Here is a 136464-nt window from a genome sequence, read left to right as displayed (position 1 = left end):
GGATGGTAAATCTGAAATTCGTTTTATTGCTTGTGCTCGACCACAAGCTGCTCGCTTTTTTCTTTAGATATTTACCATAGTCTACATGTGCTACGATAGGATTTATGTTTCAAATCTGAAAACAGCTGTTTCTTGAAGAAATAAACAAACAACAAGCAACTGATTCCCATCAGAGAATTTGGTTTTCTTCATTTTTTTAAAAACCCCTGAAGAGTTATCTATTGCTATCTTAATAATAAATAATAAATATGGTAAGGTAAAAGATAATTCAAACTAAAACCAGAGGTGCACACAACATCTTGTTAGGCAAGTTTAGGGAACTTGGGCATGCAAAAGCGTAACAAGGAAAGTGAAGATACCAACTGAAATTCTAAATACAGGGCTGCCCATGAGACCTTTTTGCAGTAACTGAGCACAACCCTTCACATTACCCTCTCCCTGAAAGCGAGTGCAGACAGAGGTATGGCTCCATGCTGGAAGCAAGGTAACGAGCACAGACAGGCATTAGACAACCACTCGTGCACCTTGCAGCATGAAACCCCTCCTGTGACATTCGCTGCTCTCTTTCTGACAGTTTGATATTCCTCCTGAGCATCCCTGGGAAGGCGCGGAAGCAGAAGAGCAGCAGGGAGGAAGGGAACCACAGCCACTCCTGCACAGGAGGTGGCAGAGCCGGTCTGCCGTGTCCAAGCTGGCACCTTCTCCTCATTCACACCCACGTGCTGCAGCAATGCTGTTGAAAGGATAAAGGACAATAAAATCAGATGATGGATAATACAATACGGAAGGGGAGATAACGCTGTCTGCATGGGAGGTTGGGCAATGGAGAGAGCTCTCGGCAGATCTTCCCTTTTTTAGGAAAAGAGATGAAGAGTGACAAGAGCTGTGGTAGCAAGCAAATATTCATGGGCCTCAGCAAAAAGGTTCAGTTTTGTGATTTCTCAATATCCACACCCATATTTAAATACCATACCTTCCGAAGGGTTGTTTCAACATCAGGTGCTAGTTCTAAGTGCAGTGCTGTTAAAGCCAATGGAGCTGTGACTATTTATACTTAATTTACCCTGACTGTACAAAACACTGGTGAAAAATGGACATGTGGTATGCACTAATAAATTTTGCTTTTGGAACAAATATTTCAAGGGGGTACTTGCTTTTCATGTTCATTTCTTCCTTCACTGGAGCCTGACATTAAACTGAACTTATTTCCTCTCATTTGGAGAGCAATATATCTGAACACAGTGAAATGCACATCAGCTTTATTATTATCTAACAGAGAAAACAGTGGTTAACAGACAGCAGAATGAAGAGGGGTAAAACAATGACATTGTTAGTGTCTGCCTCACAGACAGGGTGGTACTGTGTAACCGCGAGTCCATTACAGGGGATTTCTCAGATGCTAAGAAGGTTAAATGGCTGAAGGACTTATCCAAAAGTGATTGCTTTTCTGATCCCAGGTCCCTCGTGCTATGGCAACATTATCTTATTGCTTTCAAAATCACTAATGTGGCTTTTTTTAATTATGATTTGACTCTTCCGTAAGGTACCGTGCTGACCATCTGGAGCCTGTCAGCCCTACCCAAGGTATATAAACCCACTGACAGCTCCATGCACCAACACGGGCAGGACAGCAAGGTGCAAACAACCCCAAGGCTGTGCCCGTTGAAGGTTTCTTGCTTCACTCATGTCACCCAGAAGCAGGATCTTCTGTAGCTTGAGCCTTGCTCTGCTGCCCACAGGTCAGGATAGGACTTGGATATTCACTCCAGCTGATGGGAAATGCTTCTCTTGATGAAGCATGTGCCACCCATACATAAATGAAGGCATCTTATTGCTCCCTGCATGAAATGGCTGGGGCTCTGCTTGCTCTGGCTGGTAGGAAATATTCCTCTTCCACGGTGGGGAGGTGGGCGAGCGGGTGGCTCATAGCAGGAAGAAATCCTGTACGTGCTGAAAACAAGTGAGGGGATGAGACCTGGAGGAATATGAAGGCTGGTCTTGTTCTTGTCCTCCTTCTCCTTCCCTCCCTTTGAGACTGAAGTTTTCTATCACCCTGGATGGTTTCTTTCTCTTTGTTCAAGCTTTCCATGAGCTTTAGGGGAAAATAATCAGATCAACACTAGCCACTAACTCAGGCAGAGGGGAGCTGGTTGCAGCATTTATTAGTGGTGGGCCAGGAGAGGAGGCTTAGAGCCCAGCAGAAAGGGATGCCTTTTAGGTATTTAAAGAAGAAATCATGTATGGGGTGGTCTGGCTATTATGTGCAGTCACCCTGTGACATGTGGCAGCAGAGGAGATCCTCTAGGCTTTCTCTACAATCTCTAGAAAGTTTCAAACACTGGAGAAACTGATCAGGAAGAAAGAGAGGACATCAGTAAATTAAAAAAAAAAAACTTTCAGAAGCTAGAGACAAAAGAGCTGAGGTGTCTGTTCCTCCTGAGATGCTCCAGAAAATGAAAACTGCAGTTTAATCCATTTCTGGTTTCTTTCAGACAAACTCTGATCCTCAGTCTAAGCAATTCCTGTCTGTTTGCCTTCCTACCAGCTCCATCTAAAGACCTGGATACTTGAAACGGAAAAGAATCACGTAAAGGAACTCTGAGTTTGTCTTTCAGTTCTGGTAATAAAAAATCTTCCTTTGATCCTGTAAGTATTCTGCAAGATGTCACACTCGTTGCCTGAGCATGTCATGTTTTACAACCAAATTATGGACCTGCCATGTTTCTGCTGCATCTCAATTCATGTGATTCAGGAACTGTAATAGATTCTGCTTCTTTAGGCTCAGATAAGTATCAGCAATTTAGTTGCTTTACTTAAGCTTGGGTTTGGAAAGTTGATGGGAGCATTAGGAAAACAGGGTCACAAGTATTTTTTCTGTCAGCTAAGAAAAAATAAGTAATGATGCCTAGAGGTATAAAAATGAATTTAAACAATTCTACACACACACAAACACACACTCATTTTAATACCTCAAAAAGGCCATACCTAATTGGAATACGGAGTTGGAATACAGCCTGGGTTTATTTCAGACCACTTCATATGATCTTCAGTAGTAAAAGTCCCATTCGGAGAGGCTAGGAACACACAGTGGAGTTGGGTTTTTTTTAATATCACAAATTATTTTAAATGTACAATATTTTGAAAAAAAAAAAAAAATCCTGCAAAGCTGCTGCAAGCAATTCCTGCTTCAAAGCAGGTGTGCACGATGCCTGCAGCCAGACCACAGAAACTCTGCATGGGAACACAGTGGGATGTGTTCTTAGTATGAGACAAATCAGTGTGAATTCCAGCAAGGCAGGCTGACACCTCGTGGGGACTGACACCCCCCCAGCTTCTGCCCACGGAAGCCCTCTTGAGTCAGGTTTGGCTATCACGGCCGGGAGCAGCGACTCTCCGGTGTTGGTCTTTGCTGCCGGCAGCATGTTAGGAGTGGGACATTATTCCTCTCTTTTTTCAGATTCACCGAGTCCCTTGTGCCTCTGTCCCATCTTTTTCCTCAATGTGAATGGAAGCTCCAGCTGTTCATTTTCCTTTTTAGTTTTGTCATTTAAGTCCTCTCAAGCTGTGTCATCTTTAACAGGAAAGACTTCTGCTGGTTTCGTTTCCCAGATGGCAATGCCAGAATCACCCTGGGCACACAACCATCAATTAAACACACACATGGAAGCGAGCAATTAGCAATATCTTCCCTTTCTGACGCTGGTGTATCCTTTAATTAAGGACAAAAAAATGCAAATGAAACCTCTTCAACTTTGTTGTTGTCTAATAATAAATCCTTAATATTGGAGAGGATAACCCAGCTTCACAGCCAACGCAGCGGGGCTGGGAGCAGAGGGTCCTGGGTTCCCAGCTCCCATCCTCAGCACCGTTCCCCACTTGCCTGTAGATTTTCTGTACCTTTCACCAAGAGGTCCCTTGTCCAGCCGGACAGCCTTCTCTGGGCAGGGAACCTTCTCAGCCCTGTTCTTCCACCTTTTCTAATAACAACTGAAAAACGCCTCAGCTCCTTTCTGTTAAACTACTCGTGCAATAGGGGGATTCTGCTGCAAGAACAGCAGTTTTCATCTCTCTCATGTTTAAACTGAAATGTGCTGGGTAGGCAGATGCAGATCTCCCTGAGAACATCTAAATGGGTTTTCTCCTCTCACCTGTGGCACCATCCCAGTCAAAGCAGGGAAAATCCTCCTCTGTCTCTGCATATCTTGTCTTAGGCCATGCTCAAAAGCTCAGTGGAGGTGACCTCAGTTCCAGAAGGAGAACGCTCGGTGGGAATGCATTCATCAGGGGAGCTCAACACACTCCCAAGCACACACAAAATGAGGTGATTGCAGAAACACCTAAATTGCTGAAATTTGGGTGCATTTTTCCTTGCTGGAATAGCAAAATCCAACAGAAGGCACCATCAGCACCAGCCACCTGCAGAACGGCATGTCCTCACTCCAAAGCACAGCAGCCTTTGAGCTTCTCCTCACAACAGCCATAAATTTTCACGTGGGAAATGCAACTTTCTTTTTCTCCTGTTCTCTTACGCTGCATTGACTTCTCTGTTGTGACTGACACTTTAAAAGTTTGTAGATTTGCCTGAGGCACATATCCAGCACAGAAAAATCTCTATCCAAATGGTTGAGGTTCAGCAAAGAGATATGCGACTGAAAAAAGGGTCTTCTGAGGAAACATCAGATAGTCTTAAGGTGTTCTGGAATTTCATCCGAATTGCATTGTGCTAATCAACGGGGGAAGCGTGCATGCAGAACTTTGCAATCTCATATATGCCAGGATAAGTCTAATGCAAATCCCAGAGAATAAATTATATTACTGTGGATTTATTCAGCTGTAATAGATGAACATTTGTCCCTGAGTGACTCCAGCATCTCTTTCCTGTGTGTACAGTCTCTTCCCTTCTAATGCATCCCCACGAGAGGGAACGTTTCTTCTGCTAAGCAGGAAATAAGGGCAAAAAACAATTGCATTTTGCTTGATGGCAGATTTTCAAGTGTACGATTGCTCCAAGACAGAGCCTCCTGTCTCAAATGAATGCAGATATGTAACCATGCCCCCACATGGAAAAAAGCGATAAACTCAGATTGTGAAGACCTGAAACAGAAACTCCTCAAAGCTCATGAGGATTCATACCTCTGCATTTCCCTCCTGAAAACATCTTTTTCACATTAATCCAGAAAAAGATCAGTTGTCCAGCTTCTTGTAAGCGTGCACCCCATTTTCTGCATGCTTTAGGATGCATCAGAAATTAAGTAGCTGCTCATCTGGCACTGTCTCTTTCCCTAAACTTGCTGATTAGAAAGCGCTCCCAGGCGGAGCAGGGATTGCCTGAGCATTGTTTCTAATCTTGTTCCAAATGACACAGACAGTCAAGTTAACCAGATGCTCTCCACACAGATCCCACACAGCAGAGCTGCTCCCAACACGTGTCATGAGACAAGAGCGAGGGAACAGCTTCAATGTTCTGTATCTTGACGGTGGCACGGCCGGATCCGGCTGCCTCCTGCTGCATATGGCTGGGGAGGACAGCAGGCACACAGAAAACACTTTATCACTTGTATTTTGTTTAACTCCTTGTTTTCCAATAAACATCATAATTTTATGTGACTATATTTCAGGTGTCTCATTAATTCCTTGCACTGACTCTTCTTCCCAGGTGTTGACCAGGTCACTTTTGCAATCAGAAAATCTCTGGGATGGGAAAACCTTCTGACAATGGTGACTCGGTGAGAAACTGCGACACAGATGGAGTGAGAAGCAGGAGGTTGCGTCGAGAGCTGTGAACCAGGACCTGAAACCACCTCCAAGTTTTTGCTCTCCTTTCTCGTGCAAGCACCCAACATCTTTGATCCCAGTTCCCAGTTCATGCGGAGAAAGCAAATATCAGTGCAAGGCTCCACGCACTTCCCAACGACTCTGCATAAGAGTTGGCAACTGTCTGTGCCCCAGAAAGGTTTATTTTTGGGGGGAACCCAAGGCAAGAATTTCTCTCCCATCTAGACCATAGTGGATGTTCATGCAGGAAAATTATCTTTAATTCTCTTTCCCAATTATTATCTTCATTTTCATAAGGATGACTGAAAGGAATCACAGATGTCCAAGAATCAAATATGGTTGTTTCCACCTGAAAGCAAGTTCTGCGTTGGTGGGGAAGATGTTTGGGATTTTTTTGAGGGGTGGCTTTCAGCATTAAATCTGTTCTGCCCAGCTCAGAATTCGGATTCATCAAGCCTATACATTTTATCCCAAATCTTTTCCTCAATTAGGGAGCAGTCCACAGCATGACCAGGATGAAAGAAAAAAACAATCACACTAAATGTTTCTCAACTTTAATGGAAGGTTGGTGCCCATGTCTAGACACACAACTTTTCCTGCAGTGGTAAACGTTGGTTTTGACTAGAAAATTGTTTTTTCTCCAGTTCTAGCCTCACAAGGCAGAATTACCACTTGAGAGCTGAGATCTGAGAAAGGTCAGAGACCGGTCAATTAAAAGTAACATTTTTCCATTTTAATGAAAAAAATATTATTTGTTATATTTTTCTCTATCTTCCTTGGAAGAAAACGTTTTACTGCAAGGCTCTGACTGCAATTATGCATCGCATGGCAGTCCAGTGGTAGAGAACAGCACTTAGAGCATTAAAAATGCATTCTCTGTGTATCAGACCAAAAAAATGTGCCTCTTGGCAGCATTGGTGGCCTCATTTTTGCTGCAGAATGAAGAAAATCAAGGTTCCCACTGAAATTCCAGCATCGGCTCCTGCTGTAGCTCCTGAGCTGCAGGCAGGGAGGTAACACAGGGGCAATGTGGGCAGCCTTTGGGGAGCTGGGACTGTGGGTGCCCCCACCACCAGCCAAGCAGAGGACACAGCGCTTGGGCAGCACTGGCTGAGCATCCCAAGGGCTCCGCGTGCAGGGAGTGCGTGGGGCTGGATCAGGAACACTCGTCTCCTGAAATCACTGAGTTTTTCTAAAGCAAATCCACCCCTGGCCAGCCCAGGCTGTCTCTGTCCACCAGAGAAGCACTCACTGGACTGGGCAGTCCCATTAAAGTCAGCAGCAGCGGTCGCAGGGATGGTTTCTCGCTGAGGATGGAAAGCTGCTCTTGAGCTCCGCTGATGGGAAGCACCGCGGGACCACTGTTTCTCGAGCACCTGGGGCAGAATTTAGTGAGCGAGCTGGTGCCTTCGTTATCTACAGGTGTTAATAGTTTTAAAAGGCTACATGAAGCACACGGGAAAGTAGCGCTCAGGAATGATTATCTATCAGCCGTGAGCAAGGGGAAGCTGTGAAATAAAATAATAAAATAAAATAAAATAAAATAAAATAAAATAAAATAAAATAAAATAAAATAAAATAAAATAAATAACACAGAAGCCCTTCCATTTTAATGAAAAGTGCATTTTCTCCTCAGCCATCCCACCTCACACATCCCTCTCTCCAGCAGTTTGGCTGCACTTTAAACCCCAGAGCCTTTTCCTGGTGACTCTTTCCTACATTTAATTTTGAGCACAGCCAGCAAAGGGAGGTGGAGAGAAATCACCAGTCGTTTTGAAAAAGAAAGTGACTGAAATATTGAACGCTCCATTGATTGCAGCCCATGGCATGCGGAGTGTTTCTTTTATTGCGCTGTTTTCGGGGAGGAAACGCATGTGTGCTGCAGACCCGACCGCAGCACCGTCGCTGGGTGAGACCTCGGTGTGACTCTGTGTTCACACCGCGCCAGGGCAGCACGGTGTCGGCGAGGTTGCCCTGGTTTACATCCGTGTCAAGGGGGTGGGAATCCAGCCCTTCGCTGATGGGGTGTTTTTCCCTCGGTGTCAGGGTTGGTGACTATACTTTATGTTGTATTTGCTTTCGTTGTGCAGCCAGGGCTTTATTTAAATTACACGCAGGAGGTATGTGTGCTTGTGCGTTAGAGCTGAGTAAATACTGCAAAATAAAATCAACTGCTGAAAGTATTTTTTGATCTGGGAAGGGCAGATGCTCAGCAGTACTTGAGAAGCGTTATTTCAGGGGTTAAGTATACTGTCACTGCGAAAAGGGTATGCTCATCGACTTTTTTAGCCTTTTCTTGAAAAACGTCTCAGTCAATACCCTGTCTGGGACTCTGCCCATCCCACTTCAAAATGTGCATCGCTCCCCTGAGGGCTGTGAGCAGGGAGGCACCAACAAACAAGCTCCCGGGACGTTACATCCGTGTACGCGTGTGCGTGCAGGGGATGCGAAAAGGATGGGTGTGAAGCTTAGCCCAGGGCTGTCTTCACACTGGGACAGGCTGAGTTAGAAACAAGATCTTGTGCTGTTATAGTAAAAAAGTGTTGGCTGTATCAGTTCAAATCACATTCCTACAATTTACTTTATCCTCACAAGTAAGGGAAAAAGGGGCAGAAGGGAAGAGAACATGCATGAAAGACAGGGAAGGAGGAAGAAGGAATTTGCTCCTGCTGAAAGGCAGCAAGATGGACACAGAGGGCAGGAATTAATGTGCTGTAGCCTGGGTACAAAAATGCCATTTGGAGACATAAAAGCCCTTCTAAGTCCTGGGCAGGACTCCATCCTCAGGGGGTCTGTTGAGACTTCCAGCAAAAGGGCAATTAATGAAACTTAGTACAATAGAAGTTACCTTCCCATACATAATTAACTATTTTTTTAATATAATCAATATTGTACAACAAGGGAGACTAAACAGCACAAATGGAATTACTAAATGTCTACATGTGACTGCTTACGCTGCTGGGACATGCTTCTACTAGTGCTACATGCATAGTAGAAAAGCTACCTATCGGTACATTTTATCCTCTCAAGCAAGAAGAAATATGACTGGAAGTTTCTGCATTAAATCGTTCTCATCAGAAATTGTCCCTTTATTTTGAAGAACGTTACACACACACAAAAAAAAAGCATTGAAAATGTTCTATTTCATAAGGATTGTAATGATATTTAATTCAAATGTTTCTGAATGTTAACTATTGTAATGTTAAAATCTTTCTCACTTAGAAAATACTGGGGGTTTTTTGTCTTGTTTTTGAGAAAACTAATTCAAACCGTTTGCAAATAAATCAGGAAAAATATGAAAATTGATTCATTTTAAGACCTACAAAATAGATACTAACTTGAAAAGCGATTTTTTTTTTCTCAAAAATAATTTCCTATTGTTCAAAAGCAGCCGTTTCCCAGGGCTCCTTTCACTGTTGTCCCACATCCCAACGGACCTGGTGGGATCCAGGTTCTCAGCAGGCATCAGGAGGCTGGAGGAGCTCCTGGAGCAGAGCCTGTTCGGCTGAGAACACAAACCACTATCAAAGTCTAACACAACCACAGAAGAGCGAAGAGAACGAAATTGGATGGTACAATTTACAACTTTGAAATCGTCACGGAAAGAGTTACAAAAGCGTTAGAAAGTCAGAAAGTTGAAAAGCGCACAACGGCATCCTTAAGACTTTTTCTTTAATTATTTAAAACACCTTCTACAAAGCAATTTCAAGGTGCATGTTTTTACAATTTTCTGCACATTTGGTGTCTCAGGCACCCATGTGCTCCCGCACAGGCAGCGCGCAGCCGGCTGTAACTAACCGCGCTTCCCCGGCCACCGGCTGCCTCAGCCCCTTTCCAGCACATTGCTGGTGAAACACGCTCCTGAGCCCGGGGTCGGTCCTGACAGGTTTATCCTCTTAAATCAGGCAATACAGGCCTGGTTCATCTTCTGTGGTCTGCTTCTGTAGCAAAGAAATATTTTCATTTAAGCCAGTTCACCTCTCGTTACTTCCACACGCTCCGTGAACCCACTAATTGAGAACAACGTATGTTGCATACGTGTACGTACGTGCATACGAAAGCAAAATCATTGGTAATGACATAGAATGGCATCGAAATGATTAGGAAAAGCAGTGCCATCAGAAACTCCTTTACTGACAGAGAAATGAAATAAAATAAAAACAAACTGAGGAAAATGTCTGAGTGTCTGAATCCATAATTCTCTCACTCTGAATTAAGAGAAACTTTGCAACAGCAGTTTAGTTCAGTGAAATGTTTGACTTCTCTGCTCAAATCAGTGGAAGGAGAATCTGGGAAGTAAATATCACAGTGTCTTCTTTCAAGATTCCTAAATGTTTCCTTGTGTTAAGAAAATGTGAAACTAATAGGAATTTAATGAGCTGAAAATCAAGGGATGGGAGCAGGAAAAAGTTTTGAACAATCTAATTAGTACAAATCATATTAAACTACTTCATTTTGTTTTTAATATTTAACTTATTTGCCAATATTTTCAAATCAGAGATCTGAGTTTTAAAAAACTAACACTGCAAACTGAAAACTTAATTAAATTAAAAATTAAAGAAATTAATTTTGAAAACGTCGAAACATCCTCTAACGATATTTTCAAACAACTCTAGTTCTATATTTTTTGTTATTCAAAATATCCTACAAACAGTTTCGGTTTTGTTGCATGGAAACTACTCAAACAGGAAAAAATCCAATTGATTTAAAGGGGAGCTACTGACATGGCAAATATAGGAGAGCCAAGAAAAACAAATGTATGAGTTATCTGGAGCAAAGCAAAGTTTGAGCGAGCTGTACCAATCCCCAACTACAGACTTGATTGAAAATTTCACTTCTTTTTGAGTCAAATCATCGCCCGAAGCCAGACCTCTCCTCTGCTAAGCATCTCCTGGCAGTACCGAGTGCTCTTGGCTGGACCAAAATGAGCTTGGTCCTCAGGTGTGGCCAGGGCAGGGCTGGACCTGAGCTCTTCCTTCATCCGTCTCCTCCGGCTGCCCGGGATCGCAGCAAGGAGCCTGGGCACAGGGTTTCCCTGATGCCACCATCCCCAGCGCTGCTCCCCTGCAGCCGACCCTGGAGCCCCTTTGCCACTTGCTCTTTTTGTTGCTTTTACACCAAATCATCCATCTCACCAGGTCCACGGGGCGATGACGAATGAGGCCCAGGGTATCTCTTTGATCCCCACGTTGCCTTCCTGGGCGAAATGAACCCCATTCAGAGGGACAGAACTGAGCAGTGCTGTTGACGTCACTGACGTTACTCGGTGTGTAACCTGGAGCCCAGGTCTGTTGTTGCAGCTCCACGTGACCAGTAGCAGCAGCCTTTGCATCAGCACCATCCACCACCGCTGCCCACATGGACTCTGGGAAAACTTCCCAAAGAACTGATGGAAATGTCCCTCCTGGAAAGGAAGAGGAACAGCTTGGCAGGACCAAAAGGGAAATGCAATCGAAATAAAAAAGCAATGCCCATCAGCACAGCTGGGCCAGCAGCCTTCTCCTGCATCATTGCTCAGTTTTTTTCCTAGAAATAGAATAAAAACAGGTGTGGCAGAAAATCACCATTTCATTCCAACCATGACTGTAAAGACAACCAACACGAAAATAGACATTGTATACTCGATTTAGACGTCCAGCCTCAAAACTACATTCATAGAAACAAGCTTCCAGCGTTGCTTTGGAAAGAGCTGTGCCTGGCCAGGGAGGCAGCAGGGCCGGCAGCACAGAGCTCTGCAGATCCGTCTGGGAAGGCTGGCGCTCACAAACACATCCCCAGCTTTGAGATCCTGGGTGGGGAAGGAGCATCACTGTGCAAACCCAGCACCACCCGTGGGGCTCCAGGAGCCGGACAGCACAGACCTGTCTGCAAGGAGGGGATCAACACTGACCTGAGCCAAGGCTCATGGCTGGAGCCCAACGCTCCCTTCAGCCCAACTCTACTGCGACAGAACAGTGCCAGAACATTTTACGTTACGTGTTCCGATCTTTTAAAAGTTAAGAAACAGATACTTCTGTTATCCTTATTCTTTAAGGTACATTCATTGCACGGTCACATGAGTGGTATCGCTAGGAGCATACTCTACTATTGTTACATAAAAAACCCAAAACGTTTACTGGAATAATCTGTCTCTCAAGACACTAATCAAAGCAGTTTTTTCAGATTTCTATTGATTTGAAAAAATCCAGGACTGGCTCCCAATAACTGTGTAATTGAAACAGTACATCAGCGACGGCATTTCCTCTTTCATCCTCTATCTTTCGTACGCTTTGCTAAGTTAGAGACCCAAATCAGCATAAAATGATTACCGAGGGAAGGGGGAAATGTATTCAGATTTCATTGAGTGATTATGGCTTATTCATTGCAAACAGCTCCTTCATCAAGGCCATCAGGTGAATTATTAACCTCTTCCATCCACAAACAGAAAAATACCTTCAGTCACGAGGAAGCAACGCCGGAAAAAGGTTACACAGGTTATTTGCAGGCACTGTGGAAAGGCACACTGCAAGGCTCGCTCTGCGGTGGAAAACACTGTTGTGGGGAGCAAAGGGGAAGAAAAGGGCCTGATGATACACACAGGGTAGATGAGGTGGCCATCTTGGTGGGAGCAGTGATGTTCCAGTGTCCTGGTGTCCGGCTGCTTCTCAGTGGCTCTGCCTCTGTCCTGCCATGTACAGCAACACACAGCAAGAACAACATTCCTGGGGAAGTGTTTCACCAAAGTGGCTGTTATCTGAAACGTGACCTTACTGCGAATGGACTTCTGCTGCTCTCATCCTCCGAAACAACAAGGAGGCTGCTGCTGCCCGCTGACACGGAGCATTAAGCACTCCTCGCAGGTTACTCGCAGGGTTACTCCAGTCAAACCTCACTAGTTAACTCCCTGCTATCAGCGTGGGTCTGGCAGGTGTCCAGCCCTTAGGGTGCACCCTGACATTGGTGTAACCAGTAGTTTCAGCAGACCACCAGTTTCAAGCAGCTGGGGAGCAGGCGCAGAACAGGTAATACAGCTTCTAGGCAATTAATTCAGCACGAAAACAGAGTTGCAGTTAGCAGATACGTGCTGCTGTCCCTTCTAGTCACCCCTGACACTGGTCTCCGGGCTCTGCAACAGGTAAGAGAGAAATTTCTGGGTGCAGGCTGTGGGAAGGGGACTCTCAGCTGTGCTGAGGGGGCAGGAGTTTCATATGGACTTTCTCCCAAACAAAGGATTACTGGGGCAAGTGAATCCAAATGGGGTGACAGAACGGCTCTGGCAGCGATGGGAGGAAAGGCAGAGAGGACAGATAAAGAAACATGCGTTGGGAAGGCTGGAAAAGGAAAGGGTAAATGGGGTACGTCAGTAAATGAGGATCAAGGTGAATTTGTGGTATTCTAAAATGTATGTAAGGGAAAGGAGGCAGAAGCAAAAATTAGTTTAAATACAATGAGAGAGAAAACAGGAAAATAAACTCATCAAAGTGTCTCCTCTGCCCTGCCTTTGGCAGGGTGACTGTCACACCGAAGGGAAGCATCCAGCAGCAGTAGCCCGTAGCACTTCACCGACCCACAGAGCCCCTCTGAAACTCAGGTCTTTCTGCAAGGAGGGAGGTCCTGGGACGGCTCCCGGTCACTCTAGAGCAACCATTCGTTTTGGAATACAAATCGTCATCATACAGACTAGTATAAAACTGGCTTTACATTACCTCTTTAGATCGTATTTTGTATTTTGCTATCATACCAGACTGCTGAGAGGTTTGAGAATAAAAGCCCTTGAAGGCAGATGTATTTGAGTAAGCAATCACAGACCTTCGTCTTTGGCCCGCTTACTTTTTAAGAAGTAAAATCGTTCCTCAAAGGTACAGAAAATAAAAATAAAAATCAGGCATTAGCACTATGCAAGGAAATTTTACCCAAGGAGCTAAGAAAGCCAGGAAGCAGCCACGACTCCCTGCCTGCCCGCAGACCCGCTGCGTTCCCCAGCCAAGGGCAGTCAGCACTAACAGAGGGGGAACCGGACATCACCACAGCTCCAGCACCAGCTTCGATCCCAACTGCTGAACAGGTCACGCTGGTAACAGTTGAGACAGAAGCCACCACGTTTGTTCATTTCTTTCTTCATTTCAAAATGAATCTGCTGACAGAGGCAAAAACAGAGCAGAGGGCTGCCACGAGCAGAGGGACGTGGCTGTACCTCAGCTGCACCCACCGTCGCCTCACTGCTGAAACAATTCATTTTGTTCCAAAAAACAGATACCACAGCAGTGAGGCTGTATCAAGCTTTGGAAAGCACTGCACAGCTTGGGAAAAAAAAATAAAGAAGAAAAAAAATGCAACAATAAAAGCCTGCCATAAACAGGTTCACTACCCTGTTACACCAAGGCAAAAAAAAATCACTGAAATAATAACAATCATCAGTAGGTCAAGTTTTACACATTTTAACTAGTCACATTAAAGCAGAACAGGGTTGCTTCCAAACTGCATTTTCGAATCCTAGTTTGGAGCAAGGGCTCAGAGGTCTCTCAGTAGAGAGGACTTTCTCCTGCTTCTAATAAAAATTCCCATCTGCCTCAGGGGTTCGATCCCAAATAAGGGCAAATGGAAAAAGAGGAACTGTCCTTGCCTTTAACACGATCGATACCACTGCCAAAAAACAGCATGTATTTAATAAATGCAATGTAGATTGTTTTATTTGACCTTCTGTTCACAAAATAATTTTATTATAAGTATGAAAGCAGCATACAGGCAATAAAATTATGAAAACATTCACAATACATAAATACACAGACCTGATGCAGGATGTATATAGTTCATTAGGCTTTAAATTTTTTTTTCTTCTCAGTACTCTTTTCCTGACAACACATTTTTTTGATATATGTTATGAAAAAGTTGCTCCAAAGGGTATTTTCTCCTATTCAGAAAACAAATAGCTTTCTCTGAATGCTGCTGAATATTAACACCCAGTGTTCCCGTTGCTAACGTTCACTGATTGCTTTTGGCATTGCAAAGGGAAAGCAGCAGGGAAGGACAACGGAAAAGTAGCAGTTTTTTGAAACAAACATTGGCAACTTTTTTGGAGCTCACAGGAAGTTTTTGAGGTGGAGGCTGCAGATCCATCCATATTTAGAAATGTCTTAATCCAAAGTGGTAATGAGGCACTATTCCTTATTGAATGGACTATCGACATGGAAATTACTGAAATGTAATGTCCTCCTAGTTCCCAAAGTAAAGCACTATTTACCTTACTTTTTAATTCTGACCGTGATACAGTAGCAGACAGACAGCATGATCCTGGTGGTACTGCAATAATAGAGACGATAACGAGGTTTGGTATGTTTACTACCATTATAACCAATTGTGTTTGTTCAGAAAAGATATCCAAGACTTGAAATAAGAAAAGTCTGAGAAAGCTGTTTATCTTACATAAATACAAAACATTCTATACTAAGTATTGTTATCTAAGAAGCTTTTCTTCTCAAATTGGATTCTTCTTAAGGTTGTGGTCATATTTAAGGTATTTACAGATCCACAAACTTGACATTCTAGCAAAGTCTTTGTAACATGAAACTTTTTAAAAATAAATAGCAGCAATTTCTTTTATTTCTAGAAGGGAAGAGAATTCACAACTCAGTCAACGCTGGTCCTATCTTTTGAAAGAAATCCCAGTTTAAAAAAAAAAAAAGCCCACAAGAAAACAAACTTCACATAGCATCAGTTTTGTTGATTCCTTCATTTCTTGCTGAGCTTCTTAACATTCCTTCAATCCCCTCACCAGCTCTCCAGACAGAGCTTGTAATAAAGTGCTGGCTGGTTGACTGGTCGAAATGTAGTTATGACACTCCAAAAATATCCCATTATTTAGACATCTTAAATAACTTAAATAATGCTAGATCTGTTATTACATATGAAAAATATCAATTTAAAACAATAAATAAATAAAACCAGTATCAATATATTACCTCCCAAAGCTTTAAAAATAACCATTCTCATTATAAGGCTCAATTATTTGTCAGAAATAATTTTAAGAAGGCATCTACCTACCTTTACAACCCTTCAGTCTTTAATTAGGACCTGTTAACATCCACTATCACAAGACACGGCAATCTTTTAACTTCTAGTAAACATTAATCTTTAAATACTTAACATTTATCTTTTGCCTCATTTTAAGATAGAAATTGGTTTCTCTGTGTAGAGAAGAAGCAATATTTTCATTGTCACTGCACTGTATCTAAATTTGTGTATTTTCCTCAGTATGAACAGTACAGTTTAAGATCATTTTTAACCAATTTTCAGTATCTTTTCCTGTTTATTGTTTTAAACGTTAAATTTGTTTTGAATGCCAGGAAAATTAATTCTGGGCTTGTTTTAAACATTTATTTCTCCCTAGAGCTTAGTTTCTTACCAAAAAAATCTTGTATTTCTTCTTTTTTTAAAAAAAAGATTATTACAATATACACTATCAGGTCTTGCTGGGTAAACCTTACTGTTCAGGTTTTATGCTGCCCATTTGGTGTAATGGGATTGATCTTTTCCAAAGAAACATCAGCTTCATAATCCAAGATACCCGACAGTGCTGGAGACATTTTCTCCAAGGTCTTAGATAGTTCACCCTCTTCTTCCTTTTTGAGAGGTTCTTCTTCCGGACAGATAATTGCATGTGGAATCAGATAAACCAGATTAGACTCTTTGGGGCTGGACCCTTTGGGCTCGTGTTGGCTCGAAAAAACAACTGCTCCGTTATTGTTAATACTAACAGTCTCTATAGCGTTGCTGGACATCGGGCAGAGCCTGTAGCATCCTAGCAGAGTCGAAAACGCCTTGCGGAAATCGGCATTGAAGGCATAAATGATGGGGTTGAGGGAAGAATTAGCCCATCCAAACCACATAAAAACATCAAAGGTGGTAGAATTAATGCAAAAAGCTTCTGCTCCCTTGGACGGTTCAATAGGCTCACAGAAGGGAATCATGCAGTTCAATACAAAAAATGGCAACCAGCAGCACACAAACACCCCCATGATCACCGACAAAGTCTTTAAAACCTTCGTTTCCCTCTTGAAGGACATTTTGAAGTTGCTCTCTGGTTGCTGGCAGTCCATACTGCTTCTGTTGCCACTCGTGTTCTGGCAGTTCTTGGCATGGACTGCTGCTCTCTCCAAAGCTGAGATGCGTCGTATTTGCTTCTGAGCAATCCGGTATATCCTCGTATAAGTTACTATCATGATAGCCACAGGTATATAGAAGCTAATTAGAGAAGAGGAGATGGCATACATCCTGTTTAGGCTGGAATCACAGTTGTCCATGCTTATACCTTGTAAGCTGGCATTTAGGTCCAAAAAGCTTGTGGTTGTAGCCTTGTGCCAGTTCAGCTGCACAGGGATGAAGGAAATCAACACGGACAAAGTCCACGCCACGCTGATCATGATGAAGGCTGCCTTGGGGGTCATTTTCCTCTCGTACCTAAATGGGCTAGAGATGGCCCAGTATCTGTCCACACTAATGACACAGAGGTTTAAGATGGAGGCTGTTGAGCACATAATATCGAAGGCCACCCAGATGTTGCAAAATGAACCAAAAGGCCAGAAACCAGCAATCTCAGCCACAGCTTTCCAAGGCATGACCAAAACTGCCACCAAGAGATCTGACACGGCCAAGGAGATGACAAAGATGTTGGTCACCTTGGACCTGAGGTGGCGAAACCTAATGACAGCTGCACAGACCAGCATGTTTCCCAGAAGCGTGGAGAGGATCAGCAGCGAGAGGAAGCAGCCCGTGAGGATCCGAAAGGAAGAGTCCCTTTCCACCAGCAACCCTTCCCCGTCCATAGTGGTGTCGTTCCAAGTCATAGTTTCTCCTGAGGGAAAATCATATGATGATTTTCATGACGACATCAGCTTCTTTCCTTGCAGACATCAGAGACATCAGACGTCCATTAATTACTCATCACCAAACAGACCAAAGGTCCTTTCTTACCGTCCCTTCGCCCCCGGACAGATTTCACTCACTTTGAATCTCCCCGAACAACACTGAAAGCTCTATGAGCAGGACCCGAAAATGCACAAATACAGTCCACTCCGCAGACTGTTTTTTTAAGCAATCCCTTCAGAAACACACTGCACGATCCCAGCATGAAGTAGCCTAATTCTGACAGCTCACCTGCAGATGTTCTGCTGCTGTCCTCTGCAAATACACCCCACAGACAGGAAAGCAATCACTTTTCCATGCTTGCATATATTCCCACTTAAATAAGCTATTGATCGAGTGTTTCCAGCGTCCATTGCACTAGCCCTTCATATTTACTGAAGCGTACTATACGAGGTGCTTTTTCTCTAGTTTCCTAAATGTCTCACTGATGAAACACTCCATCCTTCCTCCTCCATACGCTCCTGTTACAAAATGCATCAGTTCTGTGTCTGGGCAGCATCAGAAAGAAAATCTTCACTTTGTTACAAACTGTTTTACACTTCCGAGACAAAGAAAATAAACATACAGTAGGTGTGTTTCAAAGGTTTTCAGTAAGAAGCAGCTCAGGTCATTTAGTTTTATTTAAACGAGAAATGCTGGCTCCTACCTTTCACCTCTGATTCTCTGTTTGCTCTGGGGTGCAGGGCCGTCTCTCCTCTTTTAGTTTTGGAATTGCATAGGAAATCTTACATACAAAATCAACACAGAAACACTGCATTGCATCAGGTGCATGTGTGTGGTTTTTTTCCCTGAAAGTGCAAATTGGCAGGGAAGAAGTAAGAACAGGAGCCGGCAGAGTCTGACCATCAGGAGTTAGTTTTCAAGGGAACAGCAGGTCTGTGCTGTCGGACCGTGTATGACGGACCCCGCCGGCGTGTGCCCAGCTACCTCCATCCCATAGTCCCTGCTGATCACTCTGCAAACTTTGTCGGCCGGATCAGTCCCAGTCGCACTTTGTACATCCCGTCGAAGCGGCGCATCAGGGCAAATCATCCCAGGCAAAAGGCACGGTATTCCCAACACTGGCAAGAGCCGAGTACCAGTTCTTTCTTCTGTCTCTCACGGGAAGGAGAAAGAAGGGCGAAAAGAGGAGAAAGACCTGAGTGACCGGCCTCCCCTCCGCCACGCCGGCGGTGCCCGCAGCGGGTTCCTCTTCCAGCGGGGACGAGTCCCTTTAACACTTCGCTGCCAGGTTATAGCTCTCCATAACTACCCTGGAATAATCCCACCTCCTGCTGAGCAGGGCTGCGTTCCAGGGATCGGATCCAGCTTTCACCATGCTTTTTCCCCTCTCAGAAAATCGCAGGCGGAGGAAGCTCCTCACGCTCTCCCGCAGCCTGCCCCGGGCCGCGCATCTCCGGTGCCAGGGGGTCCCGGCAGCAAAGGCTTTCTTCTGCCCGGGGCAGGGCTCGGCATCGCCTCTCCGGGAAAGGTCTGTCTGCCTGGCGTCTCCTTCCTAAAGGATTAAGACAAGGAAAAGACAAGAATGGAGGCAGCGGGCAAAAAGCAACCCCCCTTCGCCTCCGCTAACATAATCGGCCTGGCGCAGCTTCCTCTGGGCAGCCTCTCCCCGCTTTTTCTGCCTTCCTGGGGAATAACGTCCCGGACAGCCAGGCAGCCGGGGCGAGGGACAAAGCCGGGCTCCTGGAGCGGCTGTGCCGGAGTTTAGCGCAAACGGGATTACTTTGCCCCGTCCTGAGCTCCGCCGCGCCCCGGGGCGCTGAGTGATGCCTCGGCGCTGCGAGCCGGCCGAGTTCAATCGACTGATGCGGAAAGTAAGTACCGGCACCTCACTCCGGGCCGGGCGATGCCCAGGAGGCGGGCGGGCTGCCGGCCGAGGCACCCGCGGCTTCCCCGACCCCCGAGGACCAGCGTTATCCGGGGGCACGTTCAGGAATGGGCGGGGGGGTCGGTCGGGACCCCCTCCCGGCACAGCGGGGAAGGGGCAGCAAGCGCGGTGGCGGCGGTACTCACCGGCGCGGGGAGGGCCGGGGCCGGCGGCGGGCGGCAGCCGGGACCGCGCACCGCTCCGCGCCGCCTCTCCGCCGCCTGGCGCAGCCCCGCGCCCCCGCGGCTCCCGGCGCAACCGCGGCCGCCGGGCTCCCTCTCCTGGGCGGCCGCGGCCCCGCGCTCCCGCCGCGCCGCCCCGCCGGGGCGCAAGGCAGCCCCGAGGGGCCGGGCTGCGCCGCGGTGCTCCGCGTCCCCCCCGCCCCAGTCCCAGCCCGAACCCGCCGCCAGACCAGCTTAAACCCCGGGTTCGTAACACGGGCCAAGGGCATCGTCATCCCTGCGCGCAGGCGGGGAGGGAGCGGGGGCAGAACCCAAAGTCCGGGCTTTGGGGTGTGTAGCTGCCTGCGGACCCGCATCCTGACTAACTCTTTCGGGATCAGGCGAGGGGACACAGAGGAACAAGTTGGCTCCGGCTCTTCGGAGCCGGCGGAGCCCCGGAGCAGGCACCCCCTGATGGCAGCCGGCTCTGCACCGCCGTCCTGGCGCGCCGAAATCTGCCCCTCTTCAGATCGTTCAGATTCTTCTTTGCAAAAATCCTCCGAGTAAGCAAGCACCCGAAAGAGAGCGGTTACGTCTCAAACTCCTTCCCTCTACACAAGGGATTTTTCTTTCTTACCTTAGCCCCAACAGGCAACGAAAGAAGATGAACATGCTGAACTGCAAACTGCTACCTTTGTGTAGGAGCCTTACTCAAAAAAAAAAAAAGAAAATTAAGATAAAGACATCGCTGGGAGATTAAAAACCTCCTAGAAGAACAAATAAGCTCACGAAGTTGTCAAGATAAATTTTGTAGGGTTCAGCATTAACAAAGTTGCTTTTGTGCCATCTATAATCTTTCATAATGTCAGTTAAAGCAGATACAGTGCTATACCAACCTTGACTAGCTAAGTAAAACACTTCTTTTCCTTTCCCTCTGTCTTTCTCTTTGTTATCTGCTTCTCAGCAAGTTCTTATTCCCCCTTCTTATTATTCTGTTCTTTAATCATCATTCATCCCTAGAGGAGAGTGAAAATAGACAAGAAAATGAATCCTGTGCTGTTTAGTAATAGAGATCTCTAATGAGACTCATTGTGAGTTTTCTTTCTCCATTTTCAAATTTTTTTTCTTTTTTTTTTTACTGTTCTTCTTAAAGCACATCACAGCTGAGGTTTACTGCATGAGACTTATCTTCTGAAAATCTGCCACACTCCTGCCTTTCAGTAGAAACCTTTGGCTGAGGGGATCATTGCCTGCATAAGGAGTCACTGAGCACATCTGATTTAATTTATAATAACTTCAAGAGGCTACTCCAGAACGGCTTTCTACCACAGCTGTCCTGCATTATCCCAGGAGAAGTCACAACTCCAGAGTACATAAACAGCACAATCTTTGAGGCACTGGAAAGAAACACTGAGGTACACGTTGCAGAGAAGAGAGCAGTCTGCTCTCAGTTATCTGCTTATCAGCTCATTGAGTGAGCTCTTCGTTTCAGTTCATTTTTGCTAGGGAGGAACTGTTCCTGGGGAAGGGGCTGAATTCAGTGTTGGAAGCCCCTAATGCTGCTCATATGGGTGAGGGTTTAAAACTTTCATTTGAATCTGACATTAAAAAAACGCCTTTTAACTTCCTGCTCACAGCAGCCTATAAGAATCTCCTGATCTTCGTTTGGCAATTCAGTGTCTGTTTCAGGAGACAGAGCCTCCCTCCTATCTCATCTCCAAGTCTGTGATCAGCTCAGGGATGACCATGAGGTCTGGCTCAGCTGAGACCGTGCTAGTGGAGCAAAACCCCTTCAAGAGCCATGCAGGCTTCAGCCACCAGCATTTCATGCAGGGCACCCTGCTGTACTCGTTTGTCACTTCAGCTAATTTGTAAGCTTTTAAAATTTTCATGACTTAATAGTCATACCCAGGTGAGGAAGAAAAGTGAAATCCATTAAGCCCCCATTGTTATTTAAGTAAATTTAGTGGTGGGATCAGGCAGCCGATTGACACGACTCTGGCAGCCAGTTATACAAAGTATAGAGCGAATTTTCCTTTTGCTGCTCTCCGGCTAACCTGTCTCCAGCCAGCACAAAAAGGATCAGCTCTCATCCAGCTTGGGACTTGCCTAAAGCTGCCAGCAACAGGACGACGGTGCAGACGTTCTTGGAGATTCAGAAACAAGCACAGAGCTTGTTTAATTCTCCCTGGGTACCCACATAAAACAGCTGCTTAATTTCATTTAATGCTTTTCAGTCGCTACTGACTGATGCTGGAATTAAAGCAATGCCCAGCAAAGGAAATGTTTTGTGTCTCTGTCACCACCTTGTGAGGCACCTGCTCCTCCTGGGAGACTCTGATTGGAGAAAGTCCATATGAAGCTTTAAAAATATAAATACTGAGCAGTACCTTGATCCAAATGATCTCAATCCAAACAGTAATTAGCTACTGGAAGACCAAGTAAGAGTTAAACAAAGTCCAGATCCTGCATTCAGAGATAAACATGCTTTAGTCTACAAAATAGCACACACTAGAGCTGGAGAAAGGCAGCTTAATTTACCAAATAATATTACAGTACATGGATACGAATTGTACTCATGTCACTCTTGGGATTACTTTTTGAGTCTGCATGCATGGGATTTATTAAACACGAAATCAGCCGAGGTATGTTGGCAGAAATAATGTCTAAAAGAGCTGTCAGGTTTCTAATAACTGGTTATACTAATCAGCCAAGACAACTTTAGCCTCAATTTAACCTTCTCAGAAAAATCAAGGGTTCCTGGAAATCGAACAGCTATGAACTCTCTTTAAGACCAGTGAAGCACACTGGTTAAATTGATATTATCATGAGGGAGAAAGGATCAGAGAAATTATTTCTAGTCCCCAAAACACTGATGACAAGAGGCTTAAACATTCAATATTGAGTGTGGGTGCTTTTTTCTTTTTGACTGTAGATTATAGAGGTATGTCCATCTGCAGCTGGACCTTAGAGTCCAGGGGATTCAGTAGCACTGATCTCAAAAAGCACATTTCTATGCACTATTTCCAATGGCAACTGGTGCACAAAGCATCCCTGGGTATCAGGTCACTGGTGAAGTATGTGGAGAAGTCTGGACACTGACAGGGAAAAGGAAAATGAAAAAACCCCAAACAGAAACACGATTTATGAAAGTCTAAATTTAAATTACTCATTTGAGACAGCTAATTCAGGCAGCAACAGAGCAGGACACAAAGGGTGATGCAAGCAGGGTATAAAGAGGAAGGATTTGTTGGGCAATGCTACTGGTCCCAGGGATCTGGTGCTCGTGCACTGGCTGCAGGGTGCTCACCAGGCAAGACCAGGCACTGCTGCTCCACTGGCATCTCCCCTCCCGGTACATTGATGCTCTACTGTGGGAGCGCAGCCCCGTCCCAGCCGGGAGAGCCCACCTTCATCCCTGGGCCATCCCTGAAGGTGGTGGAGGAAGCCTCCAGAAAGGATTTTTGCTCTGTGGCGGATCAGGCAGCAAGCGCTCAAAAAGCAACGCCGTGTCTGCAGGGCTCTGCACACACAAGCTTTAGAAGTAGTGGAAAACCATAACCCAGTTGGTTGTAAAGGGAAGGAGCAGTGTTCTCCTCCTGTCCCCCCTCCTGCTCAGAGCCCATTCAGGCTCTATTCCCCTTTCCTTCCCTCGTCAGGAATCCCTCTCCTCATTTGCAGTGCAAACCCAGAGCAAAGCTGGCTGGTGTCAGCTGTAACCCCTCAGATTTTACAAATAGATTTTTTTGGAGAGGAGTGGAAGGCAGGAAATGAAGACAAACACTGAACCTGTAGCCAGGGATCCAAGCAGAATCTGGCATGCAGGAGCCATGGGTAATTTAAGCTTGGTGCAATGCTGCCCTTATTTAATCAGCAGAGCTTATGCAGTGATTTTTTATGGGGTTTTTCCAGTTCCACCCACTCCCACAGGTCCAGAGAAAGAAAAGCTTTTCACAATAAACACTTGGAGGAACTCTTTCTCTCACAGCTCAACCCATCCTGCCAAACCAAAGGCTATTACTGGATCTTAAATCACCCTCGAAATCGCTCAAGCAGGGAAGCCTAAAATTTTCCCCCTTCTTTTTCTGGGATTTCCATCTGCTGCGGATATGGGGTAGGAAGGGGATTGCTGTCCTGCCAACACTTCCCTCCAGAGTGGGTAGAGAGCCAAACTGCAGAGGATGATGAAATTAAATCACAGCTGAGAGGAGAGGAGAGCTCTAAGGAAAGAGAAACACTTCCTCCAACTGCCTCGGCCCTGTGTCCCTCCTCCTTGTCTTCCTGGCAGAAGAGTGCCAGGAAATCCACAGCAAACCAACAAGACCCCTTCTCTAAAACCTAAGCTAAACCAATAAACACAAAATATCTCAAAGTCTCTGATCATTTCACCAACAAATGTAGACACTCAATATACTGCTGAATTTCGTATTCTAATCCATGCATATAAAAACCCTACTCAGCTGATTGCTGAGGACCTACTATATGAAATAGCACATAAACTAATATATCAACACAAAAATACAGACTGGGCCATTGCCTCCCAATTTATGCTTTATTTGCATAGGCATAATTGTTTTTAATACTGTATAGCTTGCATTTTTTCTTTCACTCCACACTGGACAGACATTTTAGGCCCTCAGAAAAAATGAAGTTGAATATATGAATCAAAAGAAAAGTCACAGAAAAAATGACAGCACTTTTAATGTTAAAGATGGCTTTGACATATTAATTAGTATCTCAGAAATGAAATAAATTAGTGATACAGAATGATTCATTAGAATGAAATTAATCTGAGAAATAATTAATTCTGAGTGGATGGATAAAAAGAATACAGATAGATATGTTAGCAGCAACACTCTTCACAGATGACTGCTACAGTGATTTCTAGCAACAGTGGATGAGACTGCAGATAATACAATTTTCTTAGCAGATGGTGTGGTAGGTGGCACTCTCCCCTCCTAAGCTGGTGGTACAGATTTACTCCTGAGCTGTGTGCCAGCATAAAATGGATCCTTCCCCATATTCCAGCCCAGCCCCTGATTGACGGATGGAGAAAAACTGTTGAACTTCTATCAGCAGATTTTTGTGGTTTTCTGGTGCAGGACATGTGATGATGAAGAGTGTGCGTGGTACCTACTGGAGCCTGTTGCCTCTAAAGCTCAGTGGAGTGAGCAATAGTGCACTCTGCAGTTGATTACTTTGAAGTCCACGTTACTGTACACCCAGTATGGTCAGGCTCCACAGCCCTTCCACCGGCAGGCTGCAAATCCTTGCATTTAAGACTATTAAAGACAATTAAACTAATACTTACCAAAAAAAATAGAAACTGATATTGCACAGAGCATCACATCTTGCTTGCAGTGAAGACCGACAGAAACATTTCTCACCTGCACCAGAGGGAGCCACGGGAGCAGGTAGCTCTGCCGAGGACACCCAGCCAGGGCTCTCTGCAAGGGGAGCAGCCCCATGGTGCCCATGCAGGAGCACAGCAGGTCCAGCTATGGTAGAAAGAGTCAACCAGCAGTCCAGCAATGACCAGGCCACTCCAAACGTCCCAGTCCCAGAGCTTTGCTGTCTCAGGCAGCATTTTCTTCTCTGCAGCTCCCCGGACAACCCTGCTGCCGTTGCGATGTTGCAGCTGTACCAAGCCAGGGTCTCACCTTCAGGTTCTGGGATTAAATTGTTCTTGGAGGCAAGATGCTGGTTGTTCAAGTCGTTACCACATCTCATAGTCTGGAGTCAATGGCGGTGAGAAGTGTTCCACCAAGTTAAAACACCAGAATGATATTCCAAACAAGAATCCACACCAAAGTCTAAACTCTGGGCTGCTTCACTCCTCCTGCCATAACTTTCATTTGAACTTCCGAAAAATCCAGTGATCTGACTGGATTACTCCAAACTATGATATAATCCCAAATCCACTTTCATTCTAGATCATCTGGATCTGTTTTCCCGTTCCAGCCTCTGTGCCCGTCCCTCCACACCAGGCAGAACCATTTCATCCCAGCAGTCTAGGCAATGTCTCCCTCTGTGCAGCCTGCCTCAACGCCCTTGGCTCTTCCCTGCCCTGTGTGGTGAAGAGATGTTGCTGTGAAGGTCTCTAACAGACAGTACTTTCCCAGGCTGGAAATGTTCCCTGAATTTCATCATCCATTTGTCAAAATCTGTCTCAAGGTTAGAGGCCTTCCAAGCCAGCAAGTTCTCTCTGCTTCCTCCCGGCGATGCTCAGCTGCCCAACTGGGTGTAGCGCACGTCAGGGCGCAGCTCCAGCAGCGCAGGCATTCAGAGCGAGCTGGACCTCTCCGTTTAGGAGAAGTTCGAATTAGGGATGTCTTCTAGGTACAAGTTACATTTAGGGAAGGCTATTGGATCTGATCCTATCTACTTGCTGGTTTCACTTTTTCCTCCATTCTTTACAGTGGTTGATTTTCTCTTGTGCTTTTCTCAGCAGTACTTTCCCCAGGTCTTTAGGAACTGCAGGACATACAGTTCAACTAGGACTTTTCCATGGCTTTCTTTTCTACATCGTTTTAGGAATTTCACGTCTTTCTAGGATTTTCCTAGTGATCTCTGGGAATATCCCCTCCAGCTTTCTAGGAATTTCCACCCAGCTTTCAGGAAATTTCATATTGCCTTCTAAGGAACCTTCCCATTGCTCTCCAAGAATTTCTTTCACCTTACTAGGAATTTACATCTGCTTTCTATGAATTTCTAGCTGCTTTCAATAAATTCCTAATGCTCTTCTAGAAATTTCCCTGATGCTTTCCAGTAATTGAGCACTATTTATAGGAACTCCCTTCTGCTTTCCAGGAGTTCCCTCCTGCTCTTTAGAAATTCCTCACCGCTTTCTAGGAACTGTGCATTTCTTTCTAGGATTCTTCCATTGCTTTATAGCAATTCCTCCTTACTTTGTAAGAAATTCCTTTCAGCTTTCTAGGAATTTGTAGCCAACTTTCTCGGAATTCAAATTCTGCTTTCCTGGAGTCCCCCTCACAGCTTTCTAGGAATTCAATTTTGCTTTCTAAGAATTTCCCATAATTTTCCAGGAGTTCCCTGTAGCTTTCTAGGAATTTCCCATGGTTTTCTAGACATTTTCCATACCTTTCTTGGAATTTCCTGTTGCTATGAATTTCTATCGGCTTTCCAGGTGTACCTATCACACTGTAGCATGGTGTCAAGTGTTGTTCCACGCAGTTCGTGCTGTTGTGGCATGTTGTGTGCTATTCGGAGTTGTCCCGTGGTGTCTTGTTTTATCATATGCTGTGCTGTCACATATGGTTCTCACCTGTTTGCTCATGTTACTCATGCCTTCCCGTGTTGCTATGGCATGCTCTTGTGTGCGTCATCTTCTGGTTCCATGTGCCATCAGAGGTGATCAAGTGCCTGGTTTTAATTGTTATTTTCAAAAGCCATTGGAAAGACTCAGGATGTGATGTCTGGTTCCTAGAGGATGATGAAAAAAATTTGTCCAGCCAGGTTGAAGCAGTTGTGAGATCCTGTGGCGGTTCCCTGTGTGCTACAGGATGATGCTACACCTCCTCTTGCCCCATACTACATCTATAGCTGCATATTGCCATCCCAAATCATCTGCCAAGTCGAGTAGCTGGCACAGATGCTTCAGGGCATGAACGATCCCACAAGAGACATTTATAAAATAGCCACATCATAGAGGAAATAGCTTCCTAATCCCCTTGAAAGGCTGGTTTATCCCTTGAAACATAGCTTTATGTCCCTTCTAAATGCAGATTGGCTTTTCATGTTCATTGTCTTCTAGTCTTATCTGATACAACTATGCATGTTTTCATCTAGATAAATAGGAAAATTGAGTATGCATCAATTTAGCTTGGCACAGTATAGCATGAGTAACCTAAAATTGGGTTCAAATACTGCAGATGGAGCCAAAACCTTTAATTGATTTTGTAACTAATCCTCCAACAGCTTATATAAGAGTTTCATTACAATTTATATTGCCAAGAAGTGTAGTGTTACTTGTCTGATTGACCAAATTTCCCCAGATAATAGTTTATTCATTATCAGCTGAGACTGGGAAAAGAGAGTGGTAATTTTCGATATACTGACCAGATATACCCAGACTCACAGAAATCCCTACCTCATTTACAGAAGCAATCTTTGAACTTATTGGCAGTCCTCAGACTGTACTGATGTCCCTTCCAGTCTGGGGTTTGAATTTTCTACATAAAATTAATGTACAGTAAGTCCGTAGATCATAGGAAATATTGTACATACATGGCTCACCTCGCTCAATATTCAGTTCCTGATACTAAAACCCAGCACAAAGCCTTAACAGGCACCTCCCATCGAGTAAGTGCTAAGGAATAGTTGCCAGAACTGTTGCTGGTTTCTTCTGGCAAATCCCTGGTAACAGCCAGCTTGGTGCCAAGGCCAGTTCCTAACACCATCTTCCAGAGCCAGCAGCGGAATACACCCCAGTTCCTTGCACTGCACCTTCCAGGCCGTCACCACACGACATTTCCCACCTGCTCTACAACTACTTTTTTCATGGAGCAGAAAAGTCTTGACATACCCCACACTTGCCTTTACTCTCTTTGACTGCACTGTTTGTGACGCAGGGTTGCGGAAATCCTGGTCCTGCAGTGCCACTTACAGGACATTTATGTTAATAAAAGCAATGTGCAGCAGCTTTTTGTTTTTCTCAGTTGATTCCTAGTGCCAATTTGAAATGGTAAAAAACATAAAGAGCATTAATGTCTAATATAAATATTATGAATACAGGAAAGCTTGAGGAAAGCAAATACAGTAAAGCTCATTTCTTAGATGAGGCAGTAATTGTAAAGGAATAGAAATCCTAATTTCTGGTCAGCGTGGGGAAGAATTTGCCCTGTAATAGTCCAGGAATTCTTCCAGGTGGAAACAGGCAGATGTTAAATTCATCCTTAGTTCAACAAATGTAAAGGGCTGAATGTACATCTGGAGGTTTGCAGGAGTCTTGTTAATGTATTTCTTAGGAAATAAGACAACTGAAAGGAATGCTTCGACAGGAGCTGAGGTAGGGCTTACTCAATTAATCCAGTCATAGTTTCCAGGCACATGCTTTCTGTGTGTATCATTAGTACTCACGCTGTGATTTAACCAGCAAGATACTACACTCTGCATGAACCTGTAAGAAAATACATGCTTGAGCTTACAAACAGGGCACTGACCAAGCTACATGGATTGATCACATAGGACTGTCTGTGTAGGGGTCTTTTTGGAGGACCAAGACTTTTGAAGAACTGTGTTCTGGGCTCTGTCTCTCCTGATCCTCCGAGGCAGAGAGCTGGCTGGAGACCACGGCAGCCCCTCCAGCCCCCTCATCTGACCTTCCTGCTTGTGGAGGGCACCGCGGGACCCATACACCAGGACTCAGCTCAGAACAGAAGGAGGATCAGGCTAAAACACACATCTGGATCTAGCAGTTGGCACATCCTTCTGGATTCTGCATTTCTTAATGCCAACAAAAACATTTTAGTGTGAAAATCAATGCAGACGAAGAAACGCACATAGCCAGAGCTTAGATATTCCCTGTGAATATCCATATTCACCCATTTGCCTTCCAGTTTTGTGGCTCATGAACAATTTTTATTGGCTGGTCAGAGCATCTCACAACTTTTCAGAATTCAGGGCAAAAAATCAGATTTGTTTGCCAGCAATGGGAGAAATGACTAATCTAGTGAAAGAGAAGTTATACAGCTGCTCAAAACCACGTGAACTGAACATAGAACAAATTATTAACTTGAGGAACGAACGTGTCCATAGCTTTCCATTTAGCAACTCAGAGAAATAATTTAGGTATTAATATATTTTACATTACAGAATCTGCGAGCAGAGTTTCTGTTGTGACATGTGGAAAAGAGCATGTGTGGTTTTAAAGCAGACTTTCAGATTAGTATCTTTGGCATATAAGAAAATTATTAGAGGCAGGAGACATCAGTTCTCAGAATGTAAACCATATATAACAGTATCGGTTACAGCCAGCCACGACTAATTTGTTTCTGTACACAACATCAGCTATCTCCATTTTCTGAAGGAGACGTCTTTCCTTCAGGAGATGTCTTGGTCATTGCAACATTTTCAGCAACAAGTGTTAGGGCTGGAAAACAATAAGGATGTGTTCGGTATTGGATCTGTCAGTGGTCATGGAGATTGGGGTCTGCCTGACAACATTAAAAAGAGCTGAAGACACCACCAGTAAAGTACATAAATTGTGAACAAATTCTGTTGTGCAAGGAAAATGCAGTGCAAGGGCATCAGTGCCAGTTTTTACTCTTTCATGATGGAATCTCACCTGGTATATTTGCACCTGTAAATGTCATGTATCTATCTGTAAGATCGAAGTTGTGGAGCCACAGGAGAAACATGCAAGTGGACATCAAGATTTGATGTGTCTCTCTCAGAAAGAAAGTTGAATCTCAACTTCTCATTGAAAATCATAAACTGAGTAGGTTTGCTAAAAGCTGAAAACAAACTCCAGCCTACACAATGGTATTTTTGTAATATAACAGAACATACAGAATAACACAAGATCAGTTTTAACAGCACAGATTTCACCAGTAAGTATATCTCCGCAGACATTTAATACCTGAGGAGAGTTCTGGCTTTTTAATATAAAATTCTCATTTGCATCCTGCAACAAGCAGTGACAGGGAGGTCAGAGCTTGCCAGCCCCGTATTGAAAGTGTTTAAGAGGATTGCTCTGCATGCACAGCTTCTACCCCTTCAGGGATGAGACCTATGGACAGAGTAATGTTGTTACAAAGGGAATTTTAATTGAAGACCTTAGAGGAGCTGGGCTGGGTTATGGACAGTAGTTGCAATTGGCCTCTGTGTGTTGGCACATTATTCTGGTCCACAAAAGAGGTAAATTGTCACTGTTTGCAGGATGTAAATGGGATGCACTGCAGCTGTGTCTGAACACATTTTCTCCCACTCCCAGAAGACTCAGCATCAGTTACAGGACAAGATCAGCTCATGTGTTGCTGACTTATAACACTATCAGACTTAAGCATTAATGTGCTGATTCTTGAAATGTGCTTTAGGAATCTAGTTTATGCATCTATCATGATGTTCATCAGGACAATGCGCTGGAGAAAGAATAGGAACAGCGTAATTGAGTATCCCTCCTATTTTTACTCAATCTCAAATGTCTGCACATCTAATCTCAGAGAAGCCACCAGATGATACAAAGATAAAACGTGGATTGATCATAATTACTAAAAGAAAATAAATGCTCTGAAATCCATTGTCAGCCTTTCAATAAAATCAAGAACCCATGTTTATTTGACATTTTAAAAGCACCATACACAAGAAAGTTATCAGCTGGAATGGATTTCACAGGAATGCATTGTTTTATTCTTTAGGAATAGGATTAGAACCCAAGGATTTGTTAGGATTAGGACTCAAGAGTAAATTATTTTTCTAAGGCTTCTTTCTCTGTGGTTTCCTACGAACATTCCCCCGCTCCTGGCTGTTTTCTGCAATACGTATTGAAGAGGGAGTGATGCTAATGTGAAATCCAAGTAGAAATCCATCTGTGCTTTCCAGGCTGCTTCTGGGCCACCAGTTCTGCTCCCGACGCTCCCTCCCTCAGTTGACTGACGGTCCATCGGTCCCACCTCGAGCATCGCCATCCTGCCACGCTGGCGGCCCGTAACGTGCCCGGTAACTCTTCCGACAGCTTTTCCTTCGTTAGTTACAAAAGTACTGTCGCGGCCTGAGCTCTCTCCGTAACGCTGAGCGGCACCGGCAGCAGAAGGGCGCTGAGCGGCGGCACCGCCGCACCCGGAGGCGCGGGAGGAGCCGCCCTGCCCCGGCAGCCCGGGCTCCGGGGGGCGGCCGGACCATCCCGGGTGCCTTCGGGATTTCAGACGAGCGGACAGAGGACCGCCGGCTCCAGCCGCGCCGCCGGCCCCCGGCCGCCCGCCGGCCCTGCCCCGCCGGGGCGGAGCGAAGCGGCGCGGTGCGGCCGGGCCGCCTCCCGCGGCCCCTCGTGTGCGGCGCCGAGCGAGCCGCTTCCGGGCAGCGGGGCGAGGGGCGGCGCGGAGTCGGCGGCTGCGGTGAGTACCGGGGCGTCCCCGCCGCCCGAGGTCCCCGTGGGGCTGGGCCGCGGGCTGGGGAGCGGGCGGAGGAGCCAGCGCCGGTGTCAGCCCCGGTGCCATGCCGGTGCCTTCCGCAGGGGCCCGGCCCCGCGTGTCACCCCCGTACCCTCTGCAGGGCCCAGACCCACTCGTCACCCCTGTGCCCTCCGTGGGGTCCCAAACCCGCTTGTCGCCCCTGTGTTCTCCATAGGGTCCAGCCCCGTGTGTCACCCCATCCCCTCCGTGGGAGCGGAGCCCGTGTCCCAGCAGGTCCCCCCTCTCCCGGGGAGGTGCTGCCTGGGCACCCGCAGTGCCGGACAGCTGGCTGGGGGCTGCCACAGCCCTCCCCTCCTGCCTCCTCCCTGCACACATCACAGCCCCCTGCTTCCCCACGCGCCCCCAAAATCTCCCCCTGGCCGCGAGTCGTGCCCTGAGCGTGGGCTGTCTGTCGCAGGGTGGTGCGTGGCAGCGGCGCGGAGCCCCGGGCTGTGGGAAGCAAGCCTCCCTGCCGAGGGACCACCCTTTCCAGGGAAGGAACACGCCGGCTAACTTGGAGGTCAGACACCTGGTAGCCAGCGGCAAGAATTTAAATGAATGAGTATTGATTATTTTTTTTTAATTTATTGAATGTAAATAATTTATCGTTATTATAATGGATATTGGGAGAGGCGGGGGTGAAGACTGGCTTTGTACCAATGTGCAATTAAAATATAACCTGTATGGGTCCTGTCAGAAAAAGGTACATGAAGTAGTGAAAAACTGCAGAAGAGGGCCATGAACATGCCTGGGTGGAGCCAGATAGTGCTACTCAAGGGCAAGTAAAAAATAAGCAGCAGAGACAAGCTCACAGCAATCAGGACCGAAATAAAATAAGAGCTTCCACTAACCCTTTTTAGCAAAGAAGCTTTATTTTTCTTAATGAAGAGAGGTGGACGTGCGACCTGTCTCTTCAGTATACCTCATGCGATGGGAGAAGAGGTGGCAAATCGAAAGCCAATGCTGCTGGGCTGGCTGCGGCAGCCTCTGACATCTGGAGGTGGCTTTAATGCAGAATGATGAAATCTCCCGTCAAGTTACATGCCAAAGATGGCCGCTGTTTTGAGGAGACAGCCCCAGCAGCAGGCTCTATCCATTTAGCACAGGCTGCTGCTTTTGTTGCTAGGCTACAAACAGGATGTACATTTATAAGCAAAAAAAAAAAAAAAAAAGTATCTTATAGTGTTGCCATGATTTGCCTTCTTCAGTGTTCAATTTTTTTATGATTGTGGTAGGAAAAATCATAGTGCAAAGTTTTTTTTCCTTGTGGTTTAAATAGATATTTACTGCTAGAAGCTGCTTTGGGGAAGGAAAGCTTGGCGAGTGGCTTCGTTAACATTTGGTGTAAGTACGTTGCATCATACTTCTCACTGCCATCAGCTGTGCTGCTTCTTACAAACTGTGGTAGCAAACATAATGCAAATAGAGGAATGCCGTTGCTTAATGACCCCAGTAAGTCTGATATGTGCTCTTTTGCCATCACAAAAAATGCTTTCTTCCCCTAAAAATCTATTAGTGCTTCTCATTTCAACTCATTATATTGCTATGATTGACATCTCCGGAGGACACATTGTGTTCTTTTCTTTGCCTTAGCAATTAAAATACGGATAGTAGCTGAGTTTGCGTTTCAGCTGTTGCTTTGCCAATGTGTATTGATTTTAAAGTAGAATAGGTCACCTTTTACTAATCAGAAGATAGTTAATTTCCTGACTTTTCTCCTAAGCTAAAATAGCAGCTGATGTGGTGGGCATCGCTCCTGGAAAAGAAAAGCCTGAGTTCGTTCACGCACAGGAGCCCCCAAAAGGGCTAATATGTTATTTGAGAATAAAGAAGCCTCAGGGGGTCCCTAAATATTTCTCTATCAAAGCAGCATCGGAAGTGCTTCAAAAGACCTCAGCTCTGCAAAAAAAACAAGCAGCCATGGGTGCTTTGGTTTATAAACATGTCAGAGGAAGAAGAGAAGCTGCTTCTCTCTCCATTTTATAGAAGTGGGCACTTTTCTCAACCTAAAGATTTTTCTAATCCACATCTCTCGTTTCCTAGAACAGGGCGTTGACAGCTGGACATCACGGTGCTAGGGGACTGCTTTGAAGAATGGAGATCTAGGGACCTAAGTGTGTCAAACCTTTTTTTTCTCTCTCCCAATGAATGCGTTTGAAATGTTTTCAGCAGCACCCGACTCTAACTTTTGAACTATTCCTATTCTGTAGGATTCTGGTAAGAAAAAGGCACTGCTGTTACCTTTTATTTTTACTGGGTTTTCAGGGAAAAGCCTCACTCTCATTTTTCAAAAAAAAAGAACTCTTAGTTGCCTCTAGGAGATTTTGTGAATCATGATCTGCCCTGAGCACCTTTACATCACCTGAAGTTAGGGGTCTAAGTCCTGGAAAAGGACACTGTACAGCTTGCACCTTTGTTTCAGCCTTTGTGTTGGCTAGTTTACTCACTTGCCCTCCTATGTGCCAACTGATTTGAATTGTCTTTTAAGCTAGAGTACCCAGCGTGTCTGATGCTTTGTAACAAAGGGGGTCAGGTTGCAGTTCGGGAGTTGGGCACCAAGAAGTGAGATGTCGCAATGTTCGTTATCACAGTTATGTCTGCACTGCTTTTGGACTTCTCTTTAGACTTCTCCCTCCCCCAGCTCTGTTTTTGCTGACTTTCTGAAATAGCATGCAAGAGAGGTGAAAGGCCGCTCTCATTAATAGAGTCCACTTCTGTAGGGGAAGGTGCAGGAGGCTGTGATCTGGACCCCAGCCCCTATAAAAGCAAAAAGCAACAGAAAATTCTGTATAGAGAGTGAAGCAGTACCCTACCCGTTACCCAGTCTAAGGATGTTTGCGGAAGGAGCCTCATTGAAGAGAATTCAGGCGTTTGTATCTGTTGAGGAAAGCCTCCTTCTGGGGTAGTTCTCAGGCGAGTTTCTCTCCCAAATATTCTCTCTGACAATATCGCACTCCTGGCCACTTAAGCTGTCCGCATCTCTTGAGGAATGGATATTTTGCTGTTAGGGATGCTTCTGGACTCAAAACAGTGACTATAGCTTTAAAAATGTGCATTTAGATCAGACATGGAGAATTGGGTTCACAGTTATATACACCATCAAGCAATTTGTTTCTGTGACGCTCTATTCCCAATTTTAGCTTTGATACTGGAAAAACTAATCACATATCTGAGAAAGTTTCTTAATTGTGGAGTGGATTTTTTTCAAGACTTGGGTTAAAATACAAGGTATCAGTAGCATAAGAAAATGTAAATAGTTCCAAGGAAGGTAGCGAAGCTGGTTTTCATCATTCGTGCACTGCTGCATGACTTCAAGTTGCCCAGAATTTCCCAGATCATGTCCCATCTGGATTATTCAGTCATACAACAGGTTTTAAAATAAATGATCAAATGTCTGGATTGTTCAAAATTGAGTGGTATGTTACTGTCTGAAATAAATTGCTACTCTTTTGGCTACTGCTTTGGTTTGAAAAGTGGTTATATGACCTTCAATGTGATGTTTGAAATGTGAACTTTGAAAAGGAACAGCGGAGAGTTGAACTCATGACAACTCCTGAATCTGCAGTTTGTAGAATTGCTGTAACTGCTGTTGTTAACCTTTAAACAAGGTTTGAAGTCTTCTACTATTGCTGGTTCTGAGGCAAATCTAAATGTAGCCTTTTTTTAACTGAAACCATTGATCAGGCTTTTTGTGGGTTTTTATGTAATTGTTTTTTAAGAGAGGCCACTCTCACTTATTTGTAAGCCTTTTTTTTTCCCTCCATTTAATATTAGTATTAAACATTAGACCATGAACTGGCAGATGATTCCATTTGATCACAGAGGGCAAGAAATTTGGGTATGCTTGGTACTGGAGCTTCTGGCTCAGTTCAGTGTTGCTTTCTGGTTGAAACTACAAGGTGAAAAAGATAGTCAAAGAAGTTTTGCTTTAAAATAAAGATTTTTGTAGAAGGTTATTAAAATATGGAGGTGAGAGTTTCTCTTCAGATAAACAAGGACCTTAGTTTTAGCCGTCAGTGAGTTCTACTGTGGTTTTTAGTTTTATTTTCTTTTCTGATTGCTAGGACTGGGAGAGTGTTGGGGAGAGAGATGAGGAGGCAGCAGCAGGGAGATTTGGAGAGAGGGTGGTAGAGGAGAGGCTGGCAGTGAAATTTGCTTTAAAGCACTTGGGAAGTGCAGTCTCACACAGCGGTGTCCTCTCTGATCTGCCATCTGTATCACCACATCTAATTGCCTCCGGCCTGCAGAACCGCGTTTTCAGCTCCGTGTTTTGTGCCAAGTACACAGCAAGCTGTGGCCATTGCTTTAGCTTGACGGTCATATGTTTATGAAAAACTTAGAGCATATGATCACAGTTATGATTCTGAAAATATACCTTGGTACTTAGGAGGAGCCCCACTGTGAAACACAGATAATTAAACCTCTGTGTCAGTGCTGGGGAGCTAACAGTGCCAAATAATGTTGCTGGTCACGGGAATGCCATCCCCCGTATTGTTAACTCGCTGGACCACAGCGCAGAGCGATTTTGCACAGAGCAGCTGATGCTCACCCAGACAATCCGGCAGCACAAGGGAGGATTTAGCTGCCGTTCTCCATGGGCACTTTGGATACAGCTGCCCGAGTTCGGAAACTGAAAGAGTTCAATAATACGAATGCATGAGAGAGCATAGTCTGTTCTTTATTCCTGGTTTACTTTACTGGTGTGGACTATTACCAGCTTCAGGGTTTGCAGGTACAAGTTGTTCTGTTAAATACCTTTCTAACTGATGTGTTGTTTGAAACAGTGAAAATGTGTATTATTTCCTTCCTTACTGCATATTTTCCATGATAGATGTGAACTGTTTTGACTGCATTATGACGCCTGCTTTTGTCCTTTCCAGTGGTGCTGATCCTCTGGTGTTATGAACATGACCTCAAAGTGACATTTCAGTGTGAATTATTATAGTAACTTACATGTTCTTAAAATTCTTGTTGTTTCCCAAATCCTCTGTTAATGGAGTTGTTTGAGGAAGAGAGGGTTTCAAGATCAGATTGGGTAATTTTGCTGCTTTCCTTTCCACCTTAAAATTTAAAGTGCTGTTGATTCAAAGTTTTGTCCTATTTCATAGGTGGTCTCCTCTCTGTTGGTGCTTACTGAATACCAACAGGTGTGGGAAACAATAAATTCAAATGTTTATGGATAAGCAGTGAAGTGTTATGTAGTTGTTGAAGTTTGTCTTCATTAGTTGACTGTAACAAAGCAAACATTTTTATCTTTGTTGTAGAGGATTTGTGCATTTACTTTCTGGTCCCTTTGCAGACTTTCTACTTATCTCAGGCTTCAGATGGATTTATTTTAATTTGATTTAACCCAAACGTCCTTTATTTTTTCTTCATGCAATTCTATTATTGGTATATGAATAATGAGAACTTAAATCTTGGGCATACACAGCGTATATGGAGAATTATGTCACTGAAGGTAGCAGAGTTACACCCTTGATAAAGCATTGTATTTAAAGTAATAATTACATCTTAAATAGGTTTTATATAATGCTTTTGTCGTTGAGTATTTGAATAGATTATGCAAACAGCAGCACCCCTCTAAAATTGTATCCAAAAATTAAAGAGGCAGGCAGCTAGGTAAAATACTGATGCAGCAACTTAAATTGAGGGTGTTGTACCTATTTGTTGCAGTTTTACAGTCTCACTGTAAAAAGTGATGATGGCTTCATGGCTATTTGATATATATTGATGGAACCATACTTGTGCACTGTCACCATCTTTATAGATGGACATTTGTTTTATAAGAGGATCTTGTCAATGTATACAGGCATTTCATTGACTTATGGTTTGCTTTATGGGATTTATTTCCCTTTTCAACATTTACTAAGAGGAGCTGGTAAGTCATGAGGAGCATCATACAGTCTCTTTAATATAAGTGATGGGTCTTTTATTCTAAAAATATTTTGCTGGAAAGCTTCCAAGTTTTTGTGACAGAAATTGACTGGTTCTCTTAGACAGGCACCATTGTAACACTTCTATGACTCAGAGTCCCGAGACTGGGAAACTCAGCAACCTTTTTACTTCACTGCAAGTTTTATGTGTTTCCAAATTGTATTATTCCAGTGTCTGGACGTTTTACACTCCCTTATAAGGATGACATCTGCCCCTTCTCTGAGGGCATCGGTGGTCTGTCTCTGCCCAGTCTTCCAGATTTTTGTTTTAAACTTGTTTAGAAAAGCATTGTTGCTACTTACATTCTTAAAGTGCAAGTCAATTACGTCAATCAAATCATTTAGAAGAAAACGTTTTTTGTGTGCTTAAATAGCTGTCACCTAAAGTTTTGATCCCTTTTTTCATGAAATCTAATCTTTTGCAGAGTGGACACCTGTCCTGTCTCCCCCTATTCCTCTGCAGGATTGGAGGCTGTATACTATGCTTTACCTTTGTAAAAATTAGTAGTATTAAAGTCAGTGTTTTCTGTTGCTACCTTTCTAAACAGGCACAGTGATTTCAAGTGTGATCTTTTGTTGTAGCACATGCCAAGGGTGCTCCTTAAATACATGTTTTCCATTTTCCTGCTGGGTTGCTTTTTGCTGCTGCAGTACTAACCCTTTTTTGGTAAATTTACAAGGGGAAAGAGAGACCAAAGCATGTGCTGACATGCTTCTGCTAGCTTAGGCTGCCTGGCATGGGTAACAGCAGCGAGAAAGGCATGGAAAGAGTTTTACCTTGTACTGGCAGCCGGGGTGGTTGTGTGTTGTCTTTGGGGTGCTTTTACGCTGCTAGCATGTGTTATGGCCACCCTGGCTACTCTCTTACCCTGCTGCTTAGTTCATGTTAGCACCTTCTACCGTCATACCTTTTTTTTTTTTTGCTATGTAGACACACAAGGACTGGGAGTTTTTCCAGTTTACAGCAAGTTAGGGGTGTCTTGCACCCATTTTCTTCGTCTGTAACGTAGACTTTCAATCTCTTGACTCTAGCAAGCCAAAACATTTAAAAGATATCTATGCTTTATGTTTCTTATTCATTGTCTTCCCTGCAGGTTTGAGGCTAGGCTTCAAGATTTGCGTTATGTCTCGCTCTTCCAACGTCTGCAGATCTTGAACTTGAGCAAAATGGTCACCCAAGGTGGTCACTCGTTAGTCTGTTGAGGAAGCGTGGAAGTGCAGAGCTTTCGTGCTCCCAGACCTTCTGCTGAGCCAGTTCAACATAATAATCCAGGAGATTGAGCTGGCCTTAGCTCTTGCTGCTGCATTAGTTTTCTGCTAGAGTAGTGAGTTGTATCAGCACACATGGTTCAAGGAGCATCAGAGCAGACACAGAGTAGACCAGGGTAAGCTAAATGAAATGGAGTGAGTGGAACAATACTAAATTGAACTATGAACCATCTGCAAAGGCGGCGGATCCTTATTGCTTAGATTTTTTACTACTAAAGGACTTGTTTTGTCAACAGAGGTATCGAAAGCAAATAAAAACGATTCACAGACAACCCAGTAGTATGTCTGAAGCAATTTTCAGCACTTGCTAATCGGAGTGAAAAGAAAGAAAAGAGCTCCTAATTACAGACTGCTTTATTAAGCATTCATTTAACAGCTTTAAACGGATTAACATAAGCTATCCTAAGCAGATTTTAATCTTTCTTAATGAAACTGGTGATTTAATTATAAAAATACTGAAACTTGGACTTTCCCACAAATAATATACCAACAGGGAAACATTCATAGAACAACTTACCAGCCCTAATTTGTTTTTAGTGGAAATTAGTTTTTGAATGAACAAGTTCACCTTGCTTTCATAGGATACTGCTTTGTAAAACCAGCTGTTACCATTTTAGACCAGAAGATGATCTGTTTTTTCACGATATGTCACTGTTCATGGGAGGGTGTCTTTAATGGTATAGTACTAAGAAAGGGAAAAGAAACATAAGGAGCATCTCCTTTTCAGGTGTTCTGCATGAGAACTCAGTTCTCCAAATCTGTCCCGAGACTTTTTCATTTCCCTGATCTGTGTTCATTCTGCGACGTGCCTGGTGAGAAATGTGTCACACAAAAATAATCGTACTAATCCACGGATGTCTCTGCATTGTGGTGTTTTAAACTGTTTCGTAAGTGTGGAAGTACTTATAGCAAACAGAAATGTGGAATAGAAAGACAAGAATATTCAACTGGAAGTGAGGGATGAATTCTCTGCTTCTTAACCAGCGCCTCCATCTCTTGTCGTTACTTCTGTGAAATAATAACTTGTGTTTTGCCATATCAGCAGTACTTAAAGCACAGGTTCACAGTCAGGAGGTCTAGGTTCTGCTGTAATTTCTGACTTGACCTGTGATCTTGAGCCAAGTTATGTTACTCAATTTTGTCTGTTTCTTTTACTGGTGTGGGGGGAACGATGCTCCTTAACAGTGCTGAAAAGCTGGTAACACTTCTGAATGTCTTTGGAATAATTTGCAAAAACCAGTAGTGTTGGATTTTACTGGTCTAATGTCAGTTATGTAAAATTATTATACAAATACCTTCATGCTTCAAGTTTAGCTTAGTAAATTATATATTGCTATGGCACCATATTTCCTTGAAGTTTGTAAGATTTATTGTTTCGTTATGGGGAAATTCTGTCTCAGCATGTAATAAAGATGTTAATAAAAGCTGCCATACAATAAAAAACTTAACAGTGAGGGAAATGGGAGTGGAGGGAGGGGGAAAAGATTAGTTTCTCCTACTGTACCACATTTATTAGTCTTCTAGTCCTGGGAAGCATTAGGACCTTTCCGAACTTGGTGGTGAAACTTTAAGATCTGAGGATAGTTGAATCGTGACTGTATTTACTGTAAGTTGCAGCAGCAGTGCTGATGCTTCTTGTATACTTGCTTTATGCTTACTTATTTGAGTTAATTACTACAAAGTTTAGTACATGAACAGGCCTTTGGAACAATACACTTGTCTTGAGGTCTCTTTTATCAGAGAAAAACTGAACGCCTCTAGGGAAAAATGACGTCATGAGAGAGCAAGAAAGTGTATTCAGTAGGTCTGATCTAATAATATTAAATAAATTTATCAATGTTCATTTTAATAACTGAAACACATATTTGACAGCTATTTCTATGCAGTAGTGGATCACTTCCTCAACAGGTGAAACACTATAGAGCAAATAGCTTTTAAATATTCGTAACATTCACCAAATACAATCGGTGTATTCTTCTGTTGCATCTCACAATACAATTTTAATGTATTAAACTAAAATTATACAATAATTACTGCAAAAAATAGCTCATATTCCATGTAATATACACCTGATGGGATAGAAGACACTGCACTGTGGGAGTCTTCGTTGTACCCTTATATGACCAGTACTGTTCACATGTTTTTAGCGGTACCATTTTCTGGGGATATTTCAGTATATTTTCCTTTATCCACTCAAGCATTCAGAATGATTTATGTTTTTGTCAAATAACCGAGGGGTGTTAATTATTGCACTAAAAGCTATGAGAAGTTATACTGGTTCGGGAGTCTTTGAAACGACCTTGCACATCATGACTTGGAGTAGAAACTGGGAATTTTAAACTTGTCTGGAAAGGATTAATTGAGCATTTAAGCTCTTAATACAGTTTATCAGGAAATAGCAAAAGCAATCCTGCTGGTGTCCTACCTGCAGCCTATGCTGCCAGTACATGATTATCTAGAATTCAGCAATATCTGTAGAAACACAGCTTTGTTTTACAGAATTGCTCTCTACACTGCAAAGGCAAACAGCTCTGCTTTGCCAATACAGCTCTGAGTTTCTCCTGATGTCAGAAAAATTTAGAGAGGAGGACACAGAAATATCTGTGTAGTTATAGTTTTTGTGTGATTTTTAACCAAATTGATTTAGCTTGTGTAAAATTCAATAACTAGATCTGTTCAGTGGAATTGGAGATTGTTTATTCAAGGAAGAGCTTGAGTCTGGTGGAAAACAGATCTTTCTTATTTAATGCTTTTGGTTTTTTACTATTTTATTGCAAATAATAGAAACTAAACACAAAAATAATACATAAACATCCTAAATACTTTGTTTTGTTTTTTCATTTGATGAAAACAAACTCCTTGGTTTTTTTTTAATAGAAACTGATTATTTAATTTAAAGAAACTTTGTATAATTACCAGTAAATGTACGAAAGGAAGGACATTTTTATTGAGTGGCACCAAATTAGGATTTTCTAATAAATTTTTAACAAACTTATTTAGCAATACTAGCTGAGATATGACGTTTTCATCATTCAGCTGTTAATCACGCTGTGATTGTGAAGGGCAACCCTTCCTTATTATTTATTTAATCCATCCTGGGTTCTCAAAGTTTGGTGTACTAGCAGGAGGTTACTTTGCTTTCTTTGTTGCCACGTGCTGAGTAGGATATATTTGCCAAACTCTCTTTAAACATTGCTTATCTTCATTTATAATGCAGTTATTCTGCATTCTTGCTACCTGATCTTTAGAGCTTTACGGTCATGTCTGGTGCTCAGTGCCATCGTGCTTATGCGTACACAGTTTCTATGGACGTGATGAGCACGCAGAACATTGGGAAGGATTTGAGCAATCTGAGTCATTGGCGGGTCTTCCTGGCAGATAATATCAAATATTTCCTGTAACATATGTATGGTACACCATAAAATAATATGTGGTCACTAGGCTTTCATTGTAATTAAACCCCAGTAATAATAACAACCACAAAAGTCCTAAATAAGAGTCATGCTTGTGCTATTGCATAACCATAAAAATGCCAAATCTGAGTAAACACAGGGAAGACAGTCTGTTCCCTGAATACTTCCCACTCTTAGGGCAATTCTGACTGATAAGTGGTTCAAGGCAGAATAATTTTTACACAGTCCTCGCCTGCTTACAAAGTTGATCTCATGGTTCCAGTGAGGGAAGTTACAAAGGTGGATAATCTCCTTCTTGTACGACTATGAGCTGATTTAGCTCACTTTCAAGAACAGATTATTGTTTCTTTTATTTTCTTTTTCTCTTTGGCTAGAAATGTTGTTCTGTAGTGTCTTCTAAATATTTATTAGTTTCCTCCTCCTTTCTTTTTCTTAAAGCTGCTGATTTAGGGCTGCTTATGATAGACAGGGAGACTTAGGCCTTTATTTCTGTAGAAGCTAACTTTTCCAAAGATTTCCAAGTATTTCCATTTGAGGTGGAGAAGAAGAATCATGATTGCATTTGAGAGATGGACAATAGCTTCTTCAGATTTCATAAATGATCTCTTCTTTTTTTCCCGTGAAGTTCATTTTTTTTAATGATGGAGACACTTTACCTGATCAGTTACTTTCTTTTTGTGATTTTTGTGATTTTTTTTTTTTTTTCTGTTCTGCATCATATAAGTTTTCATCAAATTGACCAAAATGTCTCAGAGAACTTCACGGTGTTCTTGAGTTAAGATGAAAATACTCTTCAGTGGCAGCTTACACCATATGTATCAGTTGTGCTTATAATGATTATGGTTTTTCTATTAAAATAGGTAAATGCTTTGTGATATCATCTGTATTTCTATAGACCAAATTTAGCTCAGCCATTTGAATTACAAGCATTATTTGGAGATGGCTTTTGTTTTGTTTAACTGGCTATTAAATATGTTGCAGAAATTTTTCTTAAGAAAGTTAAAGATCATGTAGCTCGTACTATGCAGGGAGTGTCCTTCTCTCATTAGGTGTCAAAGTAAACTTTGTCATCCTGAAGTAATTTTTAATTTTCTGGGCTTTAGGCCCCATAAACGCACAACTATGTTAGTTCAGTGTCCTTCATTGTAGTTCTTTAACCATCTTTGAAGTGTCATTAGGAAATCTGGTCATGTGTTCGTAATGTGGCAAATTGTTGCATTATATAATCTTTGTTTTGTTAAAACGTGGATTTAGAGAAACAACATTTATTAAAATAAATTGTTGGGTTTGTGTTCCTGATTGTTGTTTGTTTTGCCATGCCAGAGAATTTAACTGGATTTTATTAAATATTTCTTCTGTCACTGCACTTTATAATAGCACTTCAAGCATCTCTTGAAATATTTAATTTCTCCTTCCCTTCAAGACAGTATTTTCAGCAAACAGTATTTCATCACTGAAATAAAGCGTACTTCTCGTTATTTAGTACAGCTACTTACTAATACATTTCTACACTTCCTTTGCATCTGCCTCGTCCTCAGATATTTGTACGTGTGTATGATGTACCTCTACCTCATAATCAGATGCTCGTACTCTTACAAAGATGTCATGTAGAAATGTCTTGAGGAAACTGGCACAGAAACATTTCCGTAGACATTTAACTAAGTTGTAGCTTTTTCACTTCTATCAATACCAACCTCATTAAATACCATTACAATATTTGACATCATCTGCTTTCTGGATATATACTTGTCCCTTTAAAGCTCCGTTCTACAAGTTCTTTGGTGTTCTCTGGTTTTTTACTGTAAGCATAACCACTTTTCATCTTGCGGGTTATAGATACATTATGAAAAAAGTGGAATGCTGAATTGAAAATCCTTGTGTTTTCTTCACAGAATTTTTGAAGATGTCAGCAGATATACCACTAAATATTAATATCAAGGAGCCCCGATGGGATCAGAGCACTTTTGTTGGACGAGCCAGTCACTTCTTTACTGTAACAGACCCCCGGAATATTTTGTTGTCTGATGCTCAGCTGGAAAATGCAAGAAAAATTGTGCATGATTACAGGTATGGCATTGATCACTTTTACTGCTGGCCCAAAAAAGCCTATGTCAATGATAAGTACATGGTCATGTATTTGAAAGGAAATATTTAAAACACTCTATTCATTGCACCACTCTTTCTTCTTATTTCAGAGCTTGAAAAACTTTTTTTTTAAAACAAATTTGCTAATGAATGGGGAAATTACGTCATCTGAGAACCCCTATTAAGTATTCTGAAATACAGATGAGTCTAATTCTGAAAATAGTTAATATGACAACAGAGTTTAAAACTTCCTCTTAGGTGTTACATTGTTTGGAGCAAGTCGTTTCTTAAATACTTGCAAAGTAAATTTTCAAAGTTTCCCGCTAATGACTCCAGAGATGTTAGCTCTACATTTTAGCTCTAAAATCTAATACAAGTTTGAGTAAATAGAAATTTGGTGCTGGATATATTGACTCAGCCAACATAACCACTGCTGGGAGTTTTGATTCTTTTTACTTCACAAGTCTGTTTAAAAGCTAAAAATCTACAAGCTAACTGTGAGGCTAGATTAACTTATTGTGAACATCCCAAAATCCTCTGATGGCATTGGAAGTTGCACCATTTTATAACAGTTATGTTTTTTGCTGTTGTCTTGTTTTGTTTTTTAACTTGTCCCAAGACAAGGTATTGTGGCACCTGGCTTGACAGAAGATGACTTATGGAGAGCAAAATATATCTATGATTCAGCCTTTCACCCAGACACTGGTGAAAAGATGGTCTTGATTGGCCGAATGTCAGCTCAGGTACCCATGAACATGACTATCACAGGTTGTATGATGACCTTTTATAGGTAAGTGATTGCAATATAACACATAAAACGTTTGCCTACAAATTACATAAGTGAAAAATCAATGTTATTGTCAAAAGAGCATTTTAGAAGATTTATTATAATATTTTTCTAAAGTAAAATTTTGCTTCCTCTTCTCTTCTCTTCTCTCTCTGCATTCCCTCACACTGATCAATGATTTCCTCTAGAATTACTTGTCAGATAAGCCCTTAGCCCCTCTCCTTCGCCATCCCGCTTTTCCTCAAACGGGGAAAGTTGAATATTCCAAAATCCCATCCTTGTAGGAGAGTTGTGTGGAGGACAAAGAGGAGGAGATACCTGGCAATTTCTAACCTTAGAGGTCTGCCATGTAGGATGTTCTCTCTGCCAAGTGAGTACTCGGTATGCTTCAGTCCATCAGTCATCAGGTTTCTCCATTTCCTGTTTGATCCTTCCATTTTCTCAGTAGTTCTTGAATCACCAATACAGTGAAGCCCACAGCAGAAGTCAGTATCATCTATTGGTAGACTCAATGTTAGAAATATTTTTGTGACACAACACTTTGTTAGGAAGAGCTGGTGGGAGGTTCAAAGGAAATTTACAATGCTGAGATTTTACAAATTCTTGACTCACACTTCAGAAAGGCACAGCTGTTTTGAATGGTTCCTCATATGACAGGCTTCCCAGTCCTTTGATCGTCTTTGTGGCCCTTCTCTGGACCTTCTCCAGCCCATCCACATCTTTTTTTGTAAAGCAGAGACCAAAACTGGACATGGTATTTCAGGTGTGGACTGACAAGTGCTGAGTAGAGTGGAATAATGACTTCTTTATTATCTCTGCTGGTGATACCCTTGTTGATGCAACACAGCATCCTGTTGGCTCTCTTTACCGCAGCAGCACACTGTTCACTCGTACTAAGTTTGTTGTCCACCAGGAGCCCCAAGTCTCTTTCCACAGAGCTGCTTGCTAGCCAGGTAGCTCCCAGCCTGTGCTGCACTCCTGGATTATGTTTTCCCAGGTGCAAGACCTTACATTTGTCTTTGTTGAACTTCATGAGGTTCTTGTTAGCCCACTCTTCCAGCCTATCTAGTTCTTCCTGCTGTGTGGCTTTTGCTTCCAAAGTGTCCCCTTCCCCACTTAGTTTGGTTTCATAGAATAATAGAATGGTTTGGGTTGGAAGGGACCTTAAAGGTCATCTAGTTCCAACTCTTCTGTCATGGGCAGACATGACCTTCTACTAGATCAGGTTGCTCAAAGCCTCATCCAACCTGGCCTTGAACACTTCCAGGGATGAGGCATCCACAACTTCTCTGAGCAACTCGTTCCAATCCTTCACCACCCTCATCAGCAAACTTCGTCACAGTACACTTGATCCCATCATCCAGATCACTTAGGAAGACATTAAACAGCATCGGGCCCAATATCGATTCTTAGGGGACCCCACTTGTCACAGGTTGCCACTTTGAAAAGGAGCTATTTACCACCATCCTCAGGGTGCAGTGTCTCTTTGTTTAGTGGTACTACTAGTTTGAAAGCAAAAGCATTCATCCCTCCACAAGACAGCACTGTACATCGTGAAACAAATTGACTGTCCCTTTTGTTACTTATCAGCATAACCATTTGTAAAATTATGATATCTGCAGTTTAACAGGGACCAAATTAGCTTGTTAAATGAGGACTTTGCAACTTGTACAGAATATATTTTTTTTCACTGCGCCCCACCCATGCTCATGAGTTAGCACCTTTTTGTCCTAAGGCATGGGCATACTGGCGCTGACGTAATTTATGAGGATTGCTTGGAGCTCTTTTTTTTTTTTTTTTCATGACCGGTCATCTAGCTCATGCTGTACTGAACCAGATTAATTTCTGTGCTGTACCTGTACTTCTTAAACATGCAGATATTTTAATGAAAATAATTTTTCATTTTGGAGTTAAGTGTCTTTTTATCTGATTCTACACACGACTGAATGTTCTAATGTCACAAGGATTTATTAAAACAATGGCATCATATTTGCTTTTTGAAGACTGAGAAGATAAACCATGTCTCCTAAAATCCACCTCTCGGTCACTTACAGAGCTTCTGAAGAAAACTAGCAGACTGTAAAGGAATAATAACCCTGGAAAAGTATTCTAGAAATTAGAGTTCCATATTTCTCTGTATGTTGTTTATAGAGAGGTTTGCTGTAACGCTTTTGTTATTACAACAAACCTTTGTACCAAGTGAACCTTGCTATTTAATTATAATGCTTTAAAATTCTGTTCTTAGCAGTAGCTTGTACTTTCGCTATTAAGATAGTATCTCATTGACTGTATTTTTTCATTCAGATAAACGAGAACCTCTCATGGTTACTACTTGCACTTGCTTTTCTTGATTTGCCATCGTTTTTCTGTGCTGTTGATTCAACTGTATTTTTAATAATAATGATTTTTTATCTTTTCAAGAACGACACCAGCGGTGGTTTTCTGGCAGTGGATTAACCAGTCCTTCAACGCTATAGTAAATTACACAAACAGGAGCGGTGATGCCCCAATTACTGTCAGGTCAGATATTGAACCAGATACTTCTCATGAGTTTATGAATTACTCTCTGATGTACTAGAACATGATTGGGCTTTAAAGTTTGAGGTGATAGAGGGATAAGTTTTTTCATTTATGCTTATTATTAATTTGATATGCACAGATGAGAAGTCTGAGAATGATGGAGGCCAGAACTCCATTTCTGCCATTAAAGATAAACCTAAGCACCTTGAACATAAGCACTTAAAGCATAGGATTTAACAGGAGTCTGTGTTGCATTGCTCCATCAACATTTTTAAAGTGCCTCATCAGTTTGGTGTTATACCAGGATCTTTCTAAGTTGATTTTTTGTGTGGACCTGCACGTGTCTGTCTGTGTCATCTTCTCAGTCACCTGCATTATAGCACACACCACACTGTGTGCTTATTCACAAAAAGAGGACCCTTCAAGGAACTGGTCTGCGCAGTACTTGTTTCTACTTGAAGGCAAAGAGAGATTAAATAGATGCAGAAAGCTAGAAATCATGAACAGGAGACTGGAGTTGCAGTTCTTTACTTCCTGGTTTTGAGGATGATTTGCTTATAGATGTCTGGGAGAAAGCAGTGGATTTGAGAATATACAGACACCTTTTAGCTGAGAAGTATGTAAAATATGTTGTAGGGCAGATTGGGCTGGGTTTGGGTGTTTGCTGCATAGCTGGTCTGCATGTATGGGTTTCAGTACAGTTGGTTTTAATTACTGTTGTAGACATGGCCTTAGAGATCCAAACTGATTTTATTAGCTTAAGCAATTAGGAAAGTAACAACAGAACTACATCCTTCAAGGTATTCATTCAGACACATGAGAAAATGCTGAACAGATAGCAATGCAGAACCAGCAGAACTTGATTCAATGTTAAAATGTTGCTTGCATGTGATTTTTACTGCTAGGGAAAGAAAAGTGTTTAATTTAGTGTCCCATTTGAATCTTCCATCCACCCCTTATTGCAGTGTCACAGAAAGGTCTACTTCTTAACTTTTGAGGGGGCATAACTACATGTGTAAAATGTAATTATTTTTAAAAGTGACATAAACGTAGTAGTTGTGCATGTGCAAACACTTTTATTTTTGTTTTAGCCAGCTGGGAACAGCCTATGTTTCTGCTACCACGGGTGCTGTCGCAACAGCTTTAGGACTTAATGCACTAACAAAGGTATTGTTGCTATTGTTTTCCATTCTTCACTAGATTTCAGTGTTCTATGAGATGCTAACAGTGCATTTCTCCTCTTGAGTATCTGTCATGTTATGCATACCTCCCAGTGTGGAGTTGTAATGGCCGTTGGCAGCTCCCTTTTTTAGATCCTTACCTTGTTTTTGCCCCCTGTAGATGGTTTTATATGTATTTCAAATAGTCTCTCCTCCTTATATGTATATTGAACAGCCTTGTGTTTTATCAGTAAACACTATCTAATAAGATACCTTTTTTGCAGTTGCTTTTTTACATGTCAAAGTATCTAATAGCATTTGAAAGTTAATTGGAGTGGATGTGTAGTTACAACAATATGGACTCATTATCCAATAAACTATAGGTGTGGTTTTAAGGTGCCATATCACTTCTACAAATGTGGACGCCTACTCTAGACCAGCTGAAGAACTTCTAACGGGGTGCCGCTCTTCAATGCAGAAAACTCAAATTCTTTAAACAAATGCACAACACAATCAAGGAAAAAAAGGTCCTTTCCAAAAAAAAAGCAAAACACCACACCAAACCACAGCAAAAACTCATTTTGTACCCCTTTGCTTATGCTTTAATGTACTGAAAGTGGTACAGCATTGACAAATTATGTGAGAGACTATTCTAAGCAGAGTCATTCAGAGTATACAAGACATTGACTAGATGAATAGCCTCCGTAGTCAGTGCCCTTAGATGCAAAGCAGCTGGTATGGATGTTGCCAGCAGAGACAGTGAAGTTAAGGTCTATTTAGTGTTGCCATTGGGCTGATAGGTGTGCTCAGAAGCTTAAGCTTCTCTGCAGTGATGCTACTAAGTTAAAATCATTTTTGCCAATCTCCTGCTGCTGCTCACTCTGAGAGAAGTATCTATGTCTTGTTTGCTGTTCTACCTCTGCCCCACCAGTGAGTTCTCTCTGAACTTTTGTTTAAAGGCAGTAAGTCTGGTCTATCATTAACACATAAAGCATTTTAATATGACCTTTGGGAAAAAAAATTATCATGCAATTCTTTTTTTTCTCCCCCCCACTCTGTTTTTTACAGCATGTCTCACCTCTTATAGGACGGTTTGTTCCTTTTGCTGCTGTTGCTGCTGCTAACTGCATTAATATTCCACTAATGAGACAAAGGTAGGAAAAAGAACAAAGATCACTCATTCTACAAGAAATGATGTTATTGAGTTTTTAGATCAGCAAGTTACTAAATAAAGCATATTATGTATCTTTGGCTTGGTTCAGAACCTTGCCAAAACCTCATGCATGATCTTGTTTTGATTGATTGATCGACTGGTACAAAATAGAACATCCTCGTTCTCTTCAGATAAATATCCATAAAGTTCTTCAGTCTTAGATCTCAGAAACCAAGTACCAGTCCTTCAAGACATAATAACATGGACCCTTTAAATACAAACTCCACTTTAGAAAAATACAGTCATTTCAAAAATGATGCTTCAAATCCCACATACAGAATTTAGTTGTAGAAGTCAGGCTCTGCAGCTCTGTTTAATCACCTGAGATTACAAAAATATGCACTTTCTCAGAAACAAAATTTCATATGTATTCTGATTTGACCAAGACTAAGAATAGAAGTGGGGAAAAACAAATTAAAAGCATCCTCATAAACACAAGATTTGGGGAAAAAAAAAAGGAATATTTAAAGCTTATATTCACAATGAGGTTCAATCTGTGGTAGTATTTTATCTCTTATAAAAGATGAGCAGTCCTCAGTATATCTGCCCTTCTCTCCACTTGCCACTCCCCTAGAAGTCTTCTGCAGTGTGTGAGTTTAACACCTAATCCTGAACTTCAATGGTACAGTTACAGAAACATAGTTCACTTTGTGCATGCCGTATACTTTCATATGTGTTCTTAGTGATTGAAATGAAAACTCAGACTGGAATGCCAGAGGGGAATTTTCACAAAGACTTACGTTTTAGTTCAGTGAAACAAATCTTCCTGTATTCCCTGTGTTGTCTGTGGGAAAGGACAGACTACTTCCAGAGCAGTCCAGAAAATTCCACTTCTCTGAATTGCTTTTTGAAAGAACCTTTTTCCCCCTTGAAATGCATGTGGCCAGGCTCAAGTGGCAGATTGCTGTTACAAACATTCAATTGTTCACTTTTCAGCATATTTTTCCCAAAATTTTTCACTACCTTTTGATATTTTTTTGCCAAAGAGTGTTACAAAGAGGCTACCTTGAAAATAAAACAAAAACCTTAATTCTTTTAATTGACAATTTTAAGGAGAGAAAGATAAGGTGACAAAAAAGGTGGATAAATACCAGTCAGTTACTGTTTTATTTTTACCCCTTATTCAACAGGGAACTCAAGTTTGGAATCCCCGTCACAGATGAAAATGGAAACAGACTGGGTGAATCAACAAAAGCAGCTCAGCAGGCAATTACCCAGGTGGTTATATCAAGGATTCTTATGGCTGCTCCTGGCATGGGTAAGAATAACTGCAATCGTGTAGTTCCTAATGTGAGAGAGATACAAGTGATTTTTCTCAGAGACCAAATTATCTTACAGCTATGCAGGCAGTATTTACATTTCTGTTCCACAGAGAAATGTACATTTCTTGCTGTGAAAACATCCACTGAAGTGCAGCAGAAGAGCTCCTGGGATGCTCTTGCAGAAAATATACTGATAGCAAAGGAATGGTAGCAAATTCTGCTTGAGTGTTAGTTTAGGGAAGAGTAGGTGCTTTGACCAGTGCCAAACTGCTGAGCTCAGGTTTAGTTGTGTGTGATATTAGAAGTGTCTCTTATTGGGAGAATTTACCTCTGAAAATACCAATCCGATGTCTTGAATTGGCAATGTGAAATGAAAGCTCAGTTAATGGCAAACAGCTGTGAAAATTGCATTGTGATATAGTTCATTTTAAAGAAAATGAAAACCAAGAGCCTTTTTCTCCATGGTTAATGCTCTCTTATTTTTTTTCTCATTTGCAGCAATTCCGCCATTCATAATGAATACATTGGAAAAGAGAGCCTTTTTAAAGGTAAGTCTTAGATAATCTATACACATGTATTTCATATCTTAAGTTGATATTTTATGCATTGAAAATACTTTCTGAGTCTTCATATTTGTCTCACAAATATGCCTCCACTCTGGGAGGACATCACCATAGAGCTTACTTCACAGCTGGCATGTTCTTTATGCCTTTGTTAGAGATAGCTTGGTTCTTTTTATCACCGTGTAAAATAACAATAATAAAATATTGACTTTTCTGTTATTTTTGTAATTGTTCTTAAAATGCAGAGTTCCTTCTAGTAAATAAACTTTTCTTGTACCAAGACTTGGAATACAGTTTATTAGAAAAATATTTTAAAATTTTATAATGCTTTTTTCTCGGAATATCAATAAGGAGGCTTTGTTTAGCTGCTGTAGTAGCAATTTGACTTTGGAAACAACAATGATAAAAATCTCTTTTGAAATAACCCTTTTAAAATTTACTGAATGAGCAAGTGCAGGGTAGGCGTAGAATGGTCATGCTTCATTGAAGATTACACATTTCGTATATTCTGTTTATGCTAATGTAGTGTGTAGACAAACACCTGCCATTAGTAAATATATACACTAAATCAACATTATGCAGTGTGTGTGCATGAGAGGGTAAAGAATAATAATGAAATTAATTATAGGGTTGTCTAACACAAGAGAGCAGTGTTATATTCAAGTGAGGAGCTCTATAATTCTTTACCAGTAAAGGGAGTTCCATCTTCATCAGCTGATTATCTCTGATTTACTTGCATAGCTCCAGACAAAGTCTCTGCCTGACAAACTCACCCAACAAGCTGGGAACAATAGTCGTCTTCCTGTTAGAAAAAGTTGGGAAAAGAAAGTGTGGTCTGAGTTTCCAGACCTTCTCTTGGAGTAGTGGTTTGGGTGGGGACTGAGAAGACAAACAGGGGAAGTTGCCTGGTTTCGTTTGTCGGAGATAAAGCTTTCTAAAATATTTAAGTTATATTTCTTATTATTTCTGCCCTTCATTTTTCTTGTGCAGAGTTAGATTACCCAGTTACGTATACCATTCTCTCTATATAAATGAGGCATGGGGAAGAGGTCCCAAATGTCTGCCAATTTTAAAAACTTTGTTTCCCAAAGTGCTTGGGTTTGCTTCTCCCCACCCCTTGTTAACAGAAAACACTATTGCACAGAATGTAAAAACAGGAAATGTGGCATTTGAGTTTTAGAGTGAAAGTCAGTGTGTGCTGCTTATGTCTCCTGGAAGAAGTGAGACTGCAGTGCATCCAAATACATCATTTATCCAAATACACTATTTGTCTGCAGTATAAAAAGCCCTATGCTGAGTTGGTTTATTCTTAATTGCTGATTTCTTTTGACCCATAGTCTGTTTGTAGAGTAGCTTTAAGCAGCTTGTGATACTGTTGTGTTCTTGAAAATGTATTACCCGGAACACTAACCCCCTTTTTTTGGGGGGGAGGGGGTGTTGGGGGTGAACCAAACAAAACAACCCCAAACACCTCATAAATTTAGAGCAAAGAGTATTTTATACGTATTTGACATGGGAGGAATGTCACAAATGCTATCAACTCAACTGGCAAATACGTGTCATTTGTGAAGAAGCTGCAACAATTCTCAGTGTTTGGAGACAAATATCTGTTGGTTTTGTGTGGTATAATCAATATAAGGGTGTTGTGAATTTTTCAGATCAGCAAAAATGAGTGATTTCTTCAGTGACTACTCAGTGGTCTCTGGTACCATCATGACCGTTTATGCTCACCTGTTCCTACCCCTCAGCCTCAAAGACTGTGAGTTCAGGTGAAACACTGCTGTGCAGGTAGTCAGTGGTAACACTTGGTAGAGATTAGTATTAAAACCATTAAGGAGTGAGCTGCATTTTTAACAAGCAGCTTTTGCATGTTCTCTTGAGGTTTCAGAAGCACCATCCCACTTGCAAGTACTCCAACACCATCCACAAAGTGCTTTACTAACTCATTATCCTTAGCCTTTGCTTTGCACATCATCACTCTTGAAAATAATTCATGTACACTTGCCAAAGCCTATTAAGCAACACACAAGGCCAGAAAATAGTCAAATGGTTGTGGAATAATGAAGAAAATAGAATGATGTTCTGCAGTAATAAAGAAATGCTTCTGGAACTCTGGTCTCAGTGATAGCAGACCATCATTCTCTGATATTTGAAATAAGATGTAGGTTATTTAGCACTATTCATCCTCCACGTTATGACGGTGTTTTGCACAAGAACATTTTGATGGTAACATTAGTATCAATTAACAATATTCCCAAAAGTTACTGCTAGAATATGACTCAAGAATGTTTTTAGAACACAAGCACATACTTGCTGCTTGAAAAAGAATCTAATTATTTTTAACTTGAAAAAATATTTTTACACGTGCTTTTGCGACAGGTTTCAGCAGTGGCTTCGGCTGCCTTTTGTGCGATTACGCAGCGTAGTAGTTCTTGATTGGGCTGTATAATGTCTACGTTCATTATCTCTGCTGACATACATTTAACTAGCTCTGTGCAGAACCAAGTTATTTTATCTGCTGCAGCAGAAGGATCTATAAACAACCTTGCTCTGAGGCACAGCATTTATAATTTATTTTAGTTACAGATAACCTTTCTCTTAAGGAAATAAATTGTTTTTTTTCCATAGAAGCTTCTGAAAATTCCAGTTGACACTAAAATTTTAATTTATATTACTACTCTTACAGCTTCAGCTACTGTTTCTCTCCTGTTCTACATACTGTATTAACATTCGAGTTGATTCCAGCAATTTCCTCGCATTTCCTTAAAACAAGCTCCTTGAGGTCTCTTAGTTTGCACCTAAAACATGTATTCAAAACTGTTATGAAACTAGAACAGGGAGCCTTTTTTTTAAAAAAAAAAAGGCAAAAAGCATCGTTCTTGAATGTGTTACTCCTTAGAGTCCTCCATGCATTTCTAATTTAACTGTCCTTTCCTTTATTCATTTTTTTGAAAACAGGCATAGCTCGCTTGGGAAAGCTGACAGATTTTGAGATCCAACAATGAAAAGAAGCAGTCAGAAAAAAGCTGATTCTCCTTATGGCTTTTGTTTGCTTAATTATCATTTCTCCATTTTCTCTGTTTGCACTAACGACTAAAAACATCTGGAAATTAAATCCTAATTCATCAGGAACTGCCTACTTCCAGAGTTAAACAATAGATCTCTAACACAGTAAATTATTCTGCTGACTTGTACTTCTCCATTTTATCTCTTTGTAGGGATGTGCAGCCTGCATTTGAGTTTTGCTTTATCATTTTACATTGTTCCCTGGGCAACTCCAATTCTTAATGTTGATCTCCCAGTGTTAGAGTTTTACCTCATCATCTTTCTTGATTAGTGCAGCCTGGTAACCTTCTTGAAAAATAAAGGCTGTAACTCCGATCAAGTACCTTGGCAAAAGATGTTCCACCACATGAAATAGGTGTTGTTTATATTGTCTGTACTAGTGGACACACCCCTTTCTGATTTAATGACCAACTCTGATAAGGGCATGAGACCATCTGTTACTCTCATGACACCCTCTAACAGTCTTTTCAGTTATAAAATCATATTTGGGGCTTTTCTGTTACATTTCTCAGGTCCCACGCTCACACTGCAATGCATAGCATCCCTCTCAATTCTCCTCAGAATTGAGTTTGACTTGTTCCCAACTACGTGTAATATTTACCAGTGCCACAGTCCTACATCGCTTCCACTACCAGTCACACCATTTCATCATGAACTCCCCCAATGTATAAAATGTAAAGCATTTTGAGTGAATTTATCTCAGCCGAGAGTCAAATGAAGGTGTGTTTAGTGGACTGCCAGAATAGCAGAGCACTGCTGCATTCACTCTTTATCCTTCTTGCTATTGCTCTCTTTTTCCATTTTTTATCTATTGTTGCAGGTTATTGCTGAATTGCATGGTTCTTCCTGCACTCATTTCTGGAGTACAGATTGACTTCAGGAAGGGGAAAAAAAAAAAAAAGAAAAAAGAAGCAATCTTCTACATCACTTCTTCTCCCTCAGGCTCTGGAGAAAGTTTAATTCACACAGGCTTGTTTTCCATGCCTCTTGCACTGCTATGATCTTCCTTAGCATCAAGCTTTGTCCTACTAAGCTTTCTAAATTTCTTTTTTCTACTACTCTCAAATAGTGCCCATATTTGTTCACCAGTTTACCCTCTAACTTCTACATCTTGAGAAATGCTTCTTGCAGAAAAAAACATCGTCTTTGTTGAAAACATCATCCACTGTGATGTGTGATTTTTTTAACTCATTAGCTGTTTTGTTTTAAAATCAACTTCCTGTTACCATAGCAGTTGTGTATGTCCTACTTACTGGAGACACTGATTTTATTGTAGCAATAGAAGGCCGGTGCAGCAATGTCATTTAAACAGGTCTGGTTTATTTGATTAATTTCAACTAAAATTCTAACCTGGGGGGAGTGGATTCCTAAAATCATTTAAAACCTACAAGAAAACTATCGTGTTTCATGGCATATGTTCAAGTTCTGCAAGTTACAGTAATGAGGAATATGCTAAAAATGCATCCATAGGTTATATGTTGCTTTTTCACCTTTATTTCCCCAATTCTTCTACCTTTTTTTCCTTTAATAAAAGATGAACTCTTGCAGAACTGGAGCGTACCAGACCATGCTACAGGGGCAAGTTCCTACACATTGAAGCAAATCATGAGACAGGAGAAAGGGCTGAGAGAGGCAAGCTTACATTTTTCTTTGACACCTCCCTTATTTATGGTTGGTGGCTGCAGTTGCTCACGAAGTAAATCTTCAGTTGTCAGTTAAAACTATTTGATGTCACTGAAGAGACAGGAGCTGTAACCAGACCTAGCTTTTAGAGATGCCTGGGCAAAATTCACTGTGCCCTTAGAAGGTGTGGCAGTACCTTACACCTACAGCACCGCTCCAAACTTTGGCTGTGGTCGTAGCTACTGTGGGCTTGTGTGACTCAAAGAAATGGCCCACGAACTCAGGATCAGATTGTAAGTAGAACAGTCAACCACGTATTGTAGTTTCTAAGGGACAGGATAACAGTTTACACTGGTATCACTGGGAATTTTCTTACTACTTTTCAAAGGGATTGAGCAATCAAATTGGAGCTCAGCTTTAAGGTATGCTGGTAATTGTTTTGCCTTCATCATGTCCAAGAGCCTTTTAGGCACAATCTATTTCTTACAAGAATTCAGGAAAGTGGGGAGAAAAGATACTGTGCTCACTGTGTATGGTTTATTTTTCACAGAGATTTCCTTGGATGAGTGCTCCCATTCAAGTTGGATTAGTCGGATTCTGGTAAGTGATTTCTTGGGGTTGTGTCTGCTATTTTAAGATATACCTATAGGTTTTGTGGAGGAAGTAGCAATATTTGCACATTGTTTAAAGAAAAAAATTATGTTGAAGCAATAAAGAAGCTGCAGAAATTGCTTCTCTACTGAGTTGAGAAATTAATGAGACTACAGCAGTTACTTCACTTCTGTATCTATAACTGATAATATCATATTTTTAAAAAGCTATTAGTAATGAAGAAGCTGCCAAGAAAAGCCAGGGCAGGGGGGAGAAAGGGAGTGGCAAAAAAGGCATGTAGCAGCTTGATTAAAAAAGATGCTTTGGCTACTACTGCTGTAAACAATAATTGGAATCTAATGCTGTAGATTGAAGAGTTCTTGAAACATTGGTTAATGGAGGGTTCTTTTGCTGTTGTCCAGCATACAAATGCAAACCACAGAAAGGACATGAAATCATAATTTTATAAACATTTGCAAGCATGGTGTTGATGCATTTAGTACTACATAGTAGGTAATTGATTTAATAAGGTATAATGCAGTAAGAAATAAGGTTACATAGCACTTTGTAAAACTTTACATCACTGTATACAAAAAAAGTCTTTCTGCCTAGAATACCATGCCTAAAGGTTTAAATTTTCTTTAGCATCCTAAACACTGTAAACTCATTTTTGTCTCCTCTAGTCTCGTGTTTGCAACACCCCTGTGTTGTGCACTGTTTCCTCAAAAAAGGTACGTATTCCTGTTACATTATTCTTAACGTTACACTCCCAAGATGCATGCAAGGTACTGCAAAAAGACAGAAACAAGTGGTCATTGCCTCCTAGAGCATACAGTCTTAATTCCCATGTAACAAGTGCAATAAACTTGAGAATATTCAGAAAAGTAATAACTATGTTACTCATCAGTAATATATAATAGCTGAATTGGGCTCATTTGTTTACAAGCTCCTAGCAGCTTCAGAGATGCAGCCACATAGGGATAACAAATGAGAGGTTTGGATATTTTAACCATGCTATTTCAAGCTGAGAAGTTTGACCTTGATAATACAGTTAGGAATCACTGGAATGATTCATAAAAAGGGTAATGTGGTCCAAACAATATATTCATGTTCAGTAAAGTTGTGCCTTCATTAAGTACAGCTGGAAGCTCCTCTGGTTATACAGAACAGCACTTGGCTATATGTGCTTATTTGTAATTTGATTAATATTTTTCCAGAAAGAATTTTCATCAATACACAAAGAGCTCAGTACTGAAACTTAGAAGCAATATTTGTTATAGCTGAAATCATAATGAAACCTGGATGGGTTACCTACAAATAAAGTTAGCTCACTTTGTGGTATGCAGGACAAACAGGGTCTAAATTCAACTAAGTTGTCCCTCTCCTATTATTAGTGGTTGTCTAAACTTGGCAAGCTGCCAAATGTGACTTAAATGATGCAAGCTGGAACTGAATCCATTAACATATTGAGCAACTAAAGTAGCTTTTGACTTTCAGAAAACAATATCTAATTCTTATCTGATTTGCTCGAGTACAACAAAGCAGTCTGACACCATCTATTTCTCTGCCTGGCATAGAATTGTGGTAAAAAAGTGTCACTAGGCTACCTGAAAAAAAAACACTTTAAAACTAGCATAGCAAGTGTGGTACAGTTCTTGGTTTTAACCAAGGTGCTCAGTTTCATAGGAAGACTAAACTTTAAACTGTATTTAAGAAAGTGCAGCTGTTTAAGCTGCCAGGTCATGTAATTCACTGTATTGTGAGATGACTCTTAGAAAAATAAACCTTTTATTTAACTGAATAAAATCAAGCAGTAAGTTCATAGGCAAATACATTATATTTAGTAAAAACACTTTTAGGAAGTTAAGTTTCTATTGCCAGCAACAGCCTCAAGCAACTAAGTAGATTCCTACCCTCATGTTTGTAGCAACAGCCATTTCTTGACTCTGCAGAGTATCTTATTGCCTTTTAAGCAGGGATTCATTTGCCCCTGGTCTGTGGGAGCATGATTCCTTCATAAGTTAAAAAGAGAGATCTGAAAACCCTTTTCACAGTCTAGGAAGTTTAACCAGATGCATCATCCATCCTATTTTACATTCAAGTGCTTGTTATATATAACCATTTTACTGTTTCTTTTACTTAGTTCTATGTCTGTAACACGCTTGGAGCCAGAATTGCAAGCCAAGATCCAAGAGAACAGCCCTGAACTAGAACGTGTATACTTTAATAAAGGATTATAATTCAAGGAAGGGAAAACATCTTTCAAGGAGGATCTTGTGAACTTATTTTTGAATTATGTGCCAACACAGTTGAAGATGAGAACTCACTTTTAACTTGTCTTTTTGTTCAACAACTTTGATCATCCGCATTATTTTATATTTAAAGACTTTTCTTGTTGTAGTGTTTAAATTACAAAAGGTCATTTTGTCCACTTTGGTATCAATTAAAAGTTTAACCATACATATCAAAAAATCTTTACATAAGCTCTCAAGCAGCTACAATAACAATAAACAAGCGCACAAAGAAAAATAGATACTATAATACTGGATTTGCCACCTGTTCCAGTAGTAGCAGGGCAGGGATGTCTCTGTGAAAAGTCATAGAGCAACTGAACGAAGTTGCCACCCTCTGCCAGCAACAGGACGCGTAGCTGAACGTGACAGAAGGTTGTGCAGGAAGGGCTTTTTACCAGGAGGTTGATTAGGTTGTAGGTTTTCCCTGTTGGCACAGAACCGTTTCTTTAAGGTAGATGTTGGAGGAGCCTGGAGCTTCTGCACGGTGTGGTACTGTTCAGCAATACAAGCGGCTTTCTTCCGCAGGTCTAGTTTTACCAGCATCATGTTGTTCTGTAGTTCTGCCAGTGTTTGGTCCTGAGAAAGGGAAGGCAATATATATAAAGATATGACAAGTTGCCTAACTCCCTGGTTACTATGAACTGAAGAGGATAAACTGCCAAAATTCACTAACTGGAATGCTAAATAAGGCCTTGCATAAAAGCTTATACTGTCAACAGTGTAGCAGTTCAATAACAAAACAGTCTAGGAAAAACCTGAATCCATCCTGCTGCAAACATGCTGCCATAGCAACTGTGGCAGAGCGAAGCAGATAAGGAAGTGAGAAGTCCAAATTCTCCTACTTCAAGTGCAGGCTGTCAGTTAACTGACAGGAACAGTTTGGATCTCCTTTGGAGAGTCGAATATGCAGTCTGATTCAGCCATTGAAAAAAACAGCAATATAGCTCCCTTAGTGTAATAAACAGTGTATGTCTAGATACCAAGTCATTTTTATTTGCAACTGCAAGAACTTAGGTTATTCTGCTGATTATGGCAAAGTGCATAGACTAAATCCCCCTGTGCAACCCACAACAACGCAGACACATTACCTGTCTAGCCAGAATGTCATCACATGTACAGAGGGCTTCTCGAAGTTTTCCTGCGCTTGTACTGTGGCAGCACGCCCTCTCTGCAGACTGAAGAGACTCCCCAAGCTTTTGTAATTCTGAACGCAGCAATCTGACATTCTACAGGAGAAAGATTTAATAGAACAGCTAGCTTTGATATTGCTCTGCAAACAAAGCCACTCCAGGGTAATTCAGACATGCAATACTGAGGGAGGATCTCCTCAGAGTGAGGTACGCTGGGATCACAGACACCAACAACCTCCACATCCCTAGTAAAAGATTTGTTTACAACAGACCCTTTTCAACTTCAACCATTTGTTTAAAAACCTGGAAAGAGCAGCTCTAAACACCATTTAAACTGGCAACCACCTTGCCCTGCAAACATTCCTTTGTGTAACAGAGACTGAGTTACCTTCTGTCCATCTTCCAGCTTCCTGTCTACATCCACAGTAACAGGTTTGGCAGAGTGAGGTGGCTCCAGTAATTTCTGGTACTTGCGCAACTCTAGAAACAGACAAGAAGTAGTGAGCGACAGTACATCATAAGCTTCCAGTTTTTCTGAAGTCAGGACTTCCCTTGAGACAAGCCACCACAGGCAAGATGAGAAAAGCTTTGAGTTTGTGCCGACCCTCACAAACATTCCAGGTTTCTCACTTTGCGTAACTCAAAGGGACTTTAGAATTTGAAGAGGGAGATGATCCTGCCCTAAAGTCCATTTTCATGTGAAAATGAAGTGAAAGCCTGTCCATCCGGCACATTATTCCTACCATCTGCAACTCAGAATAGTGGGTTCAGGATGTCTGAATCTAATGAACTCAAAAAAATAGTATCTCTAACCCTCTACAAGGATTGCTCAGGCATAGTTCAGAACCAGGGCAGCATCGCTGCCTTACCTGCTGTTGCAGTGTTTAACTCCGTTTGACATTGCTCCAGTTTGGCTTTAGTATCTGCCAGCTCCTGTTGCAGAGCGCAGGAGGTAGCCACTCGCTTTGATCGACGCAAGCCTTGCCCTGAATCCTTTTGTTTAATGTCCAGGGTCTCCAATTTTTGTTTTGCCTCCTGCAGAGCAGCTTGAAGCTCCTCAATCTTCTCATCACGCTCCTTGGAAAGCAAGTTTTTTCAAGTGTTAAACAAGATTTTCTTAACACAGCTTTTCTGGAACGTTCAGTGTCTCTTCTGGGAGACTTTCTCAATCACACACTTCACACCAGCCTTTAATGTCCTTTGAGTGAAAACAGTGACCCCATTTCCTGGGAGCCTAAACCACTTTTTATAGCCTCTAAAAACAAGGGATTTTTTGAGAGTTGGCATCTTCAGAGAGGTCTGCAACAAGTCTCAGAGGCTACTCAAATGCCATAGCATGAAAAATATACAGGCCCATAGCGATCATCACAACTAACAGTACAAAGAGAAATTCACGGAACTTGTGTTAATCTGAAGAGAAGCAAGCCACTAGCAAAAAGAGTAAGAGAGAAGAGAATCATGTTGAACAAAGAGAGGGGTCAGAATGGTTGCACCTTAGCTTCCAGATTAAAGGCTGAAAATTAGAAAGCCTAGTGAACAACAAAGCAGTAGACAAAAGGGGAAAGTTGTGGATCAAGCTATCAAATAATAACACACAAAAAAAATCTCAAAAAGCAAAATCGTTCAGTTTGCATAAGTCACCTTCCTGGACTCAAGTACCCCAAGTCCCTTCCCAACCCACTGCCGCTTTCCTGATATCATTTTATTGCCCTGAACAAACCTGGATCTCCTCCTGGTAATAGTCAGTCAGTGACTCCTTCAGGTTATTCAGTTTATCCTCATACAATTCCTCCAGCAGCTCCTTCTGAGCATCCACATGTTGACTACAGAGAGAAAACTGCAAGTCAGGGTCTGGCAGTTCTTGGTGCTATAGCTCACTCTGAGCAGAGAGATCAGCATAAGCTGTACCTGCACCATTGCTCCTTCTGTTGCATGTGCTCCATCATCTCATTGCAGATCTCCTCACGGAGGCGCATTTCTAGTTGCAGCTTCTCCTGCCGCTCTTGCACCAGCAGTTCTCGTGCAGCTTCCACTACACGCAGCAAGTCCTGCAAGAAGGACACAAACTCCATCGCCCACGCTGCACAACAGAATTAAGACCTGGAAGAAGCTAGCTGATCTAGCTGATCTCATATCTGTAGGCTGGGATGATACAGGTTTAAGATTCTTCTAGTCACTTGGAAAGAGAAGTTGACAGGTTTGCTCTTAATTCCTCTCCCATAAAATGGCTTAAACTACACTGCACTCCAGGTGGAGCTGTCTCCAGAGCAGCTTCCCGTACTGCACTGCCCAGGGCTGCACCTGCATTTGCTGCCTCAGCACATTACAACTTGAGTTTCTGTAGGTATATGACTTCCATCTTGATCTTTCAGCTACTCCAGCTGCCCACTTTGAGTACCTCAGAAGTTTATTTTTCCTCAATTAATTTAGCCATCTGTTTTGCCTGTTTTCTGTAGAGCAGGGGTGATGGGTCTGCATCTGAGCTCTTACTGTCTCCATTCTACAGATGACAAAGTGTTTCCAAATTAACCGTGTGCTTCAGATTTAGACCAACTGTGGAATGTTTTCCTCCTGATTCTGAATTTCCTGGGTCCCAAATCCTTCTGAGGTTCTCTGTCATCTCTTGGTATAGTGCTGAGCTCCAGCCACAGCTCCCAGGCCAAAGCTAACAGTCATGTTCTTGCCCCTCTATCCATAAAGGCTATAAAACAAATCACAGCCCACCTCCTTCTCATACATGGAGACATCTGCTTCATCCTCACTGTCCTCTTCTGATTCCACGTCTTCCTTTGTGGCTGCCTCTAGACCCTGGCTGGTTCGCCTGCTGTGCTCTTTAATGATGGATTGGATGGACGGAAGTCCCAGCTTTGTGGGAGGTGCCTGAACAAGCTGAAAAGGGGAAAAGGCCATCATTAATAGTCCACAAAACCTGGAAGTTATGTAGCCTTTAAACATGGCACTTCCCTACAACCTTTCTACCCTTTCAGTTTAGCATAATCTGGAGATAGCTGTAAAGGTAATAATCCACTAAAGAAGCACAGGGAAGGCTTGCAAGCATTCTCCCTGCCTTGTGATGGAAAAGGACCCATTCCCATGGAAGCAGGATGTATCCTGAGCATGCCATGATTCTGGTGTGTGCTACTTACCTGGCTGGCAATGGCTGAGAACTTGGCTACATACAGAGTTTCATCATATGTAGATGCACACTGATTAATGTTGACAATCATGCAAGAGCGCCCACGTCCAGTGAAGAAACCTTGGAACACACGGGTTAGCTTGCTGTCCCGAAAGGGAACTACAGTCTGCTTTGATCTGTGGGGCGAGACAAGAGTGAGCCCATGGGAAAGCAAAACAGCCTCCCCACACACTCCCTGTGGAGTTCAGATACGCACTTGGACTGCTGGTTCTGGCGCAGGGCAGCAATGCAGCGACCCAGCGTGTGGAGGGAGGTATTGATGTTGTTTGCTTCTTTCATTCGGTCCCCGCTTTTCTGGTCTTTGCAGCGCTCTGACCCCGCAAGGTCACACAGGGATAACCTGAAGAAAACGCAGGTGATAGTCACATGACCTGCTAGGTTTGTCCTGTTCTGCCCAGGTTTACAGTTCAGACACCCTGCGATCACCTAACCCTGCTCACCTTGCCAGCTTCCCCATAAGGGCACAGAACACTCTTTTGGGTGTGTGGGCTATTGCCGGACAGAAAGGCCTACTGTAAGTGTAGGGGTTACACAAGATAACACCAACATGAGCTTTGCAGTGTCAAGTTCAAAGATCCTTTGCCAGTCCTCAGAACAGCCACTTCCCAGGTACTGAGCCAACCCATTTCCAGGTAACTACATCCCAGGAACAGGCATCCGCGGCACTCAAATCAGCGCCACTGCAAGGGCAGGGTGACTCACATTTACCTTCATCCAGAAAGCCTGAGAACTACCTCAAGTTGTACTTTGTGGTACTCCTCACAAACTCCTCAGTGAGTTCCCAGACTTAAGAGTAGGAACGTTTACTGCTTTCAAGTACTTTCAACAAGACCTTCCTCAAGATACTTCCCATACCCACAAAAAGAGACAGGAAAGTCGAGTCTGCAGAGAACACCCCTAAGTCTTAGAGAGCACAAGACTTACTCGCTGATTTTTGGAATAATTTCACTGCCACCTCTTTGCAAGTGCAGAATCCGAATGGAGAAGACACTGTGACTGTAAAGAAACATGAGATATTTTAACAGGGAAATGAAACCTCTAAAAGCCCCTCAGAATCGTATTTCTGCCTAAACCCCGCTCCATCTCCAGACCTGCGACTGGAGTTCTGGTTCATGTGGGTGCTAGCAAAACTCTGGTTTTTCCGACCCAGTTTCAGGAGCTTCCAGGCCTCATCAGCATCACGGACATTGATCCAGTTCAGATCTGGAAAAGCAGGCACGCATTGTGCAAGGCAGTTAGGAGACAGGCAGAAAAATAATTATCTCAGGCCCAACTTCACTATTGCATTTCCTTGACATTAACAGACTCAGCATTCACATAATCGAGACAGAGACCTCTGAGGGGCCATAGAGGACATCGTGTTCCCCAACACATCACTGCTAAGCCACCCACCCACCTCAAGCCTCCCTTGGGTACGATCCACCTAGTGGGTCACTAGAAACATCTTACAGGCAAATCTACCTTTCACGTAGGGGTTGCCAGTCTGGTCTTCACAGAGCCGCAGCGTCTGCCTCTTGCGGTTCTGGCTAGGTGAAGCTGGTTCTAACAAGTCATAGATTAACTCATTGTAAATCTCAAAGAAGGAGACCCAGATAGAGAACTGCACATCTCCTGTGTTGGTGAGTGAAATACGATCCAAGTCAGTCCAGCGAGGGCCCAGTTCTGGGCAAAAAGAGAGAAAAGAAATTGTCATTGCAGCTTTTCACAGGTCCAACCTGAATGGTTTAGCTCTAGAGTGAGATATCTTTCTTCGGCAAAAGCACTACCCAGACTCAAATCTATTCTATATACCTGCTCCCATTTGGACCTACACTAATGCCTGTTCCTAGTCAAGACAGCCTAAGGGTTCCTTTAACAGTAACCTGCTTTGTGTAAGGACTTTTTATATACTTAACCTTGGCCCCAGATATATAGGATATTTCAAACAGGAGCTCTTCCCAGTATGTTTATACTTCTGCATACCTAATCAGCTAGCAGTTCACAAGTTTGAAAATCTGAGTGAAAGTGCTCGGTGCAACATGCCACTTTAGCACCCTGCTTTCCAGCAATCCCCATCACATGGCATTCACCTGATCGATAACCATGTCCTGTGAATTAAGTAAGTGGGTATCACCTAACTTATCATTTCTCAAGACTTGAGTTATTATGCAGTGGTGAGTTCTTCATATGCTGGCATGACATACAAAGTTGTTCAGTCCCAACATCCTTACCTTTCTAAGGGAAAATTGTTAGACTACGGCACCTTTGCTCTGTTATCCACCACACAGCATCCAAATAGCCATCACCCTTTCTTCCCCCATCCACCAACAACAAGCAGGTAGTACCCAACAGGCTTCCACGCATACCTTCTGTCTGGCTGATGCCTGAATGGTTGGTGAGTTGGCTAGATGAAGAGAGGCCAGCAACTCCACTGTCAAAACTGCCACTGGTGGTGGCCTGGAGCTGAGATTCGGCACTATGACTCCTCTTCAGTGGCGTTAACAGCTCCTCCTGGAAGGAAACAACATAAGCATGTAGTATGACACCATCCTTTCTTCCCTATTATTAAACCTCCGAGAAGCCACATGCTTACCTCCCACGGACCTCCCTGCAGCATGGTCTGCTTCTTGATCTCTTCCTGTCGAACCTGCCTGCTGTCCAACCAGATCACCTCATTGGAGAGGAAAGGCTTCAGATCCATGGCTTGGTATAGCTGGTCCCCCACACTGTTGAAGATGACTGCTAAGGAGCGAGGGAGAATCCCCCCATCTTTGTTGCTGCCTGAAGGAAGAACAACAACAGCAAGCTGAGGATTCACATGTAGAAGCAGACAACTCCCTCAACAGGCTACTAACACCTAGCGCTTTCCTTACCCTGAATAGTGTGAGTCTTCCCTGAATTAGTGATGCCATAGGTGTAAACCAGCCAGTTCTGCCCATTCAGTACATCCTTTACCACCTGCTTCATTGTCTCATCAAAGAACAATTTCTGTCCCACATCTGGTCCAAAGATCTGGAAACAAGACACATCAAAAATGGCCTCACGTAGATTTTTTTTTTATCTTCTGACTGCTGATGTTCAAGTGATACTACATAGTCCTTTGTTCCTCCACTACTCCCACATTACGAGCAACAGACCCACCAGTTCAAGTCCCCTACAAAAACAAGCTGTTTGCTTGCTTAATGCAGTAACATCTGAAATCACTAGGGCCTCTAGTATGTTTAGAGCCTTATGAACAAAGCAAGAATTCAGCATTTGCTGCCAAAAAAGTTGTCAGGATCAGCTTAAAAAGAGGAAAAACTAAGGAAACAGCAACAGAAAAACTTAAGCAGAGTGGATTGTACAAGGCTACATAGTTCACGCAATGCATTGGAATCAGTGTGCATTATTAAGCCAGCTTTTCAAGTTGTAAGGCTGGTTTAAGCTCGAAAAACTTCCACAGGGACTGTTTGTCTCAGTTACCTACCTGAGTGAAAGAGAATCTGTGGGCTGCTTGTCCCACTCCACGTTCTGTGCTCCGCATGGTGAAGGAGTCCTTAGGGGCTTTTAGAAGAAGGGTCTCCGAATTCTCAATGTAGACACAGCCCTAAAGAGCACATAAAACCCCATCTTCGCAATGGCTTACAAGAAGCCATAGCATAGACAGCAAAGGATGGTAGCATCTCCCAGCAGGTACACAGGCAACCACCTCAGAGACTGCTTCATTCAGCGTCTCACCTTGTCTTCCCCTTTTTCCACTTCAGTAGATTTCAGGGGTCGAACTCTCAGATACACCTTTAGTTTTCCATTATTTTCTTCAGCTACAGCCTGCAAAATCAACACAGGTTAAACATGGCAGCCAGAGAAGCAGTACACAACCATCAGAACACTAACAGGAACCACACAGCGTGGAATACACATGTGGCTACCCCCAGCAGTGCTCAGTAACTAATGGACACTTCTCTGCTCCCAAAAGCCCCAACAATGCCAGAAGCTTTCTTCAGCACTTCCAGGCACACCAGCACTTCTTTTGTTTATCTAGTCAATCAGACCAACAACCTGAAGACCTGACACTAAAACCGGCTCCTAGATCAAGCGCCACACTAAGATATCATGTTAAGAGGCACTTACTGACTGTGCCCTTCATAGTACGCTGCTCATAACAGGAACTGCCCCCACCACTGCAACATTTTGTTCTAGCCTCTTTGAAGAGCCTATTCTGGCCCCGCATCACAACGCCTTTGTACAGAGACACAGCATCCACAACTCGAAACATGGCCCTGAGGAGAGATCCAGCCTCACCTGCTGGGAGGCCTCCAGGTTTGGAGAGATGGCAGAGAACTCCGACAGCAGGTCCTTGCGCACGTCACCCCCAAACCCTGTTGCTGTGGATTCAAGAACGGGGGAGGCTGCAGCATCATCGTCAGAGAACAGCCCTGGAGAGGCAAGTGCTTGCGCCATGGCGTCTCACACAGCTCCTGGAGAATAAGGGGCGCAGTGAGGACAGGGTAACGTTACAGCAGTCCTCGGGGAGCCTGCGTTTTGCTCCCCACACAAACACCCCGCTACAAGCAGTCTCACACCACTACCACATCCATCCGTTGCCCGCAAAAACGAGCACAGGCTGCCGCACGGAACCCTCCCTCCGCACACACACTGACACACGGGACGCCGCTGCGGGTGCGCACACCCCCCACCAACACGCAGGACCCCGGACACACGACCTGCACACACTGACCACCGCAACGAACCCCTCCGTGCACAAAGAGACCGCCACGCGGGACCCCATCGTGTGGGGACCCCCCCTCGGGTGTAACACACACCCACAGACCGCCACGCAGGACCCCGCACACACAAACGGCACCCGCAGCTCCACGCAGGACCCCCAAACACACACCCGCAGCGTGCTCGCACCCGCGCACACACCGACGGCCGCACGGGGCTTCTCCGCGCACGCACGAAACGGCCGCCATCGCTTCCCACAGCCGCCCCTACCCCCCCCTCACCGGCAGACCCCTACGAAGGCACCTCCCGCTTCTGACACAGACCGACCCGCCGCTCCGGCTCCGCCACCTCGCGCTCACCGCGCGGCCGCTACTGTTGGGGTTTCAAACCTCGCCGCCAGCCCGCTCCGCCAATGAGGACTTGCGCCCGGCTGGCCGCCAATCAGCGCCCGCCGTGGGGCAGGAGGGGGCGGGGCCTGAGCGTTCGGCCGACCGCGCGCCCGGGGATGGCGAGGGGCGCGCGACTCCCGGCGGGCTTTGCGCGTGGCTCCGCCCTGCCTCCCTCGGGCCGGCCGGGGAAGATGGCGGCGGGGACGGGCAGTGAGTGCGGGGCCTGTCGGGAGAGGCGTCGGGGAGCCGGCGGGCGGCGGAGAGGAAGCGGCGGCGGTGGGGCTGGGGCGGGAGGGGAATGGGGGAACGGCGCGGGGAGAATCTAGCGGTGCCGAAGGGAGGGGGCGGGACCAACGGTCCAGCGAGGGGGGCGGGGACAACGGCCCGGGGTGGGAGGTGGGGCCGCGGGCGGGGGCGGGGCCAGCGGGCGGGGGCGGGGTCCCGAATCGGGGGTTCCGGTTCGGGGGGGGGTTGGTGCCGCCGGGGCGGCCCCGCGTACTCCTCCCGCTCTCCCGGCAGAGCACAAGCTGCTGAGCGCCGGCCCCACGGAGCCCTGGTCCGTCCGCGAGAAGCTCTGCCTGGCCTCGTCCGTCATGCGGAGCGGCGACCAGAACTGGTGAGGGCGGCGGGAGCGCGCAGGCACGGACGGGGCTGCGGGGGCGCAGCGCTGACCGGGCACTCCGCTGCTGCGGGGCTTTTCTCCTTCGCCGTGCCGGTTTGTTGTGCGACAGGTGGTCACAAACGGTCCCGGGTCCTGTGTTCTTCCTGTTGGCAGCAAAGATGGGGCTGGCGGAGATGGAGGAGTGCCTTGGCAATCTTTTTGCGTTTTTCGTAGCTACTCTGTAAAAGTCGAAAGCATGTGGATCAGAACAAAGAGTGATACGTTTATAAATGGAAGAGGTGAATTGTGGTGAAGAAGAATGTTTGATAACAGATTCCTGTGCTTCTGAGCTTGTAGCTCTGTTTTACTGCCCCTTTCCCTTCACCAAAGTAAGGTTTTTGTGAAAGTATAGTGGTGTCATCAGAAGCTAGAAACTTGCTTTTCAAAGCAAGGTAGGGAAGCTGTTGTTTATTTAAGAGCAGGCAAATATTTTTGAGTCCAAAGGCTGTACTTGAATAATTCCCGAACATAACAATTATATCTTGTCAAGTTCATTGTGTTTATGAGGGCTGTTCAGCGATGAATGTCAAGACAGGTCAGTGTCTTTTCTCTGCATGTTGGCTGGGGAAGGAAGTAAGTTGTCAGTGACTCACCATTTCTCTCCTGTAGGGTCTCAGTGAGCAGAGCTATCAAACCTTTTGCAGAGCCAGGACGCCCACCTGACTGGTTTTCCCAAAAGGTAAGATGCTGCCATTTGAATGTGGGGGAAAAAGTAAATTCTGCATGCAGTAAGACAGCTGCCCAAGAGAATGTATTTCTTGTTCTAAAAAAACAAAGTAAAACTAATTTTTAAAAAATCAATTTTATTTAAATCAGATTAAATACTTTTTCCTGTCTCTGAAATTAAATTTGAGCTTATAGTACAGTTGGATGAAGTTAAGGAAAAGACAAAGATGATCAAAGACATGAAACAGTTTTCTTGTAAGAGATGGCTAAGTAAGGTAGAACCATTAACATAAAAAAGAGTTGAATAACGGGAAGATGACACATGCCAGCATAATCAGAAGTGGCATGTTGAGGATGAGTAAGGATTAATTGTTTGGTGCTTTGTCCAGTAAAAGGTTATTAGAGGCTATTAAGCAAGACTAACAGGAGGTAGGTTCAAAGCAAACCAGAAGAGATTATTCTTCACCAGGCCTGTAATTAAGCTATGGAATTCCTTGCCCCAGGAATTTGTGGGTGCCCATCTGTTTTGGTGTGTCCTGCTGTTTGGGCAAGCACTTGGGATTTTTGTTGTATAAGGGACAGAAAGAGTTGGAGAGAATCAAGGGAGGAGAAGTTGGGGATTTTATGTTGCTTACTGTTTCTGTTAAGCTGTGAAACTGGCCTTGATGTAATGTTATTTTGTCTCCTGCACTGAAATATTTTTGGTTCATGTTCACAGATGGAAACATTACAGCTACAGTTTTCCTAATCATGCTTGCTTGCTTTGACTTCTAAATGGTTAGTTGAGAGCGTCTATTCTTTAGCTTTGTTTTGAAGATCAGCCTGGGCACTGCTAAAGTAAAAGTGAATGTGCTTCTTCACTTTGAGCTACACTGAATTATAGCCATGGGGGAAACTCCAGAGAAGACTGTCAGATATGTTCATACAATGTTAGACCTCTGAAGTAGGAGTAGGTGTCCTGTAGGCTTTGTTGACATGCATTGGCTGATGCTGCCTCTCCAGCATCCTCTGATTTTCTTTGCTTCTTCTAGCACTGTGCATCTCAGTATTCAGAGCTCTTGGAGACTACAGAGACCCCTAAGTGAGTACAAAGTCTGAAGAAAGTGCAATCCGCAGCAATTTCGGGTGGATTTACTCAGTTCTTACAGCAAAGGACTTGATAGTGCTCCTTCCAGAAGGAGCGTAAAGGAGTGAGGAAATTCAATTGTGGTAGCTGGCATGGGTGAACAGTGGGATCAGGGAATGGCAGATGGGGCAGATCGGCAAGCCCAAGGTGTTTCCTAGAACATGCTTCCCGTATCTCCTTATCTTGTCTCCTTTTTTTATAAGACTGAAGTATTTCAGTATTACATGATTCTAAAACCAGTTGGTTTTAGAACTATGGTTCTGTGTCAGTGCCTTCCATGTGCCCCTCCTGTCGTTACAGTACATGGCAATTGGGGCCTCTTTGCCACAGCTCCATTTGTAAGAGTTGCAGTGTGCATTTGGGGACTTAATGCAGCAAAAAGAAACGTTTGTTTGGCTGGAATAAAACACTGCATCTTAGCCTTATTGATCAGAAGCTTTACACATAAAGTTACCATTCAGAATAGGGGTAGAAAAGACAGCAAGAGTGAGAAAGGGAAATGTTTTGTGTTTGTCTCTATTTTGCAGTGATTTCTTAGAGTTTTCTTATCAATGCTATCACTACAGCTTTGTTGTCTCAGACATTTCTCACTCCTAAATCCGGGCATTTTTTTTGAGACTTCGTGTCAAATTAAATTAAAGGCAGGATGTTTAAAAGTAGTATTTGTTTGTGAGAGTGCTGAATGATCTTCAGCACGAGAGTTGCAAAGACAAAAGGCTTGGAGTTATTGAGGGGAAAAAATAGATGTTTCATCGTGGGTAGTAACAGTCTTCTCTGAAGTCGAATGATTGATTTTTTTTTCACATTGAGAATTTGAAGTGGGCTTGCATGTCTGATCTATTCCTGAAGTCTTTAACACTGGACAGATTTAAGAATTAGATAAACTTTTCAGATGAGATTGTTTGACCATTGTGCTGACCAATATCATTTAAGAGGAATTGGAAGGCAGTTGGGGTTTTTTTTGTGCGTGTTTGTGTCAGGAATGACAGACAGCAGCCATTTATGAAAGGACAACTGGGGTTTTCTGTGTTTCATATTTGAACTGTTTTGTTTTTCTCTTACTGTATAGGAGAAAACGTGGTGAGAAGGGAGAAGTTGTGGAAACTGTGGAAGATGTTATTGTGCGGAAACTGACTGCAGAACGAGTTGAGGAGTTGAAGAAAATTATTAAAGAAACGCAGGAGAAATACAGGTATGTGGCAGAGACATTAAGCTGTGGTGCATCTGAGAGTCCTGTCTTGAAAAAGTGGCCTAAGTGGGATGGTGCTTGGGGTGCAAATGCTGCTTAGGGTGTACTGTTCAGTGATAAGTAAGAAGATTTTCTGATTACAGGCAGCTCAAGAAGGATGCAGAGCTGATCCAGGCCGGACACATGGATAACAGACTGGAGGAGCTATGCAATGAGATTATGATGTGTGTTACTTAATTATTTCCATGTTATGCTTTCTTCTGAGATTGTAGTTGTCTGACACTGTGTTTGTCAGATACCTCTCTGGGTGAAGAGAAACAGGGTGGCTGGGCAGATGCTTTGGCCTCTGAGGGTGGACTTAGCTTAGATGATGGGGCACCAGCTTGTGTGGAACATCTTTTGGAGGTTCTCAATGAAAAGCTCAGTGATGGCTTGCAACATAGTGCTTGCCTCCTCCATTTTGATAATCAGCTGGAAGTGAAATTTCCTGCCAAATGTGTTGTTCTCTGACTGGCCTCTGACTCTGCTTCCCTCCTCAGAGGATTCGAGCCTGAGTCTGCAGAGGCAGGTCATTGTTGTCTGGAGACGGTGGGGTGGGGGTCAGTAAACTGCAGGAGGAACTAAGGGGAAGTGGGACACTGTGTGACAGTAGGTTTTGATTCTGTATACAGAAAGAAAAAAATGGAAGAGGAGGAGGCAGAAGTCAAGAGGAAGGCTACAGATGCTGCTTATCAGGGTAAGATGGAAGTGAGCTTCCTTACTCCGAGAGAGAGAGACAGAGAGATGCATACATTCATAAGAATATTTGGGAAATAAATTTAAGTCTTGTAAAGACCTGTTCAGGAGGAACTCCTTGACCATAGGAGTTGGAAAGAGAGATTATATTCTCTTTCCAGCACTGCGTTTGTAACAGGGCAAAATGCAGAGACTTCTGAGAAAGAAACAAATTCTGTAGAAAAGGTATATCTAAGAGGAAGTAGGATTAGAAAGGAGCGGTCTGTTAGAATGTCAGGCTTTTCACCCCTTTAGTTTTCCCTATAGTTTTACTATTGTCTGAAGATAAGAGAGATTTATTCTGAGTGTTTAATTCATTTATAGTTCTTGAGGCAATTCAGTGAACTAACCTACCAGTGGTGAGAGGTGGTGAATACCCAGCTGCTACAGAAGTCTGAAATTAACGTGCATTACCCAATGCTAGTGGTATTGGTGAACTGAGCCTAGTGTGGTGGAAGAAATTCCTACAATATAAGTTGTTTTCTTAGGGTTCTTTAGAACGAAGTCAGAGGTAACTCTCAGGGACTGTCCAAGATGGAGTCAGGGAATCTCACTTGTGTTTTCTGTTCTCTTCCAGCTCGTCAGGCCATTAAGAATCCACCACGACGATTAACGGGTGTGATGGTTCGCTCCCCTGCAGGCTCAACCTCCCCAGGGGGAGACTATGCTCTGGGAGATCTGTCTCAGCCCGCTGTGGACGAAGCCAGTCCAGGGGTAAGAATGCTTCCCATGGTAAGAGGGAAAGACCAGCTTGGGACATGGGGCTCTGCATCCTCCATGGAGCCTGGGGAGGAGCCTGTGCCTTGTTTTGCAAACTTTTCGCTGTGGTAGTGCTGTAGTGTGGTTGATGTGCAGTACTGCTCGAGATATGTGTCCTCTTCCATGTCTGTGATGATCAGGTGCCTGGGTCAAAGGCTATGTAGGGGCATCAGTGGGCTGGCCAGGCAGTCTTCTGTGTGTGCCTGGGAAGTGGCAGTACAGGGCAGGGAAAGGGTGAAAGCATATGCCTGGAGTAGGTGTAGCGAGTGAATGGAGTAGGTGTCTGTGGTGTGCTGGATCAATGCTCTTGGGGGAAGGAGCAAGTGGGGCTAGTCCGTGTGGTGGAGTGTGGCTTTGAACAGTGTGGTTTTTCTCTTTCTCAGGTCACTCCAGGGACATTGCCCAGCACCCCAGTTGCCTCCTTCATTGGAATCCCTGACACCCCTCCAGGCTCTGCTCCCCTGGATGCCCCCATGACCCCAGTCACTGATGATTCACCCCAGAAAAAGATGCTAGGACAGAAAGCAACTCCGCCTCCTTCCCCTCTGCTCTCAGAGCTGCTGAAGAAAGGCAGTCTCCTGCCCACAAGCCCCAGGCTGGTATGGAGCTCTCTGCTCATATATGCAAGCACACAAACAATTTGCTCCCCACTGAAAAAGGGGGAGCTGCAAAGACTTTTTAAAACCGTAGTTTTCGTGAGAGTCCCAGCAGAAGCGATACCCGAGAGATACAACTACCCCTGTGAGCCACAGAGGTGGGACCCTTTCCCAGCAGTACTGCGGGTGCAGGACTGCAGCAGTCATTCACCACATAGCACTGACACTGGCTATCTCCCCTCAGTCATAAGGAGCTGGAGTTGCAGGTTTTGCTAGAAGAAATCATTCTCCCTTGGGGAGGGGGCGTGTTAGTCAACAGCATCCCAATAAGTCTCCATAGAAGTGTTCTAGGCAATACCTACATGGGGCTCACAATTCTTTACATCTTGACAGGAAGTTGAGTTTCAATATTTGTAATGGAGTAGGGAGTCCTTTAATGGGGTTTATGACCAATATTGAAATGGTTCAGTATTCTCATACTTGTAGAGAGTTACTAAAATCACTGTGATGACAAGCCACTTTGACCCTTCAGGTGCTGGTGACTCTGGAAGTTTTAGGAGGGTGACCATTGCTGACAGTGTTCAGAGCCCAGTCTAAAAATAGCAGCCATCAGCCTGCCCATGGCGCAGATTCTCTGTGTTAGTACTTGTGTGATGGAATAGGTGTATTGCTGTTGACTTTTTTTAATAGTCAGATTTGGGGTCTTTTCTGTTTGTTAGCTTGGGTAAATGTTCCATGGGTTCTGTGTTTGCAGGATGCAATGTAATATAGTGTGAAGCAAGGCAGGATGATGGCTGTGGAAGTCTGGGTTTTCTTTGTATCGACAGGGCTGGTTTGTATCTGCTTCAAGGTCCATCATAGGTTTGCTGTGTGACCTTGATAGAGTTACTTTCCATCTTGGTGTTTCAGTTTCCCTCATCTCAAAATAAGGGATAATTCCTTGCCATCTCAGAGGGTAGAGAGACTAGTGTCTACTGTAAAGGATTGTGAGGTCCTTGAACAGGGAACTAATGTAGAGCAAATGATGTATTTGGCCTAACATCAAAGGAGGGTGATGCTGCAGCTGTATTGTAGGTGAAGGACAACTAGTTTTAAACTGTCATGTTTTGCACTTGCATAAGGGGCCTCAGGCAGGGATTAGACTGGACCAAAATCGCAGAAGAAATGCTGAGACAGCAAATGACAGACATGTTCATGGAGGTGCCTATCTGGCAGAGAATCACTGATGTGATGGTTTCTCCAGAAACTTCAGTTGTGTCCTCCTTTGGCAGGTCGGTGAAAATGAAATGGCAGTGGCTTCTGGTCACATGAACAGCTCAGGAGTCCTGCTGGAGGTAGGAAGCGTCCTTCCAGTGCTGCACAGTGGGGAAATGCAGTCGGCACCTGGTGTTGTCCCTGCATCTCCTGCTGCTTCAGGTAACTCGGGACTCTCCTTGTACAGTTCTCCGTCCAGATGTACCTTCAGACTGTTCTGTGATTCTTTTTGGAGAGGGATGAAGGACATCTAGCCTGGCTGGTTTTGGGACTTCTTTATAAGTTGTATTCCTATTTCTGTACCCCTGTCCCTCTCACCCCTACTCTTTTTTTAAGAAGACTCTCATCCTTACGGAAAAAAGAACGCCTTGATCTAAATGACCGAAGCAATTAGACTCAATTCAGTCCTGATCCATGAAGTCTAGTTTTCTGGTTTTGACACTGGCTAATACCAGGCATCGAAGTGTAGAAAGAAAGGGTTAGTTGAAGAGGAGTTGGGGAAAAACTGGTCTAGTATCTGATTCTCAGTGGGTCAAACTGCAGCTCTCTGTGAACATGGAGAACTCAATGTGTTGTAGCTCTGCTTTAGCTTAGAGGTCTGTTGAGGCTGAGACCACAGTGGGCTGTGAGCTCCAGAGTAAGTTCCACAGAGTGAGGGGTGAGAGGGACAGTGCAAGAGTCTTTGCATTGGGCCTTGACAGAACAACCTGCCAAAGGTGAAGTTTCTTCTCAGCTTATGCTAACTGGTGCTTTAGTCACATTGTCTGCACCTGAGGATTTGTGCCATTCATTCATGTATAATTCCATATGAATAATCTCAGTTTCCTTATCCATGTCTGTTCTTTAAGACCTATTAATTTGGTCCAGACAGTCCAGTAAATTCAGACTGAAAATTACAGCTGAGATGAGTGGCAACCTTTGATATGAGGAATTCTCCAGGAAGGACCTGCAAAGAGATCCCCTCTGCTCCCTTCCGGCTCCTGTGATGACTTTTTGTCTTGGCTTACTTGTGTGGCTCTCTCAGCACTGTTTTTCAGATTTCCCGTTATTGTATTGGGATGAGCCTTTGGAAGGGCATCTCTCTGCATGTGTGGCTTAGCCTGTCCAGCCCTTACATTGAACACAGTGTCCCATAGCCTGCATGATTCTGTCTCAAGACTGCACGCAGAAAGGCGTTACGCATTTTTGGTGCAGGTTCTCCATATAACATTTGGGATCATTTATTGGTACCTCTCAGTGTCTCTTTTCCCAGAAGAAGCCACCAGAGAGTGAAGAACCTGGTGGTGGCTTTGTGGACTTCAGTGGTGGCTGCTTCTTGCTCATGTGCTTTTCCCTTCTACTCTCTGTTAGGTGCTCCTACGCTTTCCCGGCTTTTAGAAGCTGGTCCTGCACAGTTCACCTCACCTCTTGCTTCCTTCTCCGCTGTTGCCAGCGAACCTCCAGCTAAGCTCCTGCCACCCCCCGTAGAGCCTGTGTCGCAGGCAACCATTGTCATGATGCCCACGCTGTCAGCACCATCCGTTGTGCCACCAGCTGCAGCTCCAGAAAGCGTAGCCACAGGTGCGTTCCTGAACTACGCACTAATAGATCATGCACTGCTGGAAAGCAGAATTTCCCTTGGGATCAGCACCCAGCAAGCTCTCAGCTGGCCTTTTATCACCTCAGAATTGCCATCCTTGCTGAGAGGATGGTTATGGCTGGGTTCTGGAGTAAACAGATGGTTTTAAACAGGATTTGCTGAGTGAGGGTGGGGATGCTAATGGTATGTTGCTGGATTGTGGTTCAAGGGCTGGAATCTCACCTTGTCTCTATTGTGGGAAAGCAAACTCGTAATCGTCTTTTGTTTTTCTAAGCCATGCTGTTGTGGGTGGACCTGGGATACTTGCGCTTGGTGCTTGGTCTTCTCCACTGCAGTATTTGTTTATGTGGGCTTGTCTTCTGCAGATTGGTCTCTGATTGTCACTCTCATCCTTGTGCAGTGAGCCAGCCAGAAGCCTGTGTTTCCATGGAGGCAGTGTCTGATTCCCATACTGTGACAGTGTCCATGGACAGCAGTGAAATATCCATGATCATTGATTCAATCAAGAAAGAGTGCCTGGGTTCTGGGGCTGGCAGCACTGCAGGGTCTTCCAAAGATCACTGCATGGATGGGAAAGAAGACCTGGATTTGGCTGAGAAAATGGATATTGCAGTGTCCTATACAGGGGAAGAGCTGGACTTCGATACTGTTGGAAATATTATAGCCATCATTGAGGACAAGGTAAATGGGCAAAGCAAAGTGACAGTGGCTTTTGCTCCACATCCAGTTAGGGTAATCTCAAGTGATTACTGTTCACCAGCTTAGTTAGTTTAAACAAGCAAGATGTAACTCTTCCAAAATGCACATTATCACCATCGTTGTCCAGATCAATAGGAAATGACCCTATGACACCACTGCTGCTAGTCTGCCACGTTTAGCCTGGTGCTCCTCTTCAGAGTGCAGAAAGAAATCTCTTTCTTCCTCATCTTGGGTAGGGTTCGGGTCACATCTCTGGCAGACAAATGAGCGCTGCTTGCAGCACAATTTCCAGGAGTGCTGTGTTTCTGAAACAAGCTCCACAGGAGATTCCACAGGGAGTGATGAGAGTCTGACTCCGAAAGGCAACTTTGTAAACTCAGTACACCAGGTTTTCTGCAATTGTCTCATTACCAAATAACATGAACTTTTTTTTAATCCCTCTTTCTGACCTTGGCCTGCACTGCTGTGTGTTTGTTTTGGCAATAAAGGTAGATGACCACCCTGAAGTCCTGGACGCAGCAGTTGTTGAAGCTGCTCTGTCTTCTTTCTGTGAAGATACTGACGACCCTCAGACTCTGCCTGGCCCGTGGGAACACGCAATTCATCAGGAGCACGAGAAACAGGCCCAGATACCCCAAGTGACTGTGACTGTGAAGCAGGAGAGACTGGAGTGTGAGGAGCCAGAGACAAAGGGAATTCGAGACCTAATGGGCATCGGAGAGCTGGGATCAGAAATAAAGCCAGAACCTGCAGAGCAGGAGCAGAATCAGCTGAGCCCTGAGGAAACCATACAAGCAAGTGCAAGAGTGACAGAAACACCAGAGCTTAGAAGCCAAGAGATAGAAGAGGATCAAAGAGCAGCTGTAGCAGCAGGAGAGACTTCTGAAATTGAGATAGAATCGGCCAAGGGAGAAGACACAGTGCACAATACAGTGAAGGCAGAGGTATGTGAGCAGAGAGGCTGTCTTGAACTGGTGTGGGGAAAGAAAGGAGCAGTTGTGGCAGGTAGGAGAGAAGTTTAGAGGAAGGATGACTGCTGGGTTGAAGATGGCCCATCAATGAATGTGACTGTTTTCCTGGGAGTCATGCTGCTGATCTGTTCGATCTGCAGAGAATCTCTCTGCTTTAGGCAGTACCTTTATGTATTTCCCCCCATCCATGTGCAGAATTGCTGTTGGGAAGGTGCTCAGTGAACTTCATTGACTTGAGTTAGGTTAGGCTGAGTGAGATGTGCCCACACTTTCACCGAAGTAAGCTGACACAAACATCTAGATTTGTGCATTTCTCTTCCCTCCAGACCCCACCTGATGATGATTCATCCCCTCCACAAGTCCCAAATGTGAGTGAAGACTCCTCACAGGCTGATGTTCAGCACAAATTTGAGCTGTCAGGTAACTTAATTCAGCTAGGAAATCTTTTACATGCAACATTATTAGCTGGATAGTTGTCAGTGATCTGGTTCAGGTTTTTTGGGGAGGAGGGAGAAAAGAAGTTATGTGTAGGAACAGTGGTAATTACTGCAGGACAGTAGGCATTGGTGCAGGAGTTTTTGTAGGGAAGACTGCTTTGGAGAATCAACCTTCCTGCTTCTTTTTCTTCCACAGAGTCAATGAAGGAGGAGGCCCAAGCCCTGTTTAGGAGTCAGATGAAGGTAATTCTGGATTGGTTGTAGTCATGTCAGTTTATTAGCAACATCTCACTGCTGCTGCATCCTGGCTCCCATCTGCTGAAAAGCAAAGCTTGTGTTCAGCTTTCTGCACTGAGAAGTGGGCAGTCTGCAGTTGGAGCTAAAGGGGAGATTGCTTCAGGCACTATAAAACTGGCTGTATGTGTGTTCCGGCATCCACGGAGGGAGGCAGGGCAGGATAGAGTACTAGGGTTTTGTAGCAGTGCCTGTACGGCTGTCAGCAGCCGTAGCACGAAAATCACTGTGCTTGCTGAACCATAGTTGCTCTGGAGGCTCTGAGTTGCTGCTGTAGCTGGCTGTGCAGACTCATGAACTCTCTGTGTTTCAGGATGGGCAGGGTGAAGAAGATGATGAGGATGGTGCCAGTGAGGTTGCCAGTTTGGAGGAACCCAAAGAAGAAGATCAGGGTGAGGGATATCTCTCAGAGATGGATAACGAACCCCCTGTGAGCGAGAGCGATGATGGCTTCAGTGTCCATAACGCGCCTTTGCAGTCTCACGCGCTAGCTGACTCCATCCCCAGCAGCCCGGCCTCCTCGCAGTTGTGAGTATCAGCGAAGCTCTCAGGCACGCAGGTGCAAATCCCAGCCTGTCTTGTGGAGGGAGCATAGGATTCTCATCTCTCTTTTGCCGAGTGAGTGAGTCCAAAGGGGAATTTGTTGATTGGTCTGGTTCTTGCTTACAAGTGCAAATGTGCAGACAGTGCCATAGTACAAGGCTCCATGGTTTTCTTTCTGTCTTTGGCATAGGTGAGCATAGGCATGTCAAAGGCAAAATCAAACATAAAGTTTCTGCTCCAAGGCAGTATGCAGACTCCTGAAGAAAGTCCTATTCTTTTCTTCTCAGCTCAGTGTGCAGTGAGGACCAGGAAGCAATACAGGCCCAGAAGATCTGGAAGAAGGCCATCATGCTAGTTTGGAGAGCAGCAGCTAATCACAGGTGGGTTTTATGTCTTGAGAACTGACAGAAAGAAGTGACTAATCCTAGACAAGTCTCCACTCTCGCATCTCGGAGGCTTGCCTGCCTTGGTACTGGGAGATAATGAATCATATTGTTACTGGTAGCAGGAAAATAAACATGAGAGCATGAAACAAATATTTACCAGGAAGGATGGGGCACTAAGTGGACTCCTTCTCTCTGCAGGTACGCCAATGTCTTCCTACAGCCTGTAACTGATGATATAGCACCAGGCTACCACAGTATTGTGCAGAGGTGAGTCTCAACAGTCTTCTGTCATTAGAACTCTGTATATTTGCATATTTGTGTAGGATTTCTGGCAGGAATTAGGTAGTTTTTGGCTACCATGCAGACTGCAAGACTTGGAAAATTTTTTTTTTCTAGCATGATTCAGTCAGAAACAGGTTTCCCCAAGAAGAGGGTCATCTTTAGTAACAGATACATGTCTTTCCTCAGCCCCGTCTTTGAAGGAAGTATACAAGACCTGTCTTCTTTAATCAGCATTTTTTAGTGTCCTAGATAGTGGACTCTTCTGGAAGAATTACCAGAATCCCCTGCTAGCCCCCAAAATCTCTCTTAAACAGTTCAGTGGCTGCAGCTCTAGCTCCTTAGTCTCTCCTTCAGTGATGCCTGGAGAAAGCAAATGCCTCTCCTGAGGCATCTGTCACGCTGTTGTTATCATTCATGGTAACTGATGGACAGCTTGTGTCTCCCAACGTGAGGCCTTGGTACTCAGGAGCACAGGCTATGTTGGAGAGAACCTATTAGGCTAAATTAAATAGATGGCCTAACTAGACGTGTTACAGACCCAGGGATGTTCACAAAAGAGTGGGGAAAGAGTTAAATATTTCTGTTGCTATTTTGACTGCATTTCTTTCATAGGCCAATGGATTTGTCTACCATCAAAAAGAACATTGAGAACGGGCTGATACGAACCACAGCAGAGTTCCAGCGTGATATTATGCTGATGTTTCAAAATGCAGTTATGTACAACAGCTCTGACCATGACGTGTACCACATGGCTGTGGAGATGCAGCGAGATGTCCTGGAGCAGATCCAGGTAAAGCACTGAGCTGTCCAGTGCAGGACAGAACATCTGCCTTGTTCCATAAGCATGGGAAAGACTTCTGGATGTAAGAGCACAGTTTCACTCACAGTGTGAGTGAATGAAGTAGTCTTACCTCTCCCTGCATCTCTTTTGTGCTAGCACAAGTGTTGGTGGTGAACTGGATTGTGGATAAATTAAAACTAAAGCAGTAAAATGTTTGTTAGGTTCAGCCCAGACCAATTTCAAATCTAGTTTCCTTCAAGGAAATGCTTAGGCCAGCAAGAACCAGGGTGTGGTTCAGGAACAGAAACAAGCAGCAAGAATGGTGAATGACAGGGGACGCGATTGCTTCTTTTGGCAGCTGTGCTGGTTTATGCTGGTATAAAATGTACATGAAACTGTCCTGTGAATATGTGCCATTTAAAATTTCCCGTGAAGTAGAATGACCCAAGTGGCAGGGCTACCAGAGTTTGAACTGCAGTTTTATAGTTCCTCAGGACTTGTGGCTTCTGAGGTAAATGGAGGAACTTATTCTGAGCAGCGGACAAGGAACTGAAACTGCCTCTGACCCAATCGTGCCCAGCCGGTGGTTTGTGATAGTTAACTGACACGCTAACTGAGCTTGTGTTGCCTGAGAATCTTCACAGAGTGTGGTTTTCTTGCAGCAATTTCTGGCCACACAACTGATCATGCAAACGTCGGAGTCCGGGATCAGTGCAAAGAGCCTGCGCGGGCGAGACTCCACTCGCAAGCAGGATGCTTCGGAGAAGGTGAGAATGCTGCACCCTGTGGAAGGACACTCGGTATCTTTTGAAGAATCCCGAGATACTGCATGAAGTTCCCATACCAAAGATAGGCGGAATGTTTTTCGAGATTCCAACAGCTTCAGCGTCTTCTTGTGAACAAATTTTTCTTTAAATGTGTCCATTGATTAGATTTCAGCTCTGGAGCCATACATCCTCCCAGAGGCAAGTCTCGTGAGTGTTTTCTGTAATCCTGATAATTCTGTTCCCTGTTTTTAAAAACAGGTGATGAAAACTGTAGGGAAATTGTGAACAGAGTGTTGGAAGAGGCATTATATGGCAGGAAGGTGAAGGTGTAGAGAATCAGAAGACTAGCCTCTGCCATGTTCTTCACTTCCTAGTCAGATTTTTAGAACCAGGGAATCACTCCAGTCTGGTTTGCTGTGTAAAACACACCAGAGAACCTCTGACTTCCGCACTGATCTGAACTGATAGCAATGTAGATTTGTTTTTAAGGACACATCTAAACTTTATCAAGCAATCTCAGGTGCTCTCAGCTGGTACACACAACATTGTGACAGCAAGGACTGCCTCCTTAGTTCCAGTGGCAACTGCACAGTGCAGAAATTGTTTGGAAGACCAGGCCTTGCCACGACTGAGGAGGGAATATCCCTTTCCTAGCATTCTGACTCTCGCCGTATCCCTCTTTTGTCTGTTTTTGTGTTCTTGCTGCATAAGACTGATGCCATGCAGGAAGGGGAGTCGGGCACGCGTTTCTCTATGCTCGTGTGTGGGCTCAGTGCTTCTACGTGGTGTGTGCATTTCCGTATCTGATATCTGATAAGTCCTTCTGTTTGGCCTTTTAACAGGACAGTGTCCCAATGGGCTCTCCTGCCTTCCTTCTCTCTCTCTTTGTAAGTATTGAAAGGCTCCAGCAGATACTGCAGTACTGCTGGCAGTGTGCTCTGCTCCTTGTCTGGGTGATCACTGCACTGTCAAAGCATCCTTAGCATTGCAGCGGTGTGTGTTTATCTTGGGGGCTGTACAACCATGATCATTAGAGAAGAAACATCTCAGTCCCTTCTTCTCAGCGTGGGTGAGTGGGAGGGGCTTCAATCTTTTCTTCTGGTTCCAAGTGTTCTCATTTTGTCATCTGCCTTTGCTTTTTTCCACAACTTTTCTCCTGCTTTCTTTCCATGTAAATGGGAAGACAGACCAAGTGGTACAGTAGTATAGTTCTTGCATCTCTCACACTTACACAGCTGCCCCTTCCACACGTTCGAGACAGTACAAAGGGTCTTGGGAAGGTGAGGAGTCAGCTGTGTGCTCCTTTATCATTCATGGTCCAGAAAGGAAATAAGATACTCTGCAGAAATACCTTGCTCTGTGCCTGTGGTGATCTGGAAGTGTTTGGAAAAATATTCCCTCCAGTAAACCCCAAGTCTCTGAGTTGAGGGGAGGTGAGAGGGGAGGAAGATGGAGAGTTGTTTTTTTCTCTCGCATATATCTAAAGACAGAGGAGTCCTCCAGGAGAGTCAGCATGTCAGCCAGAGGGAGAGGGCAGCGGATCAAAGGAAGCTCTCAGCTCGCCTTCTGCTCATGGAAAGGAGCTGTGCGGAGAAACTAGGGAGCTAGTGCCAGGGTCACTCAACTGGAGGAGCACTTCCCGTAGGGATCAGCAGCTGATAAGGTAGGTTAGTCAGCAGTTTCCTCTTCCCATCTTAAGAGCCAAGCTAGAATCTGCCACTTAGGATAAAGCCTGCACTGTACAGGTTCCAAAAGCAATCTCTCTGGGCAAGAGCCTTGTTGCCTCTCTCTGCACTGGCTACCAGCAGTGCACCGAGATGCTGTAAATCCCAGCACCTGTGCTACATCCAGAGCGAATTTTAAGTAGGTCTGCAGGCAGGCCACCCCAGGCCCTCTGAGGACAGCTTCCCTTTCTCCTGTTAGGAAGGCATGAAAAGCTGTTACCATATGCAAAATTCCTTACCTCCTCAAGTGCTGGAGGAAGTGAAATTTGTGTTTAGGGTTGTGTAACTCTCTCTGTTTGCCTTGTGACTAGGACGGTGGCACCAGAGGGCGTCGTTGTGCCATCGAGGCAGACATGAAGATGAAGAAATGATGCTGCAGGCGGATGGAAAATCCCAGCACCTGGCATCCAGAGCTGGAGCGCAAGCAAGATGCTGTTGACAGCTGTTGGAGGAGGAAGAAAAGCTGCAGGTCCATTTCTGGGACCTGGTCCACCTTCTTCACTTGCCCCTCTGGAAAGCAGTGTCTCATCAGAATGTGTAACCCAAAGAAGCTTCCCTGGAGAGGAAGACTAGCCCCCCTGCCCGTTTTAGGGCAGTCGTCTTGGGCTTCATCAGTGTTCTGGTGTTAGCTAGCAACTGGTGGCTCGTATGTACTGTAATGTGAAGTGTACAGATTTTTACTAGTGATGTGTAAATGTGTATGTATATTAAAGTCTGGGAACAAAACCAGTGTGCAGTGTGCAGTGTACTGGGCATCGCAGCTCTGGGCGGTGAGGAACCTGTCTTTGTACAAGCGTGCGTACCTGTCTTGAATATCTGCAAAAATAACTCTCTTCCATTTATCCATATAGCACACAAGCACGGCAGAGCTTTGACATGAGGGACAATCTGTTAATCATGAGAATGTTGCATAGTGCTTGGATGGAGGGGAAGATTCCCTGCTTGAGTGTGTGTGACGATGTGGCACTGTTGTGATGAAACAGGAGAGCTAACCATGAGGAGTTAAATACTACAGTCTTGTTGGAGGTTTCCTCAAGAGACGGATGTACTGAAATGTACCTGACATTCTTTCCCTAGAAATTGTTACCTTACCTTGATTTTCACAAGTTTTGTGTTGAAATTGGTTGTGCCTGCTGTGGTGAGTCCTGTGTTTGGCTGAGGTGTGTTTCCACCAAGAATCACTCTACACATTTGATGCTGGAAATGTAGAATCATTTGTTTTGCTTACTGGCTAATTTTCCTTCACTACTGAAATTGGAAACAAATTTCTGATGTGAATTTTTATAGCCTGTTTCCAGAGATTACAGGTTGTTAAGTTCATAGCACAAAAAGTACAGGTTTATTTTGGTTTCCGGTATTTTATGGAATAATTTAAGTTGGAAGGGACTTCTGACCACTTCACTAGTCCAATCTGGTGCTCAAAGCAGGGGCAGCTTCAGAGGTAGATCGGGTTGCTCAGAGCCTTGTCAAGTTTTGAAAATCTCCAAGGATGGTGGTTCCCTGACTGCTCTGGACAACTTGTTTCAGTGCCTACTCGCTGCCATGGAGTAAACATTTACCTTATGTCCAAGCTGAATTTCCTTCAGTGCGGCTTGTCACTGCGTCCTCTCCTGTCGCTGCTGGCCACTGGGAAGAGTCTGGCCCCAGCTCCTCTGTAACACATCTGCCCTGTCTTTGTCCGCGTTGAGCAACTGAAGTTGTAGCACATGGGAAGACCTTTATCATGCCCACTAGTAATTCACTTTCATTATGGAAAGCGCTGCTGTTTGTTCCTGCCCTTGGTTTCTTCTCTTAACCAGGTATTTTTCCCTCAGCCTTTTCTCTTGTCCCATGACATTTTAATAGCCTTTAATGATGTTTAAGATCTTTAAAAATCCAAGGTACGACTTTGCTGTACAGAGCCCCATTGCCTCTTTCCCAATTTATCATCTTGTGCTCTGACTACTAATTCTGTCCTTCCTAATACTTTGTTCTAATCTGTCCAGTGCAGAGCTCGGGCTTTACTGTGCTGCATCTCTCAACATCGCCCTTTCACAGACAGATCAAACAATCGCATCTTTCTATTGTGCTTTGTCTGATTTAAATGACAGGTTACGCAGCACAGGTTTGGTCATGTTCTATTTAAGCTTCTTTAGGACTCCTGAGAGATTCCCAACTGGTGCTGAGGTTTACTCCATCCCTTAAACTGTTATAAAACCTCCTCATTGACATTTTAATTAGAAACAATGTCTCAGACCCATCCCAAGAGAAAGTCTCGTGTGATTTCCTTTGTGGCAACTGCTGATAACGATGATTAATTTGGTTTTTCCAACTGGCCCCATTTTCCCCTGAGATGTTTGGCACTGATCATGCGTCATCCCCACTGATCATCTGGCAGCTCTCTGCTTCTGATGTTTTTGATGAGGTTTGTTGTTGTTATTTGCTTTTATGTCTTTAGCAAATTGTTCGTCAGTTTTTTTCTTTTTTGCCTACTTGTTGTGGATTCTACATTTCATTTACTAGAGTCAGGCTTTTATCATTTTTCTTGTTTTGACATGTAAGTTCCTTTTAAAGGCCATCTTTTTTATTTCTAAGCTTTTTCTCGTAGTGGTGAGGGTTGCACAGTGTCTGATCTCTGCAAAGTGAACTAAAACTTTCCGATTTGATAACAATTCCTTGCTGGTGACTTATGTAGCCAACATAATTAAGAACTCTTAGGCAGTTCTTAATAAAAATTTGAAGTCTACCTTTTTGTCCCTTATTTTTGTACAGAATTGGTATGGAACTAAGCAGTCTGTAATTATTTCACTCATCCTGCTTGTCTTGCACTAATGCTGCTGTTCCACTCTGGGTCTTGAGTCTTCCAGGATTTAGTAAAACTGAACATAAGGCCGAAGATCCTCTTAATCAATGCTTATGCCCAAGTTCCCTGGGCTTCCTGATTTTAAAATGCTTATCCCTCTCAAATGGAGTACAGGAAGATGATCACAGTGATTGGATTACCCTAGGCTAAGGCTTTTCTGTTCTTCAGCTGAGCTGCGGTGGCTGGTTCTGCGTGTGCAGCCAGCTCTGCTGATGGTGCAGGAAAGTGCTTTAGGCATGGGGTTACTCTGCAGATGAAATCACAGTTTGCCCAACTCCTTTAGCTGGAAGCCGAGAGCAGGTAATGTTATCTCTTACCTCATCAAATTTTATCTGCTTCCACCGAAGTTAAATTTGAAAGAGGTTTCAGAAGGACGGCCTTTCAGATCCTAGCTCTGCTTCAAAGTTCAGAAAACAAGCAAACCAGTTTTCTCATCCCAAACCAAATGGATTCCTTATTTCTCCCAGGTATGCACTGTAAGCTTTATTTGTAGTTGTGCTAGCAGTCCTGAGAATGCAAAAGGAAATCAGTGAGAAATGTGCTTGTTCAAAACTCTAGAAAAATTAGGTTGTACGTAATTAACTGAAAACTCTAAAGACACTGCTAATTAATGCATAGAATTCTCCATAGGTACAGCATCCGGGCAGCTGAGTTCAGTGGCAAGATAGAGATTTTTCTAACAGCCTTTAATGTTGTTACTGTGACTCTACAAGCAATCCCCCAGACTTAGAGAAATCTTAGTGGAGTCGTGCAGTAGGAGACACTAAGGCATGAACTAGTGAACAGAGATTGAAAGAATGTTTTTTTCCTTCTTAAGAGAATGCTAACTTTTATTTTCTGAAATGAGTAGAATTGTCCCGTCAGTGTGTGACTCTGTGTGGTTATAATTATTCTGGCTCAAATATACAAGATAACACCATCCAGCTAAATCACACCTGTCACTTTCAAAACAAAGTGTCTGTAGTGTTGGTAATAAGTCATTTCCAGTATAAAAAGTTCTCACGGCGCAGCAGGTGTCACTAGTTGTTCAGAACTGTCAGCAGCTCAGGAGCCCCCGTATGACTTGGTTTGAGCTTGCTGCTGGATGCCTTTGGCACCTTAAACATGTAGCATCTGGCAAAGCCACATGCTCCTAACCAGCTCAGCGTCCCCCAAGCACAGTAACCTGCCGACCCCTGGGCAGGGGCAGAGCATAGCAAAAGCACCAGAAAACCTGAAATTCGCTTGCTCTGAAGTGGCAGTTTGTGTTGCAGAGCTACAGCCCTGCCATGTGCTGTGAAGTGTCGGCTCAGGTGTAGGCTGCTCGCTTCACAGGGTCCTTCCCGTGCTTTGGCTGAGTACGTCAGGAAATAAGCTGGGCTTGGCAGTTCTGGATCAGGATACAAAGAAATTGTTGTCTCTCTATGCTTGTTTGCAGATGGGCCATGGCTGGGTGTGGTGGGAGTCTGAGACGGAGTCCCCCAGTGAGTCAGAGAAGAACAGTGACTTCCAGTCTCTTCTCAGCTGGGATTCCAGCTTGGATCTGGAAGTGGGGAGCTGGAGGAATCCTGAAGACGTGGCCATGGGGAAGCTAGAGGAGAACAGTCGAGAAGCAGACCGCGAGTTCAGTGAGTCTCTCTGGGACGACGATAGTGAAGACTACCAGAAGGCAGAGAGGCCATGTGAAGATGAGAGTCTTTGCCAGTTCTTCTCAGAGGTAGGGCTGTTTGGATGACAGGAAAGGAGGTGGCATAGTTCAGGCCCTCCTGAAACATTAGGGTTTTCAGAGCCTCCACCATCCCTGCACACAGAAACAGCCTGGGGGAGGAGCAGATGCCCCGAGTTCAGTTGCTCCGAGTCCCAAGCCTAGCCCTTCCTCCTATTTAAAGCTGGCACCACAGTCAGGCAGCTTCTTTGCCAAAACACAGCTCACCCTAAAGCACAGAGATGTCAGTGAACTGACACTGTAATAATAACACAGGGCTTCATCAGAAGATTTTGCAAGGATTCCTAAAAATGGAAAGGCATTCGTGAGTGAAAGCAAAAATAGCATCTGTGCTGCTTACTTTTTCTTCCTTTTGCCATCACAATTTGAAGTAATACATCTCTGTGTTGCAGGTAACCCAGATGATGGAACCTCTCTGCATTAGCAGCACAGAGTCATCACAGACTGAGTGGGATTATTGTGGCTCTGGGAAGCAGGGTGATGGGGAATATGTGAGGTGCCTGGAAAAGACCACAGGAACAGCAATCTTGGGAGCAGACAAAAGTCAACTACACATCCTGGCAGATGAGAAAGAACACTTCCCAGGAAGAGAGGTAGGGGAGAGACGGTCCTAAGTGACCCTCTGATCCTGGGTGAGAGACAGGAGACAGTGAAGGAAATTGGCTCTAGAAGAGATGAGGATGTCTCAGGTTCCAAGTGGAGAGACAGGGGGAGGAGGCAGCAGGGAGGGGAATGCAGAAGAAATGTATGAGGGGAAGGATGGTTTTTATGTATGGATATGTATCTTTATGAACAGGAAGCTTGTTACTGATCAAACCCTCAGATGTGAGTTGGAGGAATTGCTCCTTGGCAGTGTAAAGGTGACTCATGAGAGCTGGCAGTCTGCTCTCAGGTTTAAGGCAAGACTGGAATACTTGCCTTGTTCTAATTGCTGTGTTACGCAGCACACAGCTTGGCTGGTTTCAGGCCCACGTGGCTGTGATTGCAATAACCATCTGCCCCTGGAGACGTCGTGTCTTGGAAGCAGGCACTGTCTAGCCTGGGTTTGCATCAGTCCTGTGTCTAAGGAGCTGCGGGCTCCCACCAGCCTGCGAGGTGCTGCTGGGACAGGTAACATATAGTAACATACCTTCCACAACAGTGGAAGAACAGTGCCATTTTTCCACACCCACATTTGTTCCCTTGCAAACTTAGACACTGGAGACAGAAGAAACTTTCAGGATGCTTGCATTTCACCTGTTCAGCCAGGACGGTGTTATGCCCAGCAGTTCCCTCACGGTTCTCCCAGTGATCAAAGCCAAACACAGCACAGTGTCCGCTTTCTTCCTGAGGAGTTTGTTCCATGCTTCACATCTCCTGTTGAGGAATTCTCAGGTGCCTCTGCACATAATCCCACTTCTGGACTCCAAAGAGCCTCTCTCCCTGCACCTGTCACTCTCTACGCTTTATTGGCAAATCACTACACCAACAGCACCACTCTCCTTCCTGGCTGAGACTATCCTTTGTCATATTCATGTGGGAGTTTGTGAGAAAACAACCTTGTTGCACTCTAGGGGATCCTGTTCTCTATGTCTTGAGCTTTAACAAGCCTGAGGCAGTCTTGCCTCAGTTCCTGATTGCCCTCTCACATCCATGACTCTTCCCAGAAAAACAGACAGACACAACACTGGGCACCAGTCAGCTCCACAGTGTTTGTGTTAGCCAGAGGTGGTTATGGTCCCAGAGATCAGACCCAGCTGTTATTGGAGTGCTGGGCAGCACAGCAAAGGTCTCAATAAGGTCAAACATCCTCCAGAATAACAGCGAGCTAGCTCCCAGCTGAGACTGGATGCAGAAAGGAGATGTGCAGCAGGCTGCCTTCTAGATAAAGAATTCAAGTGATGGGCTGCTATTTTAGCTGCATCTCCCTCTCTGCTCTTCAGGACGAGACTCAAGAGACAGCTGGAGAACAAGCTTTAGGTGTGCCACATCCACAGGAGATGAGTAATCAGGCCCAGGATCAAGATGATAGCGATAGCACCCGTGCAGCCCCTGTGCTGGACTCCACAAGTCCTGCCAACATGCAGCTGTAAGTAGTTTGTTCTGTTCTCCTGCAGGCACAGCAGAACAGAGTTGTTTTCTTTGTCTCATGTCAGAACAAGTATATAGCACAGGTCACCTCGAGGAAGGTGAGATAGCCAAGGAGAACAGGAGGTAACTTGTGCTGTCTCTGTGGATCTGCCAGCATTTTGGGGCATTGGTTCTAAGCTGAAGTGAGAAGAGTAGAGATTAAATAAGATATTAAATGGAAAAGACATGTTTCCTCAAGGCAGATAGGCCTTATGTGAGTTGGACATCACGCTTTGTCAGGAAATGTAAAGTCCAACGTCTAAGAGAGGCATTACCAGCCCCCTTTAGGCAGGTGCAGGCGTCTCAGTCACATGTAGGTTTTCTGCTGCATGTGTGATCACCTGAGCCACCTTTCGAAGGAAAACCATGAGGTTTTTTGAATGAGAAACTTAATAAAAAACACCTCAGTAAAGTTTGGAACTTCAGAGCAGCATTAGCTTTTCTATCCAACATGATCCTGCCCTTTACAGCTGCTCAGCTTTTGTTTCTACCTATTGCCCAGCATCTTCCTGCATTTTGGATGTTTAGTTGTGCATTCAGATGCAGAACACTTCCACCATCTCACCCTGAGAGGTTTTTCATAGCTACAGCAAAGATCTCTGAGCTTCATCCACCTGGATGTGGTGGGTGCTAGCAGAATTGCCACCTCCTACTTTGTCTCAAGTGTGATGATGTGGCAATATATTCCCTCCACAGGGTGCAGCTGAGCTGGGATAACCCCCTACAGCATTTTCTCTTCAAAAGAACTCTATTGTCCATCTGGAAGATGATAGCCAGTCACAGGTATGTGGGGGCAAAGGGTTGGATTGACATGACTCCAGTAGACATCGCCCTGAGTTCCAGCTCCTGTGTCACCAGGCCTTATCGTCCCCTCCACGACAGCCACCACAGGCTGGCTTGTCTCTCCATTGCTTTGCTTCTGGCTGTCCTCGCAGCAAGAACAGCTGCGTGCTGCAAAGCTGGAGAGAACACTGCATATTTATTTGCTCTGCTTGATGTGGCAGAGCCCAAATGTTGCATCCTACACAGCTGGCACTGCCAGCTTCAGCGAGGGGCTCAGCCTCCTCCTGCACCGAGTCATGTCAGCCACCGAATAGTGGCTGTGGCTAGTCAGCCATGGTCCTCACAGCAAGCAGGGAGAGGCAGGCGCTGGTCTGCCTTGCGATGTTGTCTTTGGTGGAGGGGCAGAGAGAGGTCATTCTTTGTACTTGTCCCTGTAGATACAGCGGCCCGTTCCTGAAGGCAGTGTCAGAGAAACAAGCCCCTGGATACAGGGATGTGGTAAAGAGGTGAGTTTGTGGAGGAAGTGCTCGCTAGTTGGTTTGTCTCTGTTTTTTCTCTGTCTTCTCTCGTTTCCAAAGGGTCAGTAGGATGGTTTGCTTCCTCCTATCACCAGCATCTCCCACTGATTTCTTTTAATAAAACTCACTTCCGGGTGATTAGAACCTGGAAGCTTGCACTGACTCCAGCACTGATAGGAATTGTGCCTGCCCTTTGCTGGCATTGCATGGCTCACTTACTCCAGGCACAGCCCGTGCAGCTGGAAGTCGTATCTGAGCAGGGGGTTCAGCTTCTGCGGCTCAGCCATGTCTTTGCCCATGTTGGAAGCGTGTGCCTCGGTCAGTACCTCTCCTCATCCACTGCTTGCTCCCCAGATGTTTTGCTCTCAGTGGAGAAGTGGGTCACAGAATATTTCCCAGAGAGATTAAGGGCATTTTTCAGAACTGAATCATATTCTATTCTGGTCACAGTTGTCTCTCTGCAGCCGTTCGTTTTCTCATTCTGTCAAAGTAAGGGAAGTAATATTTATTCTCCGTCATGTTCCCCTTACCAGCACTGCTATTTTTGCTAGTGGCACCGTTCAATTTTACAGGGTTTTAATAGACACCTATTTTAGTAACTTTTCTTTCTCCACTAAGACCTGGACTGACTTCATGGAGACTAATTACTGGAATCACTCTGCTTGCCTTCTCTGGAGCTCAACACCTACTTTTTTTTAGAGGTGACTGCTAATGACCTGCCAAGTGGATTGGACAGCAAGTGTCGCATTGGCTGAACTTTCTTTTGTCTGACTTAGAAGAAGAACATTTCTCGCTCCTCCTCTTTGTCCTAAGCAATAAAATTGATTGAAAATAGCTGTGCTTTCAGGGCCATGCTGAAATGAGAATAAGCATGTTCATGCAGAGCCTGAAGAACGCCTGGCTGTGGGCTGCAATTTAATTCTCCTTTTCTCTCTCTTTTGTAGACCCATGGATTTAACGAGCATAAAGAGAAGACTGTCAAAGGGACACATTCAGTCCATGGTCCAGTTCCAGCGTGACCTCATGCTCATGTTCCAGAACGCAGTGATGTACAACAGCTTGAACCACCACGTGTACCACATGGCCACGGAGATGCAGCGAGAGGTCCTGGAGCAGCTGCAGGTGTTGGGCGAAGCCCTCCTGTGCACGAGGGACAGACTAGAGTGGGGGACAAGGTAACGAGCGTGTCCGAGGCCTGTTTGTTCTGGAGCAGTGTTGTCCCCCTGGCTCAAGAGGTCCGCTGGGGCTCAGAGGATGTGCTGACACTGCAGCCACGGCCTTCGGCAGACCCAGTTATCCCCCAGTGGTGGCTGCCGGGTTGATGGGAAGAAGAGCAAAGCAGTGACTAGGAGGGGCACGGGAAAAAGTGCCTCTTTTCTTCCCTGGGAAAAGCAGCAGTGTAGCCGTGCAGGCAGAAAAGATTCCCTGGGGTGAAAAAAGGGGAGAAAAATAATCTTTGTCACCAGTTGGGATGATCCAGGGCCCAGCGCTGGGAAGGCGCCCGGCCGGACACCCAGGGTGCCGCAGGGCGGGGCAGCCCTGCCGTCCGCTGCCTCCCCCGTATGCCGGCGGCATTCCCGCGCTGGGGCTGGGGTCGGGGCGAGCGCTGCCGCCCGTGCGGCCTCAGGCCTCCCGCCGGGAAGACCAACGCCGCCCGCCGCCCCGTGCAGCCTCGGCTGGAAGCGCGTCCCGCAAGTCTGACGCCCGGCCCGGGGGCAGGCGGCGGGGCGGAGCCCCGGGCTGCGGGCCCGGGAGCGGCGGTGGGCGGCTCCGCTCGCCATTGGCCGGTGCGGTGGGAGGGACTCCAGGGGGGGTTGCCGATTGGCTGGCACGGAGCCGGTGCCCTTCAGTCCCGCCTCCCGGGCCGCGCGTGTCCCGGAAGCGGAAGCGGCGGCGCGGCGCGGCCATGGCGCGGGACAAGCAGCCGGAGGCGGCGGCGGAGGCGGAGGGAACTCCTGAGCGTTCCTACCGGGAGCAGCTCGACTTCCTGAACCCCATCGCCCAGCCGCTCGCCTCCCGCAAGCTGACGCGCAAGCTCTACAAGTGCATCAGGAAAGGTTTAGCCGTGGTACCGGGGCCGGGGCTTGGGGAGGCCGGGCCGGGCGAGACCGCGTCGTGGCGGCGCAGCCCCTCACGATGCGCTTCTCTTGCAGCGGCCAAGCACAAGCAGATCCGCCGCGGCGTGAAGGAGGTCCAGAAGTTCATCAACAAGGGCGAGAAGGGGTAAGCGCGGCCTGGGCCCCACCGCCCCGGCGCGGCCCAGCCCAGCCCCGCCGCTGACACGGGCTCTCCCCGCAGGATCACGGTGCTGGCGGGCGACACGCTGCCTATCGATGTGTACTGCCACATCCCCATCATGTGCGAGGACAGGAGCCTGCCCTACGCGTACGTCCCTTCCAAATCGGTAAGGGGCTGGGGCTGCGCAGCTGGAGGGAACCAGCCGCGGTGAGAAGGAGCCCGGTGGGCAGCAGCCGGCCCGTGCCGTGCCGGGAGCCGTGCCGGGGAGGCGCGGAGCTGGTGATTGAGCAAATCACCCGGTGCTTGTGCGTGGTCAGGGCACGAGCGAGACAAGTGATCACGGCACGAATGTGGAATTGTTGCACGGTGGGACTGCAGAACCCTTTGCCATGATGGAGTTCCGGCAGCAGCCGGGGACGGAGCTCTCCAGGGCAGGGCCAGGATGCAGTTTACCCACTTGGTTGTGAGCTGGGACCTGGCTGCTTAAAGAAATAAGGCACTGGCCGGGGTGCGGTGGTGGTGGGACATCTTCGCCTTCGTAGACTGGAAGTTAGGGGGGACTGGTGCCTTTGTGACTTCACCGTCGGTGCAAGCAGCTCTGCAGACCCTGGCGCCCTGCTCTGGGGAAGGAGTACAGCGCGTGAGGCAGGTGCCAGCCCAGTGCTTTGCTGCCAGGGTGTGGGAAACAAACTGGGAAAAGGGTTCTTAAACCCAGAATGAGTCCAGAGGGCTTGAGGGGCAGGCAGAGGCATCTTCCCTGAACTATACCCGGGCGTGAAGCGTGTTGGCTGGGTGCCGAGCCTCCCCTCCCGGGGAGACCCAGTGACCCCCAGCCTCCCCCACAGCCTCACTCTGTTTCCGCAGGACCTGGGAGCTGCAGCCGGCTCGAAGCGCCCGACCTGCGTGATCATGATCAAGCCGCACGAGGAGTACCAGGAGACCTACGATGAGTGCTTGGAAGAGGTGGAGGCCCTTCCCCTGCCGCTGTGACGAGCCGGGGACAGGCTATGCCTGCGGGGCCGTGGCGGGTCGTCGTCACCCTGCCCGGGGGGCTGCGCACCCGTTTGTGGGGACGCTGCACCGGGGGGGCGGTGAATAAAGCTGTCTGTGGGGTTCATAGGACGCGGTGCCGGCGCTCCGTACGGGGGAGCGGGTGGCGGGGCCGGGAGCGAGGGCCGGGGCAGCCCCGGGCCGGCGGGGGCGGACCGGCACGGCCGGGGACCGCCGGGCCGCCAGGGGGCGCCCGCGGTGTGTGTCCGTCCGAACGGGCGGGGCGGGTCAAACCATTCCGCGGGGGGGGAGGGGGGGTGTGTGTTTGTGTCCTCTGCCTGGATCACACCATCCCCGAGGCGCGGGGGGAGGCGTGTCACGGCGGCAGCGCCCCGGGAGCCCGCCCGCCCCCGCGGGGCCCCGGCCCTGCCCTGACTCAGCCCGCTGCGGCGCCTCAACCGGTTGTGCCGCCGGCCTCGGGCCGCCTCCCTCCCCGGCGCGGCGGGCGGGGGGACCCCTGAGCGAGGCGGCCCCGCCGCCCCCTCCCCGGCGCGGCGCACGCCCCCGTTGCGGGGCTGACCCGCGGTCCCCACCACCGCGCTGGAAGAAAGCAAAGGCAGCGGCAGAAGAATGAAATCCGGGTTATTGCAGGAAAAGCCGAGGAGAGCTGGGCCGGGCACAGCCTACGCGTGGCTCCGCTGCTACAGGCATGGAGCAGGGCTTCCAGCACCTCTCGACCTGGTCTCCCCGAGCACTGGCCCAGTTCCTCAGCTACCCCTTAACCCACCCTGGGAGGGGTGATGTGGGAACAGCCCAGCCCCTCCCCATCTTGGAGAACATCTCAGCCCACAGGCCCCAGTCCTCTTTCCCCTCCCCAAAGGCATTCCAGTGCAGCAGGGCACCACATTCCCAGGCACTCACCCCTCTCAAGGGCTCCCTGCAGGGAAGCTGCATTACCCACTCTCCATTGCAGAGCAGCCTCGATACTGGTGACGTGGAAAGCCCCTACAGAGGTGCTGGGGCAGCTGCCGTGCCTCTCCCCACCCCAGCGGTACCGGCAGTTGTCAGGCTTTCATCCTCTGCATTCCCAGTGGCACCAACACAGACCAGCACAGGGCACTGCCAGCTCCAGGACCCTGCTGACAGGGCAGCCACTGCGAGCAGCAGCTGGAACCCCACAGCAAGGCAGTGAGGTTGGGGGACAGGGCTTGAGCCTCTCCTTAGCAGGACATTAAGTTACTGGGTTGTAAGGGAACAGAGGCAGCAGAGCAGGAGGGACAGGGAACGTCTCACAGGGCGCTTGGTTTCTACCCCCATGGCAGAAGGAATCAGAGGGCAAACACTCCTGGAGTCACAGCACGGGGCACATGCAAGACCCCGATCCTGGCACAGATGACCCCACCCTCTCCAGACAACCCCCCCAGAAGGGCCTGAAGCACTGCAAGAAGGAAAAGCTCCTTTGTTGCAATCAGTCCTTCTCCCCAGGGCAGTGCCGAGTGGGCGGTCCTTGTGCAGACCCTGAGATCGTCCCATTGCAGCAGCAAGAGACCTTCCCTCTTCACAGTCTTGCCAGCATCCCACCACTCAGATCTTTGAGGACTCCACCCGCTCAATCCACGGCGAGTCGGCCCCGACGTCCCTGGGCTCCGACCGCAGCTGCCGCAGCTCCCGCTCCAGCACCTGGCTCCGGTGGTACATCTCCATGTAGCTGGCCTGGAGCTCCCGCTGGTACCGCAGCACCTTCTCCTTCTCCTCCTGCCAGGTTTTCCTCTCCATCTCAAAGTTCACAGCCTGCAGCTGGCCCTGGCGCCGCTCCCGCAGCAGCTCTGCCCACAGCCACTCCACCTGCCGCTCCAGGGGCTCCGCCGTGTCACTGTGAAGGCCCCGACACTTGGAGTCATCGGTTTCGCAGCCAGGGAAGTCCTGGCATGCTGGCATGGGGTCATCACCCAGTGGCAGCGAGGCACCGGGCTCTGGGGGGTTCTGGAAGGAGTCTGCCAGTTGTGCCAGCTGGGAGTCCCTGGCCTGGACCTCCGCCTTGGCCTCCCGCAGCTGCGTCTTCAGGCTGAAGATCTCACCCAGCTTCTGAGCCATCTCCTCCTGGGTGTCCCGGAGCTGTTGCTTCAGCAGGGAGATCTCCGCTGCCTTCTGGCACACCTGCAGGGCACACATAAACGGTGAGGAAGGGCTGGAGGCGAAAGACCCCAGGGGTGGCAGCACTCCAAGTTGTCACCACAGCAGCCCTGGGAGACCATGAGCATCACACCTGGCTTGTCCTTCCCCAGTTGGTGGCCATGAGTGACACCAGAGCAGGGAACTGCTGCGCCCATCCTGGCTCCACGACCAGGAGGGCAGCAACAGGGAGGGAAGGAAGGGGACTCACCTCCCACTTGGTCTCCTCCAGCTTAGGGCTGACGCGCTCGCCCTGGGGCTGTCGGAGCTTGGGCTCCTCGCACTGGCACTGCTGCATGCTCAACTCCTCCTGCAGCCGCTTCTTCTCCTGCTGTGCCTTGTAGAGCTGCAGCTGCAGCGCCCGCTGCCCGCGCTGCGCCTGCTGCGTCACCTGCTGCAGCCTGGCCATGTACATCTGCTTCAGATCCTCCAGCTCGTCCAGCCACAGCCGTTGCTTGTCCTCAAACACCTGCCAGCACAGATGGACACTGGTGAGGGTCTGTAGCCTGCCCCTGCGCAGGGCAGCCCCAGGGAGGGATCCCTGAAGGTCCTGTGATGCTGGGACCTCCTGCGCTTGGACATTCCCAGCCCACTGCCACCACAGCAGGACATTAGCTCCTTCACAGCTCCCTCCACTCAGGCACCGTGGCCCCACACCCCTGCCTGGGGTACCCAGCAGCAGCCCCAGCACCACGGCTCACCTGCGTGAAGGGGTCTTCGGTCTCGCTAAGGCTCCTCTTGAGCTGCCGCAGCTCTCCTCCCGTCTCCTGCAGCCGGTCCTCCAGCTGCTTCACTGCATCCTCCAGCGAGTAGGTGAACTCGTAGGGTGGTGGGGGCTCCCCGGGGCTCTGCAGCCGGCTCAGCGTGGCCATGCTTTTGCAGGATAGGGGTGCCTTCTCGGGGGCCAGGGGGTCCCTGGGGCTCCGGGAGACCCTGTCCAAGGAGCCTCCAATGTGGTTGATGTGGCCCATGGAGGCACTGAACTGGCTCTGGGCAGGCTTGAGGCGGGAGCCGTAGGAAGGGAAGCTCTGGATGGAGTTGTGGCTGGAGTCGGAGGCCTCATCCAAGCTGATGGCGTGGAGCAGGTGGGTGCGGAGCGGGCCGTGCTGCGGGGCTGCCGTGCTGCTCTGCGACAGCAGCGTGTGAAGGCTCCCGTTGCTCTTGGACAGCTTCTGCCCCTTGGACGAGGACAGGCCCTGCATGGAGACTAGCCCCTTCCCAGCCACTGCCTTGAAAGCCGAAGGCCTGATACGGCACTGAAAAACAAGAGTGGGGTCAGGATGAGCACAACAGTGCCCACCAGCACACACAGGCACCCAGAGCCAGGGAGAACCCACTCGCTCCCAGTCCCATATCCTTGGATGTCCTCAAAACCCCACATCCCATCCTGGGTATGGATTGCTCTGCTCCAGCCCCATCCTCTTGCAGAGGTATTTCAGGGCCCACCACAGCACTCACAGCCTCACCTTGTCGAAGCGGCCCCTCTCGGGCAGGGAGCTCTTGGAGAAGTCGGCTCCGCGGTGATGCTCGCGGGAGCAGCGCTCAGGGGACCGGTTCTCGCGGTCGCTTTCATAGTCCCGCTTGTAGCAGGCGCCCGGCGCCTGGTGCTTCCGCTCTGACCGCGTCTCCTTCTTGGCCCCATGCAGGTAGCCAAAGAGCTCACGCTGGCTCGGCCCCTTCCGCAGCAAGCCGTCGGGCTGCCGAAGTCCCCGCGAGCCTCCCAGCGGGGCCCGCAGCTCCAGAGGGGACAGATCCTGCTTCTCTACCAGGCTGCCCACGCTGCCCATGCTGCCGACGACGCCAGCAGGCTCTGAGGAGAGGTAGGTGCCAAGGACGCGGGTGTCGGGCTCACAGGTCACAGGACCCTGTGCTGCTGCCATGGAGAATTAAAGAAAAGCCCGGTACCAGCACTGCCGAAGGAGAGACAAAGTCAGCAACGCCAGCCACCTGGGACTGCAAACCCCTCAGCTCCCCACTTTCCCAGCTGACCCCAAGGACCGACCAGGGCTCCTGGTGCTGGCAGGGACCTGCCAGATCCTGGGCAGCTCCCCGGGGGACACGGGAGCCGAGCGAGCAGGGTGCCGGCCCGCAGCATGCATCGGGCAAGCCTCGGCGGGGCAGGGGCTCCCCGCTGCCGCCCCCTCCATGGCGGAGCGCCTCCCTCCCACACCCAGCCCCACCTCCCGCCCGCGGCCGGGGCCGCCACCAAAACAGGCACCTGCCGCCCAGCCAGGCGGGCGAGTTCGGGAGCCGGCAGCACCTGCCTGGGCCTGGCGCCAGCTCCAGCCCAGCGGCACTGAGCCACCCCACCGGGATCTCCCGGTCTGGGCACCCTCCGGAGACCTTCCCAAAACGACCCTGGGGATGCCCAGTCCTGGGCTCATTGGCTCAGCCTCCCCAGGGTGCGCAGGGGACGGGCACCGCTCCTGCCCCATGGGGAGCCTTCTCGCACAGCACAGGCTCCCACGCCACGCAGGGCGAGTTCCCAAGCCCTCCCCGTGGCCCTGCTCCATCCGCAGGCGCTCCCACCCCAAAGCCGGGCAGGGACGAGGTGGCCTGGCCACAGCCCAGCTGCCGTGTGCGTGCGGGGGACCCCGTGGCCGGACACGGTGGGAGGGCGGCGGGAAGAGGCAGGATGCAGATGGGACAATGCAGCTTCCTGCGCAGGTGGCCAGGGGAGGAAAGACACGAGGACGCCTTCGGCCTCGGCTCCAGCTTCCCAGCGCCGGGGAGGGGTATGATGGCCCTCGCAGCCCTTCGCGGGCAGCGCTGGCAGAGGGGACACAGTGAGCGTGGCAGGGGCACGGCAGAGCCCCCCTTCACGGCTCCCAGCCTCGCCGAGGGCTCGCGGGCCGGGTTACACCCAGGAAGCTGCCTGGTTCTCAGCACCACGCGCCGGGTAAACAAAACACCCCGCTTTTAATTGCTGCCACACACAAACCTGTCTGACAGCTCCCAGCCTGCGCTGTCACCTCCCTCCGCGAGCCCAGCACCTGCTCCGGGCACCGGCACCCCACGAAGGGCAGCAGGGATGGACCCTCTGGGAGGATCCGGGCTGGTTGTGGTGCCACCGGGTGCGCGCAGGGACGGGGGACATGGATGTCCCCATGGGAGGAAGCTCGCAGCATCCAGCCCCCGGCACCGGGGCATCCGCCGGGAGCAGCGCGGCCAAGCCCCGCAGCGGCTCCTCCCGGCACAAGCAGCCGAGGAAGTAGGTCAGATTGTGGGAGGTTTGGGAAGCGCCGGGGGAGCCCGAAGGTGTCCTGCCTGCGGCGGGAAGGGTGCCACCCCCCAGGCGGCAAAACACCGGTCTGGCCAGCCTGGCTCCTTCCCAGGGTGGCGGATGAGATCCGGTCCCAACCCCAGCCGTGCCCCCATTGAGCCCTCCCCGGGCAGGATACGGGCACAAATCCTTTCCCATCCCCTCCAGGAGTGAACCGGGGGGGCTGCGGGGAGGCGCGGGGACGGGGGGGGTGCTGCGGGAAGGCGGGCGCGGGGTTGCCCCGCGCCCGCCTTCCCGCAGCACCCCCCCCCCTCCCCGCGCCTCCCCGCAGCCCCCACCGAGCCCGGCCGGAATTTCCGGCCCGGAGAAGGCGGAGGGGGAGGTCGGTCCCCGGGGCCAGGCCCAACCGAGCGCGCTGCAGCCCGGGACAAAGCACCGCACGGCGGAGAGCATCGGGGAAGCGGGACGGGGAGGGGGGGCCGCACCGGGCCCGCACTCACCATGCCGGCGGCGCTCCGATCCCGCTCGGCTCCTCTCCCCGCTCCTTCCCTCGCCGCGTTTGAACGCGCCCCTCGGCTGCGGCCGCGCCGGCAGCGGGGCGGAGCCGGCACCGTCAAATCGCGGCGCGGAGGCGGGCGGCGGCGGCACGGCGGGGCGGGGCGGGAGGAGGAGGACGACGACGACGACGAGGACGAGGAAGGGGGACGGTCCGGCTGTACCCACCGGCGGGGCGGGGCTGGGGCGGGCTGGCTGCGGGCAGCGCCGAGCGCCCCTTGCGCAAACCCCCAGCGCGGGAAGACCCTCGCAAACTCCTCAGCTACAGCCCCGGGACCGGCAGCAGCGGCTCCAGTCGCCAGCCGGCCCCCGGTGACCCTCACCGTGGCGGGGGGGCTGGTAGGAGCAGGACATATCGCCCACCCTGGGCACGGGCTGGGCCTCTGGGGCAGGGAGAAGCGTTTTGCTCAGCCTCTTTGGCTGCATCAAGCCCCCGCGGAGGGGAGAGGGGGGTCGGCTTCGCTGGACACTGTCTGCAGCCTCTTCTTGCAGGACATCCCCGTGTCCCCCCCACCACTGCACCCACGGGTGGGCCGGAGCTGCCGGAGGTGCCTGTGCTGCACAGCTCATTCCATGGGGGGATGGAGTACCCTTGGGGGTTGCCACCTGCCCCAACGTGAGGCCTGGCGCTGGAGAGATACGACATGCTTCATCCCTCCGAATGTGCCTTGCCACGTCCTGGCCGGGAAGCGGTTTTGTCACTCACCACCTCTGCAGCATGCCAGGCGCAGGGATCCCAGCATGGAGCAGACCTGGTCACTGGGCACCCCAGCCACCTTGGGGAGCAGGACGCCTGCAGCAGCCCCTGCTCTGCCCCCACGGCAGCCTGTGCACGGCCCCCACCTCACCCCAAGGAGAGATCGCACCCGCACCATCCCCGGCCTGGGTTTCGGGATGCGTGCATCCGGCGTGTTCGCACATTGGGGCTCCACTCGCTGCCAGCTCCCCCCACCGCACACCAGAGTCCTCAAGCTGTGCTGCCAGTGCTCACCCACACACACACACTGTCCCCAGTCCCTGCTCGCCAGGCTCACATGCTCACATTATCCTCGGTGCGGTGCCAAGGCACGCAACCGCTCCCTCCATCCCTGATCTCCCTGTTCCCCGCGGCTCCTGTTCACCACCCAGCTGCACACCGGAGCAGCAGCACACACACTTGAATATGGGGGCCCTTCTCAACAGTGCCGTTTCCCAACCTACTGGCACCAGGAATGCACCTGCGATGCCCTGGCCCTCTGCCCAGAGCTCAGTCACGCATGGGGCACCCCCAGCAGCCCGTGGGCCGCTGGGTCCCTGCCAGAGGGACAGACATCCCGCTGGGCCTCAGGGCAGGTCGCGGTGATGCCAGGCTGACTTCAGTGGGTGCTGCTCACAGCCGCACCCCTCCCTCCTGTCTGCCCCGTTTCCTGCTGCCACATCTCTGCTGCGGGCTGCACTTCCCGAGCACATCTCCCTGGGATGGCAGCTCCCGCAGGGCCCCAGACCTCAGCCCTGCCCAGGACACACCAGCGGCCAGGGATGCCCTGTTGCCTGGGCAGAAACGCTCTTGTCTTCAGTCAGCTTTTCTCCAGCCCCCTCTCTCTGCTCGTCTCAGCTCCCTGGTCCCCCTGCCATCATGATGCTACAGGAATTTCATGCAGCTGCCAGCAAAATGCTCTGGGCACCGCCCGGTTTAAAACAACCCGGCAATAAAAGGCAGCTGATGGCAGTGCCCGCTGCAGCCTCCGCACGGCCTCGCTGGCAGCAATTTGGGCCCCAGAAGGAGGGTTGCAAAGGGGCAGGGCTTGGACTCCATGGCTCTCTCTGCCCCCGAGCATCCTGACCCCTTCCTCAGGGTTGCTGAGAGCATAGGAACGCTGGGAGACCTCCGGCTCAGCTCTGTGGGGCTCCCGGGACAGCAGGCAGGGTATTACCCACCTGCAGAAAGGCGATGGGGAAAAACCTTGTGCCATCCTGCTGGGCCGTTGCTAATAACGAAGTGCGTGGGGTGGGGAACAGAGCCGAGCGACCTCCAAGTCACATTCAGGGCTATAAAAGGAAGCCGCGTCTCCAGCACGGTGCCTTTTTCACAAAAGCAACCAGAGGATGAGGGGGCTGCGAGCGGAGCTGAGAATTAGCTGCCAGGCAGCGGGAGAGGAGCCTTTAGCGCTGAGCGAAGTGCGAGGTGCACATATGCTCTGTGTTTCTGCACATCTACGTCTTTATGAAACCTGCCCAAAACTGTGTCATCTATTTCGAACAGCGCAGACAAATACTTTGATCTGCCTCCGCCGGCCCTGGCTGCGGTTCGGGCTCCGGTAAGTGGCTGGCATACAAGTGGCCAATCCCAAAACTTGTGCGATGGAGAGACAGGAGCGGGACTGCTGGGCTGACATGTCCCCCTGGCCAACCACAGCGAGGGACATGACAGGACCTGGGAACATCTCTGGACACCTCGGACCACTGTGTGCCCAAGCCCACCTGCAATATTCGTGCCAGATACCAGTGCTGCTATGGGGCTGCTGGGCTGGAGAAGCTATTGGGAGCTCTTGGGCAGCACTTCCCCACATCGCCCTGGGGCGAGGACAGTCCCTGAGCTGGGGAGGAGCACGCGCTGGGCCTGCCTGTGCCTTGGATGATGCAAAGCAGCATGGCCAGATCCTCACTGCCCTGCAACACCACCTCGACTCCTTCCTCAGGAGGCAGCCACCCTCGCATCCCAGTCCGCAGGGCTCCAGACTCCTCACCCAGCTCCAGAGCAGCATGGAGAGCAGACGGTTCCAGATCTCTCCAGATGCCCCACCGCATTGCCCCTACGCAGTACACAACCCCCACACTTGGCTCTGATGCTTTTGCTTCCCTAATCCCAGCGCTCCTCCCCGGAGGTGCCATGTCCCCAGGGCCGCTTGGCTTCCCAGGACAGCAACGGCTTCTGTCTGGGGACGTCTGCAGGCACCCAGGAAAGCAACCACTCCGGGAACTGCCAAGAAGGGGTATGAGGACAGAAGGGGGCCAGGAAACACGGAGGGCCTGGTGCCAGTGCTGGTGACGGGGCTGAACGGAGGGGTACTGGCTGTCTGGCTGCATTTGCCCAGCCTGAGGAGGCAGCAGCATCCAAAACACATGCCAAGACCCCAGAGCCAGCACAGTGCAGTCCCACACGTGGCACTATCCATGAGCCAGCCCCAGCACTCTCCGCTCTGGAGCAGCACAGCACCATTTCACCCAGCAGCCCAAGCAGGCAGCCAGGCCAGGCTGGTGATGGAGGAGAGGAGCTCAGTGCTGGCAGGGGTCTGCCTTCAGAGCCGGCGGGCATTTCTGCCACCCCTTAGCAGATCAGCATGAGTAACAGCATCCTAGAGGTCACAGCACCTTTTGCTCCCAGCACGCACAGACACGCGGCCCACCTGCCCCTCCTGTCCGGATCTACACATCCTGCCTCCCAGCAAAAGGTGCTGGTGTGGCTGATTTCTACCAAACCCAAACAACGGGCAGCCCCCAGTGCCTTTCCTCACCCATTGGGACCTTCCCAGCTTCCCCACCTCCTGGGTCCAGGGCTGCAGAGCACCCAGGCACGTTCCCAGCAGCCAGAGCCTCCTTATCCTCCTCCTGTCTCCTGTCCCGGGCGCTCTCCCAGCACACAGCATCAGTGCTTCTGCTGCCTCCCACAGGCTGCTCTTGCTCTGACAGCAGCAGGTCCCCAAATCACTGCACAGGTTGGGCTCCTGGGGACCCAGGGTTTCCAGGGAGCCTCTGCCCCGTCACTTCCTGCTCACCAGCACTCCAAGGCTGACACAGCCCTTTGCCCGGGCACCTTCCCCAAGGCATTCACTGACCCAGACAACCCACATCCACAGTGAGGGGCTTGAGCCCACAGCAGAGGAAGCTCTTGTTCCCTTGTCTCAGGTTGGTTAGGGGGGACTGTCCTAATCCCTGCACTTCACTCACACCATCACTCCAGCTCCACCAGTGCTGTGGTGAGCCTGGCAGCCAGTCCTTCCTAAGACACTTCATACAGGGCCAGAACAGATGCCAGTTCCCCTCAGTGCTGCTACGGGGACATCAGATTCTCCAACCCCGCAAGAAAGGGCTGAGGCAGCACATGCCACAGAAGGCAGGCACGGAAGGCACAGCTGAGCCAGAATTCTCCTCCTTTCTCCACAGAGAGAAGTCCTGTGCTACCTCAACTGCTGACATGCAACAGAGCTGCGGATGCTGGGACTCGGGGCATGGCTCAACCACAACTGCGTCCTGCAATGAAGCGACCACAGCACAGCCCTGGGGGTACCTGGCAGCTGAAACACAGGCACCATCTCACTCGGAGCCCATTTCAGACCAGCTTGGCCTCCGAACCAAAGCAGGTTGCCTGTCCAGACAGCACAGGTGGGGCCAAGTCAGAAACGGATTGAAGAGAGTGAGGTGAAGGGAGCAGGAAAAAGGAGTAGTGCAACGCGGCCCAGGGCATTCACAACTCACAGGTGCCCTGATAGTTTTTTATTGTCCTCTGAACTGAGTGGCAGCTCAGCCATGTCCAATGCAGGAAAACCATCTCCTGCACCTGCCCTGGGAGACAGCACCAGCATCTGCAACGACGCCACGGAGTCCTGCTCTCAGCCTCTTTTGTTGGTCCTACCAAAGCCCCGTTCTCAGCCTTTTCTGTTCCTCTGCATCTCGCCAGCACCGCCATGCTCATCCACTGCAAAAGTCCTGCCTGCTCCAAGCAGCTCGGCAGCAGCCCCGGCATCTTGGCGCAAGCACAGCGCACACGACTGGCACACAGGAGATGGCTCAGCCAAATGTGCACCAAGGGGTCTCACTTGTGTCACAGTCCAGCAAGATATTAAGGACGGTGCAAGGGGCTCCTGCCACACTCAGAGCTGTCCGTGACTCGATTCGGTACCTCACGTTGTTCAGACCTCCCTCTCGATCCACCTTAAACTGTTCCTGAGGAAGAGAAAGACCATTCAGCCCACACTGGCTTCCAGTGGAGGAGGAAGCACCTAGTGCCCAGGAGAGAGTGCAGAGCTGGCAGCAGAGGACACGAGCAAGGAGGGCTTAGAGCATGTGGTGATCACAACCCACATCTCCAGTGGTTCTCCTCAACCAGATGGAGCTCTCACCTGCTTCTGCGCCGCGATACGCTTCTGGTCTCTCTTCCTCCAGGCTGGGTCATGCAGGTGCTGGAAAGTCTCATATCCAGTCGTGATTCCAGAGGGACGGCGAACCTGAAAGGTGAGCAAAGCTTCTGTAAGGCTACTGGAAAACCTGCTGTGCCTGCTACTGGAAATGGGGAGCGCAGAAGGGCTGCCTTCCCCAGGTCCTGGCCTGGACGGCTACAGCCAGGGGCCAGGTGGGAGACAAGAAGGGCAATTTCAACCTAAGAAGTCGTGGAGCACCCCTCACCTGGAGACCGGCTCCTTTGATACGTCGATAAAACTCATCGTCCTCCCGTCCCCAGCCCCAGAAGCGGTTGGACATGCCATTGCACTGAAATGAGAGGGGCATTGTACCGGCCGAGCTCTGGTCCAGCACAACTCCACACGCCACAGAAGAGCAGACACCAGCATCACAAGCCCTGAGCACCAGCACAGCCTTCCCTCTCCTGCCCCTGCCCCATTCAGGCAGCATCCTCTGTCCCCAAACCATTTTGACTCCTTTCACTCCTTCCCAAGCGTGGAGCACAAAATGTACAACGGTTCACCAAGGCAAAGTCATGGCCCCAGCCCCAGGCTGGCTGGGATGTCCCACCCACGCGCTCACCATCTCGTAGTGTTGCTTGGTGAGCAGCAGGATGCCGCCCACGTAGGTCTTATAGTGGTAGAGCGGGTGCAGCTCTGGGGATGCCACGTGGAAGGGCCCTGCCTCAGGGAAGCTGTAGTCCAGCTGCTCGTTGAGGGGCAGGAGATCGACGTCGTGCATCGCAATGTAGTCCGTGTCGTTGCCGCTCTCCAGGAAGCCCACGTTGATCAGGGACGCCCTGTTAAACCTGCCGCAGGACCAGGGACTCTCAGTGCCACGTCCAGCAGCTGCCAACCCTTCACATCTGTCTCCTGTGCTCCTCAATGCTAAAAGTTCGACTGGTCCCCAAACGGGGACACGCAGACACGGCGTTCCCTGCCTTCACAGCACCAGGTGCCACTGCTGCCCATCCTGAAACTGCACCCCTGCTTCTCCCTACACGCTGAGCCTGATGCCAATGCACAAGGGTTTGGGCACTGAATACCCCAAGAGGCTACAGCGAGCCCTGTCCCGCCCGGGGCCAGCTGGGGAGCTCCACAGCACCCACCGGCACTGCAGGCAGGTACCGGACAGTGAGCAAGGGGTCAGCAACTGCATTTCCAAACACCATACGGTTATTCCTTTGAATTTCAGGGCCCCTAGATGTTTGTGGCCATGGCCCTGCAACAGTGGGGAGAAAGCTGTAATATCTGGGGGTAGATAATTCTCTACCCCCAGAGAGAAGCAAAATACTGCTTTGTCCTTCTATAAGCTCTGGAGTGAGTGAATCTGGGCAGAACATCATGACTGCCTGCTGTCCGGGCCCTACGTTTCCCCACGCTGTCAGAGGCGAGTAGGAGGCCCTTTCAGCGTGGACAGAGTTTCAGAGAAGGGCCCCGTCGCTCCCTTTGCTTGCTGCGGGCAGAGGAGAGACGCTACCTGAAATGATCCACCTGGTTGAGGATGAAGATGCGATGGCGGATCCTCTTCTTGCTCAGGAAGCGGTGCATGTAGGGCACGAAGGCCAGCAGCTCCTCGAAGCGCTCCCGGAAGGGGACGAGCAGCGCCAGGCGGTGGGGACCCCACGACGGATCGTCTTCCGCCGGCAGGAGCGGCGCCTGGGGCGGGCAGGGCTGGCGGGGAGCCCCCCGGCTCTGCCCGCCGCCGGGGACCGGCCCCTCGCCCGCGCAGCTGAGCTGCAGCCAGAGCAGCGAGGCGAAGCCCAGCAGCAGCGCCAGGAAGAACAGCGGGAGGACGGAGAACCTGCCGGGCAGCAGACCCAGGAGCGGCGGGGACCTGCGGCACAGCGGGGAGGGGTGTCAGCCGCCGGCGGGGACCCCGAGCCGCCCCCCCGCCCCGCCCCGCCCCGCCCGGTGCGGCCCCGCTCACCCGCCGCCGCGCAGGCGGAGCGCGGCCCTGCGGCGGGCCGGGCCCATGGCGCTCGGCCGGCCCCGCCGCGGGACACGCTGGCTGCGCCCGCCGCTCCCCCCGCCCGGAAACGCGGCGCGGCGGTTCCCCCGCTCCGCCCCGCTCCCTTCCGCCCGGCGGGGCGGGCCGAGGGCGGGCCCGGCCGAGGGCGGGCCCGGGGGTACACACCCCCCCACCGCCGCCCCTCCTCCGGGCACCGCACCGGAAACCTCCGGGACACCTCCTCTTCCTCGGCGTCCCCCGCCACGAGCCTCCGGGAAACACGCCCCGTCCCCACTTTCCCTGGGACCCTCCCCGGGGACAACCCACCACCAAGGTGGGACCCCCCCAGGGGCAACAACACTCCCCCCAGCGCAGCCCCAACACCCACGGACCCCCCGCGAGCTGCTCCATTACCGCAGTCCCCCCCTCCCGTCTCTCTCAGCACCCCCAGGGATTCCCACCTCCCTCCAAGCAGAATCCCCCCCGGGGATTCCCACCTCCCTCCAAGCAGAGCCCCCCCTCTCCCACCCCAGACAGAGCCAGAGCCACAAGTGGTGTCAATCCTTTAATGACCCACTCCCCCCACAGCCCCCTTACATTCCTGCCCACTGCCACTCACCCCCCCGCCACAGGCGGCACAGCAGGTCCTGTCTGGCACGGGGAGCACTGGAAAAACGGGAGCACCCTCCAGGCTCCCGCACTGCAGCCCTGGGGGCCCCAGCAGGCATCGCCCCCCTCGGTCCAACCCACCGGATGCCGAGGGCTGGGCAGGGGTTACAGCCAGACAGACAGATAAGAAAATACTTCTGATATTTCTCAGAAACAGCTTTTAGAAACCACAGTTTTTACAACTCCCCATAGAAAAGAGGGGTTTGGGCACAGGCCACAGCCCAGGTCCTCAGCTAGTAGAAACGCTTGTTCCGCTCCTGGCGTTTCTGGAAGACCACAGCTCCCACCACGGCACAGACGATAATGCCCAGCAGCGCACAGAGGAGGAGCAGGAACACCTTCCAGCCCGTCAGAGGCCCGCTTCGGAAATTCCCCGTCGGGTCATCCACATTGTCTGCAAGGATAAGAACAGCTACAGAGACCAACCCAGGAGACCTTGGCTCCTGCAGGGTGTCACGGGGAGTCACAGCCCTGACACCTCTGAAGAGGCCTTTAAGAGTTCAGCCCTGCCATCCCAGTCCTCCACCGGAGGTTTCTGGAGGCCAGAGGCTCACCTTTGGGTGATTTAAGGAGGCTGACGCTAGGCTCAATCTTGGTCCAGTCAACGCTCTCATCTTCTACAGGATGCTCTACCATGAGCTGGAATAGCTTCATCGAGATAATGTCATGATTGTCTAGGAAACAACCATCAGCACCAAACACTGTCAGAGGCCTTGAGAGATGTCCACATGCCAGAGCACCCCTAGGACCACACTTTGCCAGGTCCAAGCTTCCCTCCCTCTCAAACCACTCTCACCCCCCCCCGTTATCACACAGCAATTTGAGACGCTCCTTAGCTCTCAGGTGCCTCCCTTCCCAGGCCACGGGTCCCTACCCAACAGGGATTCAAGACTTTAACAACTCAGGGGAAAGAAGCCATCAAAGCCATCCAATGCATCCATAGCACTATATTCCAGGGTCCAAACAGCAGGCATTCCTGCAAGCAAAGCCTCCTCTCACCAGACAAATCTCCAGTGCCAGCAGAAGCACCGAAGAAGTAGCCAGTTGGCAGCTGCACCCCTGCAATGTCAATGCAGTTCTTCCATTCGTTCTTGTCTTCCACATCGGTCATCACCTGTAAGACCAGGGGAGCGTCACACCAAGAACACATGCTGCCATCCCACCCACACGCAGCTCTTCTGGAGCTGGAGGCGCAGGTGGCCAAGCCTGGAAAACCATCCAGGTCACCTACTACTGACACAGCAACACCTGCCCCTCAGCACTGCCCCGTCTAACATGCGAGAGACACCCTGCAGAACACATCTCACCGTCAGGCGGCCTCGGGAGTACCGAATTGCCAGGAAAGTGTCGTGGTTCTGGTTCCGAAGGTCAGCGGTGCACCCCGCCAGCTCTGTCCAGCGCCCGTCCTTGCTGTGGTCGTATGTCAGGGAGCCGTTGTTCACCATCGCAGAGATGTAGGGGAACACGCGCTGCAGGGAGGAGAGAGCCGTTGCTTTCAGTCTGCAGGAGCCTTTGAGCTGCAGACCAAGAGCCGCCGCCCTCTGCCTGGTCAGAAACCTCAGCGAGACACGGCGACAGAGCCACAGTTCTGCTGCAGTCGGGTACGGAGGGTAGAGCAATGAAATCAAGGCTCATTTTCTACACAAAGCTGCTTCTAAACTGAGCGTGAGTTTGTTCTGGCTAAAGCAGGGCAGCCATTTCTGACCTTCTGTACCCTCTAAGCCCACACCACACTGCATGGCCAGAGCAGTGAGACTGCCCCAGACTTGCAGAGAAAGCACCAGACAGGAAACGTAAGAACAGAGCACAGGATTCGGAACAGGAAGAAATCTTTCTTGAGCAGCTTAACCACACTCAGGGCTTTGTAGTCAATAGATTACATACACCAGGAAAGGCCATCTGGAGGCAAGAACTCACCTCCCAGCAAGCATCAAGACAACAGAGGGACTGAGTCATTTCCAGGTGCTTTACGACTTAAGTGACATGTTTTGGGTGTCACAGATCTCACTAGGACAGGTATGTTTTCTGACTGCGCCATAACAACATCCAGGAATATGGAGCAGGAGAGAAGAAAAGGACCAGTAGCCCCCATGGGACTGCTCTGTATTTCAGCCACAGGGAATTCTGGAGCAAAAAGCCAGCCCAGGAGTTTCTCTTTTAGAGACATTCGGGTTGGTAACAGAATAAGGCTAGAAACAGTGTGAAACAATCAAACAAAGCACAGAGAAGTTCAGGAAATGACACTCAGGATGAATGTACTTTCAAATGAATTTCTCTAACTACTTAATAGGTAGTGCACTGTTTACAACACGTCTGTGTCGCCCTCTCATGCAGAGGGGAAAAGGCCTTGGAAACATCTGTGTAGCCAACAACAGAAGGAGCAAGGATCTTATCTCCATTAGTGCACGTACAAACTCTCCCATTTACCAGCTCCCATGACAGGAAGAGCAGCCCACTCCCACATAAGGACTTCTCCTTTATCCAGGCATGAGCACAAAGCCGTGAGGAACGGCCTCCTTGGCACTGAACAAGCTTCTTGAACTACTCACCTCTGTCACTTCATCATTGGGATATGTATCAAGGAAGATAGCCAGTCCGTGGAAGTTGTCCTTGCTGCCAAAGACAGGACCTGGAACAGGACAGAACACAGAGAACTGAAGGCTTTCAGAAGGAATTTGTGCTTAGAGACTTCCAGTGAAAACAGCTGCAGGAGCTGTTTATTGCCAGGCAGATGACTGAGGGTGCCCATTCCCAGGGCAGCACGCACAGGACACACCACCCCGATCCACTGAAACCAGAGAGGAGCTCAAATGTCCTCCCTGGTGAGAAACCTTCCAGGACAGGGGCAACTCCCTGAGCTGCTCCGGGGCACGTGCGAGTGCTGACAAGGCCTCAGCCCAGTTGGGCAGCCCTCGGCTGCATGCCATACCTGGCACCAGGCGCTCCTGCGTGTACCACAGGGCCAGGCCGTCCCCGTGCAGGTTCTTCTTGCCGGCTCCATGGATCTTGAAGTGGACGTGGAGCTCCCAGTCCTTGAGGAAGCAGGGCTGTGCGGAGAGATGGCCCAGCGGCGTCAGGGCAAGCGGCTCCCCAGGCCCCCGCCGATCTCGCCCCGGCGGTCTCCCCCCGTGCTCTCACCACGCGGTTCCAGATGGAGCCCTCCCGGCTGCGCTCGTCGGGCGTCAGGCGGACGTACTGGCTCGTGACCATCGTGCTGCCCTGGAAGTCCCACAGCGGCATCGCGGCAGAGCCCGCGCCTGCAACGGGCGGAGAGCGCGGCTCAGCCCGGACCGCCGCGGGGCACCCGCCCCGTCCCGCCCCGTCCGACCCCGCGCTCACCTTGATACGGCTTCATCAGCGAGTGCTCCCGCTTCAGGTGCTCGCTGTTACCGTCCGTGAGCTCGGCGAGCGCCGGGCACGGCCCGGCCACCGCCAACAGCAGCGCCGCCGCGACCAGCAACCCGCCCGCACCCGCCGCCATCCTCTACTTCCTCCTTCCGGCGCCCCGCTCCCGCCCCCGGCCCCGCTCGGGAACGGCAGCTCGCGCCGCCAATCAGAAGCTCCCACACCATCTCTTTCCCGCCTCCTCGGAGAAACGTCACTCCTGCCCGCGTATGGCAGTGAATGGGCGGGGCCAGAGGCAGCACGCAGCTCCCGCCGTGCTTTGGGCGGGCGGGAGGGAGGGAGGGAGGAGGAGAGGCAGATTCCCTCCCGGCGCGCACTGCGCGGGCGCGGAGGCGCGCAGCATGCCGGGAGCTGTAGTCCACGCCTCCCTCTTCGTGCGAGTCACGTGACGCGCCCCGGCGGCGCGGACGCGGCGGTCCCCGGCGGCCTGTTGCCATGGCAGCGCCGCGCAAGATGGCGCCGGGCGGTCGGCACAAGGCCCGGCCCGGGTGTCCCGGCCCCGGGAGTGGCCGCAGCCCGGGGCCCTGCCGGGCTGCAGGGCGGCGGGGCAGCGGGCAGCACTGCCCCAGCGCCGCGGGAAGGACCGGCCGAGGCAGCGCGGAGGTCACCGGCAGTTTTATTGGGGGCCGCGGGGCCGCCTGCGGGCGGGCAGGGCCGCAACCCACGGCCTGGCGCAGCAGAAGGCCCCCGGCCTCGCCGCAGCGTGGCTCCCACCCATCCCCAGAGGCGCGAGTGCTTGGCCACGGTGGCTGTGGTGGCTGGGGAGTCGCATCTTCCAGCCCTCGGGGTGGGCACCTTCAGCCGGGCAGCAGGAGCCTCAGCTCGGGGGTGTTGAGGGCAACGCGCTGCCTGGGCACTCCTGCAGAGCCGCCTCGCTCGGCGGCACGCGTAGCGTGGTGCAGCCGCGGCTGTCGCCAGGCAGGGAAACCCCCGCGTTGGTGGCAGCCTGGCCAGGTCCTGTCCGTGTCTGTGCGCTCGTCATACGTTCCGTGCGCGTGCGGGAGCTCCTCTGGCCGGTGAAGGATGCTGAACCGAGGCCTTGCCGAGCCGGCTGCCATGGCAGGGGCAGCAGCAGCAGCAGTCACATCCTACAGGAATGTGGAGGAATACACAGCATTCGGCTGGCTGTGTGTGCTGTGTCAGAAAGCGTAGCCCGTGCTGCTGTGGGGTGCTCAGTGTGACCTGGGTAGTGTGTGCATTGCAGCAGACTCTGTAGGGTGTGCCAGTAGCATTGATGGACCAGTCCGGAGCAAGTTCTCATTCTGGAGGTGTGCAAGCCCTTGACACAACAGGATGTGGGCTTCTCCCTGACAGTACAGGGGCTGCAGGAAGGTTGGGGGATACAAGAAGCCCATGAAAGCCCAGGAGGCAGGGAGAGGGGAAGCCAACCGATGAGTGAAAGACTGGGTGGGAAGGCCATCTAAGCAGGGCAGTCTGAGGCTCAGCGCCCGGGTGAGCCCTTGGGTGGAGTCTGGGGACCAGGGGGGCTGGCCATGGCTTGGGGACCTGCAGCTCAGTTCAGTCTGGCACTTCACAGTTCTCACTTCTTCCTGTTCATGATCTGGCTGGAAATCCAGTTCATCCCATCCTGGAGGGAAGAGACAGAGACATATGTGCACAGGCCAAGAGCATGGCAGGTCCACTTCTGCAGAGCCTGCAGCCCCTCGTTTCTACCTGCACTCCTTCCCCAGACAAGGCTGAGCAGGCCTGGATTTGCCATTCCCGGTCCCGGTACGTGTGGAGGCTCAGCCCTTCTGCAATTTCGGCTGCAGGTGCTGCAGTCACTAGGTCCTGCTTGTTGGCAAACACCAGCAGCGGGACCCCTGTGAGGGACTCCTCCTCGGTGAGCTCTGCCAGCTCCTGCCAAGAGAGAACCATCTCCCAGGGCTGCTGCCTGCTGCAGCCCTCCTCCATGGAGCTGCCCGGCCGCTTGCCTGTGCTGCCCAGGGCGGGCTGGGGCACCTCGGTCCGCCAAAGTGCCTCACTCTCCTCTCTCAAGTGCTCTTATTGCAGCAAAAGAAGCTGCGAGGTCTCAACATCCCAAGGGAGAGACACACACCCCTGAAGCTCCATCTGCCCTGAAAGAGGAGTGCTACCTGAGGGCTGAAGTGCTCCTGGCACCAAGAGCCTTGAGCAAAGGGCAGCTACAGGAGGCTGCTGTCAGCCCCGTGCTGTCTGGCACACCCACGCCGCCGTCTGGTGCCAGTACAGCCGAGACTGGCACTCAGTCTCACCTTCTCCTCTCCAGCTTTGTTCTCAGGGTTTGCTATGCATAAACCTTTGCTCGATCATGTCGCTATCCTGGCACTGGGGAGGTGGAAGAGGGCATGAGGCTGGCAACTAAGGGGTCACTCTCAGCAGGGGCAGAGTCACCCCCATGGCGGGTACCCCTCGGGCATCACCCCCAGTGTGGGGGGAGCCACTGGGCACAGATCTGCCGTGGGGTGGTGTGGCTCTAGGTGCTGAGACCCCAATCAGGAGCCCATCTCACATAGCTCTGGGGCCAGCAGGGCCCGCACAGCGGTGCTGCCCCACGGTAGAGAGCAGCCTCACTCTCTGCTCCGGGCCTCAGAGAGCTGGTGCCAGCCAGGTTTGGGCCCCAGGACCCCACAGCCACCCCCGCTCAGACCCCTCATACCTGCCCCGTCTCCTCGAGGCGCTTCTGGTCCGCACTGTCGATGACATAGATCTGCCGTGGGGAGGAAAGGGACAGTCAGCATCTCCTCCTTGCCCGGCCGTGCAGCCCTCTGCCTCTGCGGGGCCGTGGGGCCCTCTTGGAGTACCCTGCACAGAGGGCACAGCTCTCCCTGTGTGGGGCTGCGGGCAGCCACCCCACTCACCAGCAGGTCGGTGCTGCCCAGATACTTCCTCCAGTACGGGCGGATGGAGCGCTGCCCCCCGATATCCCAGACGTTCAGCTTGAAGCCATGAGAGTGGACGCTCTTTATGTTGAAGCCCTGCACAGGGACCTGGCTGTCACCCAAGCAGAGGGCAGGACCTGCCACCCTCCCGCCGCCCATGGCTCCCAGCAGCACCTACCTGGGTGGGCGTGATGGTGCTGACCTCCTCGCACGCCAGGCGTTTCAGCAGCGTGGTCTTCCCCGCGTTGTCCAGCCCCAGCAGGACAATGCGGAGCTCCTGCTCCTGGGAGCCCTTCAGCCTCTGGATGACGGAGAGCAGCCCCTGGGGGCGTGGGGTGCTGGGGGAGCCCTGTGGGGTGCCAGGTCACTGCAGAGCACCCTTGTTTTGGAGGGGGCAGCTGGGTGCTCTGTTGGCCATGGGCACCCTGTGTCTATGGCCTGAGCGAGCTCCAGGGCTTGGCTCCCAAGGTATCCAGGCTCGGGATGACCCCACGGCAGATCCGCCCAGCCCCGATCCCCCCCTTCCCAGGTGTGCTGTCCCTGCCCTGGGAGCCCTGCCAGCTCCTGGGTGTGCTGGGGGGACAAGCCCCAGGTACAGCCCCGGTCCTGCTCTGCCAGGCTGCTTGATGCCGCAGCCGGGAGCTGGTGCCGGCACACCTACCCTGACATGGTGGGATGTTGCTGGACCGCACTTACCTTCTGCACATCACCCATGGTCTGGGAGTCACTCTGGCCTGTGGCACGCCTGGAGAGCTGCCGGGGGCTCGTCCCTGGGGCCCGCCGGCAGCTGCGTGACTGGCACGCTCCCCATCCCCAGGGAAGGAAGAGGATTACTGGCTCCAGAATTAGCTGCTGTTTCTCCATTTACCCACAGCATTAAATAATGCCCTCAGCAAATCCCCCAGCCAGCTGTCGTCCCGCCGTCGCCTACCTCCAGGATAAACCAGGTCCCACCGGGCTGGGGCACTGGGACACAGGGTGTCCCTCTCCCCATGGAGCCAGGCTTTGGCTTGGGAATGGCAGCACGGTGGGAGGACGTGGTGCCCAGGCAGCGTGGGCATCACCACAGGCAGAGCATGGTGGTGAGATGGAGCTGTGTGGCCGGTGTGTGATCCCGGGAGAGGGGGGCAGCCCCAGCCTCCAAAGGGGATCACTGCCTGCCCGGTCAGTGCAGGCAGGCCACAGGCATGGCTGTGTCCCAGTGCACAGGGCTGACAGAGTCATCTGCACGAGGGGTGATGTATCAGCCCACCCCCATGTCCCACCCTGCCCGAGCAGAGCGAGGGGACACCAGCACCCACAAGCTGCTCCCTCGGAAGGTGGCAGGAGGTAACACTGAGGCTGGAGCTGCCAGAGGCCACGTCAGCCACTGCTGCAGCTCCCTGCTGCCATCCGAGGGAAACCACCAGACCCTGGAGCGGGTGGAGGGCTGGGCTGTCAGCAGGCAGAGGTCAGGCATGGCATGGGACAGGGGGCCAGAGGGGCACAGGCATCTTCCCCAGCAGCCCACCCAGCCCAGGTGGGGTGAGGGTCTCGTCAGTTCACCATTTAGATGGAATATACTAATTAAGCAGCATCTTTGATTCTTGCATGCCACAGTTGGGTCCTTGGATCAGGTTTCCTAGCAGAGAGGTTATCCTTGTGGTGAGGACTGTGAGTCACGCACCCTTGGTGAGACATTTTTATTTATAACTCCCATTGCAAAGCCAAGCCAAACAACACAGCTACGCTCCAGCAAAGGGAAGGGGAGAACCACCATCGCCCCCAGTCCCACTGCTGCTTCGTGCCTCAGCGTGAGGCAGAGGGGTAGCAGCGGGGGCCACCCTCCACTCCCCCCTGCCCGCAGACCCTGACAGGGCTGCTGCTGCTAATGCCACGTTGCTTTTGTGCATGTTCCTGGTGGGAACACTTCATTTTTCTCTGCATAGATCTGCACCCAACTTAATGTTAGGGTTCTGCTTTTGATAGGTTAATCACCCACCTTACGTCCCAGTTATTAGCGTTTCCATGAGTGGGTTGCCATGGTGCTCTGCGGTTTATCCTCTGTTAGTTACTAATATTTCCTAACAAATATCTTAAAATATCCTTGGCGGGTTTGTGGTTGCTGATCAACACGGAACCCCAACATAGGAGATGGGCAAAACTGCTTAGGCATCAGTTTGGTGACTTCAAGCTGCACGTCCACCACTCCTCTCTGCCAGGTTCTGCCGGCATCCACCGGTATGCACCGTGCAGGCAGCTCTTCTCCAACGCTGGCTGCAAATTGCAGCAGCAGCAGCAGGAGCAGCAGCACGGCCCTGGGGGCCACCCCCAGACCCACTGCTTGGTGTAGGGCTGGAAGGCAGCTGTGTGCCCAGCTGGGTGCAACCAGGCCAACTAGCACCAGGCTGGTGGCACAGTGTGCTGGGTGTGTTGATGCCCCCCTGCCCCTGCACCCCCCTTCCCTGGGGTGATGTGATGCCCGGGAGGAGCCCCCTCCGGCTGCTCAGGCTGCTGGGAGTGGTGGCAATGGGGGGGTGACCCCGAGGCAGCACAGGCCGTGCTGGGGATAGGGACTGAGTGGAGTGGGGATGGGGACAGGGATGGGAACAGGGATGGGGATGAGGATGGGGTCACGGATGTGGATGCAGATGGAGACAGGGATGGGGATGGGAATGCGGCGGGACCGCGGCGCCTCCTGGCCGGGAGCCGGTGCCCACCGGGGCGGTGCCGGGGCCGGTGGCGGCGGCGGCGCGGGGCGGGAGGGTGGCTCCGCTCCCCCCCGCTGCTGCGGTCTCGGTTCCCATGGCGACACTTCCTGTGGCAGCCGAAAGCGGTAGTGCCGGGGAGCGCCGGGCCGAGCCGGGAGAGCCGCGCCGCGCCGCCGGCCGGGGATGCTGCGGGGCCGCGGGCCGCGCCGGTAGCGCGCTGGGCCGGGCGGTGCCAGGCATGCAGGGCAAGGCCAAGCTGCTGCTGGTCCACAACGGCCGCATGGTGAGTCCCGACCCGGCCCCGGGCGCCGGTCCCCATCCTCCGGGGCGGCCCCGCCCGGCGGCACGCTGTGGGGCCGGGTACCGGGCAGGCGGGGGTGGTATGGGCCGAGTACCGGGCAGGCAGGGGGTGTGGAGCTGGGTACCGGGCAGGCGGCGGGGTGCGAGCAGATAACGGGCAGGCAGAGGGATGGATGGGGCCAGGTAACCTTCGGGCAGGGGGGTGTGGAGAGGATAACGGGCAGACGGGGGATGTGGGGCTGGATATCGGGCAGGTGGCTGCGCAGCTGGGTACTGTGCAGGCAAAGAGTGTATGGGGCCAGGTACCGGGCAGGCAAAGGGGTGTGGGGTGGGTAACAGGCAGGCGGGGGGTGTGGAGCTGGGTGCTGGGCAGGCAGGGGTGTGCAGGGCTTGGGTGTCCAAAGCAGGCAGAGATGTAGGGGGTTGTTAGGGCAGGCAGCGGTATGTGGGGCTGGGTAGCAGGCAGGCAGGGACGTATGGGGCTAGGGTAATGAGAGGCAGGGGCTTATGAGGCTGAGGCAGGGATATAAGTGGGGAGGAATGGTATGGGGGTGATGAGCAAGCAGTGACTTACAGGGATGGGGTAACAGGAGTCAGCAGTGCTGGTGTGTGTGTCGGGGGCTGGGCGGCACAGGCAGGGCAGAGCTGTGTGGGTGTGGGCAGCAGGGATGGATGGGGAAGAACAAGAAGCTGGCAAAGTAGGAGTATGTGGGGCTGGGGTAATGGGCAGGCAGGGCTGAGACGTGTGGGGCTGGGGTAAGGGGTATGACAGCAGCATGTGGGGTGGGGTAGCAGGAGCAGGCAGGGCTGGGATAGTGGGGCTGGAGTGTGTGGGGATGGGATGGGGACAGGCAGGGGGTGTGTGGGGCTGGCAGGGTGGGGGGCACTGGCCAACCAGGTCTAAGGCACCACTTCAGTGTGGCCCCAGGCAGGCAATGAGAGGCAGTGCCATGCAGGGGGTGCTTGGCTGGGCTTTGGCAGAGGAAGCTCTGCCCATCTCCCTGCTTGCTGTGGGTCCTGGGGTACCACATCCACGCAGCAGGTAGCTGGTGTGGCCCCGGCGATGCTACAGGGCCCCTTGCCCTGCCATGCCCTGGGCTGGCAGCTCTGGCAGGACCCGGTCCCTGTTTTTTGGGCATCTGCTCTCCAGCAGCCCCAGGCCCCAAGGAAGGAGGGAGCAGACAGATTGCCTGCCTAGGGCTGTGGTTGTCCTTCCTTCCCTCCCCTCCTCCCCTCCTCTTCCTGTGCCGGGGAGGCTGCTTCTCTCCTCCCCGGACAGCGGTGGCAGGGTTACGTCTGATAGCATCTGCCCTTTCCCAATTGCTGGCCTGGTCCCAACACAGTAGGCGCACGAGAGGTGGGAGAAAAGCTGTGCACCCCTTGTGACCCCCCACCCCTCCTCAATGCCCCCAAGTTGGGAGCCCCATGTCCTGTCCTTGCCATGGGGCAGCCGTCCTGGTTGCAACTAACACCAGAGCAGCGCTCACTGGCAGCCCGTGTCCCTCGCTCCTGGGTTCAAACAGGGCTTGCCCTGATGCCGCTGCTCAGGTACCGCTCCAGCGGGCTGGCAGCCGCCATGTGCCCCCTCTCACCTCTCTTCTCTCCACCCCCGCAGGGCCTGGCTGTATCGGATGGAGGTAAGGCTGCTCTTTGCTCTGGGACGAGAGGCCGGCATCGTCTTCAGGGGAGGGGGAAGCCCAGAGTCAGCCTGGTGCCAGGGGCAAGGAGCCAGCAGAGAGCCAGGTCCTGTGTCAGCACAGGCTGTGCCATGGGCGGGTGTGTGGCCAGGACTCCGCGGTGCCGGGTTAAGACCTGTGCCCGGAACTCGCCATACCCCTCATCCCTCCGCATGGCCCCAAGTCACCCTCCCTCCCTTCTGCCTGCTCAGCTGGCACCCTTGGGTGCCAGGGGCTGAGAGGCCTCCTGCAGCAAGCAGAACCCAGATACCAGCCAGCCCCGAGCTCCCTGAGGGAGTCTGTCTGTCTGTCCATCTGTCTGGTTGTGCACCAGATAACTTAGCCTGCTCATTCGCACACATTGGCCCCACTGCAGAATCCTTCCAGCGCAGGTTCTGGGGGCTGCTGTTCCCACCTGCGTGTGCAGGGTGTGCACGGTTACCCTGAGTTCCTTGTCGTGGTTGAGATACCTCTACCCATCGTTCGAGCTTTTCCCCGCGACGTGTGCCTTCCATGTCCCCTTCCACCCTTTTTCCCTTCCCCAGCTGGGCACCATCTCCACGCATCAGCTTTGTTCCCCTGGGAGATGAGTCACAGGTGGAGTCACGGTGACACTCCGGGAAGGAGGGGAGGACGGGGAGGATTAGGGGAGGACAGCTAGCACTGGCAGGGAGGGCTGTCACACCAGAAGTTGTCAGCTGTGGCATCACAGCGCTCGATTTGCCGAGGATGCCACGGTGATAGCAGCTCCTCATGCTCCCTTCCTGAGGTCCCACCACATCAGGGTGGGGTGGATGAACTCGCTGCAGATACAGAGGGCTGCTGGCAACAAGGGTGACGCTGGGGGACACCCAGGCAGCCAGAACTGACCCTTTTTCTCTCTCAGAGTTAAACGCCTCCAGGGCCCGTGGCAGCAACCACAGCGTGAACAGTCTGCCAGGACCAGCAGCCACCTGCGGCTCCGCTCAGGGCTCTGTGGTCAGCTGGGCTGAATCCTTCGAGACGCTGCTGCAGGACCGCGTGGCTGTCACCTACTTCACTGTGAGTGCTGCAGCCCAGACCTTAGTCCCTGCTCCCGTCTGCCATTGGCAGGTGGCTGCCCCACGGCCACAGTGCCGGCCAGGCCAGCAGCTCTCTCTGCCTTGCAGGAGTTCCTCAAGAAGGAATTCAGCGCCGAAAACGTCTACTTCTGGCAGGCATGCGAGCGCTTCCAGCAGATCCCAGCCAGTGACACGCAGCAGGTACCAGCCTCCACGCAGCCATGGTGCGGCTGAGCCTGGGTCGCGCAGCAGCTAGGAGGAACTTGGGTGGAGGTGGAGGTGGCCATTGTGCCTGCGTGTCCCAGGGTCCCGGCAGACCCTTGTAATGGGAGGCTGAGCAGGCTGGGGTCTCCTGCGGGAGGGACAAGGAGATGGATGTGATGTGCATCTGAAAAGCCACAACCGAGACCGCCTGCCCCGCAGAGCGAGGTGAGCTTCTCCAGCCCAGGGTGGCCAGAGGGTGGAGGATGCTGCTGGGAGGACAAGAGAGCAAGGGCAGAGAGCCAGACCAGGGCTGGTGGGGACAGAGCCACATGGCTGGGGGGGATGGTTCCTACCTCAGGCTGTACCTCTGCAGAGAGACCAGCGTGTTGTGCCCAGAGCCTGGCTCTGGGTGGGGGCAGCTGGCTCCAATGCCTGTCCTGAAGCCCAGGTACCAAGCTGGTCCCAGGGGGCACCTGGCCCCTCAGGGCTCAGGTGGCTCCATGGGGTAAGCCAGGGGCTCCCTATAGCGTAGCAGTGAGGAGGAGGCTCCTGGTCCCAGCCTGACACCCCCACTCCCCCAGCTGGCACAGGAGGCACGGCGAATCTACGATGAGTTCCTCTCCAGCCACTCGGTCAGTCCCGTGAACATCGACAAGCAGGCCTGGATTGGAGAGGACATGCTGGCCACCCCCTCCCCAGACATGTTTCGTATCCAGCAGCTCCAGGTACAAGTAGCACCCGTGCTCTGCTCCACCCCACCTGTGGGATGGGGGCTGCGGGACCACCCCGTGTATCACCCAGCATCGCTGCTGCCACCACAGGGCCGTGCCATGGGGCAGTGGCCCAGGCGAGCTGTAGGTGGGTGGGGGTCTTAAACACACATCCTCCCGTTGCAGATCTTCAACCTGATGAAGTTTGACAGCTACACACGCTTTGTGAAATCCCCACTCTACCAGGCCTGCCTGCGGGCAGAGAGCCAGGGACAGCCCCTGCCCGACCTGCGGCCCCACTCCCGCAGCAGCAGCCCACCGCCCGACCTCAGCAAGGTGAGCAGGGTGGGAAGGGGGCACAGGGACCTGTCCCTTCACCTGAGGAAATGGTTCTGGGTCCCTCCCCGCTCCTCAGAGCAAACCCAGCCCTGGGCTCAGGACAGACAAGTGGTCAGGGTCCGAGGGAAGGGAAGGGGATCGGGAAGGGGGCCAGCCTCGGATGTCCTCACACTGAGATGCTTCTCTTTGCCCCAGAAGTCGAAGCTGAAGCTGGGCAAGTCTCTTCCACTGGGTGTGGAGACGGTGGGCAGTGGTGCCAACCGCAGCCCTCGACGGTCCTTCAGGAAGGGAGAGCGGCGGGAGCCCTCCTGGGCAGGTAGGTGCTGTGCCGAGCCAGGCAGCTGGGACTGTGCCGCCCCCGAAGGGAGCCCACGGTCCCCACCACCGTCCCTCTGTCTGTCCTAGAGGGGGGAGAAGGCGGTGGGAGCGCCATGCTATGGCGGGAGTCCCAGGGCTCGCTCAACTCCTCAGCCAGCCTGGACCTGGGCTTCCTGTCCTCAGCCAGCACGGCTGCCAGCCCCTGGACGGAGGTAAGTCTTGCCACCACGCTGGCCCCGCAGCATCGCACTGCCACCGGCCGGGCTCATCCTGCCACGTCCCTGCCCTAGGGCCATCGGAAGAGCCTGGGGGGCAGCGAGGCAGAGCTGCCGTCCAAGCCGATGAAGTACTGCTGCGTGTACCTGCCCGACGGCACGGCCTCGCTGGCCTCCGTCCGGCCCGGCCACTCCATCCGCGACATGCTGGCAGGGATATGCGAGAAGCGCGGCTTCAGCCTCCCCGACATCAAGGTCTACCTGGTGGGGAATGAGCAGGTAGGGTGGGCAGGGGGGAGAGGGGGCTCTTGCCAGCTGGGCTGGAACCACATGCCACTCTGCTTGCTCTCTCCTGATGGTTTGGCTCTTGCAGAAAGCGCTAGTGCTGGACCAGGAGTGCTCCGTGTTGGCAGACCAGGAGGTGAAGCTGGAGAACAGGATAAGCTTTGAGTGAGTGGGAGCTTTGAGGCTGACGCTGTTGCCCACACGTGTCCAGTCCACATCATGCGTAGCCACCCCCAGTGCCCCACACCCTTAAGCAGTCCCGAACACCCGCGTCTGCCCCTGCCTCTCCTGCCTATCCGTGTCTGCCTGCAGACAGCCTCTGCTCCCCCTCTGCAGGCTGGAAATCTCCTCCCTCAACAAGACCATCCGCATCACGGCGAAGTCAACCAAGCGCATCCGGGAAGCGCTGCAGCCCGTGCTGGGGAAGTACGGCGTGAGCATGGAGCTGGTGCTGCTGCGGCGGGTGAGGGCTTGTGCCTCCGTGGGCATGGCCCCGGCCTCCCGCGGCCGGGATGCGGGCAGGGGTGTGGTGGCGGGTTTGGGGCTTGGGTCAGGGGCTGCTGGCAGTGACCAGGTGATAGGGAGCCGTGGTGCATGCTGGGGGCAGCCTGCGAGCTTGTGGGGAGTCAGCGGTGTTTGAGAGGGGCCGTGGCACACCGCCATGGGCCAGGAGGGACCGGTGGATGTGCTCTGCGGTGCGCAGCCCGTGACCTGGCAGAGCCCGGCCAGGGAGCTCGCCAGTCCTCAGCTTGGCTGCCTCTGCCGTGCCGCAGCACGCGCGACACTGGCTGGCTCTTCCCATTGCAGCAAGGTGAGCCGGCCACTCTGGACCTGGAGAAGCTGGTTGGCACAGTGGCTGCTCAGAAACTCGTCCTGGAAACGCCAGCAGGTAAAGCGTCCTCCCCTCCAAGCCGTGTCCTCCCCACCCCGGGCCATGTTCCCCCACCAAAAGTGCTCACAGGGCCAGGCTACTTTCTGCTGGCCGTGACTCCTGCTCCCTGGGATGGGCTTCATTCTGTCACTGGCCGGGCCAGGACTAGGGTGCTAAGCATCACTCCTTACCTTGCAGACATGCGAGTGACGGAGAGTGCTGAGGCTGCAGCTGCCCCCTCTCCACACCAGAGCGAGGTGAGCTCAAGATCCCACCACCCTGGTTAGAGATGCCCCCAAGGCTGCTGCCACGGTCTGTGGGGAAGCTGAGCCCCACCGTGGCACTGGTGTGTGCCATGGGGCTGGGCAGGGGGTGCCAAGGCAGAAGGCAGGCTGCAGGGGGGCAACAGGGACGTGGGCTGGGGGAGCACTGCCTCCTTGCCCTGTCACTGAGGCTTGGGCTGCTTGTTGCAGGAGGGGAGCCCGACCGGAGCAGAGCCCGACACGCTGTGGGAGACGCCCTCCTCCTACTCCCGGCCCCGGTCCTCAGCTGCCATGAACCTGAACCGCCGCACATATGACCTGGAAGGTGAGACCAGGCATGGCTGAAACCCGAGGGCAAAACACAGGGTGAGGGACACAGGGCCCCCGGTCTGCTGGGGATGAGTACAGGGTCTCATGAAGCTGGGGATGGGCCGTGGGGCACTTGGGGTCCCTGGTCTGCTGGGGATGGGTGCAGGGTCACATGGGTGCTGACACGGAGCAAGGAGAGGTGCAGGTGCTGTGCCTCGGACATGTTCAGGGTCACGTCAGATGGAGAGGGCAGCCGAAGTGTTAGGACAGTAGCGCTGGTGCTGGGCTCAGGTGCACGATGTGCGTTTCCCCCAGGGCTGGTGGAGCTGCTCAACCGTGCCCAGAGCTGCCGGGCCAACGACCAGCGTGGGCTGCTCTCCAAGGAGGACCTGGTCCTGCCTGACTTCCTCCAGCTCCCCGGGCAGGACAACAGTGCCTGTGAGGGGTCAGATCAGCCCCGCGCCCCTCACCCAGGCTCTGAGGGAAATGGCCATCCTCAGCCCGCAGAGCCCACGCCAGCTCAGCCTCCGGTCGACCACGAGCTCCGATGAGTCCTGCTGCAGGTCCGTACCCAGTGCCTGGTAGCCCCAGGCCATGCAGGGGTTCAACGTGGGGCCGGATTGACTCCTGCCCTGTACCGCCGACACTGCCTGGACCGCAGATTCGTCCACGTCCTGTCCCAAACTGTCGTGTCGTGTCGCTGTGAGTGGTTGAGCAGCTGCCATGCCTCTCGGTGGGGTCACATCCTGATGCACATCAAAGGAGTCCTGTACATAGTTTGAACCCCTGTTGCAAAGCACTTTGCAACGTCCCACGTGTGCCTGGCACTGTCCTGCCCGACGCCACTGCCTGCAGCACAGCTGCTGCCCCAGCAAATCCTGCCTGTGCCGGGCTGGCACAGCCCCACTGACTGTTTGGGCAGGGAAAGCACCCTTCCAACCAAAGGGCATGTGGGATAGAGAAGGTGAGTGGGGTGCCAAGGCAAGCCCCAGCCCCGAACCCCAGCGCTGTGGGCAGGCAGGGGCAAGAGAACACATGTCCGGAGCTGAGGGCTCCACGGGAACAGGGCTGCCCCTGTTGATGTGCAGCTCTGCCCTTCCCAGGGATGGTAAGCGTGGCCCTGCCAGCCTGTGCCCCAGGCAGGTTGTTACCATCTGCATTGGGTGAGCATGGTGGGGCCCGATCCTGCCACAGTAGCACTGCCGTTGTGGAGCAGGGCACCTGGTTCCTGCCCTGAGCAGGGGCAGAGCCAGCAGGTCGTGCCAAAGAAGCCTTCCTCCCCTCCACAGCAAGACCCTGCGTGGGCAGCTGCCGAAGTGACCCACAGGAGCAGATCCCCATGGGTCCTCTGTCCCTGCCCCGGCCCAGCTGGGGCTGCGGGTGCTCAGCCCTCCGGTACAGTCCTGCCCGGTGCCAGAGGAATGCAGCACCCCTGGGTGCTGAGCATCTCAGCCTGGTGTGCGGGTACCCAGTGTGTGCCCAGCCTGGCATCCTTGCTGGCAGCTGTGCTGGGTAGTAACCTTGAGCCCAGCTCTGCCAGACCTGGCTATGCCCTGCAGGTCCCCATCCCGGGCAGCCCCATGTCCCCAGAGGTCCCAGACCCACTCTGCAATGGAGAGAGCCCCCAACAGCAGCCAGGAGATCCCTCCGTTATCCACACATGCCAGGGCCCTTCCTGGCTGTGCCCTGGGTCACTGCTCTGTCACCTCTGCCCAGCCAGAGGCAGAAGGGTGGCCCAGGGCAGCCCCGGGGCTCACCCAGGGATGGGGCCATGGCCACCCAGCCCCACACTGCCGTGGCCAGCTGTGGCCCTGCGGCCCCGGTCAGAGCCCCACTGTGTCTCCGTGGTGCTGCTCAGTCCCGTCTGTGGTGTGAAACCGCGGGAAATAAAGAGCGTTGCCTGGACGTGTGTCCCTCTCCTTCCTCCGCCACTGAGGCCAGACAGTGCTTTTTCCAGCAGCGATGTCCCCCCAGCCCCCCATACCCCTCAGAGCCCCTCAGGACCAAGGCAGGGCTGGTGCCAGCCCGTGGCTCCAGTGCCACCCTGCCTGGCAGTGCCAGGAGCTTGTTTTCCCAGCACTGCTGATGGCATAGGGGAAACTGTGGGACCAACACAGCCAAGGACTTCAGCCCTGACCCTGTCAATGAGTGACAGCTGGAGCTGCCAGAGCCACACTGGGTTAATGATTGTGGGGGCAGCTGGCCAAGAGCCCCCGGGCACGGGGCAAGCATGGACACCGGCCTCCTGCCCAGTGCAGCCTGGCACAGGACTCTGCGGGTGCCACTGGTTGCAGCCCCTGGCCAGAAGTGTCCCCAGACCCTGCAGACACAGGACATGTCCCTGCTGGGGCACCTTCCGGGCATTCAGCTCCATTGGTTTGTGACTTGGTGGAGGCTCAGTGATGCTCCAGCAGTGGCAGGGATGTCGCTAGACTGTCCCTGAGCACCTGGGGGTGTCCCCTTGCTCTCCCATACAATCGCAGGTGGCTTGTCATGGTGATGGGTTCTGAGAGTGCCCGATCCCAGGGATGCGGCAGCCACACAGCCCCTCCATACCCGCTCTCCACAGGCACTGGGTCTGGAGGGGCCTTTGCCCCTGGCGCACCCCTGGGCAGACGTGGGTGCGAGCTGGCCGGGCGCCTGGATGGAAACTTGGCCAGAGGTGCATAAACAGCGGGTAATGATAAACAGTGTCGAGGAGGCGATGACGGCAACACCAGTGTCGCTCCGCTCTTGCCCACCCTGGCATTGCACATGCTGGGAAGCCACGAGCTCTGCCCTGGGCAGACCTCGCAGCGCTACCGGCTGCTCTGCGCTGAGCCACTGGCACAGGCTGAGCTGGGCCGCGTGCCACCATCACCACCAGCAGCAGGACACAGGGACCCGCGCCGGTGCTGACGTAACCCACCGCCAACTCCCTGGCAGTGAGGACGGCGCGTTGCCCTGGGAAGAGCCGGGTCCCCAATGGCTGATGCTTAGATGGCTCCAAGGATGGTGGATGTGTGCACGGCCTCACCTCTGGTTTGAGACACGCCAGCATTGCCAGCAGCAAGCCCTTCTCCTCCTCTTCCTCTCGTGCAGGGCATGAAGCACCCAGCACCAACTGATGGAGAGCTGAGGCTGCTCCAGCATCCCGCCTCGGGCTCTGAGCTCCAGCACCGCTCTGGCTTCACTCCCCACCGCACCAGCTGCTGCTCACCCAGGGGCGATGCCGAGCCTTGGGCAGGCGAGGTGGGGTGTGCTGGTGGTGCAGTACCCTGGGGGCGCGTGCCCCATCCTGGCCTGGGGCTGCGGCTGACGCGGGATGCCGCAGGGTTACCCATTAACTGCAGGAATTTCTGGGGAGGAGGTGAGCAGCGAGTGGAGGCGAGGGGCAACACGGGTCTCCTTAGACTTTGCTCTTGGTGTGCGTATAAAGGGCCGCGGTGCCCCGCGGGCCACTTCACTGGAGGGACGCGTGGCTGTGGCATGTGGAAGTGGTGCTGCCCTGAGTGCCCGGCCAGCCCCAGGTAAGCAGGGCCCTGGGCAGGACTGGTCTCCTCCCCATGTCTCCTCTACCCCAGCTGCCTGCCCTTGCAGGAGCTCACCGGGGCGGTGTAGTGGCAGCCAGGGACCACTGGGTGATGGGATGGTCCTCCTTGGTGGTGCCATCACCGCTGGGACTCTGGGTGCCGGTGGCGGTCAGCATGGCACAACCATGGCTCCGCCATGGTGACGTGCGGCCGCCTCCGCTCAGCCTCAGCAGGAGCGATGCTGCCCTACCGGAGGGAGAGCCCGGCCCTGCCCCACTGCCCGCTGCGAGGAGGAAGGGTGGTGCACGGGCCTCAGTTCGCCTACTGCCCCAGCCCCCAAGGTAGGTGCTCCCAGCCCTCCTCCTCCTCTTCCTCACCCCACCAGGCTTAGCTCTGCTTCTGGCCAGACCCCGGCGTGGGCAGTGCCTGGCTCCCCTCTGCAGGGGGGTCCCACGAGGACGGGGCCATAACACGAGTGCTCCCTCTCCCCAGTGCTGCACCGGCTGCCAGGTGCCCACGCCTGTCCCTTCGCCGTCAGTGCGGTGCCTTGCCCTGACCACGGCTTCCCCTGCCCCGGCTCCCCGGGGCGCCTGGGCGAGGGCAGGGAGCGGTACGAGCTGGAGGCGCTGCCATGGCAGGGGTCCCGGCTGGGCTTGGACGAGCTGCAGAAGCCAGGTGAGATGCCCAGGCGGTGCACCCCAAGGCACAGTGCACCCAGGTTGGGGAGCACCTTGGAGGGCTGTCAGGGGCACCTGGGGAGCCATGGGTGCCAGGAGAGCCCAAGCGTTGCCCCTGAGACTGGCAGAAATTCCTCCGTGCTGCCCCACCGTGCCAGTCCTCACGCTGGCACCCCAGCCGGACCCCCGGCATGGTGGGCTGCGTGCCAGTGGGGGAGACCCTCAGCTCCCCAGGGTGCTGTGGGCAGAGCTGAGGGGTGACGAGGGTGGCCAGCACAAGGCGCTCCGGGGTGGGAGGATGTGGAGGTGACCCGGGGAGCAGTGACACGGCTGGGGACACAAGCCCCATCCCGCTGGGTGCGCAGGAGGATGGCGCGGGGCTGCGGGAGCCCAGGGAGGCAGGGCCATGCCGGCTAGCGTTTAACACTCTCTCTTGTCTTGTGCAGAGCTGGGGTGCTGGGCCAGGGTCCAGTCCATCTGTGTCTCCCTTCTCAAGGTGCCCCTGATGTTTGGGTTCCTGTACCTCTTCGTGTGCTCCTTGGACGTGCTCAGCTCTGCCTTCCAGCTGGCCGGAGGTAGGGTGGCAGGGGCACCCAGGTGGCTGGTGGCACCCAGCACGCTGGCACCCTGCCGCTCACACTTTCTCACAGGTAAGGTGGCCGGGGACATCTTCAAGGACAACGCCATCCTCTCCAACCCAGTGGCTGGGCTGGTGGTGGGCATCCTGGTGACCGTGCTAGTGCAGAGCTCCTCAACCTCCACCTCCATCATCGTCAGCATGGTCTCCTCAGGGCGTGAGTGCGCCCATGGGGCTCCCCGGGACCTGAGGCTGGGGAACGGGGTGGCTGGATTGGGTCACCTTGAGCCGAGCCATGCTGGGCTAGCGGGTCTGTCTGTCCCCAGTGCTGGAGGTGCGCTCTGCCATCCCCATCATCATGGGCTCCAACATTGGCACCTCTTTCACCAACACCATCGTGGCCCTCATGCAGGCTGGCGACCGCAGTGAGTTCAAACGGTGAGAACCGTTCGCAGCAGAGAGGAGGGGGCGGGGCTGGGAGTTGCTCCCTGGGAGCCACCCCATGCCAATGGCTCCTCCACGCAGGGCCTTTGCTGGTGCCACGGTGCATGACTGCTTCAACTGGCTGTCGGTGCTGGTCCTGCTGCCTCTGGAGGTGGTGAGCGGGTACCTGCACCACGTCACCCACCTGGTCGTGGCCACCTTCAACATCCGCAGTGGGAAGGACGCCCTGACTTGCTCAAGATCATCACGGAGCCCTTCACCAAGCTTATCATCCAGGTCTCCTTAGCTGTGGTGCCACCAGGCTGTGCTGGTCCCCTAGCATTGATGTCGCCCATGCTGGTGGTGATGTCCTCAGCACTGGTGTCCCTTTGATGGTGGTCATGCCCAAGCATCTCTAGGCTGGCAGTGGTGTCCCAGCCTGGTGGTGGTCCCCCAGCATTGCTGTCCCTGTGCTGGTGGTGATGTCCCCAGCACTGGTGTCCCTTTGACGATGGTGTGTTCAAGTGTTCCCAGGCTGGCAGGGGTGTTCTCATCCCAGTGAAGATGCCCCTGAGCCAGGGGTGCTGTCAGCCCGCAAGGGCCCTCTCCAGCGTATGTGTTGTTGCAGCTGGACAAGTCGGTGATCACAGGCATCGCAACAGGAGATGAGAGTCTGCGCAACCGGAGCCTCATCCGTGTCTGGTGTGGCCCTGCACCCCCACAGGTGAGGGGCCTGTGGCCCTGCTGGGGCCACCAGATGATCCCATGGAGGGTAGGTGGTGGGCAGGGACTGGCCAAGGATGCTGCGGAGCCAGCTGCAGCATACTCTCTTCCTGCAGATGGCCACCATGGGGCTTGGGTCCCCCTCAAACTGCAGCACTAAGGGCATCGAGAGCCTCCACAACGTCACCAGGCAGAAGTGTGAGTGGGTGTGGGGGGCTTGGGCAGGGCTGGAGGTACAGGGCATAGGGCTACGGAGGTGCAGGTGGGGCTGAGGGGCTTTATGTGAGATGGAGGAGTGCTGGGCATGAGGCTGGAGTCACGATGCGGAGCAGGCCTGGGAGATGTTGGGGCTGGGGTCCAGGTGTGGGGCTGTCTTGGGGGAGTGGTTGGTGAGTGGGGCCGGATCTGCCCCAGCCCCTCATCCAGCCGTGCTGTGGGGCAGGCAAACACCTCTTCACCGACACAACCGCTGCCCGACCTGGCCGTGGGGCTGGTGCTGCTGGCCGGGTCCCTTGTCGTGCTCTGCACCTGCCTCATCCTCCTGGTCAAACTCCTCAACTCCCTGCTCAAGGGGCAGGTGGCCAAAGCCATCCAGAAGGTCATCAACACTGGTGAGTGGACAGGGGCTACCACGGGGTGAGTGAGATGGGACCCTGCCTGCCCCGTAGCCACCCACCCCCACCTGCCATCCTCAGACCCATCCCTGCTGTCCCTAACCCCCATCCCTGCCTGGACCCCCATGTCCCCTGCCTGCCCCTGATCCCCACTCGTGCTTATTATTTCATGGCCTCCTGGTGTCCACATCCTCCTTCCCCAGCCATCTTGGCCACCAGTCACCAGGCTAGCCCCACACCCACACCTTGGCCCCACAGCCCTCTCCCCAGCACCACGCAGGAATTCCAGGCTGCTCTCAGCTGACGTGTCCATGCCCGTGTCTATCTTGTGTCCGTGCCCACGGCCATGCCATGGTAGACCTCCCACACCCGCTCAGCTGGCTCACTGGGTACTTCGCCATGGTGGTGGGCGCTGGGATGACCTTTGTGGTGCAAAGCAGCTCTGTCTTCACCTCGGCCATCACACCCCTGATCGGTAGTCCCGGCCATACCTGGTCTCCTGCCACTTGCTGGTCCCCACCATGATAGCCTACGGGTGCTGGGGTGCTCAGAAGGGCAGAAGGAGCCGTGCCTCCCTAGGAGTGTGGGAACAGTGCTGGTGAGGGGGATGGGATGGGATGGGATGGGATGGGATGGGATGGGATGGGATGGGATGGGATGGGATGGGATGGGATGGGAAGGGGTGCCTCTCCCACAGGCCTGGGGGTGATCAGCATCGAGCGTGCCTACCCGCTCACCTTGGGCTCCAACATCGGCACCACCACCACTGCCATCCTGGCTGCACTGGCCAGCCCGGGGACAAGCTGGCCAGCTCCTTCCAGGTAAGGGCAGGCCGAGGCCATGGCCAGGCGGGCGGGAGGCACTGGGCAAGACAGTGCCTGGCCCAACGGGGATATCATCCCTGCAGATCGCCCTCTGCCACTTCTTCTTCAACATCTCCGGCATCCTGCTCTGGTACCCACTGCCCTTCACCCGCTTGCCCATCCGCATGGCCAAGGCACTGGGCGAGCGCACGGCCAAGTACCGCTGGTTCGCCGTGCTGTACCTCATCATCTGCTTCCTCCTGCTGCCCTCCCTCATCTTTGGCATCTCCATGGCGGGCTGGCGGGTGCTGGTGGGAGTGGGCGCACCCTTCCTCAGCCTCCTCTTCTTCGTGGGGCTGGTGAACGCACTGCAGGCGCGCAGCCCTGGCCACCTGCCCAAATGGCTGCAGACCTGGGACTTCCTCCCTGCCTGGATGCACTCGCTGGCAGCCCCTCGACCAGCTCATCACTCGGGCCACCCTCTGCTGCACCGACCGCTGCCGCAGCCCCGAGGGCTGGGAGGAATGCGAGGGCCCTCCTCGCGACAAGGCCAGGCTGGGGCTGGACAACCTCGCACTCTCCTACCCCCGAGGAGGTGCCCAGCCCCACCATCCAAGTGGTTTCCCCTCGCCCACCCCCGCATGGTGCCACCCGGCTCTAGCCAGCACCAGGCATCCCGTGGCTGTCCAGTTTCCACCGTCCCCGCCTCAGCTGGGTGTCTAATAAACGCCAAGAGCCCGCGCCGTGGTGTGTGCCTCTTTGGCTCCTGTCTCCACAAACCCTGCCTGAGCTGCAGCCGGAGCCGCAGGTGCCAGACACCCACCATCCACTCCAATGTCCGTACACCACCTCCGCACAGCCAGCCTCCGTACGGGTGCCTGGAGCCGGAGATGCTCCTAAAGGGCTGCCGGGGCCGTGGGGGCACACACTGACGATGCTGCAGCTGCCCCTGCGGTTTGTAGCTAGTCCATGCCAACGTGCTGCTGCAGCATCTTCCTCCGTTCCCCTGTCCCCGGAGGGCCAAGCTGGCAGGGTCCGTGCTGCACCGCTCGGCGTCACGGCAGCGTGGCATGCGAACCAGGCACAGCACGGGGATGGGGCCATGGTGCTGCGGTGCTGCTGGGGATGGGGCTCAGCAGGACATCAACTCGGCATGGTGGGGACAGTGCCCCTGGCCCGCTGGGGACCATGACACCGACAGCAGGAGCCCACCCGCCGCGGTGACCTTGGCAGGAGCCCTTTAATAACTGCTTCTCCCACTGCCCACAGATGCTTGGGCTCCTGCCAGCGATATCAGCCCGTCCCTCCCTCCCTCCTTCCCCACCCGCCCTCCTCCTGGGCTGGGACCAGCAGAGCCAGCGGGGCTGCCGTGGGAGCTGCTCCGGGGCTCTCGGCATTGCCGCCACCCTGCGTGCCTGGCTGGGCAGCCACCGGGCCAGGACGACCTCCACCTTGCTGCCAGACCGGGTCAGTGTGGGAGCGGTGGTGGCCAGGACTATCCCCCGGGGACTCGATGCGGCTGGGACGGTGAGCGGGGTGCGTGCGGCGGGGGGCAGCCCCATGGGGCTTCGTCTGCCCAAGGGGCTGGGCCAGCATGGAGCCAGCCGGCGCTCTCCCCAACGCCTCCGGTAATGGCAGCGGTGCTGGCAGCGCCCCGCATTCGCCTGTGGCCACAGGGCTCATCCTGCTGGCCGCCCTGGCCGTCCTGCTGGCCACACTGGTGGGTAATGCGCTGGTGGTGGTGGCCGTCTCCACCAGCCGAGCCCTGCGGGCCCCGCAGAACCTCTTCCTGGTGTCACTGGCTGCGGCGGACATCCTGGTGGCTGTCCTTGTCCTGCCCTTCTCGCTGGCCAACGAGGTGATGGGCTACTGGTACTTTGGCGGCCTGTGGTGCAGCCTGTACCTGGCGCTGGACGTGCTGCTCTGCACAGCCTCCATCGGGCACCTCTGCGCCATCAGCCTTGACCGCTACTGGGCCGTCACCCGGGCAGCCCGGCTCAACCTGCGCCGCAGCCCCGGGCGGGTGAAGGCAATGATTGGGGCAGTCTGGGCGGCCGCAGCCCTGGTGGCACTGCCGCCGCTCCTGCGGGCTCGGCCAGGCGGCTGGGAGTGCCAGCTGAGCCAGGAGACCTGGTACGTGCTGGCCTCCTGCGCCGCCTCCTTCTTCACCCCCTGCCTCGTCATGGTCACCGTCTACTGCCGCATCTACCACCTGACCACCCGGCGGACGGCAGCCTTCCTCGCTGCCCACGCCCCGCGCCCCAGTGGCACGAGCAAGAAGGGGCCGGGGGTTGGGAAACCGGGCCGGCGGCGCTGGAGCCAGCACCAGAGCGTGTCGCTGTGCCGGCAGCGGCTGGTGCGGGCGCGGGAGCGGCGCTTCACCGTCGTACTTGGCCGTGGTGATGGGGGCCTTTGTGCTGTGCTGGTTCCCCTTCTTCTTCACCTACAGCCTGGGAGCCGTCTGCGGGGAGGGCTGCCACATCTCCAAGCCCCTCTTCAGCTTCTTCTTCTGGATCGGCTACTGCAACAGCAGCCTCAACCCCTCATCTACACCCTCTTCAACCGGGACTTCCGCGCCGCCTTCCGCCGGCTCCTTGCCATCCCCCCGCCGACCCGCACCTAGGGCCCCACCAGGACGCCAGTGACGTGGTCTCCAGCCCTGCTCGCCGCTGGCAGCGCCCAGCCCCACCGCAGACCCCGCACTGCTGTGCTGGTGTGCATCTTGAGGTACTTTGGAAACATGGGTTGAATAAAACGAGGCCAAACCTGTGCCCAGGACTGGCGTCTGCCCCCTGGGAGCCCAGCAAGCAGCACCCATCACCAGCACCCATTGTCACCCGGCTCACCTCCCCTGTCCCCCTTGCAGCGTGGCTGACCCACTGGTGGTGACAACTCGCTGTGGCAGCTCCAGGGAGCACCAGCCCTCCCTGCTGCCAGGCAAACCCCAGCTCCTCTGCACGCCCGTGACCCCCAGCATCCTCTTGCCCAGAGGACGAAACCTCCCCCATGGCAGCATCACCAGTGCTGGGCTGAGCTGCTTGTGCCACTGCATCAGCCCAGTCCAAGCCCTGTGCTTCTCCCCGCCCCCTTCATCTGCCCATCAGTATGTAGCTGTGCTGCACCGCGGGGGCATGCACATACCCCACAACAGGGCACGAGGGGGGCAGGGATGGAGTGGGGCACCCCACATCCTGCTTGGGGGCTTCATCAGGATCTTGCTGCAGGAGGGAAAGGAGGAAGTGAAGGCCGTCCTCCCTTGGGAGAGTGTGGGAGATGGGGCCGTATGGGAACAGGCTCTGGCACAGCCCGAGGTGCCGGGGGCCACAAGGGCAATCGCAGGGTGAGGACCGGGGGGCGACCACATCCCCCCGGGGGCAGCAGCCTCCATGCGCCCGCCCCTGCCTGGCTCCCTGCCTCACTCCGTGCAGACACCCAGGGGTCAGGGGCCGCTCCACTTCTCCAGCTTTGCTGCTCAAAATAGAAAATCTCAAAACATCGAACTTTCGCTCGGCTAAAAACAGCCCCCAGTGCCTGGGAGCTGGAACCCAAGGAACGCTGGCCCCCGTCAGCCCCACCAGCCTCTGCCGGAGTGGGTGCTGGTCAGCTGCAGGGTCCGGGGGCTGAAAGGGATGGAGGTAGTCGCAGCGGTGAGGACCCCCAGGCCATGCCCACTGTCCCTGTGCCTGGAGGCTCATGAGCTTTGGGACCAGTGGAGGCTCTCAGCAGGGATCGTGTTGGGATGGGGGCCCAGCATTGACCCCCCCAGAGGGCAGCCGGTCCCAGCGGTTGGAGCCACACTGATGTAGTCTGCGGAAGACGCTGCCCTATCGCTGCCGCCTGGCTTCCCCTCCTGTGGCCGCCTTTTGCCTTTTCACAATTAAATAGCATTTTGCTTCTAAAAATACCCAGGGAGACGAGGGTGCCTGATGGGGACTTGGCCAGCCCAGCTCAGCTTGGGGAGAGGAGAGGAGTTCTCCTCGAGGAGCACCAGCCCCGTGGGCAGCACTCCGGGGCCCTGTGGTGCCCCGGCTCGTGCACCCTGCCCTCACCCACGCCCAGCGCTGCTGGGGCCAACCAGGGGACCAGGCACCGTCCCTCCTCCTGGGCATGAGTGCGTGGCTCCGAGATGCTGCAGGGCAGGAGGGGCTAGGGACCAGCCAGAGTGTGGGTATGCAGGGACCTCCCTGCTTGGGCGAGGAGACACTGGAACAGCCAGCCTGTGCTGGCATCAGGACAAC

The 136464-nt window shown here is 50.3% G+C and overlaps 12 protein-coding genes across 21 annotated transcripts; 6 read left to right on the top strand and 6 right to left on the bottom strand.

Moving 5' to 3' along the window:
• Positions 1–16241: 16241 nt before the first annotated feature.
• On the bottom strand, positions 16242–17597 carry DRD1 (dopamine receptor D1). Its single transcript, XM_009989408.2, has one exon. It carries the CDS (start codon positions 17595–17597, stop codon positions 16242–16244), a length of 1356 nt encoding a protein of 451 aa, XP_009987710.1.
• Positions 17598–32295: 14698 nt separating this feature from the next.
• SFXN1 (sideroflexin 1) lies at positions 32296–59826 on the top strand. Of its 3 annotated transcripts, XM_086621482.1 has the most exons (12): positions 32296–32355; positions 33115–33179; positions 44343–44517; positions 45155–45325; positions 47744–47842; positions 48934–49009; positions 50071–50156; positions 51346–51473; positions 51976–52025; positions 57280–57329; positions 58004–58051; positions 59464–59826. In XM_086621482.1, the coding sequence occupies exons 3-12, from the start codon at positions 44354–44356 to the stop codon at positions 59558–59560; spliced, it is 969 nt and encodes a 322-aa protein (XP_086477608.1). In that variant the 5' UTR covers positions 32296–32355; positions 33115–33179; positions 44343–44353; the 3' UTR covers positions 59561–59826. The 3 variants fall into 3 exon arrangements, with proteins under 3 accessions (XP_086477608.1, XP_086477607.1, XP_086477609.1); XM_086621481.1 differs by lacking the exon at positions 33115–33179; XM_086621483.1 differs by lacking the exons at positions 33115–33179; positions 58004–58051; positions 59464–59826 and having other exon boundaries at positions 55927–57322.
• Positions 59827–59917: 91 nt separating this feature from the next.
• Positions 59918–68359, bottom strand: KIF20A (kinesin family member 20A). The gene is made up of 18 exons (XM_009982015.2): positions 68201–68359; positions 67637–67726; positions 67386–67505; positions 66793–66931; positions 66513–66700; positions 66286–66430; positions 65402–65602; positions 65032–65143; positions 64865–64936; positions 64137–64280; positions 63891–64056; positions 63469–63633; positions 62653–62792; positions 62465–62567; positions 61614–61821; positions 61133–61224; positions 60703–60840; positions 59918–60190 (listed from the first exon to the last, which is right to left on the bottom strand). Exons 1-18 carry the CDS (start codon positions 68357–68359, stop codon positions 59918–59920), a joined length of 2655 nt encoding a protein of 884 aa, XP_009980317.1.
• An 831-nt stretch (positions 68360–69190) lies between these two features.
• Positions 69191–93636, top strand: BRD8 (bromodomain containing 8). Of its 7 annotated transcripts, XM_086621425.1 has the most exons (26): positions 69191–69222; positions 69532–69628; positions 70283–70352; positions 71371–71420; positions 72535–72657; positions 72798–72878; positions 73326–73390; positions 74006–74142; positions 76055–76199; positions 77388–77597; positions 78017–78297; positions 78804–79259; positions 79613–79706; positions 79920–79966; positions 80331–80545; positions 80848–80940; positions 81145–81213; positions 81841–82018; positions 82672–82776; positions 83619–83663; positions 88760–89038; positions 89440–89640; positions 90970–91115; positions 91853–91939; positions 92377–92445; positions 93402–93636. In XM_086621425.1, the coding sequence occupies exons 1-26, from the start codon at positions 69204–69206 to the stop codon at positions 93634–93636; spliced, it is 3597 nt and encodes a 1198-aa protein (XP_086477551.1). In that variant the 5' UTR covers positions 69191–69203. The 7 variants fall into 7 exon arrangements, 6 of the variants coding, with proteins under 6 accessions (XP_086477551.1, XP_086477554.1, XP_086477552.1 ...); XR_015222588.1 differs by lacking the exons at positions 88760–89038; positions 89440–89640; positions 90970–91115; ... (1 more) ...; positions 92377–92445; positions 93402–93636 and adding exons at positions 74571–74786; positions 84280–84439; positions 84812–84847; XM_086621428.1 differs by lacking the exons at positions 88760–89038; positions 89440–89640; positions 90970–91115; ... (1 more) ...; positions 92377–92445; positions 93402–93636 and adding exons at positions 74571–74786; positions 84812–85226.
• A 724-nt stretch (positions 93637–94360) lies between these two features.
• On the top strand, positions 94361–95793 carry NHP2 (NHP2 ribonucleoprotein). Its single transcript, XM_086621677.1, has 4 exons — positions 94361–94514; positions 94611–94680; positions 94756–94861; positions 95560–95793. The coding sequence occupies exons 1-4, from the start codon at positions 94364–94366 to the stop codon at positions 95683–95685; spliced, it is 453 nt and encodes a 150-aa protein (XP_086477803.1). The 5' UTR covers positions 94361–94363; the 3' UTR covers positions 95686–95793.
• A 1476-nt stretch (positions 95794–97269) lies between these two features.
• Positions 97270–99737, bottom strand: N4BP3 (NEDD4 binding protein 3). The gene is made up of 4 exons (XM_086621689.1): positions 99324–99737; positions 98559–99113; positions 98069–98326; positions 97270–97842 (listed from the first exon to the last, which is right to left on the bottom strand). The coding sequence occupies exons 1-4, from the start codon at positions 99735–99737 to the stop codon at positions 97270–97272; spliced, it is 1800 nt and encodes a 599-aa protein (XP_086477815.1).
• Positions 99738–106185: 6448 nt separating this feature from the next.
• On the bottom strand, positions 106186–108768 carry B4GALT7 (beta-1,4-galactosyltransferase 7). Its single transcript, XM_086621680.1, has 6 exons — positions 108722–108768; positions 108272–108628; positions 107375–107600; positions 107018–107101; positions 106735–106839; positions 106186–106558 (listed from the first exon to the last, which is right to left on the bottom strand). The coding sequence occupies exons 1-6, from the start codon at positions 108766–108768 to the stop codon at positions 106403–106405; spliced, it is 975 nt and encodes a 324-aa protein (XP_086477806.1). The 3' UTR covers positions 106186–106402.
• Positions 108769–109535: 767 nt separating this feature from the next.
• LMAN2 (lectin, mannose binding 2) lies at positions 109536–112892 on the bottom strand. The gene is made up of 8 exons (XM_086621496.1): positions 112751–112892; positions 112550–112668; positions 112341–112458; positions 111961–112040; positions 110719–110880; positions 110411–110525; positions 109966–110085; positions 109536–109805 (listed from the first exon to the last, which is right to left on the bottom strand). The coding sequence occupies exons 1-8, from the start codon at positions 112890–112892 to the stop codon at positions 109645–109647; spliced, it is 1017 nt and encodes a 338-aa protein (XP_086477622.1). The 3' UTR covers positions 109536–109644.
• Positions 112893–114356: 1464 nt separating this feature from the next.
• Positions 114357–116541, bottom strand: LOC104382333 (ADP-ribosylation factor-like protein 3). Of its 2 annotated transcripts, none has more exons than XM_086621636.1 (6): positions 116374–116541; positions 115856–116026; positions 115657–115773; positions 115455–115505; positions 114491–114676; positions 114357–114404 (listed from the first exon to the last, which is right to left on the bottom strand). In XM_086621636.1, the coding sequence occupies exons 1-6, from the start codon at positions 116539–116541 to the stop codon at positions 114357–114359; spliced, it is 741 nt and encodes a 246-aa protein (XP_086477762.1). The 2 variants fall into 2 exon arrangements, with proteins under 2 accessions (XP_086477762.1, XP_086477763.1); XM_086621637.1 differs by having other exon boundaries at positions 115856–115999; positions 116374–116391.
• A 1920-nt stretch (positions 116542–118461) lies between these two features.
• RGS14 (regulator of G protein signaling 14) lies at positions 118462–125663 on the top strand. The gene is made up of 15 exons (XM_086621591.1): positions 118462–118650; positions 120283–120304; positions 121230–121384; positions 121492–121584; positions 122169–122312; positions 122484–122633; positions 122832–122952; positions 123042–123166; positions 123245–123448; positions 123543–123619; positions 123791–123917; positions 124262–124343; positions 124524–124582; positions 124799–124913; positions 125213–125663. Exons 1-15 carry the CDS (start codon positions 118462–118464, stop codon positions 125446–125448), a joined length of 1899 nt encoding a protein of 632 aa, XP_086477717.1. The 3' UTR covers positions 125449–125663.
• Positions 125664–128647: 2984 nt separating this feature from the next.
• On the top strand, positions 128648–132887 carry SLC34A1 (solute carrier family 34 member 1). The gene is given in 17 exon segments (XM_086621519.1): positions 128648–128750; positions 128902–129084; positions 129533–129661; positions 129737–129880; positions 129990–130101; positions 130189–130328; positions 130331–130383; positions 130715–130810; positions 130908–131007; positions 131252–131274; positions 131276–131420; positions 131782–131898; positions 132121–132210; positions 132213–132244; positions 132331–132672; positions 132674–132811; positions 132813–132887. Coding segments are annotated over 17 exon segments (2022 nt in total).
• A 933-nt stretch (positions 132888–133820) lies between these two features.
• On the top strand, positions 133821–134849 carry LOC147527646 (alpha-2Db adrenergic receptor-like). Its single transcript, XM_086621523.1, is given in 3 exon segments — positions 133821–134615; positions 134617–134767; positions 134770–134849. Coding segments are annotated over 3 exon segments (1026 nt in total).
• Positions 134850–136464: the final 1615 nt, after the last annotated feature.

Source organism: Tauraco erythrolophus, chromosome 16 (genome assembly GCF_009769465.1).
Source record: "Tauraco erythrolophus isolate bTauEry1 chromosome 16, bTauEry1.pri, whole genome shotgun sequence".
Classification (NCBI taxonomy): domain Eukaryota; kingdom Metazoa; phylum Chordata; class Aves; order Musophagiformes; family Musophagidae; genus Tauraco; species Tauraco erythrolophus.
This window is presented reverse-complemented; position numbering and strand designations above follow the sequence as displayed.

Coding starts and splice junctions, on each gene's coding strand:
- NHP2 (XM_086621677.1), top strand. CDS start 94,364: ATGGCGCGGGACAAGCAGCCGGAGGCGGCGGCGGAGGCGGAGGGAACT. Junction 94,515..94,610: donor CTACAAGTGCATCAGGAAAG/GTTTAGCCGTGG, acceptor CTTCTCTTGCAG/CGGCCAAGCACAAGCAGATC. Junction 94,862..95,559: donor CGTACGTCCCTTCCAAATCG/GTAAGGGGCTGG, acceptor CTGTTTCCGCAG/GACCTGGGAGCTGCAGCCGG.
- LMAN2 (XM_086621496.1), bottom strand. CDS start 112,892: ATGGCGGCGGGTGCGGGCGGGTTGCTGGTCGCGGCGGCGCTGCTGTTG. Junction 110,086..110,410: donor TGGCACTGGAGATTTGTCTG/GTGAGAGGAGGC, acceptor GTTGTTTCCTAG/ACAATCATGACATTATCTCG. Junction 109,806..109,965: donor CCTCCTTAAATCACCCAAAG/GTGAGCCTCTGG, acceptor TTATCCTTGCAG/ACAATGTGGATGACCCGACG.
- RGS14 (XM_086621591.1), top strand. CDS start 118,462: ATGGCGACACTTCCTGTGGCAGCCGAAAGCGGTAGTGCCGGGGAGCGC. Junction 118,651..120,282: donor TGGTCCACAACGGCCGCATG/GTGAGTCCCGAC, acceptor CCACCCCCGCAG/GGCCTGGCTGTATCGGATGG. Junction 122,953..123,041: donor GCGGGAGCCCTCCTGGGCAG/GTAGGTGCTGTG, acceptor TGTCTGTCCTAG/AGGGGGGAGAAGGCGGTGGG.
- DRD1 (XM_009989408.2), bottom strand. CDS start 17,597: ATGACTTGGAACGACACCACTATGGACGGGGAAGGGTTGCTGGTGGAA.
- KIF20A (XM_009982015.2), bottom strand. CDS start 68,359: ATGGCGCAAGCACTTGCCTCTCCAGGGCTGTTCTCTGACGATGATGCT. Junction 67,506..67,636: donor TGGAAAAAGGGGAAGACAAG/GTGAGACGCTGA, acceptor TGTGCTCTTTAG/GGCTGTGTCTACATTGAGAA. Junction 62,793..63,468: donor TCTCCATGTATGAGAAGGAG/GTGGGCTGTGAT, acceptor TCCTTCTTGCAG/GACTTGCTGCGTGTAGTGGA.
- SFXN1 (XM_086621481.1), top strand. CDS start 44,354: ATGTCAGCAGATATACCACTAAATATTAATATCAAGGAGCCCCGATGG. Junction 49,010..50,070: donor GACTTAATGCACTAACAAAG/GTATTGTTGCTA, acceptor TGTTTTTTACAG/CATGTCTCACCTCTTATAGG. Junction 50,157..51,345: donor ATTCCACTAATGAGACAAAG/GTAGGAAAAAGA, acceptor CTTATTCAACAG/GGAACTCAAGTTTGGAATCC.
- N4BP3 (XM_086621689.1), bottom strand. CDS start 99,737: ATGGCAGCAGCACAGGGTCCTGTGACCTGTGAGCCCGACACCCGCGTC. Junction 99,114..99,323: donor AGAGGGGCCGCTTCGACAAG/GTGAGGCTGTGA, acceptor CTTGTTTTTCAG/TGCCGTATCAGGCCTTCGGC. Junction 98,327..98,558: donor CCGAAGACCCCTTCACGCAG/GTGAGCCGTGGT, acceptor CTGTGCTGGCAG/GTGTTTGAGGACAAGCAACG.
- BRD8 (XM_086621425.1), top strand. Junction 79,967..80,330: donor TGTTTAGGAGTCAGATGAAG/GTAATTCTGGAT, acceptor TCTGTGTTTCAG/GATGGGCAGGGTGAAGAAGA. Junction 89,039..89,439: donor TTTGCCAGTTCTTCTCAGAG/GTAGGGCTGTTT, acceptor TCTGTGTTGCAG/GTAACCCAGATGATGGAACC.
- B4GALT7 (XM_086621680.1), bottom strand. CDS start 108,768: ATGGGCCCGGCCCGCCGCAGGGCCGCGCTCCGCCTGCGCGGCGGCGG. Junction 108,629..108,721: donor CTCCGCCTGCGCGGCGGCGG/GTGAGCGGGGCC, acceptor GCTGTGCCGCAG/GTCCCCGCCGCTCCTGGGTC. Junction 107,601..108,271: donor AACCAGGTGGATCATTTCAG/GTAGCGTCTCTC, acceptor GTCCTGCGGCAG/GTTTAACAGGGCGTCCCTGA.
- LOC104382333 (XM_086621636.1), bottom strand. CDS start 116,541: ATGGAGAAACAGCAGCTAATTCTGGAGCCAGTAATCCTCTTCCTTCCC. Junction 115,774..115,855: donor GCACCATCACGCCCACCCAG/GTAGGTGCTGCT, acceptor GTCCCTGTGCAG/GGCTTCAACATAAAGAGCGT. Junction 114,405..114,490: donor TGTCTGGGGAAGGAGTGCAG/GTAGAAACGAGG, acceptor TCTTCCCTCCAG/GATGGGATGAACTGGATTTC.